The sequence below is a fragment of the Myodes glareolus genome, chromosome 4 (genome assembly GCF_982192425.1).
Source record: "Myodes glareolus chromosome 4, mMyoGla1.1, whole genome shotgun sequence".
In the NCBI taxonomy this organism is placed as follows: domain Eukaryota; kingdom Metazoa; phylum Chordata; class Mammalia; order Rodentia; family Cricetidae; genus Myodes; species Myodes glareolus.
The window spans coordinates 24,433,473-24,555,368 of NC_142029.1; the positions used below are offsets into that span (position 1 = coordinate 24,433,473).

Consider the following 121,896-nt stretch of genomic DNA (forward strand, 5'->3'; position numbering starts at 1 on the left):
GGCTGAGGCAAAGCAGGTCTTAAGTTTTAGACCAGCCTGGGTTGTACAGTAGGACTTTGCCTCAAGAGGGTTGGGGAGCAGGGACAATAACTAAGTTACAGGACCAATTTAAGTGTCCAACAATAAAGGAATGAATAAGGAAAATGCAGCAAATGTACACAACAGGAAAATAATGTTATATTGTTTCCAGGAAAAGGGCCGCAACTGGAGTCATACTAAGTAACTAAGCCAGTTTCAGAAAGATAAATATTGTAGCTTTTCTGCCCTTTTTGTTTTTTTCTCTCACTTTAATAAAAAGATGTGGTGTGTGTGTGTGTGTGTGTGTGTGTGTGGTGTGTGTGTGTTTGTGTCTGAATGTATATATGCACACACACCACATGTATGCAAGTGCCTGAGGGCGCCTGAAGAGGGCATCAGATCCCCTGGGCCTGGATTACAGACAGCTGTGAGCTGTCCAGTGTGGCTGCTAGGGCTAGAACCCCGGTCTTCTGCAAGAGCAGTGAGTGTTCTTAGCTACTGAGACATCTCTCCAGCCCTGGTTTTTCTCTCTTTCATGATTTTCTAGATTTTTTTTTCTGGTTTTTTTGAGACGGGGTTTCTCTGTGTAACCCTGGCCGTTCTGGAACACACTCTGTAGACTAGGTTGGCCTTGAACTCACAGAGATCCACCTGCCTCTGCCTCCAAGCACTGGGATTAAAGGTGTGTACCACCCCCACACACACACCTCCCACCCCACCCCACACACACTGAATTTCTAGATTTTTAGGTAGTCATATACAATCATGTATGTATGTGCGTGTATATGTTAGTTGCATGTATGCTAAAGGAAAGTAGAAGTAAAGTTGTCTAGGGGGTTAAACAGGAAAGGGGAAGGCAGAGAGGAGAGATCTCACGAATATGCAGAGGAATACGAGAATTGCTGTGACCTACGTGTCACAAAACTGGACCTGGAGCCTTGGATAGCAGGCAAGACCTCCCAGCTGGCTCCCAGGTGCCCCTCCTGGCCTCCTAGACTTACCTGATACTCTGAACCTGCCACACACTGCCTTTGCCAGTCCCAGTTCCTCCCTCCTCAGAAGCATCAAACCCTGCGCATTGTTTAGAAGCTGACTCAGATGCCACCTTCTCTGGGAAGCTGCCTTCTATCCTACCAGCAAGCAAAGAGCTTCTCTGTAGATGCCTCTGTCTCACAGCCTGAGGAGCACGGTGGTAGAATTGGTAACTGGGCCAGGAGTCAGCCAAAGTGACCAGGTAGCACTCCCTTCGCAGTTCCAAACCCCGGGTAGGTCAGCCATTCCAGCCACCTGAGCCTGCAGTTGAGAACGCCTGCCAGGCAGCCTCTCAGGCTCCCTGATGAGCAAACACGCTTAGGGCCCCAAAACTATTTTGCCCCTCCTGGCAAAATTGTCCTGTCCCTCCACTCTCCTCTAGGAGCTGCTGAGGAAGGCAGAGAGGTCATCTCTAGGGACAAGCCTGGCTCCTTCGAGAAGCCTTGTGCCAGCTGGGGACTCAGGTGAGCTCCCTACCGGTCCCCTCATGAAGAGGCCCTGTCGCCATCGCAGTTGTTTACCTAAGCAGAGCATCTGGGGCTGGGGCAATGGCTTAATTAGCAAAGTGCTTAAAGATGAGGATGCCCAGCACCCACATAAAAGCTGGGTGCTGTGGTATGTGACTGTAATCCCACTGCTGGGAAATGGAGACAGGAAGGTCCCTGGAGCTTGCAGGCCAGCCAATTTAACCGAATTAGCGAACTCCAGATTTAATGAGAAATCTTGTCTCAAAATAATGAGATGACTCAGTTGGGAAAGGGCGCTTGTCACTGACACCTGCGTTTGAGTCCTAGGACCCACATGGTGAAAAGTTGTCCTCTGAGCTCCATGTGTGCATCATGATGTGGCCCCTACCCACACCAATAAATAAATGAATGTAAACTAAAAAACAACTCAGAGCAATTGAGGAAGATATCTGACATTGTTCTTTGGCCGCGTGCATGCGTGTACACACACACACACACACACACACACACACACTACTTCAGGGATATAGGAAATGAAGGAAGCCATTCCCATTGAGGGAAAGGGGAAGCTTTCTCCTTGGCTCCCCTCAAAAGCAGATCTCCCAGGGCCGCTTGATTGGCTGCTTCCGGCTCAGCTTGAGGGCTGAGGGCTTTTCGCTAATTTGCAACCAGTTTCACACATTTTTTGAGCCAGCTGAGGGTGTTGTACCTGGGCCAACACAGGGAGGTGACTCAGAGACCACTTGGTAAACAAACAGGCAGTCCAGGCGAGCTGGGGACCTCTGACTTGTGCCCCAGAATCTGTCTCCTCTTCAGAAACCACTAAGTTTACAGTCAGGACACCAAAAAAGAGAACAGAGGAACATGCATGAGACTCTGGATGAGAGAGAGAGAGAGAGAGAGAGAGAGAGAGAGAGAGAGAGAGAGAAATATAAACAAATATAAATAAATAAAAGTAGACAGACAAGACACAGAAAGACTGAACAGAGCTCTTGTTGTGTGCCAGGCACAATTGTAGGCACTGAGATAAAGCAGGGGGAAAAACCAGGTCTCCTTCCTGCCCACATGGAGGGGAGAGTTTATGTCTTGCCCAGGTTATCCTCAAATTCTTCCACCTCCCAAATGACAAGATGACTGGCAAACATACATAGAGTGTGCTAGGCTTGCATTTACTGAACATTCTCTCTGTGTGTGTGCGTGTTCTGTGTGTGTGTGTGATACATGTTTGCATGCAGGTGTGGCTACTTACACTTTTGGAGATCAGAGGTTAAGGTAGGGTGTCTTCCTAAGACGGGTTTTGGGTTTTGTTTGTTTTTGTTTTTTCAAGACAGAATTTCTTTGTGTAGCCTTGGCTATTCTGGAACTCACTCTGTAGACCACGTTGGCCTTGAACTCACAGAGATCCACCTGCCTCTGCCTCCACAGTGCTGAGATTAAAGGCGTGAGCCACCACCACCCAGCTTTTTTTTTTTCTTTTTAATGTGCATTGCTGTTTTGGCATGGGTGTTGGATCCCCTGGAATTGGAGCTACATGCAGCTGTGAGCGATCATGTGGGTGCTGGGAACTGAACCCAGGTCCTTTGGAAGAGCAGTCCATGCTCTTAACCACTGAGCCATCTCTCCAGTCTCTTGCTTTGTTTTGTCTTGTTTTGTTTTTTACTGTACCCACAGTTCACTGGTTTAGCTGGACTGGCTGGCCAGCAAGCTCCTTGGATCTGCCTGTCTGTGCTCCTATCTGTCCGCACAAGAGCTGCTGGCACACGGCACAACTCCAGCTTTTTGTGGAGGGTCTCAGGGATCCACTCAGGTCCTCAAGCTAACCCAGCAAGCACCATACAGAGGGAACCACCTCTCCAGTCCCTTAAGCGATTTTTTTAAGCAGTAGTTTTACACATTCAGTAATGTGTAAAAACACATTACATGGATTCTACGGCTTAATTCTCACCAACACCCCTATGAGGCAATGCCCTAAGGGATTCTGAAAGTCCTTCATGGGTGTGGGAAATTCCCAGTTCAAGGAAGAATCCAGCTTCTACCCTGGAGGTGAGCCATACCCAACACACCCCCTTTCCAGCTACCCTTGCAGCGCAGGCACGCGCCCAGGTGTGTCAATCACCAGGATGACCCCAGACCCTGTGAATATCCAGATGGATCGCTTAGAGCAGTGACAGCACAGCCTGTGGCTTTTCCATCCCCTGCTGGTGCAGCCAGTCTCGTCCCCCTCGCTCTGCAGGGGGAGGTTGAGTGTGGCACCTTTACTAGGAAAGAAGAACAAAGTCCTGCCTGCCTGAGAGGAGGGGTGACTAGGGAGGGTAGGACACACAGACAGAGGGGGTCTGGGTGGAACTTTCTCTCAGTCTGAGCCTAGGGTCCTGCGCTAGACTAAGGTGGACATTGTCGTCTGGTGGAACCTGAGTCCCCTCAGCATCTCTACTCTCAGCCCTGTTCTTCCACGCTCCTTTCTGTCCTTCCTACTACTGTAGGCCTGTTTCTAGTCCCGTGACCTTGTCCCAGACACGTGCATCAGCTCCTCCTTGAGTGACCTCTGGAACATGGGGCTGACAGAAGCACACACCCCTTCTTTAGGACCTACTAGGATGCCCTAAAACCTCAGCCTCACCCCAGAGCTCTCATGTAGCCCAGGCTGATCTTACACGATGTCGCAGAGGATGACGTCCTGCCTCTACTTCCTGAGTGCTGGGATTTACGGGTATGTCCCATCTTGCTACACATTATGGGAATTGAATCCAGGGCCCCATGCATGCTCTGCCAACTCAGCCACATCCCAGTCCGATTCCATTCATTCTTTTTCTTTCATTCATTTTATAAACCAACCACAGTTCCCCCCCCCCCGCCGCTCTCCCCTTTACTTCTCCCCACCCCACTCCCCATTCACTCCTCAGAAAGCAATTCCATTCATTCTTAAAGCAGCTTCCAATGTCATCTCATCTGGGACTTTCCTCCCAGCCACAGACTCCCAGGAACCCTGCTCCTGTCACATTTTATGGGCTCACAGAGTGCCACTGTTTGGATCAGGGGCTTTACCGTAAAGATGAGTGTATCTGGCCCCAGGGTCTAATCCAGATTTTGCCATTGACATGCTGAGCTGCTGCAGGCAAGCCCCCCCATTTCTTTGGCCTCGCTTATTAGATGGATCAAGAGCAGTGTCTAGCACTGAGTGGTCATGAGTGTGCACCCCTGAGCAGTCCTCAGTGGGTGCTTTTCCTGCCAGTCTATCCCACTGGGGCAGGAGAAGATCCTCCAGGTTCCAGGATGGGAGGACGCTAGCCACAGGGCCTGGCTGGTGTGTGGGGACCTTTCTGAACTATGACAACTCGCGAGAGGCCGGCCTGATGTCCTGGTTTCACTTCCTCTATCATGAAAAGTGCTGTGGGTCAGAGGGCACAGGGTGTCAGCCTCAGCGGGGCATCTGGAACCAGTGGGAGCTACAGCTGTGTTTCCATCTATGGTATGCTTGCTCACTAAGAACAAACAGGTGGCTCTGCGCATGTGCACGCAACTGTGTTCAAAGTAGGGTGTGTGAGTGCGTGTGCCCGTGTGCGTGTGCGCGCGTGCGTGCGTGCGTGTGTGTGTGTGTGTGTGTGTGTGTGTGTGTGTAGCTGCTGTGGTTGTCAACTCAGAGTGAAGAACCCACACTTCCTGTTCAGAGTCAGAGCATTTTTCACGGCAGCCCTGCTCTCCTTGTGCCATGCAGGGGGTGGTGGTGGCAGGGAGGATGGTTTCCCCTGAGCAGGGTCAGGAACTTAGGTTCTTGCCCCTCAATACTGCTAAGTCACCGCATGACCTAACCTGCCTGGCCATACTCTGGGCTTCAGTTTCTACTTCTGTGACAGTGTGCGTGTATGTGTGCATGTGTGTGCGTGTGTGCATGTGTGTGCGTGTGTGTGCATGTGTGCATGTGTGCACACGTGTGTGTGTGTGTGTGTGTGTGCACGCACATGCGCGCCAGATGATCTCTGACTTCCTCCCTCCATAGAGACTCAGATTTGGATCCAGAAGGGCATCTGGTGATGGAGACACCAGGCGTGTTGCCCTCCCCCACCATCTCTGGAGACACCTAGACTCTTCTCTCTGTGGTCTGAGGAAGAGACAATGAGGGAGTTTCCAGTCAGGGAGGGCTTCCTGGCAGCTAGTCTCCTACCCTCAGCAGCAACTTCCTCTCCACCCCATCCATATCTAGGTCCCCCAATCCTCAACCGGAAGAGAAACAGAAACCAGCAGTGCAATAGGAAAAAGTTAGAGCCCTATCCGGACTCCCCCGCCTCTGCAGGGAGGGAGAGGCGGTGGAAGATGGCCCATTTTATACAGCTGGCTCCTGTTTACACGTGAGAAAACCCATGTCCAGAGAGAGGCTGTGACTTGCTCAAGGGCACCCAGCAAGACAGAACCAGTGTAGGACAGGGCTCCAGTCAACCTATCTTCAACCCATCTGAGAAAATGTCAGACCCAATCCCACATCCAGTGAGAACAAGAACACTAGGACAGGAGCTGACCCTGCAGCAGGGAGACTTAGGGAGGACACCAGGAAGCACTTCCCCTTGGGACTGGTATACCTGGGCACAAAAGCAGAGGCATGCTCACCTCCTGCTGGCACACCTGTAGAGCAGGACCTCAGAGGAATGCACTGGCTACCAGCTCACATGCCCTGCAGGGACAGCGGCAGGAGCCTGAGGCAGGAGGAAGGCACCCATGGCCAAGCTGTGTGCTCCCCTACCACAGAAAGGGGAGAAAGGATCCCATTGTGTAAATTAAGAAAATCTGAGGCCAGCCTGATCTACAGAATGACTTTCAGGACAGCCATGGCTACACAGAAAAACCCTGTCTCAAAAAAAGAAAGAAAGAGAGAGAGAAAGAAGGGGGGGGGAGAAGGAAAGTGAATTCCAGAGAGTCCAAGCAACATACCCAAGACAAGATCACACAACAAAACAGAGGGACCTATGTGGCCTGACACCAGGACCTTTATTCTCTCCACTCATTACCAAAACATGGACCACAAGATAAACTTTTAAAGGGCTGGAGAGATGGTTCAGTGGTTAAGAGCATTGACTGCTCTTCCAGAGGACTTGGGTTCAATTCCCAGCAGTCAAAAGAAGAAGAAAAAGATAAACTTTAAAACAAGGCCTGTAGGAGCACATAATCCTTACAATGCTAGCACTAAGGAAGCAGGCAGATCTCTGTGAGTTCTAAGCCAGCCATCATGATCTACATACAGTTCCAGGTCAGACAGCCAGAGCTGCGTAGTTTGACTTTGTCTCAAAACAAAACAAGCAAAGATAGACCGTGAACAAAGTGTGGTAGCTCATACCTGTAATCCCCAGCCCTTGAGAAGTAGAGGCAGGAGGATCTAGAACTCGAGGTTGCTCTCAACTAAGTAGTGAGTTCAAGACTAGCCTTGACTGCCTGAGACTCTGCTTCAAACAAATAAACTGGGGGGAGGGGAGATTCACAAAGCAATTTGTGGGTGAACCATACATTGATTCAAACGATAATCAGGGAAAAAAAAAATCAGCTCCTCAAGCAATGACTTTACAGACAGACGGCATAGCTTGGGATTATGGGCTCAGATGTTTTATAGACCTTCTGTGACTGCAATTATGAGTGTGTGGGGGAGTCCTACGTGTGTGGGTCAGAGGACAACTTGTGGGAGCCGGCTCCTTCCACCTTGTGAATCTCAAGGTCAGACTCTGGTTGTCAAGCCTGGCAGCAATGCCCTTTACCCCACAGTGAGCTCTCTTGCCTGCCCAAAATTTGTCTGGGGTGTGAAGGGGAACCACAGGATCTCATATAGTGGAGGCTGGCCTTGAACTCCTGATTCTCTTGACTCTACTTCTCAGAGTGCTGAGATTTCATGTTTCATGTGCCACCTTGGATGGTCTTTATTATTACTGTTAGCATTTTAAAGACAGTTTCATTATGTAGCCCAAGCTGGTTTTGAACCCCCCAAAATCCTTAGTTCAGCCTCCTGAGTGCTGGGGTCTTCAGGCTGTAGAGATCACAGGTGTACATACCATGTTCCACCTAAGCTATTTCAAAGAGCTGGCTGTGAGGGAACATATTGAGTGGATTATAATTTAGGGAGCAAAACATCTGGAAAGCAGTGAATGAATGGCTGAAGCTTCATGATGGTGCATCGAGTCCAAAACAACTTAACTGACCCTGTCTGGGCCCTATGGTTGCCATGCACAGTGGCTCGTCAACCCGTATGTGGGGGTAGGTCATCCTTGGTAATGCTAGCCCAGGGAGACAGGGTAAGAGATCGTCTCAGTTGCTGCCCTGAGGTGGGCAGAGGGGAAAAGGGTTAGACTCTGGGGCTGAAAGTATGGCTACCCAGACTTGGCTCTGGAAAGGGGTGGGAGCTCCTGGCCTGCCCTGTTTGGGTGCCCCTTCCTCTCTCAGTTTGAGCTCCTCACTTTGGGTCCCAGTTCCTAGTCTCTTGACAGGCTTAGTTTCAGCTTTGCTCACTGTGACACCAAAGGCAAGAGACAGACACTGGGCCTCCCTGACAAGGCAGTTCATTTCTAGGCCTCCTACACCAGCCTCCAGGCCTGGTCAGAAAACCATCTGCATGGAACTGAACATCAAAACTGGCAGCCAGCCACCTCTGGGCCCCAGGGACTGAGGGAAGACTCAGGGCTCAACCAGAGCCTGACCCTCTGACCCTGCAGTCTTCGGTCATCCCTGGAGGGACAGGCCATTGGGAATGTCAGGCACACTCTTTCCAAGGCTTGACATAAGGGGAGCCTCCAGGGAAGTGCCTTGCCTGTCAGAAAGAAAGCTCATGATGGAGGCTCTATCTTCCTTGAGTGATGACACACATCTTTAATCCCACACATAGGAGGAGGGGGCAAAAAGCTGTGAGTTTGAGGTAGCCTGATCTACTTGGTGTGTTGAATGCCATTCATGGCTACATAATGAGACCCTGTCTAAAGAAAAAAACAAAACAAAACAAAACAACCAGGTGGTGTTGGCGCACAACTTTGATTCCAGCACTCAAGAGGCAGACACAGGTAGATCTCTGTGTGTTAGAGGCCAGCCTGGTCTACAGAGTGAGTTCTAGGACAGCCAGGGCTACACAAAGAAACGCTGTCTCAAAAGGAGTGAATCATCTGGGTTTTTCTTTCTTTCTTTTCTCTCTCTCCCCCTCTTTTCCCTCCCTCCCTCCTTCTCTCTCCCTCTTCTCCCTCCCTCCCTCCTTCTCTCTCCCTCTTCTCCCTCCCTCCCTTCCTTCTTTCTTTTGGAGCTAAGGTCTCATATAACCAAGGTTAGCCTCGAACTTGTTCTATAGCCAAGGATGAATTTACCAATCCTCCTTCCGAGTTTTGGGACTATCGGCCTGGGCCACCACACCCAGTTCCAATCTAAACTTGATTGCCAGTTTCAAAACAAGCTCAGAACCCCTGGAGGAGAAGCCAGCCCCACAGTGCTCTTGGCTGCAGGCACTCAGCGTCAGCGGGCTAATGATTACTGTGGCCTCAGATCACAAATGTTTCCCTAATGACCACACCATCTAGTCCATGCCAAGAGGAACACACATCACTGTTCCCCATTCACAGCTGAGGAAACTGAGACTGAGAAAGGTGCCTCCACCAGAAACTGTCCCCAGCCACTTTGTCCCCACCACAAGCCCCTCTCTCACCCCATTTTCCAACAGACACACAGGCAGTAGGGTGAGGACCCAGGACCCACACAGGTACTGGAAGCTACAGGATAAAGCAGGCCATCGAGAAATTCCCCAGGTGTCCTCACTTCCAATCTCACATCCCTTTTCCCAAATGGCAACTCATGCCTTGAATCCCAGTATTCAGAAACACAGGCTGAAACGGGAGTGCCGGCATGAGTTCAGGACCAGCCTGAGCTACAGAATGAGTTCTAAGCAAGCTATGCTCAGGGGCTGGGGTGGGGACCTGCCTGACATCGTCTCCTCCAAATGCTCCAACATCCACCTCTTTTCTGGCCAACATTCCGTTTCCTTTAACTCTTCCTCTTACGGCACTGTTTCATGGTGACTGCCTGTGTATGAAGAAAAACATGGGAGAGCTTCAGGTTGTTCTGACGTGAAGTTAAACAATGTCAATGCTTTGGGGAAGGTTTGTGATGGACTGTTAGCAGCAGGCAGTTGGAGAGCCGAGCCAGGGATTGCTCACTGGTCAGCACTGGGAGTCTCGGAGCTGAGCTGCATTCCACTAACCAGGTCAGCTCTCAGCTTTCTGATTACTAGAAAATGGCCTTTAATCCCAGCACTCTGTCAGTTCAAGGCCAGTCTGCTCTAAAACAGAGTTCCAGAACAGTCAGGGCTATACAAATCCTGCTTCAAAACAAAACAAAACAAAACAACAACAAAAATAAAAAAACCAAAAAAACTAAAAGAAAGAAAAAAGAAAAAAGAAAAGAAAATCAGAACCTGAACTGGAGATGGCTTAGTGCTTAAGAATGCTTACTGTTTCTTGTTTGTTTGTTTGTTTGTTTTTGAGATAGGGTTTCTCTGTGTGGCCCTGGCTGTCCTGGAACTCACTCTATAGACTAGGGTGGTCTTGAACTCAGAGATCGACTTGCCTCTACCTCCCAAGTTCTGGACTAAAAGCATGTGTCCATTTCTTTTTTTTTTTTAATTTATTCTTATTTTATATAGATTGGTGTTTTGTCATGGGTGTGGGGTCCCCTGGAACTGAAGTTACAGACAGTTGTTAGCCGCCACGTGGTTGCTGGGAAGTCCTTTGGGAGAGCCGTCCGTGCTCTTAACCACTGGGCCATCTCTCTAACCCTGCTTACTGTTCTTGCAGAGGATCAGAGTTCAGTTCCCAACACCCATGTCAGGTGGCTCACAACTGACTGCCTGTTAATTCCATTTCCAGAGAATCCCACTTCTGACCCACGAGCGTACTGAACTCACATGTACTGTGAATTCAAAGTGTTTAGGACAGCCAGGGCTACACTAAGAAGCCCTGTCTTGAAAAACCAAAAATAAATAAATAAATGTATAAATGTATAAATAAAATAAAATGTAGTCATCCAACAATTATTAGTAGAGTTTTTAGTTGTTGTTATTGCTTTTGGAGGGAGTTATAAGGTTCAAACACAGGACCTTATACACGCTGAGCAAGTTCTTTGCCGCTGAGTTAATTTATAACCCAAACATGTATTTTGTTTGCTTGTTTGTTCTTTGAGGCAGATTCTTATATATCCCAGGCTGGCCTCAAACTCACTGTGAAGCTGAGGATTACTTTGAATTACTGATCCTTTTGCCTTCATTTCCTAAGTGCTGAGATTACAGGTTTGGGCCATCATGGTTAGCTTCTACTGTTTTTTATTTTATTATTTTATTAAATTATCTTATTTATGGTGGAAGAGGGGCATGTACGATGGTGTGTCTGTGTTCTGTGAGGGTCAGAAGACAACTTGAAGTATTCCATTCTCTCCTTCTACCATGCGGGTCCCTGGGAGCAAACTCAGGTTGCAGGCTGAGTGGCAAGCGCCTTTACCTGATGAACCATCTTGCCAGTCCTATGATTTATTTTATAGATGAGTATATCAAATGTAGTGTCTGCTTGAATGTCTGTGCAAGTAAATGCCTAGCAAATAGGAAGCACCTAGCAAAAGGCCTCAGGAAATGGGGCCCATGTGCCCAGGCCTGGACTTTTGCTGCAGTTATACCATTTGGCACCAAGCCAGGTCTTTCCCCATAACCAGTGGCTTTTGTTTCTCTCATGCTGAAGCTGTCCATGAGGGGAGCTATCACTTCAAAGTTGCTCATATCCTTCACCTTGGTCCAGGGACCTAGAGCCGATTTCACAGCCCAGCAGAACAGAGGCCCCGCCTCCAGCACATCTCAAGGCCTCCTTCCCCCTCCAGGCCCTCAGCTGCCTGTATCCTGGGAATCCCCTCCCACCACTTCCCCTCTTGACTCATCGCAGGTCACATGAGGAGCACATTTGTGAGCCTATGACTCAGCCAGTGCTCACAGACTAATGAGCCTCCTGAGCGCCTAGCTGGTGTCAGCCAACAGAGATGGCATCTTCGGAGCACAGAGGACGGCTGGAAGCTGGAGAAAAGCTCCTCCTAGCTGACAAGCTACCTTTGCCTCCTGCCAGACCCTGCAGACCCTGGGGACCCAGGCTCTCTCTCTCTCCTTTGGCCAAGTTCTGTCATCCAGCCATCCTCTCAGGCCCAGAGCCCGCCCCTCCTAGCCCTCTGCCTTCCTTCCCAGACCTGTCTGTCATATTCCATCAATATCTGCAGCACATGGTACAGACCAAGGGCAGAAAGAGCCGCGTTTAAGTTTGGGCGTTGGTTAGCTAGAGCGTCCTCTGCCTTCCTCCATGACCTCATTTCTCCCACGGCCACGTTGGAATTGCTACTCTACCTTTCATTGCTGTTAAGAGGACCAGAAACAGTTTGGCCATAAGGAGGAATCATCTCGAACCAGATGGAACCACTAACACCAAACTAAATAAATAACAAATGAGATGTCGGGAAGGGGAACTCTTGCACACCGTTGGTGGACATGGAAATTAGTGCAATCACTATGGAAAACAGTATGGAAGTTCCTCAAGGACTAAAAATAGACTCATCATATGATCCAGTTATCTCACTACTAGTTATGTACCCAGAGGGGAGGAAGGAGATGGCTACATGCCCATGAGTTACTGTGTTATCCATAAGAGCCAAGCTACAGAATCAACCAGGTGTCCACAGGCGAATGGATACACTGAAATGGAACACACAGACACACGTACACACACATGTGCGCGCGCGCGCACACACACACACACACACACACACACACATACACACTATTTGATCATTAAAAAATGAAATTCTATAATCTGTGGCCCCATGGATAGAACTGGAGGACATCAGGGCTGGAGAGATAGTTCAGAGACTCAGGTGCCTGGTGTGTAGGTTTGAGGACCTGAGTTTGATCACCGGTATCCAGCGAGGAGGAAAATGTCAGTTGTGGTGGCATGACCCCATGTCCTGTGTTGGGAGGTGGAGATAAGAGGATCTCCGGGGATCAACCATCTAGCCTAACCTTCAGGTTCAGTTTAAGACCCTATCTCAAAAGGTAATGTGGAGGATGATGAACAACACCCAGTGTGGACCTCTGGCTTCCATGCACACATGTGTGGGCAAGTACACATGAATACATATACTACACACACACACACACCGAAAAAAACGCCAACCACAACAACAGGAGAACTGAGGGATAGCATAGGAAGTGAAATAAGCCAAGTACAGAAGGACAATGATCACCTGTCTCTTATCTGAAAGCTAAAACAGTTCCTCTTAGAGCCAGCGAAATAGCCAAGTGGGTAAAGGTGTCTACTACCAAGCCTGTCGACAAAAGTCATTTCTGGGACCTATGTGGTGAGAACTGATTCCAAAAACTGTCCTCTAACCTCCACATGTGTCCATTGCACAGGTGCCTCCCCACCCACCCACCCACCCAAATAAATAAAAATATAATTCAAAAAAATACTTGTTTTTAGATTGGGTCTCACTATGTATTCCTGGTTGGCCTGAAACTCTTCTGCAGACCAGGTTGGCCTTGAACTCATAGAGATCTACCTGTCTTTGCCTCCTGAGTGCTGGGATTTAAAGATGTGCACTATCATGCCTGGCCCTAAACATTTTTTTTTTAAATTTGATTTCATGCTGGAGAGATGAATCGATGGTTAAGATCAAGTACTGATCTTTCAGAGGACCAGAGTTCAGTTCCCAGAACCTACACAGATGTCTCACAACTACCTGTAACTCCAGCTCCAGGGGATCTGACACCTCTAACCTCTACTGACACACACATACACGTAATTAAAAATAATAAAAATAAAATTCTTAAAAGTTGACTTCAAAGAGGCTAGAGAGATGGCCCAAGGCTCAAGAGCACATAACGCTCTTCTAGAGAACCTGAGTTTAGCGCCCAGCACTGGGGTTGGGCAGCTCACAGCTGTCTAATCAAGGACTCTGAGACCCTCTTCCAGTCTCTGTGGGGATTCATCCACACAGATATAAATGCATACACATCCACAAAAATAAATATTAAAAACAAACAAAAAACCCAGTCAACCAGGTCACCAGAGCTGGGGGCAGGGGGGACAGACATGGTGGTTAATCACACAGAAGTACTCAGATGTTCTGCTGTTCCGTAGCATAGTGAGGTGACTCAAACGGATGCAGACAAAACACTCACACATAAAACAAAATGTTTAAAAAGAAAGAAAAGCTAATTACACTGATCTGATCATTGCATATTATACACGTGTCAGAACATCGATTATTACGTATTAATTAGAAATTAGGAGAGTTTTAGGGATGCACTGGTGACAGACAATGTATCTAGCACTCTCAGGCGCCTGTGCCTGATCCCCAACCCTACAGAAAAGACTATACAGCTTTATTTATTAGAGGCAAGCTCTTGCAACGTAGTTCTGGCTAGACTGGAACTCTCTATGTAGACCAAGCTGGCTTTGAACTCACCAGTGATCCACCTGCTTCTGTCTTCCCAGTGCTAGGATTAAACACATTCACCATCACGTCTGAGAAGATGTGAAAAATTAAAACAAAACAAAACAAAACAAAACAAAACTAACTAAAAACTGAGTCTCATTCACATGTAGCCCAAGCTGCTCTCACTCTGTAGGAAAGGATGGCTTTGAGTTAACTGACCCTCTTGCTTCTACTGCCCCGACTCTGGGATAATAGGCACGAACCACCACACCCAGCTTATAAACACACTATAAAGCTCAGCTGTAACACGCTTATAACCGTGTTTAGGGATGGGGCATGTAGCTCAGCTGGGAAAGAGCTGCCACGCAGGAAACCCTGGACCTGAACTACAGGACAGCGCAACCAGGTGCACTGGAAGGCAGAGGCAGAAGGTCAGCACTGTGAGGTCATCCTTGGCTATATAGTAAATTTGAGGGGTAGCCTGAAGAAAACAAAACAAAAACAACCTCCTTCCCATGTCGGTGTGAAAGTACTTCAGAAACTATAAATCATTTTCTTATTTTATTTTATTTGGTTTTCTGAGACACGGTTTCTCTGTAGCTTTGGAGCCTGTCCTGGAGCAGGCTGGTCTTGTAGACCAGGCTGGCCTCGAACTCACAGAGATCCACCTGTCTCTGCCTCTTGACTGCTGGGATTAAGAGCGTGCACCACCACCACCCGGCTCTATAAAGCATTTTCATAGCTCATCTTAGGACTCATAGCTACATGATTTGATGTGTCTCAGTTCTCAGGAACCCAATGGGGAAATGATACAGAGGAAGAGCTTCAGTGCTGAGAGTTCAGGCAGATGGGGAGAACCACATAACCCGTGGGCCCTGCCACACACTCGGCCTCACCCCTTCCCTAAGTCACACACCAAGGTGTGCCCGTGGAGGCAGACTCTTTGCCCACTTGGTCTGGGTAAAAGCTGGAAGTGACTCCACTGAACTCCAAACAGGAAGTTGCCTGGGGAAGCAGGCCTCAGGCCTGCTTCTGCTTTAGATGTGATTTGCACACTTTGTCTTGGCAACCACAGCAGAGCTCAGAAGGCCATGTGAGAGGAAAACTGTTTCTGAGAGTGGATGCGGCCCTGCCGCACAGAGCCTGTGGCTTCCCGGATGCCTGGATTCCTCTCTCTGCTCTGCCCCAGCTGTTTGCTTGTGGGGAGATCACAGGTCGTCTCTGGGCCTGCGTTTCCCTGGGCTGCAGCAATACAAACTCAGCAGGGTCTTTTCACACATGGCACAGATGTCTGCAGCTGACACGGCTCGGTGGGATGCAGCCCCTGTGCTGCCAGGCAACCTTGCCTATCTCTTTGGGCAATTTTTAATCTAGAACTTACTGTGGGGGCAGGACCAGAGGCCCTAAAAGATGCAGACTGTGTGTCTGCGGTTCCTTTGCTTTCAGAAAGTTCATTAGCTTTCCTTCCTGTAGGCTCGGAAAACTCCAGGCCCTGCCACCAGTTGTCCCGGGGTATTTCATGAGTGCCCTGCTGCCCCTGGCTTTTTTTGTTGGTTTTGGTTTTATCTTTCAAGACAAGGTCTCATGCTAGCCTCCAATTTGCTGCACAGCCAACAATGACATTGAACTCCATGAGTGCTGGGATTGCAGAACTGAGTCACCACCCTTGGTTTTATGCTGTGCTGTGCTGCGCTATCCAACCCTGAGTTCCATGCATTCCTACTGCCCTGCCAACTGAGCCACACGGCCAGCTCCATAGATTGTTTTTAAATGAACGCTAACTGCCCTGCCAAATCCCGCAGCTGTATTTCAGGAAGCCAAGGCCTGTGAGTAGATGTCAGGAAGGACAATTCCCATCTCTTGTTTCCTGATTCCAGGCCTGGATGGAGGGAAACAGCCGGTTGGTGTCTGGGGCTCTTACTACCAAAGTACAAACGTCAGGGTTGGGCTAAAGCCCTGATGGGAAGAGAGATGAATGCAGCCAGCGGGTACATTCTGGCTTCTCCTGTGTGACCTTAGCTAAGACCCTTCCCTGGTCTCTTCTGGTTTATTTCACTTCTTCTCCCCTCACCCCCACAATGTTGGGACTGAACTCAGGGATCACCCACCACCTCTGGGGTCTCATGCTGGGTCTCGTCCTTGACTATGGAGTGCAGTCCTCTGAAGTCCCGCCTCACACTTTGTCTTGTCTGTTTCTCCTTCTTTCTAGCACTGGGATCACGGGTCACGGGGTTTGCTCATCACTACATGTGGTTTTATATAATATGGTGCTAGAAATGGAGCTCACAGCCTTGTGCAGTCAGATACTTAGGGGACAAGCACTTCCCGATAATGCTCCTTCTGCAGTCTGTAGACTTTCTGTCTTAGAGTACAGACAGTGTCTTAGAGACGCCCAGGCGGCCTGAGAGGGACAGATGCCCCAGAGAGGTGCTTTCATGAATACAGTGGCATGCCTGGGCAGTGGTGGTGCACACCTTGATCCCAGCACTCAGGAGGCAGAGGTAGGCGGATCTCTGTGAGTTCAAGGCCAGCCTGATCTACAGAGTGTTCCAGGACAGCCAGAACAGTTAAACAGAGAAACCCTGTCTCAGAAAACAAAACAAAAAAGATAATACTGTGGCCAAAAGAGACAACTACTGCTTCCTGAAGCCCTGGGGACAGCACTGCCGAGGTGCGGATCAGGTATGGCCTCATTCTGTCCTCAAGCCTTAGGTGGATATTATTCTCTCATTGTACAGAAAGAAAAACAAAACTAGACTAGAGAGGTTGGGTAAAGTGTCAAAGATCACAGAGCTGGAAGGTCCATGCCACAAATTCAACCTGCTACTGAGTCCTCTGGAAGAACTCCAACACTTTAAAAAGGCTGAAGAACTCTAAGGATCCCCCTGGGCCTCCCGAAAGGGACTGAATCCTGGGTTCACAGAGATCCTGCCTCACAGAACCTCTGTATGGTTGGCTGACTCTGGCTCAGGCTTGATGGGTGATTCTGAACTGAGTTCCTCTCAGGGAAGAACAGAGGGCCTGGGGTGTCCTCTGTTCCCCCAACCAGAGCCTCCATACTGTGTGTGGGTCTTCTCCTCAACATACTTGAGCCAACAACACACTCCCTGGCTCACAGAACAGCACACTTCAATGCCGCATCAGGCCCTGGGGACTCTGAGGACATGCAGACCTCAGCCTCGGAGCAGCCTGGCACTGGCTAAGCCGAGCAGGGCAGCTTCCTTTCAGACCCAAGGCCACAGGCAAGGAAGGAAATGGAGGTGGGTGGGTCCCAGAATGCTGACTCAGCTAGAAGGCTTCGTGGAGGGAGGCGCCAGAAGGGCTGGCCCTACTTGGACAAAGCCCATTTAGCTATCCTGGCCTCTGTAAATCCAGGGCCACAGAGATCCTGCGGCTGCTTAGGCCAGCTTGTGGACAGGAGAGGGGCAAGGAGGGTCCTGATTATGGACCTAGGAAGGCTGACTGGAGCCAGACTTGGGGCGCTGCATCCAACGCAGGGCTTTGTTTTTAGCAGCAGCTATGGGACAGCTGGTCGGCAAGGAAATACGAAATGCCTGAATCTTTTAAAATCTTCTTTTGAAGGGTTGTCTCAATAAATAAATAAATAAATATTAAATTTAAAAAATCTTTTAAGTGTGTGTGTGTGTGTGCATGTTGTGCAGGTGTGCACAGGCCAGAGGAAGAGGGCAAACAAAGCCTCTTTGCTGCTGTGTGAGAGCGGGAACCAGTCAAGCCGGGACAAATCTGACAGAACCACAGATTGATGGTCTGAGCGATCCTGACATCATAGCCTGCGGGGGACAGTCTTGCCAGTTCATAGAGACAAGCCAAGCCATTCACTTTACAATCTATCCAGTTATGGCAAAGGGACCGTACATTGCCCATGTAGGTCACAGTTCTCAACCTCAGCATTGCTGACATTTTAGGTCAGAGCTTGTGGATTACAGCTAGGATGGCCAACAAGCCCCAGGGCTTTCTTCCTGCCTCTACTTCCCCAGTGCTGGGATTACAAGTGTAGACTACCATGTTCTGACTTTTCTTTAATATTTAAAAATTTTGTATTATGTTTGGTAATGTTTCTGAATGTGTGTGGGTATGTGCACGTAAGTGCGGTGCCCCGAGGAGACACCAGATGCCACGAAGCTGGAGTGACAGACAGGTGGTTATGAGTCACCTGATGTGGATGCTGGGAACTGAGTTCAGGTCGTCTGATGGAGCACAATGTACTTTTTTTTTTAATTTGTTTGTTTGGTTTTTGTTTGGTTTGGTTTTGTTTGCATGATGCATTCTTAATCACTGAACAATCATTCCTGTAGCCCTCATTCATTTAGAGAGAGAACTTGGAACACAAATGTGTGCAGATCAGAGAACAACCTCTCTCTCCAGCATGTGCTTCCCAGGATCAAATGCTGACCTTCAGGCTTGGCAGCAGGAGCCTTTGCCCTCTGAGCCATCTGGCTGGCATGAGACGACTGGATTTGCAGAGGAGAGACACAAGTTTGACCTAACTCTCCAGCAGTCAAGGGTCACTATCATCCTAAGTAACAGACAAAACTCAATGTGCTGTTCCCCACTGTCCAGAAGTCTGGGACTGCCCACCCAGTCTAGGCCAGTTCTGGTGCCACCAGACCCCTCCATGTGGCCATCATCCTATATCTCACTCTCCCACAAAGTCCCTATCTGAGAAAAAAAAAAGTGCCCCATCCCCTCAAAACTGAAACAGGCATTTCTAACTTCAATCCTCTCTACCTCCATAGAGTATCCAAGTTCCCCTGCAAACCCAATTCTGCCTCCTAAGAGAACCCTCCCAATGCCACTTCCAAGATGGCCACGTCACTGAGGTCTACCACCCCTCACCCGCTCTACTACGGCCGCCTCCTAGTAGGTTTCCTTCTGCCTAGGCTCCACCCCTCCGTCTTTACCTGTCGTCCTTCACACCTTCGAGGATAGAGTCCACGCAGCCTGGGTGACCATCTTAATCTTCAGTCTCCTCCTACCTCACTGTCTGGTCCCTCTCCATCCCTTAGTGAGGCCTCCCCTAAGGATACCTCCCAATAAACTCACCGTGGGTCTAGAACCTGTTCGCCTGCCTCAGATGTTCTCCCTGCTCCTGCTGGGTAAACTCTTAGGCATCCTACACATCCCAGAAAAAGGTCATCTCCTCCATGAGGCCACATCCCATTCTCCCACCCAGAGCAGCCAAGGATCTCTGCCCTTTGCTATAGCGTTTGACCATCTCATGAAGAACATGCCCCACTGTGTTTACTGTTTCCTGAGTGGCAGGAATCAATATGCAGGAGGGCCCTATTTTCTCGTACTTGGCATCTACACACCAATGCTGGTACTGAGTACATGCATTATCCATTGACTAAGTCCTTACTGTATGACAGACCCTAGCCTTACCAAAATGGTCCAAAAAGAAAAAATCCCTCCTTGGGAAATAAGACAGATTCAGAGGGGCTGAATAGCCAGCCCAGTCCACTATGAACACTGCTGTTGGAGACCAATCCTCTGTCACACATGGTTCTCCCTTGAGATATGGCCTTATGCCAATGTTGACCCCCTTGCCCCCCAGATGCAGTCTCCAAGGAAACACCACAGCAACTATAGCGGAGTGTGGAAAGCCTTTTGCTTCTATGCAGCTATCAGGTTGGGATTTTCTCTTTCTTTTCTGTTTAGTGCTGGGGATCAAATCCAGGGTCTCTTACAAGTGAGGTGAGCCTTCTACCACTGGCTCGCACCTCTAACCTAACTGGAGATTATTTTTCTTGTTTGTTTTTTGAAACATGGCTTCATTTTTGCCCTAGCCAGCCTCAAACTCAACAGATAGCTGAGGATGACATTAAACTCCTGACCCTCCTGCCTCTACCTCCCAAGTGTTGGGATTACAGGAATGCGCCCTCACGCCCCCGTTCTGGTTTGGGAATTCTTTAAAAGGAACTTTGAAGAAGAAACCAAAGAAAAGCCAAATATACACACATACCACACACGTTTTTAGCACAACAGATAAGCAAGTTTGGGTCCTCCCTCATAGCTGTTACTTCCTCATCTAAAACTGGTAGTTGAGACTAGATGGTCTGCAAGATGTTTATCAATCCCCACTTCCTGTGACTCCATGATTGGTTTCTCAGCTGGACGGTGGGGCTGGTGAATTCTGGGGACATGAACTTCAGGAGGGCTACAACTGACAACTGACCAGTACCCGCCCTCTCCCGGCCGAGGAGCCTCCCTGAACGAACGCTACTGGGGCCATTAGAGAACTTAGCCAGCTAAGCATCAGTGGGCTGCAGCCATCCAGGCCTAAACCCTGGGGTCTAGACCCCCACCTTTCTGCTCCAGATGGGTTCTGTTACTTCTCTTCGCTTGAGTTTAGTATGTCCGTTCCTTTCTCTGAGTCAACCCTCCCACTCCCAGTCTCCTAGGCTTTGCCTAGACCCCTCCTCTCATCCCCAGTCCTACCAGTGGAACTTGGTGGAAAGCCCCACTCTGAGCAGCTCACACAGGATGGGGACAAGAGAGGCTTGTGGGTGGGTTCCTGCAGAGGCTTGGGGCTCTCAGTCATTTCCCTTCCCCCGCCCACCCAGCTGGAGACCGTGAGGTTTCATCACAGCTAAATTGTTGTCCTTATAAGGGAAGGCCCACTGAGCCGCGGCAGCTCACCCTCTGCCCGTGGCCTGCTGGTGAAGAGCCAGGCAGGGCCTCAGGGCATCCTCCAGATGTGGGAAATGGAGATGGCCCAAGCCCAAATGTCTGGGCCGAGCATCCACCTGAAGCACAGACCCTCTAGAGAACTAGAAGTCGTGGGCCCAGGCTAGGCCCTGCCAGAGAGAGGGTCAAATCCCCTGGTCCTAATAACTGGTCTCCTAGGCAGACTGCTTAATCCTTACTGTAGGCTGTCAAGCGGGATAACATTATGTCTTCCTCATGAGGGTTCTGCAATGAGAAAAATTTAAGAGGCTCAGCAAACATAGGTGCTCTGTGCGGGGTTTATTAAGTGCTCTGTAGTAGACTTAGCACTCCCAGAATCAGTCCACATTACAGACAGGAGGAATTGAGGTCTCTGCCTTGAACTGAGCACAGTTTGTCTTGATCCCTGTCTCCACCTCCTGAGCACTGGGATTATATGCCACCTGGCTAGGTTTTATTTAGTGCCAAGGATAGAATTGAAGGCTTCATTTACGGTAGGCTTGAACTACATCCTCGGCCCCATTCCTGGGGGTTGAATCCAGGTATATTCACTTCCAAATCTAAAATTCTTGTTTGTTTGTTTCTCCTTAGACCCTGTTTCCTCCAGAATCTTGTTTTTGTTGTTTCGGTTTTTGGAGACAGGGTTTCTCTGTGTAAAACCCGTGGCTGTCCTGGAACTTGCTATGTAGACCAGACTGGCCTCAGATTCAGAGAGATCCGCCGGCCTCTTTCTGCCTTGCAAGTGTTGGGATCAAAGGTACGCTTTATTGAGCAGGCAGAGGCAGGCAGATCTCTATGAGTTCAAGGCCAGCCTGGTCTACAGAGTGAGTTCCCACGACAGCCAGAGCTGTTACATAGAGAAAACCCTGTCTTAATGAACAAGCAAAGAAACAAACAAAAACAACAAAGATATATGTTACCAACATGCTTGGTTAGAGTGAATTTTCTATGGTGTTTTTGTTTTGTTTTGTTTTGACATTTTGACAGCCCAATTGACTAGGCCTGAGACTTGGAGGAAAAAAAAAACCCACAGTGGCTCCAGACACACGGGGGCTTCCAGGGCCTAAGTGTGCGTGGAAATGGAGAGGAATATCCCCGCTCACCGGGACCTCCTCTTGTTGCTGGGTTCTATGCAAAAGAAACCAAGTCATGGTTTGCAGAACTGCCCACAGGACTTCAGACACCCAAGGTGACAGCAGTATGTGTTCAAAAGGAAGGCTCACTTTTTCTGCACAGGCCCCTAGTCCCCAAGACCAGAGGGAAAGTAAGTTCTTACCACATCCTTCCTTAGCCACCAGCACCATCCCAGCCAGCTAGTTCCTGGGTCAGGGTTAAACAGACTCCCATCAATAAGAAATAAGAAGACCCTCCCAGACGAAGGGGCTATAAAGGTGAAATGTCATCTGAGGCCTCCCAGCATCTGCAGACCCCTGACTCCACAGGGCTGTCACATATCAGGCTGGTGGCTGGGGAATTCACAAGGGTCATGGCCACAGTTCACACATCCCTGGTCAGGTGCTTCCTGTTGTGCTGGCCACAGGGCCTGTCCAGTAGAGTCACAGAGGAAGACGGGAGCCAAGCTTTGGCAAGCTCAGTGGTACTTCCCACACAAGGGGGAGATCTTCACATGCTCCTTTTGTGGGTGAGGAAAACGAGATTCCTCCTTAAAGCTTGAGACTCAAAGGCAGTTCCTGGGTGGTACTTACACCTTGACAGCCTGTCCTGAGATCCAGCTGAGGGCTTTCCTAAACACAATGGGGCTATGACAGCAGGGGTCCAGGTTCATCCCTAACCAGGCCCAAGCTCTGAGGGTTAAACAGAACCAGCATTTTGGAATTACTGTGGGTAAACGCTTGTTCTGCAAGCATCATCAGTAGACACTGGGGGACTTTGCAGTAGGGTCCAACATATTGTGTTTGCTTTTCCGTATCTCTCAGAGCACTTCGCTAGTTGCAAAAGGAAAAAGTAAAACAAAGAAAAACACCAATTACACAGCAGGGAATAAAAAAAAAAATCAGACTCATAGCCCAGGTGATCAAAATAAACATTGATGCTGGAGATGACGCTCCATAGTGGAAAGGATGCTTACAACATATGCAAAGCCATGGGCTCAACCCCCAACACCATGAAAAAGAAAGAGAAAAAGGCACCAGATGTCATGGGTTCCCAGATGGGATACTCTGAGAAAGACTGTTGGCACCCACATAATTTTGCAGTTGGGAATTCTAACTTCCACTTAAGCACGACAAAAATCCCAAACCCCAAAGAGGTCTATTACTAATGGGGGAGGGTTGGCTGTCATCTCAGTACACATTTTTGGAACCCCAGCCAGAGTTTTAAACTCATCCTCATCTACAAGCTGAGTTAAAATGTCAGATTGAGTTACTTTTTAAAAAAAGCCTGAGGGGCCGGGCACTGTAGCACACGTCTTTAATCCCAGCACTAGGGAGGCAGAGGCAGGCGGATCTCTATGAGTTTGAGGCCAGCCTGGTCTACAAAGTGAGTTCCAGGACAGCTAGGGCTGTGACACAGAGAAAGTCTGTCTCAAAAAACAAAAACAAGGGCTGGAGAGATGGCTGGAGAGGTTAGGAGCACAGGCTGTTCTTCCAAAGTCTAGAGTTCAATTCCCAGCACACACACGGTGGCTCAAAACCATTTACAGTGAGATCTGGTGCCCTCTTCTGGCCTGCAGGCAATATACTGTATATATAAATTTTGAAAAAGAAAAAGAAAATAAAAAGGCCTGAGAGGTTAGGGCACATATGTATATCCTTAACACTGAAAAGACCGAGGCAGGAGGATTGAGTTTAAGGCTGTGTGTGCTTTATATCAAGAGCCTGTCTGTCTCAAATTTAAAAGGGGGGGGGGGTGAAGAGGTGGGTGAATCTCAAAGTTTGAGGCAGTTCCAGGCCAGCCAGGACTATATAGTGAAACTCTGTTTCAAACAAGACAAAACCACAAAAAAGCTGGGTGAGGTAGAACATGATTTTAATCCCAGCACGCAGGAGGCAAAGACCAGTGGATCTCAGAGTTACAGGACAACCAGGGCCAAACAGAAACCCTGTCAAGGGGTGAGAGAGCACACACATACATACAATAAGACAACACCCAGAAAGGACTGGGAAATCAATAGGTAGAGGAAGGTATCTGCCTGTAATCCCAGCACACAGCAGGTCGGAGGCAGGAGAATCAAGAGTTCTAAATCATTCTCATTTCATAACAAGATAAGGACCGCAGAAGGTACTTGAAATAAAAAGAAAGAACAGGCTGGAGAGATGCCTCAGTGGTAAAAAGCACTGACTGCTCTTCTAGAGGTCCTGGTTCAATTCCCAGGACCCACAGAGCTGCTCACAACTGTCTATCACTCCAGTTCTAAAGATCTGATGCTTCCCACAGACACACACGCAAGTAAAACAAATAAATCTTTTAAAACAACAAAAAGTCAATGTTTATGAAAAAGAAAGACATGCTGAGAAAATACTGCAAATTAAGGGAAACTAAAAAGAGAAATGGCACAGGCCAGGCACAGACCAGGCACAGACCAGGCACAGACCAGGCACAGACCAGGCAGGACGGCACAGGCCAGGCACGAGGGCACAGACCAGACAGGACGGCACAGGCCAGGCACAGACCAGGCAGGACGGCACAGGCCAGGCACGAGGGCACAGACCAGGCAGGACGGCACAGACAAGTAACTCTACCACTCTGGGGGCTGAGGTAGAAGGACTGTTGTTATTTGTGACCAGCTAAGGCTGCATAGAACTTTGTCTGAAAAAAAGAAGTAAAATTAAGAACTGATGTAATGGTACGCGTCTTTAATCCCAGAACCCGGGAGACAGAGGTACAAAGATCTCTGTGAGTTTGAGGCCAGCCTAGTCTATATAGTGAGTTCTGGGATAGCCAGGGCTACAAAGTGAGATCCTGTTATTTCTTCAAAGGAAGAAATAACAAAACTATTATACTGACTTTAAGTCAGCTGTGGTTTATCACTGTATGTTCCAAAACACAGAATAGCTTTGACTTGACTTATTTATTTAAACTATCTGTTTATCTACCTATCTATCTATTTTGGTTTTTTCAAGACAGGGTTTCTCTGTGTAACAGCTCTGGCTATCCCAGAACTCACTTTGTAGACCAAACTGGCCTCGAACTCAGAGATCTGCCTGCCTCTGCCTCCCGAGTATTGGGATTAAAGGCGGGAGCCACTACAACCCAGTTGAGATTGACTTTTTTAAAAAGTACATATTTAAGTGTTTAAAAGCATAGAACTTTCCAGAACTAGAGTTTAGGCTGCTAGTGCCACTGATCGATTGCCGTGAGCCCCTTGCTCCCTGGGGCGGGCCTCCGTGCTCACTCCCATTTCAACATACAGGCTCGGGGCAGAGACGTTCCATAAAACGAGATTTATTGCCAAATTTCGAGAAAGATGGTTGATAAGCAGAAGACACTGGAAGCCTCCTTCCTCAGTGACAGGGAGGCAGCCCTGTGCAGTCCCCATCCCCAACCCACCCCTCCAGCAAGGGAGCCAGTGGCATTTGGCCATTAAGGTAGTAGCCCCAAGACTACTTGCCCAACTAACCACTGGACAGCACAGACTGGGGCTCTAATTCCTGGAAGCAGGTGCCTTGGCAGACGTCCAGCAGCCTTCTTGCTGCTGTAGAAGGCGATTGTTCTCAAGGGACGATGGCAAGGAATCAGGACTGGACACCTGAAGACATTCTTGTTCTTGTACAGGAGATGGAGGGACAGGCCGCCTGGCATAGGAGCCCCAGGAGTGTGGCTTGAGGCTGACAGTGTGGGGGGGGGGGGGCTCAGGAGCCAGACATTGCTGTTCACTCTGCCACTGACTGCGACCCACACAGCAAGACAGTGACAGCGCAGTAATGAAGGCATTAGCCTGCACCGGCCGGCAGGCCTCGGTGGGCACAACTGGTGGCTGGGAGCAGGGCGAGGGGAAAGGCCACTGGCTGCTATGACTCGCCCTTCTCTTCCAGTAAACAAAAGTGCACATGCAGATCCCAGGTGAGGGCTCCTCCCCCAGCGCCCCCAGCCCAGGTTCCAGCCTCAGTCCTGCTGGCTGCCGCAGTGGGTTGGAGACTCTAGGGTGGCCCCCAGAGCCAGAGGCGATGGGAAGGGAGGAAGGAAGGCGAGGGGAGAAAACACTCCTCTCATTAAGAAGCGAAAGGAGGGGCAGCCCACCAGGGGCCTGAGAGGTGGGTTGTAGTCACAGACTCCAGCATGTGAAGAAAAGGGGGTGGCTATCAGAGCTGTCTCAGCTGAGGAAGACCACAGAGACCCAGATAAATCCCATCTGGGAGGCACAGGAGGCGGGGGTGGGGGCAGAGGCCTGTAAAGGTTGATTAATGATAATTGCATACAGGTTTTTCCGATGGTAACACAGGCCACTCTAGGGTTTTCATCTTCAGAAATGTGCATGGCTGGATAGAAGCTGGCCTGGGAGCAGAGACTGCACCAGGAGACTGGCGTTCCTCTTCTCCCCTGAAAGCCTTGAGATCTGACCATCTAATCATAGCTCTCCACAGGGGAAGGGACACTGCAGGAAGGATCCGCGGTTCGCAGACAGGGACACGCCACAGAGCAAATGGCTCCGTCACCCAGCTGCTTACCCCTCTTTAGGCTCCAGCTAAGGGCCAGACAGATTTCACTCAGCTGACAGATGACCCTACAGCCTGGACCCAAGGTGCCTATAGCTACTCCAAGTGGATGTGGCTGGTTGGAAGCTGCCTGATGAGCAGGAGATGGGAGCCTCAGGCAGCTCAGCTGTGCTCTCCACAGAAGTCAGGAATGTAAACTATTGGGGGTGAGAACCGAGATGATGCCATCCCGGAAACTCCAAGTATGGTGCCAGAGGCCTGGGGCAGTTTGCAACAACCACAAAGACCACAGGAGTATGTGCTCCATCCTAAGCCCAGAGCCTGGAAAAGAGGCCGGAACAGGGAGCCAGCCAGGTAGCCCGCCAGGTAGCCCCAGGTGATACCTGGCACCACTAGCCAGGGTAGGGTAGAAAGGACATTAGGAGCTTTAAGTCCTGGCCAAACTTGATGGCTCCGATGGTGTGTCCACAGCCTGTGCTGTAGCTCATTTCTTAGCAAGGCTAGGCAGTGATGTGCGCGTAGGTGAGCTTGTGCCTCGGGCTCGGCAGGCCTAGGGTGCACTTCTCCTGTAGAGGGTCACCAGCTCCTTCCGTTTCTGCACTAGCCCAGGCGCTTCTTGGTTCAGCTCTCCCAAATCCCTCATTTCCTGCAGGACCTGGGTAGCCTGCCTCAGCTGCTCCACAGCCTGGCTGAGCAACGACTCGGCACACACAGGTTGTGGTTCGCTGCCCAGCACCTGGTTCAGCAACTGCTCTGTCTGTTTCGAGGCCACCTTCACTTCCAGCTGGGCCCGGTATAGCTTTTCCTTGGGCAGCTGTGCATGCCGAGGCCCGTCTCTGAGGAGGTCCCCAAGGGAAGAGGAGCGAGGATGAAACTGGGATGGCAGGTCCCAGGAGGGGAGTGCGGGGGCTGCTGTTGCCTCCTGTGGAGCAGTTCCAGGGGTGCCCATGGCAGACTCAGGACCGTCATCCATGCCATTCACAGAGACCTGTGTTGGGCCTGGGGCGGTGGTCTCGGGGGTCTCAGAACTCTGGGATGGAGCAGAAGCATCCACCCCACTAATACAGGCCTTCATCTTCTCTGAAAGGATCTTGGGAGGGGGTGCAGGGGGCTTTTTGCTCTCCCTGGGGGCAGTCTCTGGAGTCTCCGAGGAGGGCACCTTGGGCAGCTGGGCACTCTCAAGAGCAGAAGACTCCTCTGGACTGGGGTTCTCCCAGCTCACCTTCAGTTTCTCAGACAACGTGCTGTTAGGGAGCCTATTAAAGTCACTGTCCTCCTCTGCTGGGGTCTCCGCATCCTCTGGACTCTCAGGATTGGCCTCGGGGCCTGCTGAGACAGGAGTCGGGGCTCTCTCTCCTGCAGGAGTCTCCATGCTGTCGTCAGCGCTGGACGTCTCTGGTACCGGGGAAGGCTTGGCAGGAGGCATGAGAGCCCGGGGTGGCTCCTGGGGCTGAGTTTCATCGACTTCACTGACGGGAGCAAACACTGGTGGTCCACTGTCCGGGACATCGAGGTCCAGGCGCAAAAGCCCGTCAGAAGCCGCACTGGCTACCTGGTGTGAGGGTGGTATCCAGGTGTCATCTTGGATGGCCAGCGGGTCAGATACAGGTTCCCCCAGATTGCCTACTCCACCTACTTCTGCTTGTCTAGAGAGCTCTACCCAGCCTTTCTGCCCTTGACTTGGCCTGATGCTGGGACCTTCCTCACAGTATAGGGACCTTCCAGGGAGCTTCAGAGGTCACGACGTAGGGCTGAGCAGGAAGCCTCTTCCAAGGTCCCTCAGATGGTGCAGGAGTGGGGAGGGTGGAGTCCAGGCTAGGACTCTTGCACACTTTTGCACTCACCACACGGTACGGCCAACACTTGGGACCACTACTGAGGCAGGGCCCTCCCTAAATTCTCAGAGTCTCTTCCCTAAGGCTGGATTCAACCCCCTGCACATCCTCCTCTTGACTAGCCCTTCCTTTCTCTCTCTGCGACTCCTCTCTCAGCTGACAGATAAGGGCAGGCTATCTCACATCAGAACAAACCTTCCAAGGACCCTGTGCCCTTCCGGCCTGTGGTTCCCTGCTTTTGGGGCCCCTGAAGCTCTGCACCTCGCAGCCCTAAACTGACTCCTCTGTGAAAATATTCTGCACATGTGGCCACGTTCTTTCCCCTCAGTTCTTCCCTTGCTATTGTGGCTGCCAGGTCCTGTGCTGATGTCCCCAAATCCTAAGTAACCCAAGCCCACTTGCTTCTGCTAGTGTTTCTTGACAACCTCTGTACTGGCTACCAGCCCTCTCCTTGTCAAAAGGCTCCTCTCCCGCAGCAGCCATTGCTGACAGCCTTAAGTCTCTTATTTGCTGAGTGTTTTTTCCTGGCCTTTAAAGTCTCTCCCCAACAGTCCTACAGGTCTTTTTCAGGCTACTCCTTACCATTTCTTCTTGCCTGGACCTTTTCCCAAATCACCTGTATCTGGGCCTGTGGCATCTCTTGTTTCCCACTGTGTATTACCTATCCCTTTCTCTTCCTCTTCAACCCCTGACAGAGCCTAGAATCCTTCTCCCTTCATTTCTTCCTCCTTTGACCCAAATCCACCCTAAGGATCTCAAAGAGATCTCCGGAACATTTCTTCAATCATATCCCTAACTCTTGCATCTAGGCCTCCGTAACTCCTCCCTCTTCATGTCCAGTCTAATCCCCAAACCAACTGAGCCCCGCAGCACAGCCTCAATTATTAGGCGGGGTGCCTTAGCTCCTACTGATTCCTCCAACAAGGGTTCCTCTCACTCCCACCTATCAACTAACCTGGTGCTGTTGGGTTTCAAACTATTGCCAGCTTCAAAATGCAATTACTCCTCCATGGTCCCTCCTGCCCCAGTCTCCTGCAGCTGTCTCTCTCTCCTGAACTAGTCACAGCTAATAGGAAGAGGCCTACTCTTTTGCTTCTCAAGTCTGTTTCCTCTGTCCAAGTTCACTGTGTGAACCACAATTGGAAAAGGGCCCAAACATCTCTGTTGTCCTTCCTAAACCCATACCACTTAGCAAGCCCCAACTCCAGGTTAGCCCTGAGTGTTGACTTCCACCCTAAGGACCTGGAATCCCAGGTCAGCTGATCTCCCATTATTCAAGCCAAGGGAAGGCCTTACCTCCTTTAAGTGGATTCTTGTTGGTGGCCGGCGCCGCTGGCCCCCACGAACCCGGTTCCGTGTCACATGCTCGAGGGCACAGGTCTTGTCTACTTTTACCTGGGAAGGAGTTAGAAGCAGCTGAGTCCCTGCCACGTCTTAGGAAGACAGGAAACACTCACTGCCCAGACTCAGAGTCAGGGTCTGCACTCAGCATCCTCTCAGCAGGGTCAGCCTCCTGCCCTCATGTCTCCCTACTGTGACCTCCCCTCCTCTCTGTGTCTACCCTGTCACTGGTGTTCCCTCAGCTGAGTGTGACAATTCTCATTCTCTGCAGCTTTCCTTCAGCTCAGTCTAGTACACATCCCTAAGCAGCCCCGAGACTGCTCCGGGGCTCAGCTGGGACAGGAGGGGTAAGCCAGATCAGGACCCTCTGGGACCTAGCATGTATCAAAGTCTTGCCCTGACCTCTCTCACTCTCCTAACCTATGCCCAGGCCAGGAAAGGGCACGGCCTCTATGGCTGGGCCTGACTGTGTGGAAGGCAGCCTCTCTTCCCTGAGTCAGGAAAGGTGGGCCCGCCAGTTGGGAGGTTTGGACTCTGAATGCCGGAACTGCCTGTTCCTGGGAAGGAGCAGGACTCTTACTCCACTGAGGAACAGAGGGAACCCGCCAAAACGGTTAGAGACCTGTGAGGCCATGGCGTCTGTGGCCACTTTACCATCCATGATGTGGCCCACCATCCCTTTCCCATATAGAAACATTTTTTCCATACAGTGAAAGACTGAGTGTGATATAATGACTCGAGAGAACACACAGGACTCACAGGCTGGGACAGGGCAGGGAGGTGTCTCTCAAGTCTCATCTCCTGCCATCCAAGTTTGTTTGTTTGCTTTTTTGTTTTTTAAGATAGTTTCTCTGTGTAGCTTTGGAGCCTGTCCTGGAACTCACTCTGTAGACCAGGTTGGCCTTGAACTCACAGAGATCTGCCACCACTGCCCAGCACAAGCCTAACTTTTTAAACCACCATTACCCTATGGTAATACACAGCACAGGGGCCTCAGGAATGGAAGGTCATTGTAGACAAACAGGGAAACCCTGCCCAGTTCAGGTTCATAGGCCAACTGAAGAAGGAGCTCATGGGCTGGGCAGTAGTGGCACACTCCTTTAATCCCAGCACTCAGGAGGCAGAGGCAGGTAGATCTCTGAGTTCAAGGCCAGCCTGGCCTATAAAATGAGTTTCAGGACAGTCCGGGCTACACAGAGAAACCTGTCTCAAACAAACAAACAAACAACAAAAACTAATAAAAAAAGAAAAGAAAAGGAAGGTGTTCATGGGCTCACGTGCTCTAAGTTCACCCCAGCCCTCAGGCTTGGAGCTGCCACTGTTTACCCAGTGAGGCTGGACTGGAAGGACATGCAGACTGCAGCCAGTTAAATTCTACCCACTACCTACATTCCCTTTCTTGGGTGACTGAGCCCAAGACCCTGCACAGATGCTCTGCCACAATTATGCTCGCAGTCCAGGTGCTTTTCAGTTTAAAATGAACGACTAAGGGCTGGGGATGTGGCTCAGCTGGTAGAGCGCTTGCCTAGCATACAGGAAGTCCTGGTTTAATCTCCAGCACCTCATAGAACCAGGCTGGGGGGCACACTTGTAATCCTAGCATTTGGGAGGCGGAGGCAAGAGAACCAGAAGTTCAAGGTCATCCTTAGCTACACAGTGAGTTTAAAACCAGAACGCACAAGATGACATTCTGTCTTAAAGAAAGAAATCCTTAATTTACCCATGCCTTAGTTTCCTTGGTAGAAGCCAGACACTACCACTCACTTTGAAGGACTTTGGAGGAGATTAAATGAAGTAGGCCGCAGAGTTTGTAGCAATGATGGAACTGAGGGGCAGTGTGGAATGAGGGGGGACAGCCTTCTCCTAAACTGATGAATGGGACAGAGAACAAAGAACCCTCCAGAGCATGGCACCCCATACCTCATCAAAAGCCTTGTTCTTGCCTCGGCTGATCCCTTCGTTGAGGGCTTTGATCCAGGATTCCTTCTCTTCTCCGCTGGGGGCCTGGAATTTGATGTCACTGACCTGGGAGAGACAGGTGGGGAGGATGGCAGATATTTTTAGGGCTCACATTTGGGGTCTTTAGGAAGCCTCCCAACCCAGATTCCAAAGGGAAGCCTGAATGACCCAGAGCAGTTCTGACATCAGGCTTTAAGTGGGGAGGGGAGGCATCAAGAGAGAGGCCCCCTTCAGCCAGCAGCTTCCAGAGGCGTGAAGGCAACCAGCCTCATCCTGCAGAAAGGAGTCTGATGCCGTCCTGCTTTATAAGGCTCTTATCTTATATATATCTTTTTTTTTTTTTTAAGATTTATTTATTTATTATGCATACAACATGCTGTTGGCATGTCTGCCTACATGTCAGAAGAGGGCACCAGATCTTATTACAGATGGTTGTGAGTCACCATGTGGTTGCTGGGAATTGAACTCAGGTCCTCTGGAAGAACAGCCAGTGCTCTTAACCTCTGAGCCATCTCTCCAGCCCTCTTATATATATCTTATCTTATCTTATAAGGATAAGATGCACAAATAAAATCATGCTAAGTGAAGAACAAGCCAGAGACTGACTGCCTCCCCCTGTGAGGTACCTAGAAAAAAACCCAAAGACAGAAAGTAGACTGGAGAAGACAGAGTGGAAGCCAGTATTTAATGGATTTGGTTGCAGTTTCGTGAGTTTTAGACGTGATCTGAAGAAGGATGGTGGTGACGGCACCACCTGAAGAGTGAGGCTAATGCCTCTGAATGCTCACTCAAAATAGTTAAGGAAACTTTGGCCAGGAATGAAGATGCATGTATTTATCCCAGCACTCAAGAGGTAGAGACAGGCCGGACTCTGTGAGTCTGAAGCCACTCTGGTCTACATAGAGTTCCAGGCCAGTCAGGGGCAGGGGCTACGTAGTGAGACCATGTCTTAAAAAAAAAAAAAATCCGTCTATGTGTTTGATCTTATATGGGCTGCGGTGTTTGGTCTTATATGGGCTGCGGGGACTCGGGTGGAACCTGGAGGCCCCGGTGCAGCTGATCTGGGCAGCCAGCTTACTTAGGGATTCCATCCATGTTGCTGCCGGTCGTGCACCAGGGTCACAGGCAGGGCATCATACCCACATGGGTTTTACACATGTATTCAGGTTAGCACAGTCAGCCCTTTACCACTGAGTCACCTCCCCTGCGACAAAATTGTTTTAAAAAGATGTATCTAGGGCTGGGGATGCCACTTAGTTATTGGTTGAAGCCCTGGCTTCAGTCCCCAGCACCACACGAACCAGGTGTGACTGTGCCTGCCTGCAGTCCCAGCCATTGGGAGGCGGAGGCACAGGCAGGAGAGTCAGAAGTTCAAGGCCAGGTTGAATACCTGAGACTCTCTCAAGAGAAAGTACCGAAGGAACTAAATCTGGAGCTGACCAGAAGGCACCCCAGCCTTCGCCTGGACAGTCTTACTTTCTCGTTCATGAAATGGGATAACACAGTTTACTACAAAGCAATGCTGAAAGAATTAAACAGGATCAGAACTAAAGCCCGGCACATAGTAGGTGTTCAGTAAGTAGTAGGTGAATGAGACAACGCATGAATGAGCCGGCCTAGGTTCCTCCCTTCGCCCCGTTTCTGGGCGGCTGCCTACTCTCTGACCTCAAGACGCCCTAGTTCTCTGTTGGTGTGGCCAGTTTGCCCATCCCCCGCCCGGTATTAGATAGCGCCTCCTGCCACTCTGCCAGCCAGTTATGTAACACCACAGTACAGTGCACTTGGCCTGGCCCCCCTCAGCATCCTCATTATATAACTTCCTCCTGGCAGCACCACCTCCTCCTCATACAGGACCCTAGGTCCCCCCTCCACGCTGGCCACAGCCAAATGCTCATTTGCATGACCGGGCTAAATTAGATCCTGGCAGCAGATCTGCAGTTAAGTCAGAAAACCCTAGGGCACCTTGGCAGCTTCCTCTCAGTCCAGCCTTCAGGGCTGCAGGGTCTCAGGCAGAGGCCACAGGGCATACCGGGACTACAAAGGCCACCCAATCCTGTGAGATGCCAGGGGTCTAGGCAACCCTTCTGATCCCTGCTGCCACACCTGTTAGGGGTTCAGGGTTTATGGGGCCCCCTCCCTAGTACAGACTGGCATCCCAAAGTCGGGAAACACACAATGGAAGTCAGTAGCATCAGGAGTGGAGCAGGGAACTGTCAGGTGCCGAGTTCTCTCTTCGTAACTCTGATCTCAAAGGGCTGAGAACAAAACTACTGGACTCAGTTGCCCCTTCTCCACTGACCCAGTCCGCCAGCCACAGGCTGCAGGGAGGGTACTGGTTCCCTAGGAGAGATACGGCCTCAGGGAAAAACCTACTGTGCTGGCCAATGGACTCACAGGGATGAAAGAACACAATGTCTGGGGATCCAGTTCTACCATAAAGTACTGTGTGATCCTGTCTCAATGAGCTCCGCATACCACAGGGATGACTGCCACAGAGACAACCAGAATGGACACCAAGCAGCTATGCCTGGTGGGCTCAGGCTACAGCTCCATGCCACAAGCCCCCTGAAGAAGCTCTAACAACACAGGCTCTAGCAGAAGAAACCATGCTAATAAGAATGGTTGCAGAACAGGCAGCCAAGGCCTGGGAAAGGGGGAAGGGCAGAATGGCAGATAGGAAAAGGGGGGAGGGGAAGAGGAGGCCGGAAAAAGGAAAGGGCCAAGCTGGCCGAGATCAGCAGGGCAGCAAGGCCCAGCAGTGGCCACCCTGCTTCCTGGCAGCCGCTGTCTGTGACCTCATGGACAGGGGCGTGGGGATGAAGCAGCAGGGGGAGTGGGGCACGCAAGACACTGGAGTCTTTGTTTATTTGATTAGAAAGGAAAAAAGGCAGCCTCAGGACCAGACAGCCAGGGTCACGTGACCTCCTGGCCAGCTAGAGGCCACAAGGAAGTTGGGGAACACCCAGGGCGATGGGAAAGGCAGGAGGAGGACATGCACGGCCTCTGGGGAGCCCCACTCTAGTGCGGAATGATGAGGGTCAAGGGCCCTTGAGCAGGAGTCTGGCTGTATCTTCGTCTTCACAGTTAGCACCGCTGGCTCCAGTCCATCTCCCAAACTGTCCTGTTCTCTCCCCCAGAACCAACCTCAACTCTTGGAAGGGTCATGGGTGGGAGGAAGGCTGTTACCACAGAAGCTGAGAAGCTGCTGTACAGATGGGCTCCTCTGAAGGGGTCCTACTGCTGGGAGACCCACCTAGCACACAGCACCGGCCGATTCACAGAGCTGGCAAAGTAGGTGACATGGGCAAAGGACAGACACAAAACCTTCTGCCACCCCGCAGCCGCAGAAGACACACACACACAGTGGTCCTGACATGGCTAAGCGGTACCCGCGCATAAGGAAGTGCACATGCATGGGCAGACAAAGGTGCCGACCTGTGTGTACTTTGCACCTCTCGAACACAGATGCGTACTTTGTTCAGAGGGGCAGCAGGTCTCCAGGACAAGAAAAGGCTTACAGGGCCTGAAAGACCATTCTCTTGTCCTCAAAGTACCCTAAACAACAGATATCAAATGAACCTGGGCCCCAGCCTTGACCTTCAGGACACCATAAACCTGACCCCGTCCTGGTGATACATTCTTGAGCGGAACAGACTAATGAGGAATGCGCACTGTGCTCTCTTCCAGCATCCAGGACCGCAGGGACCACAGAAGTGTAAGTCTCAGCCCACCTAATGGAACCTGCAGACTGCCTTCTTCCCCATGCTAATCCGCTAATCTTCCCAGGCAGATCCTGGCTTGGAAGGGAGGCAGCCTTCAGGATTACCCCTACCTTGTTCCCGGGGGATCGCAGCAGGATAAAGCGGTGCTTCCGCTTGAGGACGGCACGAAGGTCCTGGCATTTCTCATAGCTTCCGAGTTCCACCGTCTCGACACACTTCTGCTCGTCCTGGAGAGAGAGAGAGGCCAAAGAAGTGAGAAGAGAGCCAGATCCTCCAAGAGCCTCGGTCACAGAATATACGTTCCAGACTCTGATCCTACTGGGCAGGGACACCGCATCACCAAGATGTGGTATTCAAACCCTAGCAAGGAAACAGTGCCAGCGTGTGCTGGCGGCACGTGTCCACAATGTTCACCATGCGGATTAAGAAGCGGGATACAGCCAGGTGGTAGTGGTGCACGCCTTTAATCCCCAGCACTTGGGAGGCAGAGGCAGGCGGATCTCTGTGAATTCGAGGCCAGTCTGAGTTCCAGGACAGCCACGACTGTTTCATAGAGAAACCCTGTCTTGAAAAAAACAAAACACACACACACACACACACACACACACACACACAAAGAAGTGGGATACACAGTAAGGGGTGGTTTGTGCCTAAGGATTGGGTTTAGTGAGACTAAGACGAGAGGCAAAAATAGGAGAAGCTAAGGAGGTTTAGAAAAGGATGCCTGGGGATCTGTGCGGGTGCAGTGGCCAGACAGAGATCTGTGGAAGAGGCAGCCTAGAAGAATCCAGGATGACATGAAACACGGTGAGAGCTTCCCATGAAGAGCGTGAACCAGACACGTGGGCTCAAACGCCCTGACTTCAGCCTAGTGATCCTGAGCCAACCGGCTCCCTCACTTAACATCTCCCCATCCTGATTGCTAGCTAGGCAGAGGGGCCTCTCACGAGCCCAGGCAAGAACATAAGAACACTCCCCCCACCACCAGCAGCCTGTCACTTCAGCCTCATCACTATGTAGGCCAGTGGCCAAACAGTGCCTGGTCTCCACCACTGACTAGTTTTCTTGTGACTGACTCATGACCAAAACATTCCATCCTTTGGGGGAGCTCCTCAAGCAGGGATGTAAACAACAACAACAACAACAACAACAACAAAAAGGCTTCAAGATCTCCCTGAAGATGACTGGGTTCAGAAACCCCATTGCCTGCCATGGTGATGCAGCTGTCACTGAGTCATTTCTACTCCTGTAAGTGACCTCGAACCCATGTTCCTGTAAGTCACTCCAACAAAACTCATTGGTTCACCAAGCTGGACTTTGGTGGTGTCCGTATTTTGTCTGTCATGGGCTTCCTATCTGGGGTGACTAGATGAGTGCTTTGTTTCCCCAGGAAAATTTTTGTCACACAACACCAGGCTGCCTTCTAAACTTCCTGCCTGCCAGCCCTGACACTAGAAGGTTTTGGGCATAGGATACCTCTCGGGCAAGCTGCCTAGAATAAGCTCTCCCTTAATAGTGGTTAACTGGTTCCTCTTCTGGAGGTGACCCAGTTGGTACAACTTCCTGGGAAGCAGAAGCAGGCTGTGCGTGTATGTATACACACACACACACACACACAGAGAGAGAGAGAGAGAGAGAGAGAGAGAGAGAGAGAGAGAGAGAGAGAGAGAAAGCAAGCCCTGGATGGCCGTAAATTTGCTGTGTAGACCAGGCTGGCTTCAAACTCACAGAGATCCACCTGCCTCTACCTCCTAAGCAATGGGATTGAAAGTGTACACCACACACATACACACATGGCTGCATGAATGCTTCTGCTGCTGCTGCTGCTGCTGCTTCTTCTTCTTCTTCTTCTTCTTCTTCTTCTTCTTCTTCTTCTTCTTCTTCTTCTTCTTCTTTCTTCTTCTTCTTCTTTTTCTTTTGAGACAAGGTTTCTCTGTATAGCCCTGGCTGTTCTGGAGCTCGATTTGTAGACCACACTGACTTCAAACTCACAGAGACCCACCTGCCTTTGCCTCCCGAGTGCTGAGATTAGAGGCATGCGCCACCACCAGCTGGCTTGATTGATGCTTCTTTGGTTGCTCTGTGCCAGTGGCCCTCCAGTGTAGGATGTAGTGCTCTCAGCCGCTGAGGGCCCCTATCACTTAGTGACAGGGTCATGCAAACGTCTACAAAAGCACTGACCAATGCATCTAATGCCACTTGATAACTTGCCAGAAATGCAGCTTTGTGGGTACCTTCTGATCCATTCATAAACTAGGAGAGCATGGGCTGAAAATGCGAATTTGTTTGTTTGTTTTGTTTTTCAAGACAGGGTTTCTCTGTGTAGCCTTGGCTGTCCTGGAACTTGCTCTGCAGACCAGGCTGGCCTCGAACTCACAAAGATCCACTTCCCTCTGCTTCCCAAGTGCTGGGGATAATGTGGATTTTAACCATCACTCCAGGTGACCCTGGTGTAAGCAAACTCTTGAGAACTCTTTATGCCATACATATTCAGTCTCAGCAGCCTTGAGGCTTTTAATAACATCCAAATCTGCTAAAGGCACTGCACACTTTGGCCACAGGACAGAGAATCATCGAACTAAGCAGGAGGCTGCCTCCCACTTGGCTAGTTTCCACTGTGCTGGAAGGTGTTATACAGACTGCTGGGAGAAAACAGTCGCCAATGGTCTTTCCCAGCTAGAAACCTGCAAGTGACAAATCCATCAGTCAGGCAAGATGCGCTCATTCGTGCAACAGAGTCACAACTGTTACGGGTACAGCCAACTTCTCTCTGACCAGATCTGAGGCCTGCCCTACAGAAGAGAATTCTTGGCTGCTGTTATTAACCTATCGTGCTCTAGAGAGGTGGCTCAGAGGTGAAGAGCAATTGCTGCTCTTGCAGTTGCTTGAGTTCAGTTCCTAGCATCCACCCGGTGGCTCACAACCATCCGTAGTTCCAGTGCCAGGGGAGGCTATGATGACTTCTTCTGACCTCCAAAGACACCAGGCATGAATGTGGTGCACATACACACATGTAGGCAAAACATCCAAGCACATGAAATAAAATTAACTTTCCTCTCTCTCTCTCTCTCTCTCTCTCTCTCTCTCTCTCTCTCTCTCTCTCTCTCTCTCTCTCTCTCTCTGTCCCTCTTTTTGAGACCAGCCCTAATTGTCCTGAAACTCACTTTGTAGACCAGGCTGGCCTCAAACTCACTTTGTAGACCAGGCTGGCCTCAAACTCACTTTGTAGACCAGGCTGGCCTCAAACTCACAGATCCTCCTGCCTCTGCCTCCAAAGTGCTAGGACTAAAGGCATGCGCCACCACCGCCTCACAAAATAAATCTTAAAACAATAACAACAACAAAAAAATAAAATAAAATAGAATAAAAAACACCTGGTCAAAGACCATGTTGGGGAGGTCCTAGCTGGGAACTTACTGCTATTGTTTCACTAAATGCCTTTTTTTTAAAAATATTTATTTATTTATTATGTATACAATATTCTGTCTGTGTGTCTGTCTGCAGGCCAGAGGAGGGCATCAGATATCAGTTCAGATGGTTGTGAGCCACCATGTGGTTGCTGGGAATTGAACTCAGGACCCTTGGAAGAGCAGGCAATGCTCTTAACCTCTGAGCCATCTCTCCAGCCCCTCGCTAAATGCCTTTTAAATATATGTTTATAATTCATAGATTAGTGCTGCGCTCAGCCTTGGCCGGAGAATTTCTGTTTACACCGACAAACTTTAATGCAGAGAGTCAAAACTGATCAAAGTGTTTCAAGAATGACTAACTGTTGAGTGCTCAACCCTGAAGAGGACATCTCCATCAATCTCTTTAAGGAGCAGAGAGCATCATGGAAGTGGGGGTGGAAAGAATGTGAGAGTCAGAGGGTAGGGAGGAGAGCTGTGGAACACCGTCTCCTGGACACCATCTGACTGCTGCAACCATCCATTCACAGCAGCAGTGGCTACCTTTATAGGATTCCCACCAACATTCTGTCATGGGTGGGGAGGGGAGCATGAGGCTCCACTCAGCCCTGAGGGGCTAGAGCAGCCAATGATTGCTGAGGAAGAAAGCATTTTCCTGGTGGTGTAATCATTGTGAACATACCCTCGCTTAAGTAAATGAGCCTCTACTTATGGCCATGTAAGCAACACTAGTTAAATGCAGTGGGGACGGACATACACACACACACACACACACACACACACACACACTTGGGTATGGTGGTGGCATATATAATAAATTACATATATATGTATATGTATATATACACACACATATAAACACACACACACAGTGCCAGAAAGATGGCTAAGTAGGTGCACTGGCTGGTTTTGTGTGTCAACTTGACACAAACTAGAGTCATCAGAGAGGAGGGAGCCTCGGTTGGGGAAATGTTTCCACGAGGTGCAGCTGTAAGGCATTTTCTCATTTAGTGATCAATGGGGTAGGGCCCAGCCCATGGTGGGTGGTGCTGTCCCTGGGCTGCTGGTCCTGGGTTCCAGAAGAAAGCAGGCTGAGCAAGCTATGGGAAGACATCCAGTAAGCAGCTCCCTTTCACAGCTTCTACATCAGCTGCTGCCTCCAGGCTCCTGCCCTGTTTGAGTTCCTGGCTTGACTCCCTTCAGCAATGCTGAAGTGTGAGCCTGATAAACCCTTTCCCCCCCAACTTGCTTTTTTGGTCAAGGTGTTTCGGTGCAGCAATAGAAATGCTGACTAAGATGGTAGATAAGCATTCTTACTGCCCAAACTTGATAACCTGGGTTCAATCCCCAGAATCCACATGGTGGAAGGAGAGAAGTGACCCCTCAAGCTGTCCTCTGATTGCCACAATAACAGTATGGCATATGTCCCTCCACCCCACAAGTAAGTACGTAAGTAAATGAAAAGGCAAAAGAACCCCCACACCCAGATAACACCTCAGATCAAACTTAGGGTGAGGCTCAGACCTCAGTACTTTTCTTTTTTCTTTTCTTTCTTTCTTTCTTTCTTTTTTTTTTTTTTTGGTTTCTCAAGACAGGGTTTCTCTGTGTAATAGCCCTGGAACTAGCTCTTGTAGACCAGGCTGGCCTCGAACTCACAGAGATCCACCTGCCTCTACCTCCCGAGTGCTGGGATTAAAGGTGTGCGCCACCACTGCCCTGCTGAGCTCAGTACTTTTCAAGGCAGTTGGCTGTATGGGTAAGGCAGCTACCACTGAACTGTTTTCTTCTCAGCCTCTCAAGGGAAAGAGAGCTGATGGCCAGGGCAGCCTGCTCACTCTGTCCAGGGGCCATCAGGTGTCAGTTCCCATTTTTGCTTCCACGCATCTCTTTTTAAGCCCCGATCCTTAATCCTGTTCGGGTTCTTCCATGAAACATACAGACCAGAAAAATTCTTCTATTCTGGGAAGCTCCCCTGATAACCTGCCCTGATCCCCCAAATTTTAGTGCTCTGTGTCTTACCCACTACGGGGGGCATGTAGACACCTATAGAGCACCTGCCAATAACCATGCTAGATGCCAGGAACGCTGAACCTCGACACAGAGGATCACAGTTCTATCTCACCCTTGCCCGACTCTCTCCTAGTCTCTGTGTGTCTGTCTCATATGCTCCCCAGCGGCACTCCTCATGACATATCTCTCAAGAGAGGAGTACAGGGGTTGTAGCTATAGCTCTATAGGGTGCTAGAACACTTGTCTTGAATATACAAAGTCCTGGTTTCTTCCTCAGCACCACACAACCCAGGCATGGTGGCTGTCTTAATGGCTGACAACTGGATGGGGGATCACTTCTCTCCTTCTGCAATGTGGGTTCTGGGGATCGAGTTTAGGTCATCAAGTTTGGCGGTTGTCTTAGTTTATCATGTGATAGACACCATGATCCAAAGCAGCTTGGGGAAGAAAGGGTTAATTTCATTTTACAACTTGAAGTCCATCATCTAGGGAAGCCAGGGCAGAAACAGGAATCTGGGGGCAGGAGCTGATGGAAGTCATGGAGGATGCTGCTCACTGGCTTGCTCCCCATGTCTTGATCAGCCTGCTTTTTATTTTTATAGCACCCAGGACCACTAGTCCAAGGGTGGCACCACCTTCTGTGGAACGGGCCCACCCACATCAATAATCAAGCAAGAAAATAAACCACAGGCTTGCCCATAGGCTAGTGTGGTGGTGGCACTTTCTCAGCTGAGAGTCCCTCTTTCAAAATGACTCCAGCCTGTCAGGTTGACACAACAATTAGCCAGCACAGTGGCACACACCTATAATCCCAGCACTTGGGAAGTGGGGGCGAGAGAATTAAAAATTCAAGGACATCCTTAGCTAGTTCAAGGCCAGGTGAGGTCACACAAAACCCTGCCTTTGAAAACACACACACACACACACACACACACACACACACACACACGAGTACCAGTTTGCCAGAATGGTGCCCAGCCTAGAGTAAGACCTTGGCATCCAGGAGAAGCTCCAGCAACAGTTCCACACCCCCACCTACCCACGCTCCCCTGTGGACAACTACCAGTCCAAATGCACCCTCTTCTTAGGAACAAATTCACTCCTTCACTACCCAGCAACCCAAGGCTGCCTGGCTTGGGACAACTCAACACCGAAGTGCTGAATCATCCAGGGCCTTCTGCAGTTCAGAGAGGATAAAGCAGGAGGCACTGGGCGGGGGCAACAGTTTTGGAACATCAGCCTCTGACAGCAGAGAAGCAGCCAAGAGCCATCTGCACCCGCCTAGTTCCTTACATCAGAAAGAGGAATTGAGCTAATAAGCATTTCTCAATTCCTTCTCCTGAGCCAAGCTCCATCCCTGGATGCTAAGTTCTTGGAATCACATTTAAGTTTTTCATAGTGATTTTTTTTTTAAAGTATGATTTGGATTTTTCATCTTTAGGGAATGTGAAACCCTGCCCGCTTCCCAGCTGTGGCCAGATGTGGAAAGGCAGTCTAGGACAAGTATGGCAGCGCCTGACAGGCTGACAGCTGAGAGCCTGTCACTCAGCTCCTGTAGCAGCTGGCACTGGAAATAAAACATATCAACCATCCTCCCGCTTTGCTTTTTCTAATAAAAATATCCCTCGTCTGCCACTTTCCCAGCTGTGGCACATCCTAATTTGGTAAGTGCGGAACATCTGGGAGGCTGTCTGCTCATTGTCATTCCTCACTGTTCTCCCACGACTTCTCCGTCATCCAGACTCCTGGGGACTCAGCAGCAGGACAGCAAAGGTGCTTTTCTTTTCTTTCTTTCTTTTTTGGAGACAGGGTTTCCTCTGTGTAGCTCTGGAATTCATTCTATAGACCAGGCTGGCCTCAAACTCAGAGATCGCCTGCCTCTGCCTCCCGAGTGCTGGGACTAAAGGCGTGTGGCTGACAGGAAGCTTTTCAAAGGCAACTCCTTGAAACCCTTAGATCAGGCTACTTGTGCTTTTGTGGCCCAGGGCACTTAGGGATGTGTGAAGCTGCCTTAAAGGGGCTGAGAGAGGCTGATAGGTAAGATGCAGGCTCCTTCTGTCTTCACAGAGTCTATCTATCCATTCTCAGCCAATGGGCCTCTGGGAGCCTCAAACCCAGCACCCAGAGGAATAGTCACCGTTCCTTCCCGTCTTCATGTAACAGCATCTCTGATGCTTCCTTAATAATTTTAGCTTTTGTTTTGAGACAGGGTCTCACACTATAATCTAAACTAGCCTCAAATTTGGGCAATCCTCCTGCTTTGCTGGGATTATAGGTGTAAGGCTGTCAATTTTAGTATTCCTAGGTTGTCCAAATCTTAAGCCTGGGAAGGGGATGAGAATCTGAGTGTAACCCCAGCATTTCTGCCATGAGATGGGAAACAGAGACAGGAAAATCCCCAGGAGGCTGTGGTCCAGCTAGCCTTGAGTATGCAGACAAGAGACACCCTGCCTCCAACAAGGCAGAAGGTGAGAACTGACACCCAAGGCCGCCTTCCAACTTCCATACGTGTGTCTTGACCATACAAGCCCTCACAGATGAACACTTACGCACACACATGTGTTGTGCACATGTAAATGTCTAAAGAAATAAATGTTTAATAAGTATCAACTGCTAGCTCAGTGTTGGAGGAGAGAGGAAGGCTGAAGCTTCTCAGTGTTTGGAACAGCCAGGCAGTTACAAAGTCGGAAAAAGGACTCCAAGCCTTAGTGAAGTTTCTAGTACCAATTCCACTGGAAAGCCCTTCAGGCGACATCTCCTGTTGAAGCCAGCAAGGAGTATTAACATTTTATTTGTGTGTTCTTTCGTTTGTTGTTTTGGAGACGGGGTCTTTCTCTGTCGCCCTGGCTGTCCTGGAACTCTCTATATAGACCAGGCTGGCCTCCAACTCACAGATAAACCCCTGCCTCTGTGAGTGCTGGGATTAAAGGTGTTCACTATCACTCCTGAAGCTTATTTAACATTTTAAAGTTTTTCAGCCGGATGGTGGTGGTGCATACTTTTAATCCCAGCACTCAGGAGGAAGAGGCAGGTGGATCTCTGTGAGTTTGAGGCCAGCACTCAGAAGGCAGAAGCAGGTGGATCTCTGTGAGGCCAAGTTGGTCTACATAGGGAGTTCCAAGACAGCTGAAAAGGGAGAGCTTGTTTCAATAAATAAATAAATAAATAAATTCATACATACATACATACATAAAAAACAGGGTGGGGGGCTGGTGAGATGGCTCAGCAGTTAACATGGCTGGTCTCACAAAGGACCCAGGTGTAGTTTCCAGCACCCATATCACAAGCACCTGCAATTTCAGTTCCAGAGAATCTGAAGGTCTCGTCTGGCCTCCCTCAGCACTATACACAAGGTGCACATATACACATAAATGAAAATGCTCATACACATAAAATAAAAATGATATTTTAAAAAAAAGTATGAAGGTTAAGGGTTAATTAACATTTTTCGTTGTGCCAATGCTGACTGAAACATCTGCAGCTGTGTTTTTTTTTTTTAAATGCTTCTGTGAAATTTTGGCCAAACCCAGGAAGTTCCAGTGTATAGGTAGGTAGTTGAGGAGACTCAGTACAACATGCACAGAGGGCCACAGACTCCTCACTCAGGAACCCTAAGTTTGAAGTATCACCCTCATAATACACACAGAGACCCAAAGGAGATAAGAGGCCTGCCCAGAGTGACACAGCATGTCAACGGCGAAGTGGGGGTCAGTGTGACAGCACACACCTCTAATTCTAGCACCCTGGGGCAGAAGCAGGTGTATTTCTATGACTTTTTAGTCAGCCAGCCTGGTCTACATAGTAAGACCCTATCTCAAACCAAACACAAAAGCAATCAAATCAAAAGCAAAATGGAACCAGTCTTCTGGCCCCAGTCTTAGGGTCCTCCTGCTGGCCTGGCTATGTCTCTGCTGTCAGGGTCAAGCAAGACCTCACCTCATTCTCGTAGACGAGCAGCTGGGCTTGGCAGAGGAGCAGGTAGCGGTCTTTCCATAAACCCAGGAGCCCTCCACTGCTCTTCTTGATCCAGCCAGCCTTGTCTGCTGTGCGTGCTCCACGAGGCTTCTCGCTCCCCTCCTTCACACTCTGTAAGACAGTACCAGGACACATCATGAGGGCTGCTGCCATGAAGCCATATGGTCCGCAGATCACACAGGGGATGCGTCTAGTGTTGGGTATATCATCCTACGTGAAGTTTCCTCAGGAAACCTCTAGGTGGATATCAGAAAAAACAGCAGTAGTAACAGCCACCACCTTACACGTGAGCCCTGTGCTATGTACATAACACATAGCTTCACCTAACTTGTATAATTGCTCTCCAATACGGCAGCACTGTTAGCCACAGTCACAGCAAACTGAAATTCAGATCACATGGCTAGAGAGACAGAACCAAAATCCAAAGCAGGGCCTCTCTGAACTCATTTTCTTCCCACTCCTGTGCCTCCCTGTGTTTATTAAACTGGTGAACAAATGTATGGAGCCCATATAATGTCACATGTCACCAGAGAGAGAACAAAAGCAATACAACCTTCCTTCATCGAGTACACAGTGGGGAGATGGAGCAGCTAAACAAGCAAATACCCAGAAACACACACATTAACTAATGTAAAGTGCTATGAAGGGGCAGAGGAGATGGCTCAGTGAATAAAGGTGCTTGTCACCAAACCTAAGGAACTGAGTTCGATCCCCAGAACCCACATGGTGTAAAAAGAGAACTAACCCTCACAAGTTATCTTCTGATCTTCATATGCATGCACACATGTACACACATACACATGTGTACACACACGCAAATGCAATAAAAAAAAAGAAAAGGCCACAAGCAGACATGGTGTGTAAGAGGATACTGGGGACCTGGTGGCTCAGAAGGACATCATGAAATAGAGGATGTTTAAGCCAGATCTAGAAGAACAGAAGGACGAGTCAGTGTAAGGCACTTTCTCTCTCTCTCTCTCTCTCTCTCTCTCTCTCTTTATATATATATATATCTTCCTGACTTTTGAAAGACTCCAATCCAGCTTCCTGTCCTGAAGCAGGGGACCCCTTAGTTCTCATCCCATGCCAGGGTAGGGCTGTGGGGTGGCTACTTCCTCTGATGAGGACTCTGGGAACTGTCTCTTCCATCACAGGCTGCTGTGAAGTTCAAATCATTCTGTAGAAGGTAGCTACACGGTAGTCTCAGGGTCTGTCATGCCCTATCCACAACTTGCTCAGATGGCTGGGTGCTAGGTACACAGGAACACAGATGGCTAGGTACACAGGAACACAGATGTCTACATGCCTACCTGATGGGGTCAGATTCACCCCTGAGTCCTAAGCACTTAATCTTGTTCTTTGATACCTAATGAATGTCAAAGTTCTATCTGTAAAAATAAAAAGTTCAATATACCCTATTTCTAACCACTGTGCTGAACTTAGAGGTTCCTGGGGTACTGAGTGTGCAAGAAGTTGGCAGAGAAAGGATCAAGAGTGCATCAGAATCGAGAGGACACTAGAAGGAAATCAACACTGACTAATTTCAGCTGCGTTATAATTTACATAGAGCTCCAAAAAGGGCCCCATTGAAAAGGCACGCCTCTCCCCAGAGATACCCTGTGGCCACAGATGTCTTTGGAAGGACAAGTCCAGGCAGATATAAGTGTGGTGAGCTGTCAGGAGTTGGGCAGGGCCTGGCTTCTGTGTTATGGCAGAGAGGCTCCAGCCAGTGTCTCTCTATGGCCCTTCTTCCTCCTGGAACTCCACACATTCTGCTTCACTGGGAGCGTGGGCTTTGGAGCCCACGTCACACAGACCAGAAGGAGATGGAGCAAACGACTCCACTCCTTTCTCTGTCTCACTTTGTTCACCTGGGAAGCGGAGATCACCTGGGAAGCTAACAGTTCCTGTATAAGTAGGAATCCATCTTGCTTTTCTGCCTTTTGACTAAGATCAACATGGAAACAGGACTCCATGAAGGCAGGGGACTTTGTTCTGTCTGCTGTTGTGCTCAGACAGTGCCTGGCACACAGTTAAGGGCTCGATACACGTTTGTTACTAAATGAGAACAAGGCACACACATACCCTGGTACACCTTGAGCCTAGTAACTGGCAGCTGTTACTCTTGTTATTGTTGTTCTGCCCATCACTGCCAGCCCTCCCTTTGAGTCCCAGAGACCTCACTCTAGCTCTGGTTTTCAATTCAGAACGAGAGCTGAGCTATATCTGCTGGTCCCACACCTCCAGGAATGTGGGATATCCTTTCTGGTCTTCTAACTTGGTGGACGGCAAGAGAAATGGGGAAGTGGGCTAGTTCCAAATGATCTTCCCGGACGTAGGAATGAGGAAGTGAGGAGGCTGACAGTAACCTCCCTGCCAGGGGAAGGAGGAAGAGACTTCAGGGCTCTCTGACAATAATGGGAGATTCTCCCATTCAGCCATGTACCTAATTCCTCTCCCTAACCACTGCTCACAGCATGCTCTCACAGGCTGGGGGACGTCCAGGGACCTAAGTCTCTCAGTGACCCAGGCAGGCTGCCACACGGTCCAGGACTGGAAGAGAACTACAGAATAGGAATCCCTATGCTCACATGGCGCACACACACACACACACACACACACACACACACTTCTATCAGCACCCCAGCACTGCTGGCCACCTCCTGGGCCCTGAGCTCTCAGTGTCTCCTGAACAAGGTCGTGGGGACTGTGGGATGTGAAGCTGCTGTTCACATCGTCCATCTCTGAGTTCCAAGTTTCTCTTCTGATTCCAGGGATCTCACGCCCCTGCGATCTCCTCTACCTGCCTCCTCCACCGTCTGCTATGTGAAACTTCACATCAGCTGGAAGCTCTGGGGGCCAAGGCTGGAACCCAGGCCTTGATCGCTGCCACCTCCGGACTGGGAATGTACACCAGTGCCTAGTATAGTATACAAAGACAAGATGGTAGGGAAACCAGTCCAAGGTCTGGAAGGTGGGTGGGGACCAGTATGCACTGGGCAGGAGGGTTAGAGGAGGTTAGGGAAGGGAACAGTTGAGGGTTTGCAGATGGTGTGAGGCAAAGCCCAGCCATCCTACGGGAGGCCTGGCTAAATGCCAGGGTCCTACTTGCCTCCACCCTCCACCGAGCTCTCTCCCTGCTCCTTAGACCTTCTCCCACCGGGGGTCTGGCTACACCCCAGTAAGTTTTAACATGGTGCCCCTCCCCTTGGCAGGGTTCACAGGGGAGGTTTTGTCTTGCTCAGCCCAGTCTGTCCAACTCCTCTCTTCTTATTGACCAGCTGACCACTGCTTCTGTTCCCCTCCCAGCCATCCTCAGCAGGCCTTCTCCTGCCTCCTGCAAGCAACTCCTGACGTACCCCATGACATCAGTCTGGCTTCCTAGGCCTGACATGGGAGTGTATCAGGGCTATTCTTTCAAAAAGCAAGGAGGAAAAAGAGACAGGTTACCCTGACCCTGAGTAGGAAAGAGAGACACAAAAAGCTACAGCAAAGTTACAACAGACAAAAGAAACCTTGTCGGCATGGCACATGGCAGGCAGCTTGCGATGACTTCTGCCCTTTGACTAAAGCCAACTCCAAGGCAAGCATGGTAGCACATGCCTTTAAGCCCAGCACTTAGGACACAAAGACAGGAGGATCTCTGAGTTCAAGGCCCGCTTGGTCTGTACAGGGAGTACTAGGCCACCAGCCAGGATGACATAGTGAGACCCTGTCTCAAATTAAAAAAAAAAAAATTAAGGATCTATTCTATCAGAGGCCTAGAATGAAGCATATGGAGAGAGGGAAAAAAATACAGTCCCTGCCCTAAGGGATCATCCAGGTTAATAAAGACAGTACACAGCCTGCCTGAGGGAAGCTTTAGGAGGGTGGGTGGCTACCTCCTTCTTGAGGGAGCACTTGTCTGTTGGGAAACTCATGGCATTTACGCCGACAGAGTCCCCCATCCTAGCCTTCTGCTGCAACAAGGGCCTGGGATTGATACAGAAGTTCTTTCAGAAGGCAGGCATAAGTGGAGAAGTAAAGGCAATAAGGCATCAAAGCCTTCCCACTCTCGTGGCTCTGAAGAGGTGGCTCAGAGTTAAGAGCACTGGCTGCTCTTCCAGAGGACCTGGGTTCGATTCCTGACACCTACATGGCAGCTCACAAACATCTCCAGTTCCAGGATATCTGGTGTCCTCTTCCGGCCTCCAGAGGCACCAGCCACACAAGTGGTTCACAGACACGTATGCACGCAAAACACCCATGCATATAAAATAAAAAAATTAAAAAAAAAAACACTTCATATTCTCTCAATCCTTTTTGCTACGGAAGAGACAAAGCACAGCAGAAAGCGCAAGAGGTTGGCCCAGTGTCAAAAAACCTGCGACAGGACGCTGCCACGCCTGTTTCAGTAATGGTCAGGGCAAGTGGGCAGTCTGGAGCCAGGAAAGGGGTGGCTTGGGGTGGGCAATGGGTCAGAACCAGGGAGGGCGAGAGCTAAGGTTTCCAGCCTTACTCCAGGTTCAGCAGCAGTGCCTCCACTGATAGTTTTGGTTTTCAGAGCTTTTGCACACACATCATAAGACTTCTGGATTCCCCTTCCCTTCTCATTTTACAGTTGGGAAAATGAAGACCAGAAAACACAGATAGACAGATGCTAGAGCCCAACCCAGCACTTCTCCAAGCCTCAGTCTGACAGAGACCACCATCCTACATCACACACAGAGGCCAAGGGAGGCTTGGCCCAGGGGTCCTGGGACCCAGGAAGTGCAAAGCCCGAGGGCAGAGAGCAGCTATGTGAAGGTGAGGTGGAAAGGCAGCCTGAGGGTCAGTGGCCATAATTAAGAGGCATTTAAGAGAAGGGTGATAAGAGGCATGGGGAAACAAGGGAACACTGTTACATAGGAAGCAACAAGAGTTAGGGGTACCAAAGAGAGGACAGGCACAGAGAGCTTCCAACATGGGGTTGGACAGGGAAATAGCATGGGCAAGACGTTAATGAGCCGGATAGTCAGGAGTTTTTGGTATCTGGAATCAGAAAGTAGCAATGGTAGCAATTCTGAATCAGAGGGAGCACAGGGCAGTGCTGAGCCCAGGAAGCCCCAGGAGGACTTCCTTCAACTGGGGACCAGAGCAGATCAGGAGATGGAGTAATCCTGACCCACACATCCTCTGGGAACAGGGGAGGGGCCTTGGACAGAGAGTACAGCCATTGCAGGAGGGGAACGGAGGGGCAGGCAGCAGCCCCACCCATAACAGCAAGAGAAACCACAGCAAAACAGTGGCCTGCCTTTGCTCCTTACCTGGACCCACTCTGAGTGCAGGGACCACAAGCGAACTGTCAGGTCTAGGGGAGGAGGTTAGGCCCTATGTTTTATAGAAGAGGAAACACAAATTGAGAGGGGAAGTGACTTATCTACCATCCCACACAAACTCAGGGTCCAGCCTACAGGGAACACAGCCTTGCTGCTCCGGGAAATACGCAAGGGGACACTGACAGGAACACAGGCAGCTGAGCTCACTAGGGCACCCCAGCTGGCAGGGTGGCTCCGGAGGAGAAACCTTCATTTTTCTTCCCCACCCTTTAAAAGATAAGAAAGTCTTCTTTTTATTCATTTCATGAGCATGCAGCAGGTGACTGCTGTGTATTGGAACCTTGGATAACGGGAACGCTGCGAGAGCAGAGGGCAGAGGAAGCTCAAGGGGCATGCCTGATCCAGCCCCTGCTTCTGAGGGAGGTAGCTGACCTGACCCTTCAACTAACATCCTCAGACAGACAAGGGCAAAAACAGTGGGGACTCTTGGGAGATTTACACAAGGAAGACAAAAGCAATTTCTTCGGTCCTGCCACCAGGCTCCATTGGTTTCATTCCTTGAGACAGTGGCCTAGGACCCCTAAGAACTTCCCTCCCCTAATACACACGCATAAGCAGTCTGACTCCTCAGGAGTCAGACCTGGCCTTGGCAGGCAAGAAGTCAAGAAAGGGTGTAACGGGATTCAGGCGCAGCAACCCAATCTACTTTCAGCAAGTCACCCAACTCCCCAGGGCCTCAGTCTCCCCGTCAATCCAATGGGAATCATGACAGGCACTGTTTCCAGTTGGTGAGAAAAGCCCAAAGCGTAGCGGAGGATGCTGTCGGCGAGATGCAGGACTAGACCTCCACCCCGCCCCTACCCCATCGGTCCAGGCTCTGCCTGAAGGAAAGAAGGGAAAGAGTGTGCAGAGACCCGTGCAAGTAGGGCGGGCAGGACCCCAGTCCAGCACCCTGCTCCGTCTGGCCCAGCTCTCACCTCCTCCTCCATGGCGAGTCTGTGAGGTCCGGCCGTTTAGCCGCTTACTGCTGCCCGCGCCGCGCGGGCTCCGCTTGCTCCATCTATGCGCAGCCGGGCGGCGGCTCGCTGTTTTCTGTCCCGCCGGCTGCCCGAGGCCCAAGAAACTTCGGGGGGCGGAGCCGGGGCCGGGGAGGGGCTTCCGGGGACCGGGGGCGGGGCCGGGGAGGGGTGCAGAGACCCCCCCCAGCCCCCGCCCGCAGCGCAGTGGAGGAGCGTGGCCGGGTGGGGGTGCAGGGGCGGGGCCGGGGAGGATCCTGGGAGGGGCTGGTCTTGAGCTCTCGGAATGGACGGAAGAACCCGGCGGAGCTGAAGTAGCAGGAAGAGGGCGGAGAGAGGTTTCCCGGACCCAGGCGGGGAGAGGGACTAGGAGGGGGTACAGACTGGGGATATGGGGGATACGGAGGGGGAGGGGGCTTCCGGCCCAGAGGCGGAGGAGAGGGATGCGGGCGGGGCGGGGCAGGGCGAAGGCGGGGCGGGGGCGCGGCTGGCAAAGCAAGCCTGGGAGGCGGTGGGTGGTTTATCCTTTTGAGGTTGCCTAACCGAGTGGGCCCGGGTTACGGGACTGGATCCAGCTGCCAGAGCAGTTCAGAAATGAGTGCACAAAGAGGCCCTTCCTCTTTCCTTATTTATTTATTTTTTTTGGAGTGGGGGTGGGAGGATTTGAAACAGAGTTTCTCTGTGTAACAGTCCTGGCTGTCCTGGAACTCACTTTGTAGACCAGGCTGGCCTCGAACTCACAAAGATCCGCCGGCCTCTGCTTCGCAAGTGCTGGGATTAAAGGCATGCGCCTCCTCTTTCCTCTCCGAAGTCGGAGTAGTGGCGATGATTTCTAGTCTGTGGAAACTTATGGGTGGGGCCCCAGCCACGAGCCTGGGGTTTATGACCAGAGTCGAGGGATCTGCCTTTGGCTTTCTGAAATCCCAAGCTCCCGTATCGCTTCTTCCTCGTTCAACCAGCTTGGTTCTCAAGTTGGCTTCATCACCCTTCCTCCTTCCAGCCCTGAGCTGACCACGTTGCTAGAGAGTGGGGTGAAGGGACCAGCGAGAAAGCCTTTCAATTCTGTTATGCACTTTCATTTTATGTTGGGGAAACAGGCCTGAAGGGTGACTGCTATATCCGCCACACACACACACACACACACACACACACACACACACACACACCACACACACCACACACCACAGGAACACAGGAGCGTTCCTGGTCAGGTGTGACCCATGCTACAGCACCCAGGATTTTGTGCTTGCGGGATGGATCAATGATGACTTCCTTTGGCTCCAGCTGCTATGGCCTCAGCTCCGAGGCCAGTTGATCAAGCTTCTCTTTCACTGCCCTCTGCTGGCCTTTGGGCTCCTGGGTCTTTTTCAGCTCTTCATGGAAGAGGGTGGAGCACACAGCCGCTCTTTCCTAGGACTGGAGGGTGGAGAGAGTTAGTGAGATGATATCTCATTGGTTAGGAGCACTTGCTGCTCTTCCAGAGGATCCAGGTTTGATTCTCAGCACCCACATAGTGGCTCGCAACTGTCTGTAACTCCAGTGCCAGGAAGATCTAAGACCCTCTTCTGGCATCAGACACCTGCAGGTAAAACACTCCTACACATAAAATAATAAATTAATTTAATTTTTTTGAAGGACGAAGAAAACAATGCGCCAGTACCCCAGTGTTGTATAACAGCTTCCTCCAAGATTGAAACATTCTGCCCTGCTTGAAATGCCTTAAATAGGAAGGTAAACAACTCAAAATCAAATCCCACTTGTGCCAGGCCTTTAATTCCAGCACTCAAGAGGCAGAGGCAGATGGATCTCTGTGAGTTTGACAGCCAGAGCCACACAGAGAAACCCTGTCTCCAAACAAACAAACAATACTGCTTGCTGCTACTTAGAGAGGAAGCTGGGGCTCCAGGTAGCTCAGGGTAGAGGTGATGCCTTCTAACCACAGGATGAGGAATGAGGATAGGAGGAAATTAATAGACTCTAAATACATTTTGGAGGAAGATCAAGTTTCAGTGATAGGTGAGGAGGGCTTCAAAGAGAGGGTGTAGGTTTTCAGCTGGAGCCCCAAATGTTGGTGCTACTTAGTGGATGAAGACAGGAGAAAAGCAGGTGTGTTCGGGGGCAGTGGAGAAGACTAGAGCTCTGTCCTGGAGAAAGTGAGTTTGCCGTGCCTATTGGCGTTTTGCGTCAATGTATATCAGAAAGCTGAGTGAAGATGGGCAGGCCCAGGTCAGATATTGGTAGTCAGTAAATGGTAATTAAGTCATTAAATTGAAAGAGACAGGGACATAGGTGTGTGTATGAGAGAGGGGAGAAGGGGGCAAAGAGGCAGAGGTTGTGGGGGAAGGGAGGGGGGAGAAGCAGTACAAGGTGAGGTCCTACTCTGTTTGGGAATTGTGTTTATGTAGGGAGTGGAGTTGCTTTTGAAAGTGGGTCTCACACTGTAGCCTAGCTTCTACCTCAGTGTCTGAAGGGCGATTAGGGAGGCATGAGCCACTGTGCCTGGTTTGGGCTCTGAAAGTTACAAAAATCATAAAATTAATATTCTGACCTCGTTCATCTCTTCTAATCACACTTTGTAAGCTTCTGATTGCAGAAGAGGGAAGGCAAATACTTGGAGAGAAAAGATCCTAAGGTCTCGGAGAGGTGGGGCTCTTTTTAGGATCACATGATACCGTCCTTTGCTAAAGTTACAGTTGTTTCTTTGGAGCGACTGGGACCTTGCTGTGGGAGAGAATGGGTAAGATCTGTAAAGAGTTCTACAAGAGGAAATTTTATAAGGGAGAAACCCCTCCCTTCAAGTGTGTGCCTCCAACCCTGGACTGGGATTTACAAAAGGAAATTCAAAAGCAGCTTTGTGCCTCTCTCGAAACTGACCTCAGCCCTAGCAGCAAGTCTCGCAGATGCGCTTTACAACCCAAAGCAGCAAAGAAGGAAGTTGGACCGCAGACGTGAGGACTCCCTCTGGTCCCGCCCCTCGCGTCCGTCAATCAAGACCTAAAAGAACAGGCAGGAGGGCGGAATCCAAGGAACGTTAATTCTCCACAGTGGCCAAATTGAGCTCTGGGGTTTCTTTTCCTACAAGGACTCGCTGTTGTTGCTTTTACAAAAACTTAGGTGGGAAAAATGTCTAACACGTTCAAATAATACCGAATAGTACCTAGAATATCCCAGAATTCCTTGCTCACGTGCTTATTTAAAAGACATTAAAATACAAGTCAGAAAACTTAGATGATTGGATTGGAAAAATGGTTTACAGAGGACCTGGGTTCCATTCCAAGTACCCACAAGGTGGCTCACAACCATCTGTAACTCTAGTTCCAGGGGATCCAAGTCCCTCTTCTGACCTCAGCAGACACACGGTACACATTCAGGCAACACACACACACACACACACACACACACACACACTAAAATGAGTCAATCTAATAGTTAAAACAAACAAACAGCCGGGCTATGGTGGTGGCACAGGTCTTTAATCATAACTCTCGGGCAGCAGAGGCAGGAGGATCTCTCTTGAGTTCAAGGCTAGCCTGGTCTACAGAGTGAGTTCCAGAACAGCCAGGACTACACAGAGAAATCCTGCCTCAAAAACAACAACAGCAAAACACACACACAAACCAAAGAAAACAAAATAGTGGTACTGTAGGTGTTTCTCAGTGGTAGAGCACTTCACCAGCATGTGTGAGGCCCTGGCTTATATCACCAACACAAATATATATATATATATATATATATATATATATATATATATATATATATATGTATATATATATGCATACACATATACACACACACGTATGTATACACACACAAAGTAAGCCCTCATCTGGGTGGTGGTGATGGTGCACACATTCAATCCCAGCACTTGGGAGGCAGAAGCAGGCAGATCTCTGTGAGTTCAAGACCAGCATGGTTTACAAAGTGAGTTCCAGGACAACCAGGGCTGTTACACAGAGAAATCCTGTCTCAAAAACAAAAATACAATTGTGGGGGGGGTTGCAAATGTGGAGGTCAGAGGACAACTTAGGAGGGTTAGTTTTCTTCATCAATCATATGGGTCACTGGGATCAATTCAGGTTGTCAGGTTTGGTGGCAGGCGCCTTAACCTGATGGACCACCGCTTGCGCCCTACGTAGCAGGCGCCTTAACCTGATGGACCACCGCTTGTGCTCTACTGTAAAATTCTTTTAATCTTTCTGCTTTGTATTTGCTTGAACATTTTCATAATAAAATGTTCGAGTACCAGGGTCTGAGAATAAAAAATTGCAAATTTTTGTTTCAGTAGGTACAAAGTTCCTATATGAGATGGTGAAAAAGTCTTTTAATTTTAATATTTATTTAAATATATACATATATATGTATATGAGTGTTTTACCTACATGCTTGTATGTGTACCAGAGGATGTTGGATTCCTTGGGACAGAAGGTTGTGAACCAATATGTAAATGCTGAGGACAAGTACTTTTAACCTCTGAGCCATTTCTCCAGTTCTGATGAAAAAGTTTTGAGGGTTGGAGAGATGGCTCAATAGTAACACATGTTGAGTCTTTTTTTAAAAAAATTTATTTACTATGTATATAGTGTTCTGGGATGTATGCCTACATGCCAGAAGAGTGCACCAAATCTTACTGTAGATTGTTGTGAGTCACCATGTGCTGGGAATTGAACTCTGAACCTCTGGAAGAGCAACTAGTAATCTTAACCTCTGAGTCATCTCTCCAGCCCCAGATGTTGGTTTTGCATGGGACCTAGGTTCAATTTCCAGAACTCATATGGTGGCTCCCAACCATCAGTTTCAAGGCATTCAACAGGCACCCAAGTGGTGCACATGCAGGGAAAACATTCAGACACATAAAGAAGAAAAGGCTTTGCATGTAGAATGTAACTGTGGTTGTACATGTTACACCTCATAACTAGCTGGTCATGGTGGTGGATGTATGGAGTCACATTTAGATGGATGCAGAAAGATTAGCAACCCAGTGTCATGTCCCTGCAAGTAGCGAGTTTGAGAAGTTTGAGGTCAGCCTTGGATACATGATATCCTGAAAGGGGGAGGCAGAGGAGGGGGGCAGTTTAGTCTGTAGTGGTTGTCATTGTCTGTGAAATGAGGTGACTTGACTCACCTAGAAGATCCCTTCCAGCTATGTAATTTCAAACTTCAGGGAGGGAAAAATAATAATTAAAAGTAAGTTTTCAAAACTGGATCATGTCAGGTGCCTGTTGTCACAGTTTCTTAGGGGCCTGAAGAAGGAGGATCCATTAAACCCTGGAATTCAAGACCAGCCTACACAATGTAGCAAGACCCCAACTGAAAAAGATTAAATTCTCTGAGCACAACAAGAGGAGTAAGAATTCCCTGAAGACAAGGAATCGCTGGCTACCCTCTGGACACCTGACACTGCTCTTAAAGGTCTTTATCCAGAAGAGATAAGTGTATAGAATAATTCTTAGGGGGGCAGAGAAGGGTTAAAAAAATAGGGGATAGGGAAGCGGATTTGGCTGGCAAGTGAATGGCCTGCCCTGAGGACTACAATGGTTCTGGGGGTGGGATCAGGGTGTGCAAAGGACGAGGGAGATTTTCCTTAAGGAAAGGCACAGTCAGGTGTGGGGGTTCAAGAACAGGACAGTATTAATAGAAGGGTTCTCAAATCTTTAGAGCCGCTTTGGGTGACAGTACGCCTCGCGCGGCGCAGCCGCAGTCACTTTCCCAGCCCACCACGCCCACTCGTGTAACTCTAAAAGCGCTCTCGTCCAACAAGATAAGCCTCGTTGCTGGGGACTGTACTACCCGAGAGCTCAGAGTCAAAAGCCCAGGAAAGGCCCGCCCATGGCCACGCCCCCACCCCTGATTGGCTAGAGAATTTAAAGACCAGGCCGGCGATAGGGTGATTTTTCTATTTCTAGTATTTGAATGTTCTTAGTGTTGTAGCTTTGCTGCTGGCCGGTTCTGATCGGCTTTTTCCTCCGAAAGCAACAAGTGAGTTGGATCCCTGAGGTAGGAGGCAAAGAACGTGATTATTTTAGGGATTCCCGCCGGGAAAGGTACAAATGAATGGGTCGGACGGGAAGGCAATGGATTGCTGGGTCCAGAGGTTTCATAAATTCCCTGGCTAAGAATTCTTCCTTTCCGAAGCACGGGAATCATACTGACCCTGATACCTACTAATTGGTGTATGAAGGGGATATGCCTGTCTCAGCCTGTTTCCACCTCCAGCCAGTTTCCTTCCCATCGCCCAATGTGTAATTGATTGCTCTGCTTCCTTTACGAAGGTCCGGTAGTGACCTGGGTAGGACTCTTCAAACAGGCTTCCTTTCTGAGCAGGAATCACTTTCTGATGTGGTCAATTGCAGGATAACCGAGGCTCGCCAGCCCTACGTGCATTTGATGTCACCTTCCAGTGCCCCGAGGAGAACTGCAGCAGAAGACATTTCTAGAGTGTTTTCGCCTCACTCCAGAGTGCTTATAGTATCTTGGTGGCTCCTTCTGTTACCAGTGACAACCTCTTCACCCTAAGTGTTCTGGACAGTTTTTTTTTTCCTCCTTAAGTTACGGCGTTCATACCACCTATAACATCCCGATTTTCCGTGACTTTTGTGCTTCGGTCTCTTCAAGCCTACAGAGGCAGTGGAGATGCTTTCGAGCACCCAGGCGGCCACAGGTGAATGTGACGACGCGGAGCTGCGGTGCCGGGTGGCCGTGGAAGAGCTGAGTCCTGGAGGGCAGCCTCGCAAGCGCCAGGCCCTGCGCACTGCCGAACTGAGCCTAGGCCGAAACGAACGCCGAGAGTTAATGCTGCGACTGCAGGCGCCGGGACCTGCGGGGCGGCCACGCTGCTTCCCGCTGCGGGCCGTGCGCCTCTTCACCCGCTTCGCTGCTGCCGGGCGCAGCACGCTGAGACTCCCAGTCGATGGCGCCCCCCGCGCTGGCTCAGTGCAGCTGCTGCTCTCCGACTGTCCCCCGGAGCGTTTGCGCCGCTTCCTGCGCACGCTGCGCCTGAAGCTGGCGGCGGCCCCGGGACCAGGACCTGCCTCTGCCCGCGCGCAACTGCTCGGCCCGCGGCCCCGAGACTTTGTCACTATCAGTCCAGTGCAACCGGAGGAACTGCGGCGTGCTGTGGCCAACCGGGCTCCAGATTCCGCGCTGGAGAAGCGGTCAACGGAATCAAAGCCTATTACGGTGAGGACCAGAAAGGGAGTCGGTATGCTACTGTTGAGGATAGAAGAGACCCAGGAGGCCGAAGGTTGGGGGGAAGATAGTGTATTAAGGGGACTGCTGGTGATCTGAAATGCCAATCGTACAACATTTGAGTATGATGATAGGGACGTGGAAATCGTCCATGCTTCCCCGCCAGTAATTCCCGAGATTGGGATAAATTGAGAACTGGAAACTGTGGTCCAGGCCACATTCAAAGAGAAAGCAGCAGAGCAGAGTAAGGCAAGGAAATTTAAGAAGGAAAAATGGGTATAACAGCTTCCAGAGAGGAACTTTCAGAGAATGGAACAGATAATAGTCCAATCGCCATCAGGTGAGTCTGACAGAGCTTATAGATTCGATCAGAGATGGTCACCACTCTAAGATGCCTGGCACGAACTGGCGAAAAGCCAGAGGTGGAGGCTAGTATTTGTTGGGATGAACTCCAGACAAACCAGACCTGCTCAAAAGTTCCAAGTGAAGTTAACAGCAAGGCAAAGGGCTGTCTTGTAAGGCGAGTAGACCAAGCAGCATGGCAGGAGGTTCTGAGAGAGCCCTGTTCCTCCCAGGAAGCTCCAAAGTGGCCCCTGCCTGTGAAGAAGCTGCGCATGCACCCCAACAAGCCAAAGCTTTCTGAGGAGCAGGCTGCTGTGCTGAGGATGGTCCTGAAAGGCCAGAGCATCTTCTTCACTGGGAGTGCAGGTAACATGGACAGAATGGGTAGAGGTGGGGAGCAGCTCTAGGGTGGCAGGGAGCAGCAGCCAACCCTGACTCTGCCTACTGCCCAGGGACAGGAAAGTCCTATTTGCTGAAGCACATCCTGGGCTCCCTGCCCCCTACTGGCACAGTGGCCACTGCCAGCACTGGGGTCGCAGCCTGCCACATCGGGGGCACCACCCTGCATGCCTTTGCAGGTAAGTACGAGCCTATGGGAAAGGAGGGAGAGATGAAGGGGCTGGGGCTTCAGCAAAAACTGAAGAGTGTCCCTCGTAGGCATCGGCTCAGGTCAGGCTCCCCTGGACCAGTGTGTGGCCCTGGCTAATCGGCCAGGTGTGCGGCAGGGCTGGCTGAACTGCCAGCGGTTGGTCATTGATGAGATCTCCATGGTAGAGGCAGACTTGTTTGACAAGTTGGAAGCTGTGGCCAGGTCAGTATGTACAGCAAGGGTGGTCTCTGGAGTTTGAATCTGGTGATGGTCCCGAGGAGCCTGCCCACCCAACCTCTCTAGAGCACTCTCTGCTCCTATCCAGAGCTGTCCGGCAACAGAAGAAACCATTTGGAGGGATCCAGCTCATCATCTGTGGGGACTTCCTACAGTTGCCACCCGTGACCAAAGGCTCCCTGCACCCTCAATTCTGCTTCCAGGTACTGCTCACACCCTGGCCCCTGACCTGTGCTTTGTGGGGGGGTGGCATCCTGACTCTGACCCTAGACTTGCAGGGGAGTCTTCTCTGCTCCGTGGCTTAACCTCTCCCCTTCCCCACCAGGCCAAGAGCTGGAGGAGGTGTGTGCCAGTGACTCTGGAGCTGACTGAGGTGTGGAGACAGGCAGACCAGACCTTCATCTCTCTGCTGCAAGCTGTGAGGTTGGGCAGGTGGGTACTGGGAAAGGGGCCGTGGGTTGAGGATGCGAGGATGGGTCTATATTGTTTGTTTGGGGGTGGCAGGCCTCACACAGCCTAGACTGTGGCCAAGGATGACCTTGACCTACTGATCCTCTTGCCTCCACCTCCTCAGTCCTAGAATTTACAGGTGGTGATAACTACACCTGGTCCAGGGAAGTGGGAGAGATGCTTCTCAGGAGCAAGCAGTACATTCAGGAAAATAAGTTTTGGGAAGGACACTGGGCAACTTAAGATGAAATCTAGTCAAGAATGTTATGGCATTGGGCCATAACACACAGGCTGAGGTACTATAGTGAGTTTGAGACCAACCTGGGCTGTTTAGGGGGACACTACCTCAAAAAAACAAAACAAGACAAGCAAAACACAAAAAACAAAAAACCCCAAACCAAACCAAACAACAAACCTACCACCTATACCATACCTCACATAGAAGCATAGGCTAGTGGGTTGGGGAAATGGTTCAGTCAGTTAAGTGCTTGCTGCATAAGCATGTGCACCTGAGTTTGGAATCCCCAGTACCCAAGTAAAAATCTGAGGGTTGCCAGGTAGTGGTGGCGCACGCCTTTAATCCCAGTGTTTGGGAGGCAGAGGCAGGTGGATCTCTGTGAGTTCGAGGCCAGCCTGGTCTACAAGAGCTAGTTCCAGGGTAGGCTCTAAAGCTACACAGAGAAAAAAAAAACTTGTGCTGGGGAGGTCAGACCGGAGAATTCCTGACCTAGTGAGTAAACTTCAGACTCAGTGAGAGACCTGTAAGCAATAAAAAAGATAAAAAGTGCTGGGCTGGGCATAATAGCACAGGCCTTTAATACCAGTACTCTGGAGACAGAGGTAGGCCTCTGTGATCTCGAGGCCCGTCCTGGTCTACAAAGTGAGTTCCAGGACAGAGAGAGCTAAATAGTAGAGACCCTGTCCCTGCAGGGTAAGAAAAAAAAATGGATAAAAGTAAAACATTTACTTCCAGTCTGTGAACTGTGAGCACTCTTCACACACACACACACACACACACACACACACACACAGGAGAAAAAAAAAGAAAAAATACTCAGACTAGCTATTTCAGCCAAGGCAGTAGGCAAGTGGCTAGAAGATTGTACCCTAAAGGCCAGTCTGATGACAGGATAGACAGTATTACAGGGTATCAACACCAGTGTCGTGTTCCAGGCCTGCAAACCTCTGGCCCGAGCTCACTCATGATAATCCTGCTTCTTCAGGAGCGCCGTAGTTCAGAGGTGGCCGATTCCTCTGGGGCACACACAGTATTAGCGCCACCTGCATTCAGAGTCCAGCATTCTTATCCCCATGCTCGCAGTCCACATCTGAGGGACAAGTAGACCGGCTGGGGGTCGGGTAGCAGCAAATCCTGTCCTGGTGCCCTTTTAGGGTTCCAAGGCTTTGCCTGTGCAGCAGACCATTCTGCCCCCACCTTTTCTGGTGTCCAGGGGACCTCTTGTCTGACAGTGCAGCCCCCACAGATGTTCAGATGAAGTGACCCGCCAGCTCAGGGCCACAGCTGCCCATAAGGTGGGAAGAGATGGAATTGTAGCCACGAGACTCTGCACCCACCAGGATGATGTGGCCCTTACCAATGAGAAGCGGCTGAAGGAGCTTCCAGGTAAACAGAACACTTGGGCCTGGCGAAACCAACTGGGAGGGCCATCAGAACAGGTGTGACAACTCCCCACCCCATGTCCCCAGAAAACTGGGCCCAAACTCTATGTACATTTACAGATGGAGCTATGATCCAAACACTGTGATGAGCTGATTCCAAGGTCACAACTGAGCTGTCCCCAGCCCATCCCCTGCAACCATCTTGATCTAATACATTTTTGGAAGCTGAGTCACGAGTCAATACTATATAACCTGTTTTCCCAATTCTCCTTTTTCAGGTGAGGTACACAGCTTTGAGGCTATAGACAGTGACCCTGAGCTATCCCGAACCCTGGATGCCCAGTGTCCTGTTAGTCGTGTCCTTCAGTTAAAGCTGGGGGCTCAGGTGAGTAAGAAACAGTGGTGGGGGCTGGTCTCTGATGATTAATGCTCTAGCAAGGCCACTTGACAGTGATGGACCTACTGTGGCCACTTTCCCCCACTCTTCTGTCTTCAGCTGTCCCGTTCTCTTCAACATCAAAAGCCCTGTCGAGCAATGCCACTTTGGGCAAGTCTCTTTTCCTTACTGGGTTCAGTTCCCAGTGGAATGTCTGCCCCATTACTATTGTAGACATAGTCTACAGTAGTCTACCTCACAGCTGGGCAGGCTCTGACTCCTCCTCTATGGGATGGACAAGAATGGTAAATTTTCCTCCGCGTCCATTGGGCACCCATAGGGAAATGCAAGCATTATGGCTGAAAGAGGTGGCAGGAGCTAGTGTCATTCCTCAAGATTTGTGGTCTTCTTAGCAGATATAATCTCCCCCCCCCCTTTTTTTTAAAACAGGATAACCATGTAGCCAAGCTGGCTTGGAACTTGTTAAAGCTGACCAGGCTGGCCTTGAACTCATAGAGATCCGCCTATTTCTGTTTCCTGAGTGCTGTCTTAAAAGTGTGCGCCACCACACCCAGCCGGACCCAACTCTTCTCAAAGTCCTGTGATACAGATGACCCTCCTTGCTTTACCACCTTCTTGCCAGGCGATTTGACACAGATAAGGTCACAATAGTTCCAGCAAAATAAGCAGTTTGTCTGAGAGGTCACAGTCAGTTAGGGTTACACTAAGAATTGGGACTCAGCCGGGTGGTGGCGGTACACGTCTTTAATCCCAGCACTCAGGAGGCAGAGGCAGATAGGCAGATGGATCTCTGTGAGTTCGATGCCAGCCTGGTCTACAGAGCGAGTGCCAGGACAGGCTCCAAAGCTATAGAGAAACCCTGTCTCAAAAAAAAAAAAAAAAAAAGAATTGGGACTCAACTCAGTAATAACCCCCACTTTCTCTCTGAACCCTAACTGCCAAAGAGGAGTCAGGCACAGGGAGGCTCCCTCTCCATCCCTGCACTTCTTCCTCCACAGGTCATGCTGGTAAAGAACTTGTCAGTGTCTCGGGGCCTGGTGAATGGAGCCCGGGGAGTGGTAGTTGGGTTTGAGTCAGAAGGAAGAGGTCAGTGATGATGGAGGGGGTCATACTGCTTGGGTTTATTTCACAGCAGGACAGACCCCATAGGGTGGCTGTCTCCATGCCTTCTCCATGTCTTCCTCAGGGCTTCCCCAGGTACGGTTCCTGTGTGGTGCCACTGAGGTCATCCGCACTGACCGCTGGACAGTACAGGTCACTGGGGGCCAGTTCCTCAGCCGGCAGCAGCTTCCCTTACAGCTGGCGTGGGCAATGTCCATCCACAAAAGCCAGGTGACTTACCCAGTGCAGGGGTAGGCAAAATATAGCAGAGAGTGGGCGGGTAATGCTGGGACATTCTGGAATATGTCTTAAAGGTTTTAGGGGCACTGAATAGCCCTTGGATGGAATGCTCCAGTTCAGAAGCAAAATAAATCTACCAATCTTCCTTCCTTTTCCCTTCTTTCAGTGGGGTCTCATGTAGCCCAGGATAGCCTCAAACTCATTATGTAACTGTAGAGAACCTTGAACTTCTTATCTTCCTATCCCAGTCTCCTGAAAGCTGGTTTTACAAGTATGCACCCCATCATGTCTACTTTATGTGGGTGCTGGGGACTGAACCCAGGCCTTCATGCCTATTAGACATGATATCAGCTGAGTCACACCCCCAGCCCTAAACTTCTCTTTAGTGCACTTCTTAGTTTACATTCTTCTCCCCCTTTCTAGGCACTCATCTGCCACTTCCTGTCCAGGACTAGAATACGTTAATCCCTATAGCAATCATATGAAATGTAGATACAACTAGTAATAGTTGGTGTTACACAAGGTAGAGAACCAAGGTTCCAAAGATTCCTGATCGGCCACACCGTTAGTGGAGAGACCGAGGTTAGCTCGGTTCAGACTTAGCTCTGCACCTCTTTGTAATAGGAGGCAGAGTTTTTTTTTTGTCCTGACCACCCAGTCCCAAATAAACACACAAAAGCTTATATTAATTACAGAATGCTTGGCCAATAGCTCAGACTCATTACTAACTAGTTCTTACATTTAAATTTCTATTAATAACCCATTTCTATTAATCTATGTATAGCCACGTAGTTGGTGGCTTTGCTGGTCCTCTAGCCATCTTGCTTTCTGGGCAGCTCACTGGTATCTCTCCTTGGCTCAGCCCTCCTTCCTCTCTCTATTTTCACTTTGGCTTTCCCTGCCTAGCCTTATTCTGCCTTGCTATAGGCCAAATCGGCTTTATTACCAACCAATGAGAGTAATACATATTCACAGCATACTGAAGGATTATCCCACAGCATGTTTGACCATTCCTAGAGCTCTTTCTCTCACCCTGTCCCCTGCTTCCCCACTGCCCCGTACTCAGCTCTCCCTGTTTGGGACTCTGGATGGGTTGATAAAAATCATTCGAATGCAATAGACTTCAGGCTAGATTGGCTTTAACTGTCGCTTCATCCCCCAGGGCATGTCTCTGGACTGTGTGGAGATCTCTCTGGGCCGCGTGTTTGCCAGCGGTCAAGCCTATGTGGCCCTTTCGCGGGCCCGCAGCCTACAGGGCCTTCGCGTGCTAGACTTTGACCCCACGGTGGTTCGCTGTGACTCCCGAGTGCTGCATTTCTATGCCACCCTGCGGCAGGGCAGGGGCCTCAGTCTGGTAAGGAGCCAACTGAAGGTGGACCTTCTGGGTGTGGGCAGACTTGGACAAAGGGAAGACCTCGTAGGCAGACCCCCTAGGGCAGCAAATTTTTCTCCTTCGGGGTGGAGGCAGAAGGAAAGAGGCGTTGGCCCTCAGGCTGTGGCCCTGGGGATGGGCACAAACCAGTGACTGGCTTTCTGGTTCTGACCTAGGAGTCCCAAGATGATGAGGAGGCAAACTCAGATCTGGAGAACATGAACCCAAACCTCCGACTCAGCTGAAGGAGAAGACAAACGGTGGACGACCCAACTTCCGGCTTCTTCATGGGTCAAGGCCCTAGGGAATAACTGGGGGAGGGGCCTGTGTTTCTTCCCTCCTTCAGCCTTCTGGTGGGGGACAGGACAAGGTTTCTGATCTGTTTACCAGCTTTGTCTCCGTGTCACCCCTTCCCCTGGAGAAACTACTTCCAGGGTCAGACGTTGGAAATGGCAATGGCGATTGTTACAGAGGACAGAGCTCTCTGCAAGGGCTGGACACAGCCACAGAGTTCTGGGCTGTAGACTGGAGAGGCAGGGCAGACCCCACAGGCAGGGCCTGTCTTACTACATTACATTTATTTATTTAGCGTACATGTGGCAATCAGAGGACAACTTGTAGGAGTTCGTTTTCTCTTTTCCCCATGTGGGTCCTGGGGGTTAAATTCAGGTCATGGGCTTGTGGCAGGCTCTTTTATCTCATAAACAACCTTGCCAACCCCGGGGGTGGGGTCTGTTTTCATTTTCTTTGTGTTATTATAAATACATAAGGCTGGGTACTTTATGGGAAAAAAGTGGTTTATTTAGCTCACAGTTCTAGATTAAGAGCTGCTTAATACCAGCAGCTGGTATTACACAGCGGGGCACATGCAGGCATGATCATATAGAGACAAGCGGCAGAAGACAGCGATTCTGTGGACTGGCATTAATCCATTCCTGAGGGCGGGACCCCTTGCTTTAGTCACCTTCCATGCGACCCATCTCTGAAGAGTTACATCATCCTAACCCTGCTGCACCAGGGACCAAGGTTCCAGCACAGAAACCCATGAGGAAGTCCATCCAGACCATGGCAGAAGCCTACAGGGGATAGAGACCAGACGTAAACCCAAGATAGCAGTTTAATTACCTTCGCAGCTGAGCTCAGCCTCACACAGGCCCCAGTAAACACCCTTCGGAGCCTGTCCTGCAAAATGTGCTGTTTTTAGGGGTTTTAGTGCTGAGGGCCCTGAAATGGATGTTCTGAGGTTGTATTTATTTAGGCCAAATAAACCTGTGAATTGTGTAACTGTGCCTCCTGCCTGGTCTCTCTCCCTCGCCGAGGGAGCACATGGAGAGCTACCTGGTGTGACGTCTGTGAGGTTTTGTTCATGGTAACTGTCATCCAAAAGCTAAGACAAAGACACTCTAGAGAATTTCTAAGTTCAGGCTCTCCCTGAGATTCTGGCTTTGACAGTCTGATCAGGAAAGAGCCATCAACAAACTACCTTCAGTTTATCAGAAAGCACGATAGAGGGGCTGGCTAGAGAGAGACAGCTTGGTGGTCAATAGCCTATTAATGCTCTTGCAGAAGATTGCAGTTCGAGTCCCAGCACCTGTATCAGGTTATAGTTACAGCCACCTGTAACTCCAGCTTTGGGGTGCCAGTAAGGCAGGAGGGGCCCCCTGAAGCTGAGTTAGGCGGTTGACTTGGAGGCTGGGAATAGAACTAGGGTGTCTCTGAGATAGCAGTATACTCTTAACCACTGAGTTATCTCTCTAGCCCTTGAAGAGATGTTAGCTTACTTCCCAGAAGACATCTGCTTAAAGACGTCTCTCCCTGAGACCATCTGGGTGCCTGGAAGTCCTCTCCCTAGCAATCTCCTTCTGAAGATGCTCCTGGAAGGCCTGGACAACAAAGGCAGGCATGTTCCATGAAGAGCTGCTGATATTCCTGCCCCTGAGGAGGTTTACAATAAACCTAGCAGTTCTTTATTTGGGGGGGGGGTGTCTAATTTAATCTCTCCTAGAATGTGTATCCCTGAGGGGTATAGTGAAACCTGACCTCTGTCAGGAGTCAAGACTCTCCACACTGAGGATGACACAGGTTCAGCCACATCAACCAGGGCTTCATCGTGGCTACTGACACCTGCATTGGCCAGCATCTACAAGCAACAATGACATCCGAGGAGTGAAGAGGGGCAGCCTATCTAGGTGTCTCACACCCTGGTGATCCTGTCACCTTCCTGGGCGCTCCCAGGGGAGACTCTCCCCAATCTCAAGGACCCACCTTTCTTTTTCCCACAGCATCATCTCAAGGAACAGGATCTAGAGAGTGAATTCAATCAAGACTCCTTAGGCAGGTTCAGGATTTTATTTTTATTTATTTATTTATTTTTTAAAGAAATGAAATATATTTTGCATGTCTGTAGGCCAGATCTCATTACAGATGGTTGTGAGCCACCGTGTGGTTGCTGGGAACTGAACTCAGAACCTCAAGAAGAGCAGCCAGTGCTCTTAACCTCTCAACCATCTCTCCAGCCCCTAGCTTCAGGATTTTAAACAAATAATCCAATGTGAGGACTGGTTTAGAATGGGGGGGGGGAAAGAAGGGGAGCAGGAAAAGCAAACAAAGGCAAACATAGTCTCAGTGTTCATCTTACTGTAGGTGGTAAGGGAAACTACCTGTCCATCTTGTGTAATCTTTTTTTCCCATGAATATTGATCAATCACCCCCAATGTGTTAGGTGCTGGGCTCTGCAGATCCCACAGCACAAAGAACTGACACAGCCCACCTCAGGGTGCTGAGGGAGCTCTATTACAATGGGAAAACAATCCCAGAAACTGTGACAATGCTTCACAACCAGAAAAAATAAAATACAATATAAGAGTCACTAACAAGATGGCATATTAGTCAGTGAGCTTTGTACCTAGGCCAATGATAGTCCACTTCCAAGCAAGAAATGTACCTGTCCTCGAAAGGGTGGCATGAGAGTTTAGCACAAGGCGCGACAATCTGCCAAGAGGCGGGCAGGAGATGTGCTTGCCACAGTCCCTGCCATTTCCCAAAAATACCCCTGACAGGGAGGGAGCCCCACCTCTGGCTGCTTACTCCCTTGCCTCAGTGATCCCTGGAATCTGCAACTGAAGTAACTAACAATTTATTAGTTGTCTCAGAACAAGGCCAATCCCCTGGTCCCAAGAGACCTGGCCTAAGTACTTTTGTATTCCCACAGATCTCAGCATGACCATTTTAAAAAGTGGACATTGGCTTGGTGGCAGGAGTACACACCTTTAATCCCAGCACTCAGGATTCAGTGGCAGGTGGATCTCTGAAGTTTGAGGCCAGCTTGTTCTACAGAGTGAGTTTCAGGATAGCTAGAGCTGCAGAGAGAAACCTTGTCTCGAAAAATAAAATAAAATAAAATAAAAAAATGGACACTCTGAACATGCTATAGACTGAGGGAAGGACATTTCTACCCCGACTGGGTGGGCGATCAGTTATGTAGGATGCTAGGCCTTGTAAGACCCTGGTATCTTTTTTCCTTTTTTTTTTTTTTTTTTGGTTTATTAATCCCTACTGTCTAGTGAACATAGCCAGGCCCTCCTAGTCTACGCACTTCCACCACTAGGGGGCACCAAGGAGTCATCCAACTCCTCTCTGGAGACTGCAAATCCTTTGTCTTAAAGGCTTCAGCCTGAGTGGGGAACAAACTCACCTCAGGAGCGGGAAGTGGGGGCTGAGTCAGTGTTGAGATGGAAATTTCCTTTGTTCAGATGCGTCCACTGGGTGTTAAGCTCATGTTTGGGGTTCCTTAGCCCCACTGTTCTTTTCTGAGAGGAGGGCGGGGCAACTGTTTCCAACTTTATGGAGAAAGAACTATGAGCAGCTAGGTGATTTGGCTGAGGCTGTGCTTGCTAGGGGTTCCCATAAGGCTGATTCCTACATTTAAGTCCTAGGGACACAGCTCTGATAGTAGATGCCTTTAATTTCAGTATTCCTGAGGCAGAGAACTCGGTGAGTTCAAGGCCAGCCAAGACTATGAGCTGATACTTTGTCTCAGTTAAACAAAATAAATCCCAGAAAGGCTGAAGGATGGCCGGATTGGGACCAGCATGAGACAAAACCTCCAGACTGGCTCATATTGGCCTTATTGCAATCACCCGAAGGGGATACTCCCCACCCCTTTCTCAGACTCACTCCTTAGGTGCATCGGGGATAACAAAAAGAATTGACAGCAGGCAGATCTCACCTGGTCTACAAGAGCTAGTTCCAGGACAGGCCCCAAAGCTACACAAGAAATCCTGTCTCGAAAAACAAAACAAAACAAAACAACACAAAACGAAAGGAAGGAAGGAAGGAAGGAAGGAAGGAAGGAAGGAAGGAAGGAAGGAAGAGGAAAGAATTGACAGCAGTCTGAAGTACTGGGAAGCTGTCCTCCGAAGCCTTCCCTCTCACCTGTCTCCAGCAGGGCCAGGCAGGGTGGGAGAATCAAGTCTTGCCTCCAGGTTCACCCAATAAACGGGAAATCTGCCCTATCAAAGTCCCTCTTCTCTCTAGCTACCATCTCACCAGAACGTGACAGAGTTGACTCCGAGCTAAGTTTACAGATTGCGGGCCAAGGTGACACAGCTGTAGATGGAAGATGGGCATTCACGAAAAAGACCAAACAAATTTATTTATTTTCTGACAGCCCTGGCTATCCTGGAACTAGCTCAGTAGAATAGACCAGGCTGGCTGGCCAGCCTTGAACTCAGAAATCCGCCTGCCTGCTGGGACTAAAGGCTTGGACCACTACCTGGGCTCAGAATATCTTCTTGGACCTTAAATTCCACAGGTGAAATTTTTTTAAAAAAAAAATATTTATTTATTTATTATTTATTATGTATACAATATTCTGTCTGTGTGTATGCCTGCAGGCCAGAAGAGGGCACCAGACCCCATTACAGATGGTTGTGAGCCACCATGTGGTTGCTGGGAATTGAACTCAGGACCTTTGGAAGAGCAGGCAATGCTCTTAACCGCTGAGCCATCTCTCCAGCCCCACAGGTGAGATTTTTGTTTTGTGTTGTTTTTCTCCCTCCTGAGTGTTTTGCTGGGACATCATGCCCAGCAAAACCCCCATTTCTTTCTTTTCTGTATTATTTATTTTGTATAGAGTGTTTCCCTGGTTTGCCTAGAACTTGCTATGTATGCTAGGCTGGCCTTGAGCCCACAGAAGTCCACCTGCCTCCCGAGTGCCAGGATCAAGGGTGTGTGCCACCATACCCAGTCAAGACTTCCCTTAGCGCATTCCAAGAGTCTCAGCAGGTCCAGGTGCGAGCAGCAGGGCTGCTGGGTGCTAGATGCACATGGTCAGCCCATCTTTTACTCTTCATCCCCTTGGTTCCAGCTCTCTTCTTCAGCTGCTCAGGGTCCAGGCAGAAGCCTGCCACACCCCTGGGGTGGCCCTTGGGTTCAGTAAGCAGAGCCCTAGCTAGGTGAGCTAGGTGGAGGAGATGCAGAGTGAGGCAGGTATCCAGCTACAAGCTAGGGCTGGGAGGGCAGACAGCACAAGGGCAGGACTAAAGCTCTAGGAACCGGTGTCAGGAAGGCCTACAACCGCCCTCAACACTTGTTTCCATTCCTGGGGCATAAAGACCACGGCATCGGCTGGGACAGTGAGGCTGTTCATAACCCTGGGGACGCTGTTATCCTCTACTGTGACCAGCTCCTCTTTCTCCTCCACCAGAGCGGCCTCCTCCCCACCCCTCATCCTCGGTCCTGGCACAACACATCATGCCTATTTAAGGCAAATCTCCTGATCTTTTAAATAACATTCACTCCTTGTGAAGAGGGCAGGCCAGTCCAGAGTTTAGGAAGTGGGGGTGGGGTGGTGAAGAGCAAGAGCGAGGAGGTGCAGATGTGAATTTCTCTAGTTCAGACTGCCTTGGGAAGATCCTAGTGTCCGTGTGCCCCCCCTCCCCCACCACGTTCTCAGGACTGGCTCCAATCCAGGAGGTTCTCTTAGAATGCTACAATGTGTCCCTAGCTGGGGTCGGGTGGGAGGTGGGAAGGGGTAAGATTTTGGTTTGCAGAAGGGATATATGCTTGGGTGAAGGAACACAACCAGGGTGATCAGCAGGGGAAGTGGGAGAGTCTGCAGTAGGACTGACCACGGACTGACCTCACAGACACAGTAAAGGATGAAACTCAACCGCTATTTGATTCTATACCTCAAGGCTCAGAGAGTACAAGGGACCTGCCAAGGACCACACAGCTAGAAGTCACGAGGGTTATTTTCTGCCTACCCTGCCAGGTTTCTTTTGCTTGGGACACAGTGACTTTGATCATAGGCCTGGGACCATTCAAAGCCCACCCACCCCTCTTTGTTGTGCCAGCTCCCTGTAGGCCCACCAGATCTTTTTTTTCTGTACCTCTGCCCTTGACTACCTGCATTTCTTCTTGGATTATATAGATTGTTTTGTTTTTGACAAGGTGTCATGGAGCCTCGGCTGGCCTCAAACTCTGTATGCAGTGAAGGATGACGTTGGACTTCCAATTCTTCTGCCCCCACAACCCGGTGCTGTGACTACAGGCTTGCATCTAGATGCCCCGTTTGTACGGTACTGGGGAACTGAACTCAGTCCTTCATGCAGACTAGGCAAGCACTCGTGCAGATCGGTCAGCCACATCCTCACAGACGCTAGCCTGCCTTCAGAGCCCACTGGGGTTCTCCAATAGCCCTGGCCATCACTTCCTTCCTTCTGAAGAACTGCCCTGCACGTGACCCAGGTAATTCCTGAAGCTTTAGAACCTCGCGGGTTTCTCAAAGCCTGACTCAGAACAATGCACCTCATCACCCAGCTTGCTCTCCTGGACTCAATTTCCTCACCTACCAGGGACTGTAGCAACCCCTCACTTGGGGTCTGGAGATGGATTAGTATTTAAGAGCACTTGCTCTGTTTTTTCAGAAGAGAGCTTGACTTCTGCACCCACATCAGGCAGCTCAAAACCACCTGTAACTCCAGCTCCAGGGGACCTAACACCCTCTTCTGGCTTTCCAGAGCACCTCACTCCTGCACACACAAGATCATACACCTGCCCCCCAACGTAAGTAAAAAAATCTCAAAGAGAACAAAGCAAAGCAATCCAATCTTTCACTTGGAAGGCTCTGGAGACATCCCTGAAATCTGCTTCTTCCTCTGTCAAAAGCAAGAGTCTGAGACAGAAGCTTCCTGAGAAGTATAATAAATGTTTTAATACTTTTCACTTTACCAAACAACTTCTTTCTTGTTCTGTTTATGCTCTAATAGTTGCTTTGTGTTTTGGTCCTGGAGACTGAACTGGGGCCTGGTGTACTCTAACAGTTGTCAATGGTCACAAATGGGTTTGGACCCAGAATGAGGCAAGAGGCTGTACCTTCCATTCGTTTGCTCTTGTTGCTTTGAGTTCACTATGGAGAATGAGCAGGCATCCAGTTCTCAGATCCTCTCCAGGGCTGGGATTAGGCGTGTACTGCTGTGCCCGGCTGAGACTCTCTCTTGAGAGTAGCTGGCAGCACTGAGAAGAGCTGGGAGCGGTATGTCTCTTGAAGGCAGTGACATCATGGAAGCTTAGTTCTGGCTTCTGCCCAGCATCCGGTTCTGTGGGACGATGTGAAACGCAAGGCTTGAGCCTGGAATGTGTCAGCCTCCCCTGCCAGCCCTTCTCTGGCTAGTGTGCAGGGGCCTGCTGTTGTCACTAGAGACAGTGTGGCCGAGGGAGAGTCCAGAGATGGGCGCCTACGAGCCGGGCACCCCCACGTTGTACTGCTAGGTGACATCACTGGGAAGAACGCTCATTTGTTCACCTTAGCATGAACAAACTAAAGTCCCAGCGGCTGAGTGTGACCGTGCACACGTGTGATGACCGTGCACATGCGTGATCATTCAAAGGTGGAGGTATGAGGATCGGGAGTTCAAAGGTTACGTAGTAAGTGCAAGGCCTGGACTACATGAGACTTGCCTCAAAATAATCACAACTAGAAATCAAAAAATAACGCAAACATACATGTACGCCACACCTGGCCTGAAATGGCTCCAGGGAATTAGACAACACTTCCTGTCTGCAGTCTAGTAGAAATAGCTGAGTGTGGTGGTTCAGGCCTGTTTTCCAGTAGTCGGGAGGCTGAGGCAGATTTCAAGTTTGAGGCCAGCCTGGGCTGAAACACAAAATGAAACAAAGCAGCAGCTGCAGCAAAAAAAAAAAAGAAAGCGGGAGTGTGTTAGAAACAACAGAAATGCAGTACTCCAGAACTGTCTAAGAAGCCTTTTTTTCTTCCTGGTCTTTTTTTTTTCTTTCCCTTTTTTTGGTTTTTCCAGGTAAGGTTTCTCTATATCACCCTGCCTGTCCTATAACTCACTCTGTAGATCAGGCTGGCCTCGAATTCAGAAATCGCCTGCCTCTGATCCCCCAAATGCTGGGATTAAAGGCATGTGCCACCATCTCCTGGCTAAGAAAGTCTCTTTTCAGATGAGAAAGGGAAATATGGCTACAAAGAACATTCTAGACAGAGAAGAGGGTTTACATAAAGCCCTGATAGAAAAGCTTTGGACGTTTGCTGAACCTTAAGACCGGTGTAAAGTAGGCAAACTCCCTTCTAATAAATGACAACAGAACAAATAAAAAGAAATGATCATAGCTGGGTGGTGGTGGCGCACGCCTTTAATCCCAGCACTCAGGAGGCAGAGGCAGGCGGCTCTCTGAGCTCGAGGCCAGCCTTGAGTCTTCTGTTTTATCCATCTTTTTTTAAAATTTTTTTGTTATAGTCTAAGGGAAGTAACACACTTTAAAAAAAAAGATTTATTTATTTTATGTACATGAGTGCTCTATAAACTTATACCAAGTCTGGTAGTGGTGGCGCACGCCTTTAATCCCAGCACTTGGGAGGCAGAGGCAGGCGGATCTCTGTGAGTTCGAGGCCAGCCTTGTCTACAAGAGCTAGTTCCAGGACAAGCTCCAAAGCTACAGAGAAACACTGCCTCAAAAACAAAACAAAACAAAAAACTTATATCAGAAGAAGACATCATTTCCACTATAGATGGCTGTGAGCCACCATGCGAATGCTGCGAATTGAACTCAGGACCCCTGGAAGAGCAGTCAGTGCTCTTAACCTGTGTCAACTCTCCACCTCCTAAGCCCGTAACACACTTTTAATTCCAACATTCATGAGGTAAATTTTAGTGAGTTCCAGGCTAGTCTTATTTACACAGTGAAACTGTCTTAAAAAAAAAAAAAACCCAAAACCAAATTGAAGCAGTTACCGTGTGTGCCATAGCATGCATAAGGGAGGTCTGAGGACAACTGTGGGAGCTGGTTCTCTGTTTCCACCTTGAGGGTATAGGGATTCAACTCCTGTGCCCAGGCTACCAGCGCTATTACCTGCTGAGCCATCTCATAGGCCCAAGATTAGTTTGGAAAATACTCGCTACCATCAGCTGTTGCTGGGTCTGGTGGTTGTAAGGTCATTATGAGTATGTACATCTATGCACACAAATATTATATGTATTTTCTGTAGCTGCTATGACTTTTGAAGATAGCTTTCACTACATAGCACAGACTAGCCTCAAACTTTCAATCCTCCTGTCTCCATCTCCTAAGCAGCCCCAAAAGTCATACCTGACTGTAAACTTTAGTTCCAGCTCTGGTCCTGAGAACAAGCAGGGAGACTGGGGAAAAGTCTTCCCTTTAGTAGAAGAGGGAAGGAATGGGGTGGGGGTGGGACAGGGCTGTGGAACAGGAAAAGCTCTGGGGAGTGTGAGTGCTTCAGCAGCCAGAAACTGCCTTTAGGAGGGAAGATGAGGAAGAGGGAGCAGATCCAACTCCGAGGAATGGGACTGAAGTACAGTTGGCTCTTCCACTTTTGGCATATGAACTTCAGAGTTCTTTCAAATGTATACAAGAAAGAGGTCCTATTTTTCAGCTGCACAGACCCTGGAGCTGAGCTGGGGAGGGAGAATTTTTACCTAGGCCTTGGGTTCATCTCCTGCACTGAAGAGAGAGGGAGTAAGAAAGATAGGGAGCTGAGTTCAATCTTCAGCCATGCAAAAGAAAAAAAAAGGTGAAGAAAAAAACCAAAAGGAATGTTCAAAATATAAAACCCAACAGTTTTGTTTAAAATAGCAAAAATAGCTGGCCCACGGTGTCCCATTCCTTTAATCCCATAACTCAGGAGGCACAGGCAGGCGGATCTCTGTGATCTCAAAACACAGTCAGGGCTACAAAAGGAAACAAACAGTAGACAAAACAAAACAAAAAACTAGTAACAAAACTGCAATAGATTGAGGGAAAAAAAAAACCACCCTAAGTGTCAACTGGGACAAGCTAGATGTAAACCAGAGAGCTCCCATCAAATGGCAGTTGATGGGTATAGCACATGGCCGGTGCAAATTCCAGGATACAGATTTACCACCAAGTTCTTTGCTGAGAAAAAAAAACAAAATATGCAAGCTGCTACCACTTACATCAAAATTATACAGACAAATGTCTGTATATGCTTCCTGCATCCCAGTGATGTCCAAGTGTTCCTGGAAGACAAGACGAGGGACTGGAAGATTTAAGGATCTTAGGGAATCAGTATTCTTTTTGTCATACTGAGTAAAATTCACTTAATTTTACTTAATAACAAAATTAATCTTTTTGTTTTAAAATTTTCACATTTATTATTGGGCTGGAGAGATGGCTCCGAGGTTAAGAGCACTGGCTGCTCATCCAGAGATCCTGAATTCAACTCCCAGCAATTACATGGTGACTCAGCTCACAACTATCTATAAGGAGATCTGGTGCCCTCTTCTGGCCTGCAGGCGCACGTGCAGGCAGAACATTGTGCACATAACAAAGAAATAAATCTAAAAAGAAAAAATTTCATATTTATTACTGTTGTTATATGATGTGAATATAGGTGCATGCCTGCCATGTAGCGCCTGTGGAAGCAACTCAAAGGAGTCAGTTCTCTCCTTCCACCAGGTGGGTCCTGGGGGTAGAACCTGGGTCATCAGGCTAAACACAGCAAGTGCCTCTACCCACTAAAGCACCTTGACGGCCCTATATTAATTATGTTAAACTACAGAACTTCAGTATGAGCACTGTTGTGCATCATTTCTGTCTTGTGACAGAACATCGTCCTTCCACCAGAATAAATCCCCAAGCCAATCACTTATGGCTTTCAGCTCCTTAGCTCCCAGCAAATTCTAACATGTATCTTGCCTCTTTCCAGATATTATTTTTGTTTTTTTTTCTTTCTTCCAAGACAAGGTTTGTCTGTGTAGCCCTGGCCGTCCTGGAACTCGCTCTGTAGACCACACTGACCACCAACTCACAGAAATCCGCCTGCCTCTGCCACCCGAGTGCTGGGATTAAAGGCATACGCCACCACCGCCTGGCAGCCTGGATAATCTTTATAAATGGAATCATACAATGTGATCTTTCAACCCTGGCTTTTTTCACCTCCCATATTTTTCTCATTCTTTTTGTTGATGAATTTGCCAGTTGGCAAACATTTGGGTTGTTTCACTAATATCAACAATCATATATGGAATTTGTTTGAAGAGAAACTAAACTGTTCACCAATTATTTGAAGCATATACTAGCACTGGAATTATTAGATCACATCTAGTTTCTTTATTATGTATACAGTGTTATGCCTGCATGTATACCTTCACGTCAGAAGAGGGTGCCAGATCTCATTACAGATGGTTGTGAGCTACCATGTGGCTGTTGGGAATTGAACTCAGGAACTCTGTAAGAACAGCCAGAACAGCCAGTGCTTTTAACCTCTGAGCCATCTCTCTAGCTCCACATCTAGTTTCTTATTTTGTTTTGTTGGCACTGGGAATCAGATCCAGGGCCTTGGACCTGTAAAACAGATGTAAATCCTTCTACAGGCAGGGCACAGCAGCTCTTTCCTTGCAGAGCATTGCTCTATCACTGAATTACATCTTCAGGCCCTATCGGTCACAAAGTAATCATGTATTTAACTCTTTGTGATGGTTTTATCCTGACTAGCCTTAATCTTGTAATATTCCTGCCTTAGCTCCTGGAGTACTGGGATTGCAGGGATGTACCATTGTAGTTGGCCCAAAAATCTTTTTTTTTTTTTTTTTGAGACAAGTTTCACGTAGCCCAAGCTAGCCATCCTTAATCCACATGGAAGTTTTATTCATATGGAAACACTGACTTCTAAAAAAAAAAAGAAAGAGAGAAAAGAAGGCGTACATTCATGGAAGGGGAGTGTGCTGTAAACACAGGAGGTTATTATTACGAGACAAGAAATTAGCAAGCCTTTCTTTGGATAACTCCTGGGAGGCAACTGCAAGTTGCACTCAGAGATCTCAGTTGATTAAATTCGCTTCCTGCACTCTGGTCTCAGGAGTGTGCACACGGCACCCTGGGTTCAAGTCCTGACAGTTGCAGCTGTGCATCCTGTGCAGGTCACCTGACCTCTCTATACCTGAAATGTAAAACAGATGTAAATCGCCTCACAGAGCAGTAATGAGGAGTAGGTGGGCTCAGGTATGAGAGCCCAGCACAGAGAGGGCAGGGCACAGGAGCTCTTTCCTTGCAGAGCGTTGCTGTCCACAGGGTATTAGAGCTGCTCTGACGTCTGTACTCTCAGGAAATTGCAGTGGGAGGCCTGGCCCAGCTGCACAGAATTCTGATCCCAAAATATTCAGAAGAGTGGACACTTCTACTCTAGGATGACAGGAACCATGGTCAGGTATGAGGGAGAAGGCTTGCTGTCTGCGGAGGGCTGCCCCCACGGCACATGGAACCAGTAGTTATCATGCAGGGAAGAATGGGATGAAGTCACCGGAGACAAATTCCCAGTACCCACATCAGGAAGTTCATAACCACATGTAACTCCAGCCCCAGGAGCTCTGCTGCCCTCCACACACACGACAGACACTCGGACACATACACATAAATAATAATAATGAAAAACTTCTGGTCTGTAGGTAAAAACGGGGTCAGCTGACTCTAGATGATCACTATGATAACTCTGACAGGTTCTATGGTCTGCAGCTCCCTGCACCCACCACTGAGGGGATATCTAGGGTAGGGTATTTCTTTCTCATTGACTGCCTGCCTTTAAGTTCTTAGATAGAATGAGTGTGCCCTCCCCATCATGAGAGTAAACATGGAGGGCACAGAAGCTGCACTGACACCTTCAGAGGGATGGAAAGATGCTGCCTTCCTTTCCTTGCCCCACCTCATTTTATACAGTGCTTCAGGACCCAAAAGACTTGCCCTATAGCCGGGTGGTGGCTGCGCACTTTTAATGCCAGCACTTGGGAGGCAGAGGCAGGTGGATCTTTGAGTTTGAGGTCAGCCTGGTCTACAAGAGCTAGCTCCAGGACAGGCTCCAAAGCTACAGAGAAACGCTGTCTCGAAAAACAAACAAAAACAACCCAAAGAAAGAAAGAAAGAAGACTTGCCACTTTGCCCACTGGACACTGGTTGTGGTGGTTTCAATGCAATTGGTCCCCGCCATCTCATAGGGAGTGGCACTATTAGGAGGTGTGGCTTTGTTGGAGTAATTCAGCTACTTCTTCAGCACCACATCTGTGGGCATGCAAACCATGCTCCCACCATGATATTGAACTGAACTTCTGAAACTGCTAGGGAGCCCCTCAATTAACTGTTTCCTTTATAAGAGCTGCCATGGTCGTGGTGTCTTTCGCAGCAACAGAAACTCTGAGACACTGGTCAAGAGCAATGACTCCCACACCAATTCCTGGTCTTTCTTGGAAACTTGGGATAGCAGGGCCAGCCTGCCATACCTGGTGAACAATTCTGTAATGTGTCTGGCTGAGAGGGTGGAGGTCAGGGTGTCACACGGGGAAGCAGGCCAGAAAGGTATTTTCAGTGACCTTTGGTTCCCTGGGAAGGACTCAACAGTCAGTAAAAGTTTAGCAAGTGCTGCTTAATGAATGCCAGAACTTAAAATCCATTTCAAACAAAAACAAAACCAGAGAGTTTTTGAACAAAACAAAATCACTTAGAGTTCCATATGAAAAGAATTTTGATTAATTTTACTTTTTTCCTAGAAGGAAATCTTAGCCCAAACTCAAGATCTTTCTGCCTTAACCTCATTAGGAAAAAACCTCTATCACCTTCATTGTTTTTCTAGTTACCCTTTTAGTTCATTATGTGTTGATGTAAGAAAACACCTGAGATTAGATGACCTGCAAAGGGTGGAGGTTCACCTTGCGCTTGGCTCTGGAGACCGTAAGTCCAAGAACATGCTCGGCAAAATAGAGCCGCATCACATACAAGACTTTGAACATGTCAATTTGGGGAGTAAGTGTCCAGTGTATGAACATGGGAGCGGGCACTTCAAAATCATGATTTTAATATTAGATAGAAAGGGAAACCGAGGCAGGAGGATTGTTAGTTCCTGGCCAGCCTGAACTACACAGAAAGATCTTGACCTGACTAAACCAACCCAAACCAAACCAAACCAAACAAAAAAATCAAAAACATCCAAACAAAAGCCTAGAGGTCCTATTCCTAGGAGTCCTGTAAAAAGTCAGGTGTGGTGCTACATGCTTATAGTCTCATGGCTGGGAGGTGAAGACAGGAGGATCCATGGAGTTCCCTGGCCCAACAGCTTAGCCTAACAAAACAAAAACCACCAAGATGAAGAGCTACAGAGGAACGACACCAGAATTGACCTCTGCAGAGAAATGTAACTATAAATCGGTACTAAGTATCTTGTGTGTAAACTAAAGGGACTTGATGTCAGCCACTGAACCTCAGTTTCTCTATCTGCAAAGACCACTGTGGCTACACAGAGTTCACAGGTGCTGGCTGCTGCTTTAGGGTTGTCAGTGTCGAAGCCAGAAACCTTTAGTCTGCTCAGACACCTCTATTGGGATGTCTCTGGATTCTTTTTTATTCTGAGACAGGGAGTCACTAAGTAGCCCTGGCTGGCCTGAAGAGATTTATTTAGCGGCCTCTGCCTTCCCAATGCTGTGTTTAAAAGAGTATGCCATCATAACTGGCTTATATTAGTTCCTTTTTTTAAACTTTATGATTTATTTATCTTTTATTTTATGTGTATTGGTGTGAAGGGGTCAGGTCCCCTGGAACTGGATTTTCAGACAGTTGTGAGCTGCCATGTGGGTGCTGGGAATTAAACCCGGGTCCTCTGGAAGAGCAGTCAGTGCTCTTAACCACTGAGCGATTTCTCCAGCCCCTTATATTAGTTCTTCATCCCTTGTAATTTTTCCATCTAGGTTCCTGGAATTCTACTCTCCCATTTTGAGGTAGGGGAAGCAGTCATTGATATGCTAAATAAAAGTACTTCCTGAATTAAAAAAAAAAAAAAGAGATGCAATCTCATGTAATCCAGGCTGGTTCAAACTCACTATACAGCTGAGGTCTGAGGATGACCTTAAACTGCTAGGACAGGTGGCCAGTGCTGTGACCACAGTTTACATAGTTTACACAGTGCTGGGAACCACATTTATGCCTTTAGGAATGTCTTTTAGTTACTATTTTTCTTTTCTGTGTAGCTTTGGAGCCTGTCCTGGAACTAGCTCTTGTAGACCAGGCATCCTGAGCGCTGGAATTAAAGGTGGGTGCCACCACTGCCTGGCTTTAGTTACTATTCCTGGCTTTACTTCTCCTTCTCCTCCTCCTCCTCCTCCTTTTTGGTTTTTCGAGACAGGGTTTCTCTGCAGCTTTGGAGCCTGCCCTGGAACTAGCTCTTGTAGACCAGGCTGGCCTCACGAAGATCCGCCTGCCTCTGCCTCCCGAGTGCTGGGATTAAAGTCATGCGCCACCACTACCCGGCTTTAGTTACTATTCTAAAGGAGACACTATGACCAAGGCAATTTTTAAAACACAGCTCTTAATTGGGAGCTTGCTTTAGAGTTTCAGAGTGTTAGTCATCATCACAGTGGGGAGTGTGGCAGCAGGCAGGAGTAGTAGTTGAGAGGTGAGCCCAGAGACATATCTACTCCAACAAGGCCACATATCCTAATTCTTCCAAAATAATCCACCGGCTGGGAACCAAACATGTAAATATATTAGCCTATGGGTGCCACATTCAAACCACCACAGTATCCCTGGTAAGTAGTAAACAGAACCGTGCAATGATCTGTCTTGTCTCTTTAAGAGACAAGCCACGCCCCCTCCAGTCGGCTGAGGCAAGCTGATCTTCAGCTGCCAGTCTGAGTCCTTCCCTTTTCTCTTTCTCTCCTACAGAGGTAGCTGCTGCTGTGGCTCCTCTCTTTCCCCCCTGTTTCTCTCTCTCTGCTCGTCTCCCCTTCTTCCCTTTCCCCTCCATAACCCACCAAATAAATATCCAACCTCACTCTGCATGGCGTGCCTACCTGTCTGCAGACTCTGGTCGGATGCATGGCTCCCTGCCAGGGATCAGCCACCTTTGAAGACCTGCCGCTTGGTCTCCGTGGCATGCCCATCCATTTGTCTCTCCTTGTTGAACTGGTTTCCCCGTCAAGGTCTCTCATCCCTGCCTGGGACTCGCTGCTCCTCATGGGCCACTGCAGCCACTCAGGGAACTGCACCATCCCTGCCTGGGACTGGCTGCTCTCAGGACCTGCTGCCCGCCACCACTTCGGGGACCTGTGGAGTGGTCTCATGGCCCACTGCCGCCACTCGGGGATCCGCAGCATTTTACTTTTACCATTACAAACCGTATACTTTGCCCCTAAACATGCACTCTTCCCAGTCCCTGAAATCTTCCTGTTAGGACCTGGGGAAGACACTCAGAAGTCACAGATGGGAGATAAAGAAGAAAGACACATTTCTCTCTTCTGGTTGACTTCTAATTTTCAGCCAGTGGTGGAGAGAGGCAGTACAAACATCTTTTGGTGTGTCTTGGGGAGAAGATAGTGTCTTTCTAGAAGTCTGGGCTCGGAGTGAAGTTCCTAGTCTATCCCTCTCCTGATCTTATAACCATGCCTCCCACTGCCTTGGACTCTGTGGTCATCAATGACCTGTCAGGGTTAGGAGCTCATACACTACTCAGGAAACGAGAGTGACCCTCTTGACAGTCCCTAGTTTTACTTGAGGAAAGCAAAGTCTTAGAGAGTAAATGTCCTGCCTGAGGGTGCACAGTTGCCAGGTGACCTGGATGCAGACCCAGGGCTTCTGATAAATCAATCTACTCTGGGAGGAGAGGTATTGTGGATGACTCAGGTCTAACTTACCTGCAGATACTGCTAGCTCTTAGCTGACCTTCCTGCAACTGAACACTACTATTGCAATTCTATAGATTATTTATTTGATACTTGGCTAGTGGCTTGCTCAACATCCCACAGTCAGAGTCCCATGTTTGTATCCTTGGCTGTCCTAGAACTTGCTATGTAGACCAGGTTGGCCTTGAACTCACAAATATCTGCCTGCCTCTGCCTCCTGTGCTGGGAATAAAGTATGCAGGGACACTAATTCTTCAGGAGCAATTCACTATTTTTTTTTTTCTTTTTTTTTGAGTATCTCACTTGGACCTGAGCTGGCTGATAAGCCGAGCTGGCTGATAAGGCAAGGCTGGCCTGGGAGCCTCAGGAATCCTCTCTGTGTCTCTCCCCACTGGGATTACTAAGGTGCTTTTTATGTGAGTGCTGGAGAATGAAACTCAGGTCCTTTCCCTGACATCCAACGGTATTTACTAAGGACTAGGAGACCCCTCCTCCAATAGTTCTGAGCCCCAGTTTTCTAGTCTGTAACTAGAGCGAGCAGGAACAATACGGGGATTAGAGAACAAGGTGCTTTAACAGGGAACAGCCTCTTGTCCCCTCCCCCACAGACCTATTTCACCTAAAAGGTTGGAATTTAAACCCCATTAGCAACCAAGAAAATAAGCCTCAAGCTCATCCTCAACCTGTGCTCAGGATCTTGCAGTGGAATGGTTGAAGTCAGAATGCCTGACCTGCTTTAGAGTGCCCAGATACACAAGGCGGTTTTCCTCACAGGAGTGAGGTTATCTGATTTTTTTTTCCTAGATTTTTTTTTTCATTTTCTTCTGGAATTTTTTCCCACTCTTGAGAATTAAATATTGCCAGGGGTGGTAGTGGTAGTGAATGCCTTTAATCCCAGCACATGGGAGGTAGAGGCAGGCAGATCTCTATGAATTCAAAGCCAGCTTGGTCAACAGAGGTAGTTTCAAGATAACCAAGGCTACAGAGAAACCCCCCCCCCCCCAAAAAAAGAGAAATATTGTGACTGGGAATGCTGGGAATGATGGTATGTATATGACTTTAATCCCAGCACTCAGGAGGAAAAGGCAGGAGGATTTCTGAGTTTGAGTATAGCCTGGTCTACATAACAGGCTCCAGGTCAATCAGGGCTAGTGAGACCTTGTCGCAAAAAAGTAAGAAAACAAATACATAACAAGAAATACATGTATAGATAATCCGAGAAAGGAGCTTAGGCACCAGACAGCCCTGAAGCATCCTGCAGAAGCAGTCCCAGTATTATTCAACCTAATGGAAAACCACTGGTCAAGTTCTTTAGGGAGGCTACTCCTCCAGCAGGCTACTCCCTAGAATTTGGCAGTAGGCAAGATTCCAAAACAAAACGAGGTATTCCCAGGGTAGAAAGAGAGAAGGCACTGTGAGCATGTGGAGAGGGGGACTGAGGAAGGGCAAGCTGGAGTAGGGAGACTGCAGAGAACAGAAGTATGAGAAGCTCAGAGCAGACGCTGGAAGACACTTAGGAGATTGCTGGAAGCTGAGCTACTAATGCCACAGCTGGAGGAGACAGGTGAAAGTCCCATCCTCAGGCAGGAAGTCAAACTGTGCTCCTACAACTCCCCTTCCTAGCCTGATGAGGAATGATTCTGTGGGCAGTATCAAAAAATCCCAATACACACAGGGAATAGTGGGCTGGGCAGAGCCTCCCGGTCTTTCTGATCTCAAGTCTCTTTGTGGAGATGCATTTCCAGGGATTGTGGGCACAGAAAAGACAGGTGCCTCCAAAGTGCCTAAGGGGTGTCACCCATACAGGACTCTTTTCTGACATGTTCAGAATCTTTATGGTTCTGGGGAAATGGCTCAGCAGGTAAGAGACTTACTCAGCAAGTGTAAGTTCAAATCCTCAGCATGGATGTAAAATGCCAGACATGGCTACATATTTATGACCCTAGCTTTGGGGAGCAGAGACAGGTAAATTCTGAGAGCTCCTTAGCCTAGTGGAAAGAGCAGAGCTTCCCTTTCAGCGAGACCCAGCAAAGAAAGACTGAGTGAAAAAGACTCAAAGTCTTGCTCTGGCCTCCAGATGCACACAGGCATGTCACCTACACACTCCCTGAGCAGACACATGAATCTTCCTAAAAAGTGTTATTTATGAGACTAGAGAGATGGTTCAGCATTTAAGAGCAGCTGCTATTCTTCTAGAGGATCCAACTCTAGAAGAACTCCGGGCACATGCATGCACTACACACAATCAGGCACATATGCTTATACAAAAGGAGTATTTGTTGCTGTTGTTGTTGTTTTTCCTGAGACAGGATTTCTCTGTGTAGTCCTGGCTGGCCCGGAACTGGAACTCACTCTGCAGACCAGGCTTGTCTCAAATTCAGAGCTCTACCTGCCTCTGCCTCCTGAGTGCTGGGACTAAAGTCATGCACTACCATGCCCAGCAAGGAATATTCTTTTTTTTTAAAATGTTGCTTATGAAAGCAAATAAAGAAGAAAAATAAAAATAATGTTTAACAAGAGATGGTTAAAAAAAAAAGACCCTGTCTCGAAAAAGTGGAGAGGTGGACACCAAAAATTGAGTAAAGAATCTGTTAAAAAAAAAAAAAAAGTACAGACAGGCAGTAATGGCACAAGCCTTTAATTCCAGCACTTGGGAGGCAGAAGCAGGTGGATCTCTGTGAGTTCAAGGCCAACCTGGTCTACAAGAGCTAGTTCCAGAACAGGTTCCAAAGCTACAGAGAAACCCTGCCTTGAAAAACAAAGAAAATAAAAAAATCAAAAGGTGCATTTTCAGAATAGAGTGTAATTTTTATTTTTAAAGTATGCACAGTGAATGGACTAGAAGGGTGTAATAATCTTGTGCCTTAGACAGCAGGGCTGTTCTCCATTTTCCGTATTTTTCAGTATTTACAAAGTGCGTACAGCACTAGAAAAGAAGTATTACTTTTAGAAACATTACCAGCTTCGTAACATGAAAATGCAGAGATGGGGCTCTGGAGGCCCTTGCCTCATCTGCCACTTCTTTGGACCTCAGCTTCCCCATCAATAAAATGGAGCCCTTAACTACAAGAAGCCTCTCTATTAGAAAACTTCAAATCAACCCTATAGAGGATACCTGTGTTTAGAACACTGACTGGGTTTCTCCTCTGGAAAAAGTCCAAGCTACAACAGGATACTGAGAGAAGGGAGGAAGGGGAATTTCTCTTTGGCAAAGGAAGACTTCAAGGGTCTTATGGTCTGCAGGAGCGGAAAATGTGGTAGAGGTATCTGAGTTTTCACAAGATTGGTATCACCTGGAGATGCCGGAAGCTGGAAGTACGAAAACTCTGGCAGAGCATTAACCTCAGATTGTCAGTACCTGATTCCTACAGAAAGCAGGGCCCGAACCAGTCGTTGGTGTGGTGGGAATTCTGTGCCAACAGTAAGTATAGCGCACCCCCATCCAGGTCACAGTAGGGGTTCAACAATATTTCCCAAATGGGTGAATATACCACTGGCAAAAACCTCAATTTACTTACCCGTGAGATGACATATTAGGACGACAAGTTATCAGGGAGGTCGGCCACAACAGCTCTCACGCTTGACGGAGCTAACTATTTGGCAAGTCGGCACAGGGAAGTTCTCAGGGACTAAGCCACTGCCCAAGGTCAAGGTTCCTAATTGGTACAGGAGTGCAGACCAAGGGTTTTCACGTTCACCGTCTCTAAGCGCGGCCTCTCGCCCCAAATCCCGATACTAAGACCCAAGTTCCATGCGTTAAGTCGGCCCAGCAGATCGCGCTCGGGAACGCCTGACCCGGGCCAGGACCCCTCACCGCTCAGCTACAGCTGCCCAAAGATGACCGGGGGAGGGGTGCGGAGAAAAGGACCCCAACGCTCCGACGGCTCCGCAGGGCAGTCAGGGCCAGGGGCCGGTTTTACAAGCTGTAGGCAGCAGACGGTCCGGGTCAGCGTTTATACTGTAGGGGGAAAATCCGACCCTAAGGCCGCACCCCCGGCCACCGTGGGGTGGGAGTCTAGGTGACCCCGCCCTAGGCGTCAGCCCGCTCTTCCCTCCCTCCCACCCTGGGATTCGGAATTGGAGCGGAAAAAGAGCAAGCCGTGAGGAATCTTAAAAGTGGGCTGGAGGTAACGAACGGAACCTTCTAGGTCATTCGAGGTACCCCTTCCCGTAGCAGAAAACGAGTAGGCTCCCTAAAATTCCTCTTTGAGTTGACGGGAGTGGGGAGGAGGGGGGAGATTTTGTACTCTAATTCCCACCCTCTGGGTTGGAAGCCTCCGGCCAGAGAGGGGAAGTGATTTCCTCAAGGTCACTCAGCACAACCACCGGGTGCCGAGCTCAAGATCAGGTGTTTGCCGCCCTCCCCCTTCCCCGCCTTCACCCCGAGAACCCGGCCCCCAAGCCGCCGCGCGCGAGGAAAAGCGCTGGGCGGGAGCCCCCAGGAATCTGGGGATGAATGCGGTGCTCAAGACAGTCTACAACCCCACATCAAGGCACGGAAGCGGGAGCACCGCCGCTCCGGCTGGGGATGCAGCGCGCCTGCCGGGCACCTCAAGTTCCACCCAAACCCGTGCGGCTCCTTTAAGAAAAGTTCTCTGAAAGAGTTCATCAAAGTTTAAAAACTTGCCTCGGAGAAGGGAATGGCGAGGGGTGGGGAGGACTGAGAGCCGAGTGTGGGAGAGAGAACGTGGGGGCGACCAGAGAAGCCGAGAGAGGAAGACGCCGGGGCTGAACGAGGCGCAGAGGCCGGAGCGGCGCGGCCCGGGCCGGGGCGAGCCCGCAGTGGGCTGCGGGGATTGGCTGCGCGTTCCCCCGGAGACCGCGGGGCGGGGGAGGGGCGGGCCGGGCCCCAGCTGAGGCCGGTTCCGGCGCCCGCCCCCTCCCCCGGCGCCCGCCCCCCGCCGCCGCCGCCACGGGCGCACTCGCGGGCCGCAGTGAAAAGCCGGAGGCGGCGGCCGCTCGGGCTTCGCTCCGGTTCCCGGTGCCTGGCCCCTTCGGCCGCCTCCCGCACCCGCCAAACTTAATGTGACCCCCCTCCCTTTCTCCTCAGCCTGACGCGGCGGCCGCCCGTCTGTCTCCTCACCAGCCCGCACTCTTCCTCGGGGGCGCACGGCTCGCCGCGCCCCTGCCCACCTCGGGGCCGGGCGTCCCGCTCCCCTCTCCGCGTTCCCCCCTCACCATGAGCACCGCGAAGCCGGACGTCGAGCACTGCACCGGCGCGGGCACCGGCACGGCTCCCAGCGGCCCGCTGGAGGAGGAGGTGGGTGTGCGGCCGCGGGACTCGGCGCGCGTGAGCTGCACGCGGAGGTGGGTGCGCGGGGCCAGAGGCGGCGCGAGGTCGGGCGGCCCACCGCTCCCGGCGCCTTCCCGCCGCTGCCCTTCGCCTCGGGGAGGAGCAGCCCGTGGCCAGCCGGCGGGGGCGTGCGGCCTGGACTGGCCCGGCGGGACCGGCATTGTCTTCCCCGCCCTCCCGGGAGGGCTCAAGAAGGGCGCGTGTCGGCCGCCATCCGTGCGTCCCCCGTGGTGGGCTTGCGGCGCCTCACACGGGGCCCACGGCCGCTGCCCTCGTTCCCCACGCCGGGTCCGGCTCGCGCGCGTGTGCGTGCTGTTCGGCTGAGGAGCGCCTCGTGGGTGGCCTGGACCCCCGCCCCGGGGAGCTGAGGAGGGATTCTCGAGGTGGGCACGCGGGAAGCACGCTCACCCTCCGGCTTTCCTACCCTGACCCCTTCCCGTGACCTTGGAGGCCGGGCCAGCTGCTCTGCGCCTGGGTTCTCGACGGGCGGCCAGGCGGGCTCCCCTCCCAGCCCCAGAGCTTAGGCTTCCACCGAGATGAGCCGGCAATTTCATTAATTACAATCAGGAAAGAGAACTTGGAAACACCAAGTATTCCCTGCTCTCGCCCTTTGACCTAGTAGCCAAGCCGGGACCCCACACTACCCTGGGTGGGATCCTCCAAAGAGAGGTGACATCACTGTGTCCAACCGCCCTGTGCTGAAAGAAGGGCTTAGGAGACCGCGTCGAGGAACCCCTAGCGCCCGCCGGCTGCCTGGACTGGCGAGGACGATGCACACGTGGGGGTAAACACTTGAAAGGTAGCCGCGAATGGAAGCCAGGCAGGGCAGGCGAACAGACTCAGTATGAAAAGGGAACAGGCTTCTGGGTTCCTAGGCAGCGTCTTTGACGTGTGCTGTGTCACCCTAGGGCTGAGAGACCCTTCCTGCCCCGCCCTGGCATGCTCTTACCCAGGAAACTAAGGGTCAGTTATCCAGCCCTAGCGCCCTTCCCTTTGGTCTGGGGTAGAAACCGCAGAGGCCCTAATGTTTCTTGCTGGTTGTGCTATGAGTCGCCCGCCAATGGTCCACTGTTGGGCAGGGCCAGCGGGGGCCTGCTTTCAACCTCAATGCACCAGTGACCTGCCATCTTGATAACCTACGCTCCTATCCTGCTTTGGGCACAGGGAGGCAGAGAATTAGAGGCAGCAATTCGCTTCACTCAAACGATGGGAAGGGAGGGCCTGACATCTCTGCTAGGAGCTCTGGAGCGTGACTGGTTTTGGTTTCTGTTGGCTTTGTTCTCTTTGGACCTTAATGTCTGCAGGCTCCTTGCTTTGGGGTCCTTCACCCCATTCTGATCTACCGGAATTTTAGACTCCTCCCTGAGATTTGGGGGAGTAATGAGCGGGTTGTTTGCTGGTGTGTCTGTGATCTCAGCTTGTTTTCTCCCTTGTCCTGAAGTTGGGATTGGGCAGTGTTGTGCAAGGATGACCCCAAATCGTGCATCTCTTGAAAGGTTGACCTTCCGCAGGGGCTGCACAGATCCTCAGACCCACTGTCCTGGGTGGTAATTAACCATGTGGCCACACTGAAGAGTTAGAAAAAGTGTATGGGCCTTGGCTACTTTTGTTTGTTTGTTTGGTTTTTCGGGGCAGGGTTTCTCTGTGTTATCCTGATGTCCTGGAACTCACTCTGTAGACCAGGCTAGGCTAGCCTCGAACTCAGAGATCCTCCTGCCTCTGGGCCCCAAGTGCTGGGATTAAAGGCTTGTGCCACCACCGCTCAGCTGTGTCTTGGCTACTTTTAAAAATTCCCTTTCTGGGAGAAAGGGTAGGATATTCAGAAACTAGAGTCACCGCTCTTCCTCCTCTGGGCCTTGAGGCATACTGTAGCCTTGGTGGTTCAGAAAGTCCTGAGTGCTACCAGCAGAAGGACGTCGACTTGAATTTAGTGTTTAGCAGATTTTTGGTGGTCAGCAGGTCCTCATTTTGGTAACACACTAAAATTAGAACAAAATAGAGTAGTTAGCGTGGCTCTGTTAAAGAAGAAATGAAAATTCATGAAGCATTTTGTATTTAAGAATAAAGTAGAACTGGTGAATGGCTCAGTGGGTAAAGGTGTTTGTTACCAAGCCTGATGATGGCCTGGTCCTTGGAGCCCACATGGTGGAAGGAGAATGGATTCCTGGAAGTGTCCTCTAGACTCTGCGTGTACACCCTGACAGTCATTCTCCACCACATAAAAATAAATTAAATACAATTGAAAGTTTTTAAATAAAAGGGAACTGAGGGCTGGTGATCTCCTGATGTGCGGTGTCTGTCTGGTATCCCTTCCCTCAGCTGCATTCTGACCAGTGGCCCAGAAACTCAGCTGCTCTTCTTTGGTTGCTTGGGGGAAGCTAGTCCCCTTTAGTTCACGTGGTCTCAGGCAGTCAGTTTTACAATCCCTAAGAACCATCATCCAGATTAATACTTTTCACATTGGTGATTTAGTGCTGTGGCTGAAACTGGCTCTTCCCAATCATCTATTGATTAGCTATAACAAGCCTAGAGAAGTAAAAGCCACTGTCCACTTTTAACCCCTCACTTCCCAAGGGTCCCATGTTGCAGGAGAACGATGCATTTTCTCCGTTCTGGACGGAGTCCCTTACCTTGAACTGCCTCTTCTAGTCATGTTTCCCTGCTGGCTTCCTGCTCTACCCAAGGGGCTTCATCCACACTGATCATCAGGTTCCTTCTCTGGGATACAGCTGAAAGGTGTGGGGGTGGAGTGTGTGTAAGAAGGACTTGCCTGGCAGTGGTGGCACTGTACTGACACCAGGAACCTAGAGGTTACCTCTCTCTGAGATGAGGAGGTTGTTAGTGAGTGGAAAGGGCATTCCAAAAAGTATGGCAGAGGCAGGAGAATCCCAGGTTCAAGGCTTGTTTGGCTACATAATGAGACCCTATTTCAAAAACAAAGCTGGGGAGTAGGGTTGTGTGGATTATGAGACCACGTGGTTTATCTGGGTAACTACCAGTTTGCTATGTGGAGAAATGGCAAACACCACATTATGAAAAGCCTGGGAACTTGTGAAGGAGGGAGGAAGCTGCCTTTTTTTTTTTTTTTTTTTTTTGCCCTTGAGGAAATGTGTTCAAAGCTTTGATAACTTTTGAGGGCTAAAGAGGACAGTGGGGAATTAACGGGGAAGCTGAAGTTCTTGTTTGGTCCAAGGCTTTATCTTCCTCCAGGTGGGTCTTGATGGCGCACCAGATGACGTCACCTAGATCCTGAAAGAACTGCTTAGATCCCAGTGATTCTCCTGGATGGCTCCGTATTTGTGCCTCTGGAGGGCAGTGTGTGTATATGGTGGTTCCATTGCCCAGGCTGACTTAAAATACTAGGCTGATCTGAAACTATGTAGATCAGTTACCATGACCTCAAATTCTTTACCCTCCTGCTTCAGCCTTCTAAATACTGAGATTACAGATACTGGCTACTACACTTAATGTTACTTAAAACTATGTTATTGCAGTATGATTGACACTGAGAAAGCTACATTACCCAACATGTAATTTGATGATTTTGGAGACTTGACTATGGTTACTTTTTGTTTTGTTTTAGGTGCTAAGAATTGTTAACAAAGCATCACTTAAGCTAAGCAAGTGGTTTGTCACTGAGCTGCGTCTTAGTGTTCCTACAGTAATTTTGTTTTTAATAGCCCTGGCTGGCCTGGAACTTGGCCTGCCTCTGCCTCCCAGGTGCTGGAATTAACCTACAGTACTTTTTAATTAGGAAGCATTCTTAGGTCGTTGAAATATAACATTTGGATTCCTGAATTGAGGGTATAAGTTTCTAGAACTTTAAAGAAGTTTGTTTTTGTTTGTTTGTAAGACAGGGTCTCACTATATAACCCTGGATGACCTGAAACGAACAGAGATCCTCCTGCTTCTGCTTCCCTAATGCTGGGATTAAAGGCATGTGCCATCACTCCCATCTTGTAAGGAAGTTTTATGTTAACCTAATTATAAACTGTACAGTGTCAGGAATTATTGGTAGCCAAAATATCTACAATTGAACCTATGATTGCTACCCTCCTTTCCCATAGCAGCTGGGATGAGAGGATGTGTCCTCAGGGGATGTCAGGGAACAGGGCACCTCTGAAAAATTAGAGCTTCATTTTCCTCTCCGAGTTGTGGGTAAGTCGGGAGGGTATTAGGCCTGTGGGAATGGACAGGCCAAGGCTAGGCTAGTCTAAATTAGCAGTTCTCAAAAGGTGGGTCACAGGCTGGAGAAATGGCTCAGTGGTTAAGAGCGCTAACTGCTCTTCCAGAGGACCCAGGTTCAATTCCTAGCACCCACATGACAGCTAACAACTGTCTGTAACTCCAGTTCCAGGGGATCTGACACCTTCAAACCAATGTACATAAAATAAAGTTAAATAAATTATTTTTTTTAAATAAAAAAGTGGGTCACGACCCTTTTGGGGTTGCATGTCAGATATATACATTATGATTCATAGAAGTAGAAAAATTATAGTTGTGAATTAAAAACATAAATAATTTTATGGTTGGGAGTCACCACAACATGAACTGAACTGTATGAAAGGGTCACAGCATTAGGAAGGTTGAGAACTATTTGTCTAAATGAATGCAAAGGAATTCTAGAGTTCAGTGTGTGGCTTGGCATTGTCCCTCCTTTTCTCTGCCCTTCCCCCTTCAATTTAATTTTTAGTTATGTTTGTAGTCATGTTTGTCTGTGTGAGCCATTGTGTGTGAGTACGGTGCCCATGTAGGCCAGGAGGGGGCATCAGATCCTCTGAACTGGACTTCTAGGTGGGTTCAGGGAATTGAACTTAGGTACCTTGCAGGCTCAGTAAGGCCTCTTAACTGTTGAGCCATCTCTCCAGCCCCCATCTCCCCTTTTCTTTTCTCTGACTACAGATACAGAATGTGATGGAGTCATGCATCTAATTCTAGCTCTTGAGGAGTAGAAACAGGAAGACTGCTTCAAGTTCAAGGCCAACCTGAGCTACTTAAGGATCTCTAAGCTAATGAGGGCTACAAAGCGAAAGCCTGCCTCAACACACACACTAAAACCAAACTAAGCTGGATGTGGTGTTGAATCCTTCAAATCTCAGCGTTTGGGAAGCAGCCGGAGGGATGGGAGTTCAAGGTCATTAGCTATATTGTAAATTGGTGTTCTGGTCAGTGTTCTGTTGCTGTGAAGAGACACTGTGACTACGGCGACTCATATAAAAGAAAAAAAATTAAAGCATTTAATTGGGGACTTGCTTACAGTTTCAGAGGTTTAGTCCATTATCATCTTAGTGGGAAGCATGACAGCAGGCATGGTGCTGGAGAAATATTGAGCTACATTCTGATTCGAGTGGGGAGGGAGGGAAGCGAGAGAGACTGGGTTTGGCCTGGGCTTTTGAAACCTCAAAGCACACCACCAGTGACACACTTCTTCCAACCAGGCTATACCTCCTAATCCTTTCAAATAGTGCTACTTCCTGGTCACTAAGCACTCAAATACCTGAGCCTGTGTGGACCATTCTTATTTAAACCTCTGCAGGTGGGGGTTACCTGAAACCCTTTCTTCCCACAAAAGGCCAGGCATGGGGTGTACACCTTTAATCCCAGCAGAGGCAGAGGCAGAGGCAGGCAGATAGCCTGTTCTATATAGCAAGTTCCAGGCCAACCAGGGCTACATAGGGCGGAGGGCAGGCAGGGGCGGGGGGGGGGGGAACAAGCCACAAGAACAGAACAATCCCTAACAACAAACAACACATAGTTAAAAGACCCTGGGACATCTTGGTGCTTGTTGGCAAGCTTTTCAATATGAGGGAAGGAAGTCCTCTATACTTCTAAGCACTTACTTAGGCATGACCCAGCCTTGTGGACCCAGGAGGATTCTGTGTGAGGTCAGTCTCCTCTCCTCACTAGGGGTTGTTGTGGATGTGTCTGTCTTCTGGGCTCAGAGAGGCCAGATTGTTGGAGTAAATCTGACTGTAGTGCCTGTGCTCCGGGAATTCTGCTGAGTATCCTTCCATCTTAATTCCTACTTTCACAATAGCATTGAGAAGTCCTTACAGTATCACTTTTATAAAAGAGGTTTGCTTCCACAGGGCTGGTAAGTGGTGAGTTGAGTCTAGTGTTAGGTACTTATTGTACCTCTTCTGTTAGGGCTGGTGAGGTAAGGTAGGGAGGGGCAGAAAAGGTGTCTGTAATCAGTTGCTGTTTTTCCTGGTGCTGGTGATCAAACCCAGGGCTTTGTACTTACCAATCAAATATTCTATGTTTGAGCATCTACCCTTGTAGTTCTCTAAAAACAAAACAAGACAAAAAATTGTTTTGTTTTGATACAGGGTCTTTGCTTTTGTAGTACTAGAAAAGTAGACTAGGCTGGCCTCAAACTCAACAGAGATCTGCTTGCCTTTGCCTCTGGAGTGATGGAATTTAATCATCATCGTGCCCAGCTGCAACCACAAGTTTTGAGGTTGTGCTCTGGGTCGTGTCTGTGTCCCAAAAGAGGAACCTAATGAGTGAGTCTAGGCTGTTTGTTTGAGGTTGGTGGCAACCTAAGACCCGGCAGTAAAAGGTGAAGGATCAGCTCCAGCCAGAAGAGGGATTTTTTTTTTTTTCAGAAGAGGGATTTTATCATGCATGTTTAGAATTGCCATCGTCTGGATATAATGGAAATGACTCAGTTATATTTTAAATTCTCTACAAGAGTCATAACCCTTAGTCATCTCTTCCTGGGGCCAGCTGGTTTCATACCCCATTGCCACAGACCACTGTGAGCATCTTAATTAAAGAAATGAATGGTCTGGCTCTCAAGTGACCGCTGCCATACTGGAGACATTCTCTTGGGTCTCCTTATGCTCTCCTTCCCTATATGTAGGCAGCCTGGCTGGTTTGCTACTTAAGAGAGTCAGCTTTTAAACCCCATTTAGTGTTTGAAAATGATGGCTTCCTCCACCTTCTCTGGTTTGGAGTTGCTAGGTGCCATAAGTAGGGCTGCAGCATGGGCTGAAGATGCTGCCTTTTCTTTGTTTTAAGCCATCTCTCCCATTGGGTCCTGGGCAGATGGCGAGGGGAGGAGAAGGCAGTCCCTGATTCAGAGCTATCCAGAACTGAAGTGCTGTGTGGTGGCATGGTCTGGTAGTTGCTTGCTTCTCTTCTGCTGTTGGTCATTGGCGTCATAGGCAGTAGCCACATTGAGCTCCATGTCAGCTCTCCATGATCTGACCATGGCCACCCCTTGCCATATGGATGCTTAGTCACCAGGGAGTAGAACTCTTTGATAGGATTAGAAGGATTAGGAGATGGCTTTATTGGAGGAAGTGTGTCACTAGGGGTGGGCTTTGAGGTTTTCAAAAGCCCATATCCTGCCAGTGTTTCTCTCTTTCTATTGACCAGGACCTGTGGCGCTCAGCTACCGCTCCAGTGCCATGTGTGTTTGCTATGCTCCTGCCATGACGATAATGGACTAAACTTCTGAAACTGTAAGCAAGCTCCCAATTAAATGTTTTCTTTTTTGAGAGTTGCTTTGGTCCTGGTGTCTCCTCACAGCAATAGAACAGTGACTAAGCCACTAGGCTTACAGGCCAGTGATAGATCCTGATAGCTGACCACACAGCAGCAAGAGAGATGGGGCAGTAAGTGGACTTGTGAGACTTCTTTAGTGCCCAGGGAGCCTTGCCTCTGGGTGCGGCTTCTGCTTCTGCCTGGACCCATCTCGTCCGTCTCCGGCATCCTGCTGTAGCACCAACTCTGCACAGCACGGCACTTCGTGTCAGCTCTAGTTTTCCAAATGAGACATAGGTCAGTGCACATGACAGACTTTGACTGATTGTGTTCATAAAACATGAAGCCTCTCTCCTCCTGAGGCTGGGAATAGCTTAGAGGATGCAGTCTGAAGCCTTCATGTACTTTATACATGACCAGCTGTGTTTCTCCCCTTAGATAACTTGCTGTCAACCTCGCTTGGTTTTCCACAGTGTCTGTCCTTCCCATTCCTGTACGTAGTCAGTACTCCAGGGTATGTTTTACAGCCTAGAGGGGAAGAGCCCCAAATCTTCCAAGCTGTTTGGACTTTAACCCCCAGCTTTTGGCCACACACCATCTAATGAGCTGATTGGTCTGTAAAATGGGGGCCGGTACCTGTTTCTCCTGCTGCATGAAAAGGAGCGTCATGCTTACAAGCTCGTGGTTGGCTTGTATGGATGAGTATAACTGCAAAGTGTAGGTCAGAACACACCCTCACAACCTCTGAGGATATGTAATTGGGGGCCGGAGTTTGCCGGGACAGTCAAAATGATAGAACAGACCCAGGCCTCGGACTTTCTACCAGGTCTGATTTAGTGATAGTGGGTCCCAAGCTGTGGGATAAGCTGTCATTTGGGCGGGAACTGCCTGGAAAAGATCTGGTTGGTGAGTGAGGGAGCCCCTGAACCACCCCAGAGCTCCGTAGGAAGCACAGGATGCCTGTCCTCAGAGCACTGGACTCCAGGGAGCCTATGTCTCCAGGTTCATAGCCACTGCCTACCACTGTAGCTTGCTTGCTCTTTCCCTTTGTCCTCTCTTAGTACCTTATAAGTCCTGGGTCTGCGGGCCATGTTGCTACATTCCATCCACCCCGCGTCAAGTGGCCCCACTCAGGGCCGCCTTTCCCTGGGAGGGGTGAGAGTAACCTACCGTGCCAAGCCCAAGCCTAGGACCCAAGCAGAATCTACTCCACTCTGGAGCACACCAAAGAAAAAAAGGAACCTGACCACTGAAGTCAGGGTGTGACTTCCCCGAGGTTTCTACCTGGCAACCTCAGCAAGGCCCAGCAGACCCCTCACCCTCGCAGCCCTGTGCCCAATGTTCCCACTACCTGGCTTTTACCTTATTCTCAGTTTTGCCTTCTCTGTCCCTTCACACACCACACCTTTGCTTTCTTGTGGGCAGAAGGAAGCACTGCGGCTTTCAGAAGAGGGAATAGAGGCAATGCTTGCATCTTACCCTGAGTTTGTTTGTGTTTCGAGACAGTCTCTTTAACCCTGGCTGTCCCGTAGACCAGCCTGGCCTCAACCTCACAGAGATCCATCTGCCACTGTGCCCAGCCCTTACCCTGAGTCTTAATCACCTTTTCCTCTCCCTGCCTTTATGAAAGGAGTCTGCAAGTGGTTCGTTCTTTACTGCTGTCCCTGCTGCTCTCTGTGCAGGGCATAAACAAAGTCCAAAGTGTGTGGTCATTAGTACATCCCTGTTGTCCTAGATGCTTTGAGAGGGGAGAATCATCAAGGCTGAGTTCAGGGCCTGTCTGGGATAAATGGTGACAGATTGTCTAGAAAGAAAAAACAACTTTGAGGTTTTAGAATGTTGGAGTGTGAGGGAACTGTTGCTTGTAGCTGAGAGAGGGGGGAAGGCCTGCAGCCACTTGTCCTTGTTGGTGGTAGGGCCTGCGACTTCCCTAGGCCTTCTGATAAATCTTAGGGTTTTTCTTGCATTTCTGAGTCTGGTTGGCAGTTGCCTTCTGGTTAGGAGGTGAAGCCCAAGACCAGCATCTTCATTCTTCTCAATGGAGTCTCTCCTGTGGTGATCACTTCACATCCAGGTATTATGATGGCATTTTTTATAAGGTGTTGAGTGTTTTTTTTTTTTTTTTTTTTGGTTTGGTTTGGTTTTCTTTTTGGTCAGGAAAATTTGCTATGTACATAGCCTGCAGCCGTTCCAGCGATTCACCCCATCCTAACACCCAGTGCTGCTCATATACGGATGATGAAGGTGGCAATCTGCCAAATTTACTTCCTATCTATTCATTCATTTATTCGTTTAGGCAGGGCCTGACTACATTGCTCTGGCTGCCTTGGAACTTGGAACCATGCTGACCTGGAATTCAAAGAGATTAACCTGCCTCTACCTCTCTGCCTTCCCAGTGCTGGGACCAAAGGTCTGTGCCTCTAGACCCAGCTTTAGACAGTTTTAGAGCTCCCAGGCTGGTCTCAAATTCTCCTGACTGTCTTCCTGTCTCAGCTTCCAGAGTGTATTGCAGGTGTGAGCTACCATGAGTGTCTGGTTCTTTTTACCTTTTTGAAACCAACTCTGTGACGCCTCCCCACCCCCACCCAGTGTTTTGCGAGGTACTCCTCTCTTCTGTGGCCAAAAACTGAGAGCTACTTGTCCGTGGCTGTTTCCTACTGGGGTCTAAGCAGACTGGCATACGATCAAGGTCTGGAAACGGGCACGGACTCATGAGCCAAGCACCTGGGGACCTTAAAGTTACTTTTCACATTTGCAGTGACTGCTAGAAGCTCTCTGGACCGGACCCCTGGGTCTTGGTTTTCTCATCTAAAAATACAGTATCTTCCAGCTCAAATAGTCTTTATTTAGGTTACTGCTGAGGGCTAAGAGTGGGGGAAGGATGTGGGAAGGGCTTACAAGAGTCTTGTTTTTCCCAGTTTGGATTTCCCTCCTCTCCCCTCCCCCACCTAAGTAGTGTTTTCCATCCAGATGACACTAGGAGCCCTAGCTCCAGCCGTGAGTAGGCGGAGCTTGAGCAAGTAGTTACAGGAACATTGATGGAGTGGATGGTTCAGCTGCCTTTTCTTTCCAGTTTGAATTCTAACTTGTAGAGATGCTAAAAGATTTCTGGGGATAGCTCAGTGGGGGAGCACTTGGCTAGCACGCACAAAGCCTGGGGTTCAATCCCTAGAAATGCAAAATAGACTAAACCAAATAAAAACCAAAAAAAAAAAACCGAATTTACAGAATAGTTTTCTTTTTTTTTTTTACCCTTTAAAAATTTTGAATTTTACTTTGTGTGGGGGGGGCGGGGGGCGCGTGTCAACATATGAAGCAATCAGGACAACTGAGAGCCACTTGCCTTTCCTTTGTTGAGGCAGGATTTGATTTCTCTTGTTTCTGTACTTCAGGCCTCTTCTTCCAGAAGCTTTAGGGCCCCTTTCCCGTCTCACAATCTGCTGTTGTAGTCTTGGATTAGTAATACACATCCGTGGGTGCTGGGGATTGAATTGAGATCACTAGGCATGTGCTCTAGTGTTTTTAGCCGCCGAGCCATCTTCCAGACCCTCTTTCCTTTTTGGTTTCTTTCTTTTTTTAAAATCTATTTTTTAATTTTTTTTAATTTTTATTTATTTATTATGTATACAATATTCCGTCTGTGTGTATGCCTGCAGGCCAGAAGAGGGCACCAGACCCCATTACAGATGGTTGTGAGCAACCATGTGGTTGCTGGGAATTGAACTCAGGTCCTCTGGCAGAGCAGTCAGTGCTCTTAACCTCTGAGCCGTCTCTCTAGCCCTCCTTTATGGTTTCTTGAGACAGGGTATCTATGTAGTCCTAGCTGACCTGGGTTCTCTATGTAGACCAGAGTGGCCTCAAACTCATAGAAATACTCCTGCCTTGGCCTCCCAAATGCTGAGATTGTAGGTATGGTGGCACATGAACACTAGTCTAAAGAGAAATAAAAGTATTTCTTGACTTGTTTGTTTTTCGAGACAGGATTTCTCTGTGTAACCCTGGCTGTCCAGGAACTCACTCTGTATACCAGGCTGGCCTCAAACTCAGAGATCTGCCTGCTCTGCTTCCCAAGTGCTGAGGTGCCACCATGCCCAGTTTATATTTTGACTTTTTTGAGTCGATGCCTTAGTATGTGGTCCAGGCTGATTTAGAGAGCTTAGAACCTTCCCAGTTAAGCCTCTTGTCTACTACCACCCCTAGCTTGAGGTTCAATTTTTAAAAATTACTTTTAGCAGGTGTGATAGCACACATCTGTCCTCTGTAATTGCAGCACTCAGGAATGGAGGCAGGAGGACTAGGTTCAGTCATCCTCGTCTACATAACAGGTTTGAGGCCAGTCTGGGCTCTATGAGAATGATATAAAATTATCCATACATACAGAGGGGGGTTCTACATAGAAATTGTATGTGTGTAAATTTTATCTGTTTTGTAGGTTATTGCCACAAAGTTTTCCCTGTGTACCTTCTTGACTTCCAATCCTGGTGGCAAGGATTTATGCAGGGCAGACTGCCGCCTAGTGGGTTGGTGGGGTTTCTGAGTTGCAGGCTAGCCCTGGTGTTCTTTAGCAGTGTTTATTAGGGAGGAAAGCTCAGTTCTCTACAGAGCGATCCTGGAGTCCTATGCAGGTCCTGTCTTGACTTTCCTCGGGCTCGGGTTTGAAGAAGGCTGGGGTTTGTCTTTCAGAGTTAAAGGGTAAGAGGATTTAATGGCTGTGGGTGTCACATTGTTTTTGAAAGCAGTGTTTACTCTCTCCATCGATAATAAAATCTGGCATTTATGGAGCCCATCCTCTTAGCCACAGTAACTGAGCAGTGAGTGTTTAATGCTCGGGATGAAGGAGGTCTTTGGGGGGTATAAAAAGTTGTGTAGAAAAGAAACTGAGTTTACAGTTGGGAGGTGGAGGCAGGAGGTAGGTGTTCAAGGGAGGTGGAAGTCAAGTTGGAGTCCATGAGACCCCATCTCAGAAAACAAAAATTTGAAATAGGAACCCTCAGTGTTCCTTCTGTAAAGGCTCTACCCCCCTTTACAGAAGAGGACACAGACCTAGTGAGCAACTGTGTTCCTTTCAGATTTCTGAGTATAGTTCATCGAATGAAGAGGACCTCCCCTGTTAGGGTCCTGTGTGAGCCCCTAGAGGAGGGACATTTGAACAGCTGCTGTTTGATTCCTGACCTCCAGGCTGCCTCTAGTGTTCCTGGCTGCTAGAAAAAGCGATGCCTTGCCTGGAAACTGGTTTCATTCAAACCGAATTTGTGCTGTTTGGCAGGTTCCATGTGTGGTTGTGTGCGGTCACTAATACTTTGTTACTGAAAGCTTGTTTAGTCTTTTTTTTTTTTTTTTCAATGTATGGTGTTCTGTCTGCATGCATACCTGCAGGCCAGAAGAGGGCACCAGATCTCATTACAGATGGTTGTGAGCCACCATGTGGTTGATAGGAATTGAGCTCAGGCCCTCTGGAAGAGCAGAGTAGTCAATGCTCTTAAAAGTTGAGTCATCTCTCCAGCCCCTTCTTTTCTGACCTTTCATTTCTTTTCTCTCTCTCTCTCTCTCTCTCTCTCTCTCTCTCTCTCTCTTTCTTTGTTTCTTTCTTTCTTTGATTTATTTATTTATGTATATGGGTATTCTGTCTGCATGTACATTTGCACACCAGAAGAGGGTACCCATCCTGCAGGACTGCGGTTGTAGATAGTAGTGAACTACCATGTGGTTGCTGGGAATTGAACTTAGGACCTCTGGAAAAACAGCCAGTGCTCTTAACCACTGAACTATCTCTCCAGCCCTGGTAATCTCTCTAAACAACTGAGTTTGTGTGAAGGGAGACCTTCATTGACCCTTAGATGTGAGTGGGCTTGTTAGAGCCCTTCTTTCTCTTTTTCTTCAGAAAGTGACCTCTAGCCAGACCTGGTGGTGCACACCTGTAATCCAGGAACTCTAGGAAGTAGAGGCAGGGGAACCAGGAATTTAAGGCCACGACAGTATGATACCCCGCCTCAAGAAAAAAATAAACAGAAAATGTTGACTCGTGGCCAGAAAGACTTCATACAACATGAAGTAGACACCCTTTTCTAGGGTATTAGATCAGTATCGTCAGGAATCTCCTTGTATAGGTGTGGTGGTACACCCCTCAGTCCCAGCAGAGGCAGGTGGATCTCTGAGTTTGAGACCAGCCTGGTTTACAGAGTGAGTTCCAGCACAGCCAGGGCTACACAGAGAAAAACCCTGTCTTAAAAACCAAAAAAACCAAAACAAAACAGCTCTCCTTTTAAATCTGTTTACCGGGAGTGGCATTTTCTACCCTGGGGACCTGACAATAGAGAACTACTCTGGTCCTATGGTCTGGTCCATGGATACTGGCAGTGACTGTACTGAAAGAGCTTAAGAGCATTTAGTCCTTCTGTCTGAGGGGCAGTAAAGCTGTAGGTCCTACAGAGTCTCAAGAAGTTGGCCGACAAACTACAGCCTGTGGTGTGGACTTAGCAGGTGGAGCTGGGCTTTCTCCACTGCCATACTCCCAGGGTCTGTAAAGCAAAGATACAGAGAGACAGACAGACAGACAGAGTAAGGATTGCATAAGAGAAGAGTGGTTTTGGGAGTCCCAAGGTCTTTGGGCAGGAATGAAGTTCTGGGGGTCTGAGTGCTGCCTAGGCGGATCTCCTCCTGGCTGATAGGCTGGATAGCCCTGTCTATAGTGTTGTGTATGTGAATACCACTTTGAGCCAGTTCACTAAGAGATTGTTTTTCGACGTGCACCATCTAAGGGTTCTCCATCTATCTCTGCAGTCACACCTCCTCACCAACTGCACACTTACATTTTAGCTATGCTGAGGATGTGACCATGGGTGTAGCTGTGTCTGCTCTTACTTGCATTGAAGGTGCCATTCTATTTTTATTATATTATTGTTTATTTGTTTTTGTTTTGCTTTTTTTCAAAACGGGGCGTCTCTGTGTATCCCTGGTTGTCCTGGAACTGATTCTATAGCCCAAGCTGGCCTCAAACTCACAGATCCATTTGCTTCCCAAGTGCTGGGATTAAAGGTGTGCGCCACCACTGCCCAAAGGTGCCATTCTAAAAGTGAAGTAGTTTTTCTTTACCTTTTGGGACAGAAAGGAGATAGTCCCTGGGGTTGTGTTGCTGCTTCTCCAGAAGAGACGTGTGAGAGAGAGTCCTGAGAAAAAAATGTGATAGCTTCTGCCCTCCTAAGGATGGTATGAGCCTCCCTGATGCTGTCTTCAAATAATTTCAAGGGGTGCATGCATGTGTGTTCACTTGTTATAAGACTATGGACTAGGCTGGGCAGTGGTGGCACACTCAGGCAGATCTCTGTGAGTTCGAGGCCAGCCTGGTCTACAAAGTGTGCTCCAGGATAGACTCCAAAGCTACAGAGAAACCCTGTCTCAAAAAATCAAACAAACAAAACAAAAAGTATGAAATAGGTAGGCCTGAGTTCTTAAGTTCTTTGGTTGATCTTTTTTGTTATGGTATCAATTAGCTGTTAGTGCCAAATCCTAGTCTTCATCTGGCCTCTCTTGATGGCCCAGTTGCCCTGAGGCTGGCCCTGGAAAGTCGCTAGACAGCCTTTATAAACAGATAGCTCTTGGCAGCTGACAGGTAAGAGTTTGTGAAGGTAAATGATTTCATGCCCTTTGTTGAGCTTTATGTACGTGCTAGGAGTAGAGTAAGGGTCGCTCTTGGTCTTGGAGGTGGGGTGGTCGTGTCTGTTGTGTCGATTGAAACGTTCAGAAAGATGAAGCAGCTTTTCTAGGCCAACGCCTAAAGATGAGATGCAAACGCTCATCCAGCCAGCTACAGCCAGCTCTTTCGCTGTTTGTGGCGCCGTTTTTGCCTTGCTGGGCCACAGCTGGTCCCTGGGTAAGTTTCTTTAGAGGAACTGAATATGGAAGAAGGGAGGAAGTCTTGAGTGACTGGACCTGAATCCATGCTTTGGAAGGTGAATAAGTTTTGAGACTGGTTTCTTGTCTCTGAGACTTTGTGTAGTTGGGATGCCAGATCAGCTCAGACTGGTGGGAGCAATACAAGGCACAGGGCCAAGGGCCATGGTAGGACTTCTGGGAATGAGGGGTGAGGAAACCCGGACTAAAAGATGAATGCTGTGTAGATAGCAAATAAGGACGGTCAGGGTGAGAAGGAAGAGCGCAAGCCGTTGCCGTGAGATGGGAACCTGGAGTGTGTGGGGCTGAATAGGGTTTGATAGTGAAAGCAGCCGCTGGTTCTGTGTGCTGTTAGCCAGCCTGTTGAGCTCATACCTTTTTATTTTTAGTCTGCCGGTTTCTACTTTTTCTTTTCTCATCACTCTGGCTTTCCTATCGTCTGGAATAAGTAGTTTGGGAAGGGAGACCCAGCTATGGGCTAATAATACAACTGCCCAAGTGGGTTGCTGGTGGAACAGACAGGTGTCTGGATATCTCAGTCTTTGCTCCGCTCTGTTCCTTGGTGAACCAAGTTGTGTGCCTTTTATAAAAGTTAGCAAAGCTGATGGTGGTGGCATGTACCTATAATCCCAGTGCTTGGAAAGCTGACACTGGATTGCTGTGAATTTGAAGGCAAGCTGAGCTATACAATGAATTCAAGGTCTGCCCAAGATACTTACTGAAACTCTGTCTCAAAAAAACCCCCCAAAAACCAAAGACAAGTTATTGATCCTTTGTCCAAACCTTACTGTCCATCTCTGAACAAGGAAGATAGAGGGTGTAATTGGCCGGGGTGAAATGTTCAGATTATACTTCTGTTACTTAGCTTCCCATACTTGGCTTCTGCAAAGGGCCCGTGGCCTCACAGTTGGGACCAGTCACCTAATTTAGAACTGCTGTGTTTCTGTCAGGGTAGCCAGGGACGCACTGAGAGTCACCACCCTTCTAGTCTTTGAGGAGGTTTAGAACATCAGCGATGGAAACCAGAAGAAATGAACCCTGTGGCCCAGAGAGAAGGCTAGATAGGAGGATCTGAGTTGGAGATAAGGAAAGATCCTTGAGCTCATGCCCCACTCCCACACAAAGCAGGAAACTTTGTGCTGAGAACTTGCTATTTAAGGGGCCTCTGGGGAGGTCTGGCCGAAGAACTGTTTGAGGGAGGAATTAAAATTAGCCTGGGCTGAGATAGGCAGACTGGAGAGGGCTGAGGCTGGAGTTTCTGGGGGAGGGAAAGTGGCCTGCTGAGGTTTCCTTGGTGGTAGAGAGCTTGCATTCAAAGTCCCATCTGCTGGGGACAGACCCCAGGCTACTCCGAGGGTTGGCACTGAGGTCTAATCCTTTCCTGGTAACCCAAAGCAGTTGTCTTCCTCGCCAGGCTGTGTAGCAGAGTGACTTGGATTTTTGAGTCATTGGTCTTCTGTGTGACATTAGATGTTTCACGAGTACCTGGGGATTCGTTTGTATACTTTAAACCCTGCCTGCAAAAGGCAGAGACAGGTTAGTCTACCCAGGAGCCTCGGCTGTGTAGTTCCCAAAGGACAGAGCAGAGAGGGCACTGCAGGGTTACCGAGCTCTGAGGGCTGGGAAATGCAGAGTCTTCTCCCAGGTAAAATGCCATGTGTTTAGCATCCAGAATGGCCAGAGGCCCTGCTGTATGTGCTTGGCAAATTTCACAGGAAGTTTATTCTTCCTGTGACTGAGACTCACTCTTGTGTGAGTGAGGTAACATGGTAACCAGCAGCTATAGGATTGGTGTTGTGTGATGTCTTATTCTTTTGGCTTTTTGAGGGGCCCACCACTTAATTCTCAGATAAGTCATACATGGAGGCTTATTCTTAATTGGTCTCAGCTTGGCTTGTTTCCTGCCAAACTTTTCTTAAATTATTCCAACTACCTTTTGTCTCTGGGCTTTTTCCTTTTCTTATTTCTGTATGTTTTACTCCATGGCTGGCTGGGTGACTGGCCCCTACTGTCCTTCTCCTTGTTTTTTTGCTTCTTCTCTTCCTCATTTCTCCTTCTATTTATACACTCTGCCAGCCAGCCTCACCTATCCTTGCTCCTGCCTTGCCATTGGCCATTCAGCTCTTTTTATTAGACCATCAGGTGTTTTAGACAGGCAAAGAATCACAGCTTCAGAGTTAAACAAATGCAGCATAGACAAAAGTTGCACACACCTTACAATAATATTCCCCAGCAGATGGATTTTCTTCAACAGTCTTGACTCTGTTGAGAGACAGAGACAGAGACTCTGTGTGTGTGTGTGTGTGTGTGTGTGTGTGTGTGTCTGTCTGTCTGTCTGCCTTTGCCTGGCACTCATTCAAGTTCCTAATTCAAATCAGTGTCCCCCAAAGAGCTGGTTGTTCAACACTTACAACATCCCTAGAACATGGAGCACATTCTCCCCTATCCCCCAAACTTTATGGGTATGTGCCTGCTTGTCTTTGTGTGTACTGTGTGCATGCACGTCCCCATGAAAGCCAGAGAAGGAATCCCGTAAGCCTTTAGTTGCAAGTCATTTTGAGCCAATCAGTATGGGTATGAGAAACTGAACCTGGGGTGCTCTGCAAGAGCAGCAAGTGGTCTTAACCACTGAGCCACCCCTCCAGTCCTGGAGCGTGCTCCTTCTTCCCTGTGGACGACCATGGGACAACCATATACTTTCAGGAATGACAGCATTGTAGGTGGGGAATGAAAACTTTTTATTTAAAAAACATCTTTTTTAAATTCTGGGAGTAGAGTTAGAGTATATTAAAATAGATTTTAATATACTTTTTTTTTTTTTTTTTTTTTTTTTTTGAGAGTGTAACAGCCCTAGCTGTCCTCAAACTGAGTTTGTAGACCTGGCTGGTCTTGAATTCACAAAGATCCTCCTGTGTCTGCCTGAGGTGCTAGGATTAAAGGTGTGCACCACCACGCCCAGCAATTTTAATATTTTAAAGCACAAAGATTAAGAGACAGAGGAGGGATGTCTCAGAGGTAAGAACACTGGCTGCTCTTACAGAGGTCCTGAGTTCAGTTCCCAGCAACTGCATGGTGGCTTACAACCAGATCTATAGTAAGATCTGGTGCCCTCTTCTGGCGTGCAGGCATACATGCAGGCAAGATCTAAAATACTAATAAGAAGAGAGGGGTGATTGGGCATGCTGGTCCACACCTTTAATGCCAGTGCTTGGAAGGCAGAGGTAGATGGATGTCTGAATTTGAGGCCAACCTTGTCTAAGTAGCAAATTCCAGGCCAGCTAAGGCTACATAGTATCTTAAAAAAACAAAACAAAATAACATAAAACCCACAAACAGAGATAGGCAGGGGAGGGAGCAGTGGGACACATACAAGAGTGTGGGTATGGTTATTTCAAAGGAGAGTCACCCTTTTTTTATATTTTGAGACAGGGTCATTTTGTTTTAGCTCAGACTGGCCCCTGAACTCAGAGAAATTCTGCCTCAGTCTCCCAAGTGTTAGAATTAGAGGCATGAGTTACAATGCCTGGCTTGTGTTTTTCCTTTTTTTTTTTTTTAATTTAAGATGGTGTCTTTTAAGATTTTTATTTTATTGTTATGTGCATTGGTGTTTTTTGCCTGAATGCATGTCTGCTAGGGTGCCAGATCGCCTGGAACTGGTGTTACAGACAATTGCAACTGGCCAGAGCTTTGATCTATTTCTCCAGCCCCAAGATAGGCTCTTACGGATGTAGCCCAGGATGGCCTCCAGCTCACTGTGTAGCTGAGGATAACCTTGATCTCTGGTCCTTCTGTCTGTCCGTGCTGGAGCTGCAGACTGTGATAGCAGCACCTGCTGTGTGTTGGGCCTTCCTTATACGCATGATGAGCACTCTCCTCGCGGAGTCATAGTCCCAGCTTCTCAGGATGCTGTTGGGCAGAGGAGTATGAGATGAGGCTCAGAACAGGAGTCAGGTGTGCAGGGAAGCTTTACTTACCCGGAGTATTTTATATTTGTTTTTGTTTAAAATAATTTCTTAGAATTTTCTATGCGTGAATGATTATTTTATGTATACTGTGCTATATGCATATACACCTATGCAGGCCAGAAGAGGGCACCAGATTCCATTATTGATGGCTGTGAGCCACCATGTGGTTGCTGGGAATTGAACTCAGGACCTCTGGAAGAACAGCCAGTGCTCTTAACTGCTGATCCATCTCACCAACCCCTAGTGCTTGTATTTATGAGCTCTGTGTGTCTGTGTCTATCAGTCTGTCTGCCTCCCTGCCTGCCTGCCTGCCTTCAAAGACCAGAGGACATTAGATCCTCTGTCATTGGAGCTACAAATGGTTGTGAGCTATCAAGTGGGCACTGGGAACCAAGCCCAGGTCCTCTGCAAGAGCAACAAGTGTTGCTTCTCTCTAGCCTGACAAGATGTGTTTCAAAAGCTAGCCTAAACCTTAACTGTGTAGAACAAAGGCTTGAATTTGTGCTGACATCCCTGGTTCTGCCTCTCTAGTGGTGATATTATAAACCTTAAAGTGATTCTGGTTTTTAATCTTTAAAACATTTTACGCTATGTATGTGTTTACGGATATACCACAGATGCTCATAGTGGGATGGGGAGGGTCAGGGTATCAGTTCTCTCCTATGTGGGTTCCAGAGATCAAACTCAAGTTATCAGCCTCGGCAGCAAGTGTCTATCCATTGAACCTTTTATTTTGTTCTTTTGAGACAGGGCTTCTGTGTGTAGACCAGGCTGGCCTCAAACTCACAAAGATCTGCCTGCCTCTGCCTTCCTAGTGCTGTGTGTATGTACACAGATACCATGAGATTAATTATTTAAAAATAAACGAATGAATAAGAGTTTTATTTGGTTTTTCAAGACAGGGTTTCTCTGTGTAGCTTTGGAGCCTATCCTGGAACTTGCTCTGTAGACCAGGCTAGCTTTGAACTTGCAGAGATCCACCTCCTCTACCTCCTGAGTGCTGGCATTAAAGGTGTGCACTACCATTGCCCAGCTAAGAGATGTGTTTTTAATGTATGTAAACCATAAGTCTGGGCTGGAGAGATGGCTGAATGGATAAAGGCTTCTGCCTTTAAACCTTTGGAGCCCACGTGGTGGAAGGAGAGAACTGACTCCCCCACGCTGTCCTATGGCTATACACATATGTACATACACATACATAAGATTAGAAACTGTAGGTAGGGTGTGGTGACTCACACCTCCAAGCCCACCTTAGTTTACAGAGTGAGTTCAAGGACAGTCAGTGCTACACTGAGAAGCCCTGCCTTAAAAAAAAACAAAGCAAAGACCTGTGGTAAACTAGAAGACCTGTTCCTGCCATAGTCCCCAAGGCACGTCACGAGGTTATTTGTATAGCAAAAGCCCCTGTGACATCCTGTGATCCCAGTGCCTGGGAGACGAAGGTGAAAGGATTGAAAGTTCAAGGTCAATCTGAGGTTTTTAGCAAGATGCTGTCTCAAAGATTTTTTTAAAATATTTATTTATTTATTTATTATGTATACAATATTTTGTCTGTGTGTGTCTGCGGGCCAGAAGAGGGCGCCTGACCCCATTACAGATGGTTGTGAGCCACCATGTGGTTGCCAGGAATTGAACTCAGGACCTTTGGAAGAGCAGGCAGTGCGCTGAGCTATCTCTCCAGCCCCCTTTTTTTCTTTCTTTTTTTCTTTTTAAAGCTCGAATTTGAGGCCAGCTTGATCTATAAAGTGAGTTCCAGAACAGCCAGGACTGTTACACAAAGAAACCGTGTCTTTAAAAAACAAAAACAAAAGCTAGGATTTGGCTGGGCCTGGTGGTGGCCTATGCCTTTAATCCCAGTATTAGGGCGGCAGAGGTACTTGGATCTCTGAGTTCAAGGCAGAATTCCAGGACAGCCGGGGCTCTGTAGAGAGACCCTGTCTCTAAACAAACAAACAAAAAACTAGGAATTGTAACTCAGTGGTAGAGTGCCTGCCTAGCATGTACAGGGTTTTAGTACCACAAAAACAAATAAATGAAATAAAAATAGAAGTTGGATAAGGTAAACAGTTCTCCAGTCATCTCAAGTGCCCTCCCTGTGGTTCAGGATGCCAGGAGTTACAGGATGAAACCTGGTGTTTAGATCTGACTTCATTACCAACTAGTACCCACAAGGAGGGCACTCATTACAGCATCACCCTCTTGCGGGAACCTGGCAAGATATTACTTTTCAAAACTCAACATATAGGGCTGTAGAGGCAATGGGCAAAACATTGCCTTGCCTGCTTGAGAACTAAAGTTATGATCCCCGGAATCCACATCAAAATCCAAGTTGCGGGGGCTGGAGAGATGACTCAGCAGTTAAGAACACTGCCTGCTCTTCCAAAGGTCCTGAGTTCAATTCCCAGCAACCACATGGTGGCTCACAACCATCTGTAATGAGATGTGGTGCCCTCTTCTGGCCTGCAGGCATACACACAAACAGAATATTGTATACATAACAAATAAATAAAAAAGAAAAAAAAAAGCCAAGTCGCAGCTGGGCAGCGGTGGTACACACGCCTTTGGTCCCAGCATTCATGTAGCAGAGGCAGGTGGATCTCTGTGAGTTTGAGGCCAGTCAGGGCCACAGAGAAGCCCTGTCTCGAGAAACCAAACAATAACAACAACAAAAACAGTCAGGTTGGGTATTGGAGAGATATCCAAGAGGGTAAGAGCACTGGCTGCTCTTCCAGAGGACCTGAGTTCAATTTCCAGCAACCACATGGTGGCTCAAAAACTTCTGGATCTCTGCTTCCAGAGTATGCAACACTCCATTTTGGCCTCTGAGGGCACCACACATGCATGTGGTGCGTATACATACATGTTGGCGGAATGCCCATATGAACAAAATATTTTTTTAAAATTCAGGTGAAAACCATGTGGTGCTCCTTTAATTCCAGCACTTGGGAGGCAGAGAGAGGCAGGTGAATCTTTGTGTTTAAGGCTACCTTGATCTGTGTATTGAGTTCCAGTACAGACAGGGCTAGGGCTACTTAGGGAAACCTCCTCACACAAAATAAACGAAGCCAGATGGGCAAGGTGGCCAGCATTTAATCCCATTGTAATAATTATTTTATTTCCAGTTTGTCACTTGCTCACATATCCAGTAAACTTTGGTTTGTTTGAGACAAGGTCTCTTGTAGCTGAGATTGGCCTCAGTGTCACTGTAACTAAGGATGACCTTGAACTCCCAGGTGTTAGGTGGGTTGGCACCACCTCCCAGGTGTTAGGATCAGGTATGAGTGTCAGCATACCCAGCTCAGTAAACTTGGCTTGGTTCTGGTTTTGGTTTTAGAGACAAGGTTTCTCTGTGTAGCCCTGCCTTTCGTGCAGCTTGCTCTGTTGACCAGGCTGACTTTGAACCTGAAGATTCTTTTGCCTCTGCTGGGATAAAGATGTGCACTACTGCTAGACTCCGACCCTTAGTAAAATTTTAATAGATTTTTCTAAGGGCTATCTAGGTTTAGAGACAAGACTGTAACTTGCTCCCAGCTACTGTGGAACCAAGTGCAGAAAACAGAAGCTGCAGGGGATCGGCAGCACACCCACCTGTGCTCACACTCCCTGTGTGTGTGTGTGTGTGTGTTTGCCTCTCTCCAGACCAAAGTGTTTCCACCAAGGGCTTATGAGTATCTTTTGGCAAAATAGAACTTCTATTTTTAAAGATTTATGATTTGTGTGTGTACATGTCTGTGTGTGTATGTGCTCACACATGTGAGTTTGTGTCCATGAGAGTGGTGGCCAGAAGAGGGTGTTAGAGTACCCCTCTGTCACTCCCCCTTATTTCCTGAGCTGAGGCTGAAAGCCAGATAGCTACAGTAGTCTGTCTCCATCCTTCTCAGAGCTGTAGTTGAGGTCTTCTTGAGATGTCCAGCTTATGATGTGGCTGCTCAAATCCAAATTCTGAACCTTGTGACTGTGCAGCTAGTGCAAAACAATTAGCAGTTTATGTGCTTATTTTATGGAGTGGGGCATGCTTACTATCTCAGGGTGTGGGGGTTGTGTTCTTTGATCTGAGAAAGAATGGTACATTTATGTACTAGGGGCCCTCCTGCCTTGCCTCTGTTGTCAGATTTGCCCAGAGGTGTTGACTGAAGCCTAAAGGATGCTTTGACAGATTATAAGGCCATGAAACTATATATGTGTAAAGGAGGCCTGGGATACACTCCGCTTCTCTGTAAGCCCTTCCTTGTGGATGAACAACCCTTTCTTCCTGTCCCCTCTGACCCTGACCACTGTGGTCTCTGTCTCCAGGTCCGAACACTGTTTGTCAGTGGCCTCCCTGTGGATATTAAGCCTAGAGAACTCTACTTGCTCTTCCGGCCGTTCAAGGTGAGTCAGGACCCGGGAGCCCCCAGAGCCCAGGATCAGGGATGAGCAGCAAGAATGAATCTCTGCTGTGGATTGAACTGCAGAAAGGTGTATCAGAAACTGAGCTCACAGACCTGGCTCTATCTATGACGGTTCTGCTGAATCTCGTCTTGTGCCAGTTTCCTGGCCCTGCCGAACCTCAGTTTACTCATCTGTAAAGTGGAGACGGTAAAGAATCCTAACAGATTTTGCCATGTGAGAAGTTCTGGAGATTCAGTGTAGACACACACACACACACACACACACACACACACACACACACACACACACAGAGTTAGTAGAGCATTCAGGAGTGCCCTGGGTACCACTGTACCATGTGATTCAGAACACAAAGGCAGCAGGAACTCAGCCTTGCTGAGGGGGTTGCCTCCAGGGGACCACTGAGGAAAGATGAGGCTGATGGGGGAGACAGTGCTAGGTTAGCACAGTAACAGCTTCTGACCCCTGAAATGGCCACCTCTCTTCACAGGGCTATGAAGGGTCCCTGATCAAGCTCACTTCAAGACAGGTAATTTCTCTCCTAGGTTTTTCCTCCCAGCCCAGACTAACTGCTAGCAGAACTGAAACCTTTCTCCTACTGTTTGAAAGCATCTGAAGGCAGAGACTCACTCCATGCTGTCTGGCTCTGGTATTCTGCCTGACCCCCAAGGCTGCAGACATTAGAGATAGTAGTTGAGCTCTAACCTCCTGCAGGAGACCAGGGCTCAGAGCCTTCAGGGGCCACTGGGAGTCTGAAGTCAGTTTTCAACCTTCCTCGTCTGCATGCATTTGCAACGGCTTCTGGGGTTGTGGTTAGAGCTCAGTGATAGAGCACTTACCAGACATGTGCCAGACCTAGGTTTAATCCTCAGATTTGCTTTAAAAGGGGGGTGGGGCTGGAGAAATGGCTCAGAGGTTAAGAGTACTGACTGCTCTTCCAGAGGTCCTGAGTTCAATTCCCAGCAACCACATGGTGGCTCACAACCATCTGTAATGAGATCTGGTGCCCTCTTCTGGCATGCAAGCATACATGGAAGGAATGTTGGATACATAATAAATAAATAAATCTTTAAAAAAGGGGGGGCACAGAAAAGGTGATATTAAATGGTATTAATGACCCACGGAATAGTGCTGCGTTGACATCCTTTCATGGTGTGGTACCCAGAAGGGAGACTTAACTTAGATGCTTGTGAATCCTGAATCTTCCAGACTTATCTTAGGGAGGATATGCACAAGAGCACAGGGCAAATAGTGTTTCTAATTAGGTGATGGATTATATATATATATATATATATATATATATATATATATATATATATATATATATTTGTGGTACTCTGGGGGTGGGAAGGTCGAGTCCAAGGTCATGAACATGCTGGGTGAGTGCTGCACTTGGGGTGCATACATGGAAGGCTGGAGACATGCAAGGGTGTTCTTTCTTCCTTCCTACTAGCCTGTTGGTTTTGTGATCTTTGACAGCCGGGCAGGAGCAGAAGCAGCCAAAAATGCATTGAATGTGAGTAGACCCACAGACCTCTGAAGTGGCGATTGTCCCTTTTCTGTCCTCTGCAAATCTTCCCCACTGCACTCTCAATAAACACATGGATATTTATTTCCCACTCGTCCCAGGGCAGAATCTCTGACTGCCTGGTTTGTGATGCATGTCGTTACTCAAGGTCAGCGCAGTATTCCCTCTGCTGCAGCCCTGGGTGCACGTCTTAGAGGCAGACTTGCTTCTGGGGTCCTGTGTATTGATGACAGTTGGCAGTACGGGTCCTTGTATGAGTCTCTCTTCCTTTTTTTCCCATTCAGGGTATTCGCTTTGATCCGGAGAACCCACAGACCCTGAGGCTAGAGTTTGCCAAAGCCAACACCAAGATGGCCAAGAGCAAGCTAATAGCGACACCAAATCCCACCAGTGTCCACCCTGCCCTAGGAACACATTTGATTGCGCGGGACCCTTGTGAGTGGACCCTGATCTTCTTTCTCCTGTCCTTTGGCTTACCCCAGCCAGCAGGTTCTCCTGAAACTGCATATATTCAGGTCCTAAGAGAAGTTATCAGTCATGTCTCCTTTTCTGGGGTCTTCATCTATAGCCACCACCTTGAGACTTAGGAGTCTACTTCCTCCTCTGCGGCCATTTAGAGACTCAGAAAGGCTGGTCTCCTGGGCCGTCAGGGCTGCACTATTTCTTTGAAGGCTTTTTGTGATTTATTTTTCTTAATACAGACTGTCTGTGGCCTGCTTCCAGAAATAGGGTATTGGTCATACCGAGCAAATTCACAGGGCTTCTTTCCCTGGTCTCGGGGTATGGGGACTATGGTTCAGTTACTGTGCTGGGTCCCCTTTTCTGTTTGAAAGTACGCAGTGAGAGGAGAGACCAGTGTTCTGATGATGGAGGCTGCTGTCTCCTGTTGTAGATGACCTGATGGGGGCTGCCCTGATTCCTGCATCCCCAGAGGCCTGGGCCCCTTACCCTCTCTACACCACAGAGCTGACCCCAGCCATTTCACATACTACGTTCACCTACCCAGCTGCTACTGCTGCCGCCGCCCTACATGCTCAGGTAAGCTATTCAGGTGGACGAGAAGGCTCAAGACAGACAAGTGGGGGTCTGCCTACCTTGGCATAGGCTGCTTCTGCCCCTGGGGCTGCAGCAACAGAAGTGTCTTCTGCCAGGAACGTTAGCTCATGTCTAATCTTATGATTTAGGAAACTGAGACAGGAGGAGATTGCTGGGATTTTGAAGACGGCCTGGACTAAAGTGTGAAACTTGATGTATAAACATAAACAAAACAAAACAAAAAAACAATCCCACAAACTGTTGTCTTCGTGGGTTTTTTGAAAGCTCAGACTCTGGGGAGTTATCTGCTTGTCCGGAACACAAACCAAACCGGGGACACGCAGGCAGATCTGCTCTGCCTTTTCCTGTCTTTATGAGCTTTATCAAGCTTTTAAAGGCTTCCGTGCCTCAGTTATTACTGAGAATTAGAATAATATACAGTGCATTTGGATTGTTCAGAGTTGGAGAGTTACACAATAAAGGCCAGATTTATAGTGTAGAACTCCTTCTTCTTCTGGGTGGGTTTTTTTGTTGATGGTGGTGGTTTGTTTTTAATTACGTTTATGTGTGTGTCCCGTGTGTGCAGAGACCATAGGACAATTTTTGGAAATCAATTCTCTCTACCAAGTGGGTGGTAGGAATCAAACTTAGGTCATCAGTTTGGGAGCAAGTATCTTTACCCGCCCAGTCATCTTGACAGTCCTGTTCTCTGGTAGATTTTGTTTGTTTAATTATTTTGTTTTGTTGGTAGATTTATTTATTTTAAGTTTTTTTTTTTGTTGTTTTTTTTTTTTAACAGGGTGAGTGGGGAGACTCAGCCCAGGCTGGCCTTGAACTCCTGATACTCCTGCCTCTATTTCAAGTGCTAGGGTCCTGCAACACCATGCCCACCTATGTTTGTTTGTTTGTTTGTTTATTTATTGAGACAGTCTTGCTATGTAGGCTAGACTGACCTTGAACTGTTGGTAATGCACCTATCTCAGCCTCCCAAGTATTGGGTTTACAGATTTGGGAACTGGGCACTGGGGCAGAAAAAAGACAGCAACCATTTGTGGGGAAGTTTGCGAAAGAAGAGACTGGGCCCAGAGCAGGGTGTCAAGTACTGTTGTTTCTGCTGCTGGCCATGTAGACCTTTACTCTGTTCTAACCACCACAGACTGAGCCTTGATGTAGCCATCCAGCATGGGGGTTTCCTAGGCTGTCAGGGGAAGAGCACATGGAGGTAGCTGCTTGGTCCTGACCGGGGTAGCAGAAAAGGAAAGGAAAAGCTTGAGAGGGGGAGTTCACAGGGAGCAGAAACTGCAGTTAGAACAACTAGGCACACCTCAGGAGGCGAGGCACGGGAGGCAGCGGCTAGACACAGAGAAACTGCCTTCAAAAACCAAAAGGCATCGTTGCCTGGGATCTGAGTCCACGTCCATTCCTAGGTCTTTGGAGGGCTCAGCAACACAGAAGTTGTTCTCTCGAGGTGGAAAAAGGTTCGGTGCCGCTATCTCAGCATGGTTACCCCAGCAGGGAAATTTGATTGGATTGTACTGGGGCCACACTATAGTTAAGCGTGGTGCTTTCTCCAGCTGAGTGTCCTGGGGCAGCTGGAAAATTCCTCTAGGATAGCCAGGGTCTTCCAGAGGGGAGGTCTGTGTGTGCCCTGGGCAGCTCTGAGTGCTCTAGGCTAAGTTGGTAGTTTTCAGTGCAGGAGCAGGGCAAGGAACTGGGGAGGATTAGAGGCACCTGCCTTACTGGTTCCTGGCCTGTGATTCCCAGCTCTGCCACCAATTAGCTACATGAGCTTTACCTTTGGCCTGTAATGTGTCATTTGTGAAATGAAAAGGCGGACGGGGTCAGGTATTCAGGAGCCTGAGATGATGGCTTGTCAAACCTCTGCTCTGCTGGCTGGGAGTGCTACCCCTGCTGCTAGTCCCTGAGCTCTGTGGTCTCCTGCACTCCCTCTCCCAGTTCCTGTCTGTGCTCAGCTGAAGTCCAGATCCTGGCCCCGATACTCAACCTCGGGGTGACTTTTTTTGAGGGGGGGTTTGAGGTTTTTCTGTAGCTTTGGAGAAGCTTATTTATTTCAGTTTTTTGAGACAGGGTTTCTCTATATAACAACCCTAGCTATCCTAGAACTAGCTCTTGTAGACCAGGCTGGTCTGAACTCACAGAGATCTGCCTGCCTCTGCCTCTTGAGTGCTGGAATTAAAGATGTGCACCACCACTGCCCAGCCCCAGACGGATTGCATCGTGTGGCCAAGGGTCAGGATGGTCTTGAGCCTCTCATCCCCCTCTCTCCACCTCCAGAGTGCTGAGATTACAAGCAGGCAACACCCTGGTTTTACATGGTACTCAGAATGGAATCCAAGGCTCATATATTCTAAGCCATTATTATCACTGATCTATATCTCAAGGGTCCCTTTTATTGTTTGTGTTCTGTGCTTTTTGAGACAGGGTTTCTTGTGACCTAGGATGAGATGACCTTGAACTCCTGATCTGCCTCCATCTTGGAATGTTAGGATATATCATACTCTACCATACCCAGCTTTTTGTCAAGATAAAGTATTACGGAAGTGTGATTGCTTTTTTGTGATTGCTGAGGCAGGATAATTGTCTGGCTGTCTGAGATGCTGCCTTCTAGCCTTCCTGGGAGCAGGAAGGAGGCCACCCTAAAGCACAGTGGTATATTTTGGAGGCAGACGAATGACTAAACAATCTTTAGTTCTGACCTTGTTTTTCAGACTGACTAGACACCCATTCCCTTAACAGTCAATGAGGCCACAAGGAGGTGGTAATAGGCATGCAAGCCTGTTCCATGGAGTGATATTTTGTTTCCCTCTCTCCTGTGTTCCATGACAATACTTCACCAGAAGTGTCTAACTAAGGAAGTGGACTCTTTGAGCCCAAGTGAGAAGTTCTGACCCTGAGGACCGATAGAAAAATGAAGGGCAAGGAGGTGACCTTGAAAAAAGGTAGTAGCCAAAAAAATAGAAGGCAAGAAGGTGTGGGAACTAATCTCCGCTATTGCTCCCCTGCCAGGCGCATCCCAGCTTCATAGCCCTGTGGCTGCACTGGCCAGACCTGTAGCAGGGCCCTGAAAGGAATCGAACCTTCACCTGAGATAGGCATTGTGGCCTCTGCCTTTAATCCCGGCACTAGGGAGGTGGAGGCTGGAGGGCCAGGAGTTTGGGGCCAATTTTGTCTGTATAGCAGATTTGAAGCCAGCCTGTGCTGCACTGAAGCTCTGTCTCAACAACAAAACTTTCTTTCTAAGCAAGAAGGCACGAAAGTATGTGTGGCCACAGACTCCCTTGCCTCTCTTCGGTGTAATGGGGCTTTTGACAATCCAGGTGAAAGTCATGAATGAAAATTCAGAGCAGCGCATGGCACAAGGATCTCAAAAACATTGAAGCTCCTACAGATCTGCGTTTAGGGAGAAAACTAGACAGATTGGGTTTCTTCTAACGTTGGCCTATCCTACTTCAAGGAAACCTTTTTCTTTTTGTTAAAAAGCCTTAAACTCCTGGCAGTCCTCCTGCCTCTGCCTCATGTGCTATCATGCCCAGTGATGGCTGTCTCATTTTTTAAAAAAATTCTTAGATTTTGGGCCTGGTAAGATGGCTCAGGAGGGTAAGATGCTTGCCTCCAAGCATCGTGACCTGACTTTGATCTCTGAAACCCATAGAAGGACTCAGGCACTCATGCTCACACAAATACATGATAGATAGTAAATAAATGTATAGATTTACTATTTTTGATTAACTATTTGTGATTCATTTACTACTTATTATTGGGAGTGGGTATGTAAATAAATCAATAGATGCGAGTCTTTCATAAAATTTTCTATACAGTTAATCTTGTTTGTCTTTCGGATTTTTGAGACAAAGTTTCATGGACCCAAGGCCAGCCTTGAACTCATTCTCTTGTCTCTGCCACCTGAGTTCTAGCATTGCAAGCATAGACACAGTGAGTGCTCCCTGGAATTTAGTCTTCGGATAGTTGGTTTTCCACGTCAGGTGCCTGGCTGGCACATCATTGTATGAATGTGTCAACTTCTGACAGGTTTCAGAGAAGTTGTTGGGAGCTGCTTTTGTTTCCTGCTTCACATTGTGGGCACCTGGCCTGGTTGTTTTCCTTATGGCAAATTCCTAGGCCAATACAGAGTCACATTGCAGACTTGACAAGACTTGTCAGGCAAGGAATGAGGTTTGCTATTGCTATTATCATTAAATTTTTTTTAAATTACCATTATTATGATGATGTTTGTGTGTGGACATGGGTGCCATAGTGTACTATGGTTGTCAGAGGGCAACTTTGTGAAGTCGGGGCCTGTGTGCTTGTAGTCACTGAGCTGTCTCACTGATCCTGGGTGAAATATTATTTTAGTTGGTTTTCTGGCCAGTGAGGCTCCCATCCTTATTGGCTATTCATATTTTTTCCTCATATAGGCTCATTCCTTTTTGGTAGACTTTTTATTCAGTCCTAAGATCTGTGAGGGAGACTGAGGCTGTACCCCCCTCCTCTTGTCCTCACCTTCTTTCTTTGCAGCAGCCCTTACATAGGATGGGGAGATCCCTCAGGTAGCTGTGAACAGCTGAAGGCCCCAAAAGGATGAGACTACAGGGTCCCTCACATTGCTGGGCCTGGGTGGTGCCATGCATTGAACTAGGGCAGGAAGAGGGGATGAAGAAAGAGACTGGGCTGCTTTAAGAGGAACCCATGCCACAGGCATATGCAGACATATTCCACAGCAATCCACTGAGTACATCCATTCAAGTGCATTCCCTTTGCATCAGTGGCCTAACTGTTCTGCGTCCATAAGTGCCCCAACCCCCACACCAAGACACCCTAAGATAGCTTGACTTGGGGGCTAAGGAACTGCTGCTGTAGTTTGAGCACCTGGGGGAGTGAGCATGGAGATATTTTCAAACAGCCATCTGTGGTCTGTTTCAGCCCCCCTTGTGTGGAAGAAGGTGAGTCCCCTATGTGTGGCCCTGTGGGCGGAGATTCTGAACTGCCCTGAGCTTGTCTGGTGGCAATACTGCTTCTAACTCTTATATCCTTGCCTGTGAGTAAGTTCTAGTGTCTAGCTTGGCATCCAGCTTTGAGGGTATCCCCATCCCAGCAGACGGCCAGAGGAACCTCCCTTAGAGCTGTCAGCCAGGAGAAGGAAGATCCTGTCCTGTTATGTGCCAGGTGTGCAAGTGTTAGGATAATCAGTCCCTCACTTCTCATCATCATCCTGGGAGGATGTGCTGGCCCGAATGATGTTCTCTACAAGCCACATGTAGAGTTGGAAGAGTCACAGGAGCAGCTCCTAGGGCAGTTCCCTCAGCCCAGAGGGCCTGGCACTGGTCATACCCTTTTGCTTATCCAAGAGCTGGGAATCACATGCAGCCAAGTTGGCCAACTGGGTCTGCCTGCTACAGCTTCATGGGTGTTGTCTGAATGCCTGTCTTCTCACCCATTCTCTACAGGAGCTCTTAAGTACCACCCCACTCTTTCCTAGGGGAACTCTAGGTTCTATTGGATACTCAGATCCCACTTTTCTACCAGGCAGCTTTGGGTCAGGCTGGGGCTGACATGCTCCTTGGCATGTGAAACCTGGGCTGGTGCCTTCCCTGAAGCCTTTGGCAGCAGCTCGGCTGTCCTTGCCAGGTGTCTAGCTCACAGAGAGGGATCCATGCCATTTTATTGACCATCCTCTGGAAATCCAACCTTGGGGCTGCTGCCCGATGGGGCTTTCTGCTATTGCCACATTTTAGGTAGCTGCAGACCCAGACAAGGATAACCTGAAGCTGTCAGCTCCTGCCTGAAACCTCAGCAGGAGGTTTAAAGTCTCTGAACTGATGAGCCCTGTAATAAGAGTATGGGAAACATGGAGAGGTCAAAAATGGCTGCATTGAAGAATTGCCAGGAGCTTTGCGAGGAGACCCATGCCTTGAAGACCACACTGGTTTTCGTTGTTTTGCCTCCTGTCCTGCTTGCTCTTTACAGCCTTGTTTGTTTTTTAAGTAGATGAAGAAACAGCTCCAAACCGGGCGGTGGTGGCACATGCCTTTAATCCCTTTTGGAGCCTTCTCCAGCCTTCTGGAGGCAGAGGAGGTGGATCTCTGAGTTTGAGGCCAGCCTGGTCTACAAGAGCTAGTTCCAGGACAGGCTCCAAAGCTACAGAGAATCCCAGTCTCAAAAAAAACCAAAACAAACAAACCAAAAAACCCAGAACCAAGTCATGTGGTAGTGGTGCAGGCCATTAATCCCAGCATTTGGGAGGCAGAGGCAGATGGATCTCTGAGTTTGAGGCCAGCCTGGTTTACAGAGCTAGTGCCAGGACAACTGAGTCTACCCTGTCTCCTGGGTGGGAGGGGGGGTGGGGTTGAAACGATCCAAAGAAACAGCATAAAATGTGTCAAGCTCATTCTCCTGTTGAGACTTTCTCAGGCTAGGCATCCCTGTTGACAGAGTGCTTGTCTGACCTTCATGAAGCCCGAGTTCAGTCCTCAGCACTGCATAAAACACAGATTTTCACTCCTATAATCTCAGTACTCAAGAGGTGGGGGCAAGATCAGAAACGCAAGATCATTTAGTTATTCATTTTTGCAAGGTCATTCTTTCTTATGGTAAGCCAAGGGATGCATGAGATCCTGTCTCAGAAAAATATCCAAACACCAAGGGCCTGGTAGACACTTGCTGCCAAGCCTGATAACCTGAATTCAGTCCCTAGAACTCATGTGCCGAAAGGAGAAGACCGACTCTCACAGGTTAACCTCCTCACATATGCCAAAGCATGCATATATTCACGCGTGGGGTCCAAATGCTGGCATGTCCTCCTCATGGAACCCTGACCCGCAGAGGAGGCAGGCCAGCTAGTGTTTTCCCATTATCAGGAGAAAGAAGCTAATGCTTAGAGGTGAGTAATCAACTGGTGATGGCTCCCACCAGGTGCTCAGTGACAGCCTGGACAGCCACAGGGCCTCTGCTCGGATTCACCCAGCTCCTGCTGAGGGCTGAGGTGAGCAGGCAGCTGGCACGTGTTCCCTGACAGTGCCTTCTCTTGCAGGTGCGCTGGTACCCCTCCTCTGACACCACTCAGCAAGGATGGAAGTATCGCCAGTTCTGTTAGCGCCTCAGTAAGTGTTGGCTGCCGAGGTCAGCACCTCCACACTGGCTGCTCACATGGCCGTGGGTCCTCTCTGTCTGGTGCTGAGCGCTTGCTAGGGCTGTTGGCTCCAGAGCCTGTTCCTTTCTGTTCTCTTCCTGTCACCCTGCATCCCCTTTCGCAACCTCCATAGCCAGCTCCCATTCTACTCTGCTCATGGCCACCTCTCTCCCCTCCCTTCAGGTCTTGTCACCCTGGAGTTGGTCCTGGCTTGAGTGGGGCCTGTGCGGAACTGCTGCTTCCCTCTAGATCTACACTGTGAATCTGAAGCCTGACGCAGAGGACGGCTCTCATTCCCTTCCTTCCAGGCGGGTCAGGAGGCTGTCCTGCTGGGATCCCACACCTAGGCCCAGCTTGCCGGCTTCATTGGGAACCCAGCACAGCCTGACCTCCTGCTCAAATTTACTTCTGTAGTTCCCATCAAGGAAAAGGGACGTTTAATTTTGCATGTTTATGAATTGTGACACTTAAAACTTGTGCGTTCGAGTGTAGGGTTTGTTCCCGCACTGTCGCTATAGCAACAGGTCTTGGCACTGGAGGCTTGTCAAGCCTAGTCTCTCTCTCTCTCTCCACTCCTGACTCCTACACCACCCTACTTCAGGGAGGCCTGAGTGTCGTCCCCCGCCACCCCGCTCCTCACAACACACTCATACACACACACCTGCAGTCTCCGTCCTCACCTAGCAGCAGATCCGCAGCCTCTGACCTTCACTTCTGATCAGAGTCCTGCACTGCCTCCTCTGTGGGCTGACAAGCCTAAGACGCCTTCCTTGTGCTTACCTCCCCCGGTGCACCCCACCTGCCACTGCTCTTCATCTTCCTGAACTTTGAAACCAACCAAAACGTGAAAAGTATTTTTGTACCCTATGTAACAAAATATTTATGGATCATAAAGGGTTTTTCATGTGTTTACCATTAATTATTGAAGAGACCTTGTTCAGCCTGTCGGATAAGTTTAGTGTTTAGTTTGAAGCATGAAGAAAGGGGTTTCCGTTCCTTAGCAATCGGCCTTTGTGTCGGGCATTGGTTTAAGAAGAATGAGATGAAGGATAAATTGTGCAATTTTGATTTATTTTAAAGCATATTCGTGCTTTACCTTGAACCTCAGCTCGGGTGTTCGACCTCTTTGGACTGTGGGTGATGTCTGGAGGTGGCTCTTGTAATTGCTGACCCTGTGAGAATGTGAAACTGGATCATAAATGAAATGCAAAATAAAAGCCTGAAGTGACTGTGCTGATTTTTTTGCTTGTATATTCTGTGGGAGCCAGGCTGAGGGATGACCAGGAACAACAGTCTTGGCCCAGGGGCTCTCTGGCTGGAGATAGCTCAGAGTTGCTACTGTTACTGTAGAAGTTGTTGCCTTTTGTAGTTAGCTGAAAAACCAGCCCCAGAGTAAGGAATGACCTACACCAGGGTCACACAGGTGTCCGCTGACCGTCATTCCGTCGTGTATGATGAATTCACTCCTTGGTAAAGGAATTCTGAGGGCAGAGAGCCTTAGTCCCCGTACCCAGTCAGGGACCTGAGTGTGCTTTTTATCTACCTTCCTTCACCCTCATGCCCTGTGGTCCTCTCAAGCCCTCTAGGAAGAAAAGACTGAAGTTGGTGTGCTAG

At 48.9% G+C, this 121,896-nt stretch overlaps 4 protein-coding genes across 7 annotated transcripts; 2 read left to right on the plus strand and 2 right to left on the minus strand.

Moving 5' to 3' along the window:
- Nucleotides 1-25,060: 25,060 nt before the first annotated feature.
- Plekho2 (pleckstrin homology domain containing O2) lies at nt 25,061-50,966 on the minus strand. The gene is made up of 6 exons (XM_048423366.3): nt 50,811-50,966; nt 44,498-44,647; nt 35,255-35,371; nt 31,384-31,488; nt 29,419-29,517; nt 25,061-27,839 (listed from the first exon to the last, which is right to left on the minus strand). The coding sequence occupies exons 1-6, from the start codon at nt 50,820-50,822 to the stop codon at nt 26,838-26,840; spliced, it is 1,485 nt and encodes a 494-aa protein (XP_048279323.1). The 5' UTR covers nt 50,823-50,966; the 3' UTR covers nt 25,061-26,837.
- A 5,729-nt stretch (nt 50,967-56,695) lies between these two features.
- Nucleotides 56,696-65,666, plus strand: Pif1 (PIF1 5'-to-3' DNA helicase). Of its 4 annotated transcripts, none has more exons than XM_048423720.3 (13): nt 56,696-56,825; nt 57,200-58,025; nt 58,610-58,742; nt 58,829-58,954; nt 59,034-59,187; nt 59,291-59,405; nt 59,528-59,634; nt 61,137-61,276; nt 61,551-61,657; nt 62,668-62,755; nt 62,856-63,001; nt 64,173-64,364; nt 64,559-65,666. In XM_048423720.3, the coding sequence occupies exons 2-13, from the start codon at nt 57,480-57,482 to the stop codon at nt 64,625-64,627; spliced, it is 1,923 nt and encodes a 640-aa protein (XP_048279677.3). In that variant the 5' UTR covers nt 56,696-56,825; nt 57,200-57,479; the 3' UTR covers nt 64,628-65,666. The 4 variants fall into 4 exon arrangements, with proteins under 4 accessions (XP_048279677.3, XP_048279676.3, XP_085545373.2 ...); XM_048423719.3 differs by having other exon boundaries at nt 56,744-56,843; XM_087905324.1 differs by having other exon boundaries at nt 56,776-58,025.
- LOC148122213 (uncharacterized) lies at nt 65,162-86,725 on the minus strand. Its single transcript, XM_087905912.1, has 4 exons — nt 86,678-86,725; nt 86,172-86,595; nt 71,760-71,983; nt 65,162-65,458 (listed from the first exon to the last, which is right to left on the minus strand). The coding sequence occupies exons 1-4, from the start codon at nt 86,723-86,725 to the stop codon at nt 65,378-65,380; spliced, it is 777 nt and encodes a 258-aa protein (XP_087762038.1). The 3' UTR covers nt 65,162-65,377.
- On the plus strand, nt 86,502-121,511 carry Rbpms2 (RNA binding protein, mRNA processing factor 2). The gene is made up of 8 exons (XM_087905325.1): nt 86,502-86,804; nt 110,477-110,554; nt 111,063-111,101; nt 112,026-112,088; nt 112,385-112,535; nt 112,993-113,138; nt 120,184-120,253; nt 120,466-121,511. The coding sequence occupies exons 1-7, from the start codon at nt 86,724-86,726 to the stop codon at nt 120,244-120,246; spliced, it is 621 nt and encodes a 206-aa protein (XP_087761451.1). The 5' UTR covers nt 86,502-86,723; the 3' UTR covers nt 120,247-120,253; nt 120,466-121,511.
- The last annotated feature ends 385 nt before the right edge of the window (nt 121,512-121,896 follow it).

Excerpts from the sequence above, each read along its gene's own strand:
- Rbpms2 (XM_087905325.1), top strand. The coding sequence starts at position 86,724 with ATGAGCACCGCGAAGCCGGACGTCGAGCACTGCACCGGCGCGGGCACC. Across the intron at positions 111,102-112,025 it reads TCAAGCTCACTTCAAGACAG|CCTGTTGGTTTTGTGATCTT; the intron begins GTAATTTCTCTC and ends CCTTCCTACTAG. Across the intron at positions 112,536-112,992 it reads TTTGATTGCGCGGGACCCTT|ATGACCTGATGGGGGCTGCC; the intron begins GTGAGTGGACCC and ends CTCCTGTTGTAG.
- LOC148122213 (XM_087905912.1), bottom strand. The coding sequence starts at position 86,725 with ATGGTGAGGGGGGAACGCGGAGAGGGGAGCGGGACGCCCGGCCCCGAG. Across the intron at positions 86,596-86,677 it reads GCGGGACGCCCGGCCCCGAG|GCTGAGGAGAAAGGGAGGGG; the intron begins GTGGGCAGGGGC and ends CCGCCGCGTCAG. Across the intron at positions 71,984-86,171 it reads TCGCCATTCCCTTCTCCGAG|AACCGGATGCTGGGCAGAAG; the intron begins GCAAGTTTTTAA and ends ATCGTCCCACAG.
- Plekho2 (XM_048423366.3), bottom strand. Across the intron at positions 35,372-44,497 it reads TGCTCGTCTACGAGAATGAG|GACGAGCAGAAGTGTGTCGA; the intron begins GTGAGGTCTTGC and ends CTCTCTCTCCAG. Across the intron at positions 31,489-35,254 it reads TGCGATCCCCCGGGAACAAG|GTCAGTGACATCAAATTCCA; the intron begins GTAGGGGTAATC and ends TGTCTCTCCCAG.
- Pif1 (XM_048423720.3), top strand. The coding sequence starts at position 57,480 with ATGCTTTCGAGCACCCAGGCGGCCACAGGTGAATGTGACGACGCGGAG. Across the intron at positions 59,406-59,527 it reads ACCCTCAATTCTGCTTCCAG|GCCAAGAGCTGGAGGAGGTG; the intron begins GTACTGCTCACA and ends CTTCCCCACCAG. Across the intron at positions 63,002-64,172 it reads TGTCCATCCACAAAAGCCAG|GGCATGTCTCTGGACTGTGT; the intron begins GTGACTTACCCA and ends TTCATCCCCCAG.